The sequence below is a fragment of the Coffea arabica genome, chromosome 5e (assembly GCF_036785885.1).
Source record: "Coffea arabica cultivar ET-39 chromosome 5e, Coffea Arabica ET-39 HiFi, whole genome shotgun sequence".
Taxonomy (NCBI): domain Eukaryota; kingdom Viridiplantae; phylum Streptophyta; class Magnoliopsida; order Gentianales; family Rubiaceae; genus Coffea; species Coffea arabica.
In genome coordinates, this window is record NC_092318.1 from 39,752,729 (window position 1) to 39,892,500 (window position 139,772).

Below are 139,772 nucleotides of genomic sequence, written 5' to 3' on the forward strand. Positions count from 1 at the left end.
TTAAAGGAACAAGTTTCATGAATAAAATTCTTAGTACTTTCGTTTTCTTTCTAGAGAATTTGAGCCTTTAACTTGCTTTGGCAAGGGTTATTGAGCAATCTTACGTCCTGTCCTTGATTGTTCATTCGACCTATTCCCCTGGAGTATTCACCTTCATCGGAGTGTCGTCTACCACCTACGTCAAATCGTGTCGTCCGTTTGACTCTAGGTTCCGCAAACCAAGCGTTGGACAACCTCGCTAGATCCTTGGGCAAACGTGCTACGTGTCTCGAACGTGTTGATCGAGGAACGTATCAGTTGGTATCAGTGGTTGATCGAGGAACGTGTTGATCGAGGAGCGGAGGGTGTTGTGGCAAGACTTATTGGCCAATAAGCCCAACTCAAGGTCGTGGTGTGTGTGCGGAGATTTCAATGCCATTGCGGACCCGAGTGAGAAGCGCGGAGGTCGGCCTTTCGCAAGATCTGAGGGGTTGGAGCTACTATCTTTCATGGAGGAGGCCGAAGTGTTTGATGCAGGGTTCTCGGGATCCAATTTCACTTGGTGTAATAATCGGAGAGGGCATGCACGAATCTGGAAGAGACTGGACAGGGTGCTAATCAATGGCGAATTTACCGAGAGTGCTCCGGCTATCTCGGTGGTCCATTTGACCCTTCATCCATCAGATCACGCGTCACTGAAGATCTCGCTGGCGTCGCGAATGAATCACAAGCCTAGGGCATTTCGATTTTTAAATGTTTGGACGTCGAATCCAGGACTATTGGATGTAATTCGCTAGGCTTGGGAAACGGAGGCCTCTGGATCCCCATTAAAGATACTGTGTTCCAAGCTACTGCGTACCAGGCGGGCCATCCAAGATTGGAACAAAGGAGTTTTTGGGAATGTGTTTGAGGCTGTTAAGCGGGCGGAAGCGAATGTGCTCGCAGCAGAAACCCGCACGGAGCAGGATGCTTCGATCGAGGTGCAGGTTGAGTTGAGTAAAGCTCAAGCTGAGCTACGACACGCGTTGTTTAATGAAGAGAAGTTTTGGAGTCAGAAGGCTAGAGCAAAGTGGCTACGATGCGGAGATCAGAATTCAAGATATTTTCATACAATGGTTCAGTAACGGAGGGTGCAGGGTGCGATTCATAGAGTGAAGGATGGGAATGGTGTATGGGTTGAGGATGATGAGGGGATCGCCAATGAGGCTGTGCGGTTCTTCTCGGATTTGTTCTCGGGCTCCGGGGGGTCAGTTGGTGATTGGGAGCATTTAATTCCTATTATGGTGACACAGGAAGACAGGGCAGCTCTTGATGCTGATCCAACTAGGGAGGAGGTAAAACGGGTGGTATTTGAGATGGATGGGGATAGTGCTGCTGGCCCTGATGGCTTTACAGGTCAGTTTTTTACTTTCACATGGGATGTTATTGCGCAAGATGTTTATAATGCTGTATTGAATTTCTTTTATGGGGCGGAGCTGCCTCGCTTTGTAACATCCACATCCATTGTTTTAATTCCCAAGGTGTCTAGCCCCCAGGACTTTTCTAAGTATAGGCCGATTAGTTTGTGCAATTTTTTCAACAAGGTACTGTCTAGAATTCTGTCGAACAAGTTGGCAAGTATTCTGCCCAAGATTGTGTCTCCGCAACAGACAGGGTTTGTCAAAGGCAGGAATATAACGGAGAACTATCTCCTTGCTCAGGAGCTTATGTCAGGGATTAGGAAAAAGGCGAGGGGGGGAAATGTGGCGTTAAAACTCGACATGGCAAAGGCGTACGATCGTGTCTCGTGGATATTCATTGTCAGTGTGTTGCGCAAATTTGGATTCGGTGAGAAATTCATTTACATGGTTTGGAGATTAATGTCGAATGTTTGGTTCTCTGTCATCGTTAATGGGGCAGCATATGGTTTTTTCAAATCCAATCGTGGGATCCGTCAGGGAGATCCGCTGTCGCCAGCCTTATTCGTCATTGGCGCGGAGGTGTTATCTCGGGGGCTCAATAACCTTGCTGCACAGTCGGGATTCTTGGGTTTCACGGTACCCAGGGGTTGTCCGCCGGTCACCCACCTAGCTTTTGCGGATGATGTGATTATTTTTGCTAATGGGTCTTCTAGAGCTTTGAAAGATATTATACGGGTTTTGGAAATGTATCAACTGGCCTCTGGTCTGTTGGTGAGTGTTCAGAAGAGTGGATACTTAGTGCACCCGTCAGTGTCGCCTGCCAGGCGGCGGGTAGTTGAGCGGATTACTGGCTTCTCTAGGCAGCATTTTCCGGTCCGGTATCTGGGTTTCCCGTTATACATTGGCAAGTGCAAATCCTTGTACTTTGGGGAGGTGTGTCACGCTATTTCGGCAAGGATTCTCTCTTGGCGGTCTAAGCTTTTGTCGCCTGGAGGCAGGCTAGTGCTAATCAAGCATGTCTTATCGTCGCTTCCGATGCACCTTCTATCTGCTGCGGTTATCCCGGTGGCTACATTCAAGAGTATTGAGCGAATCTGTGCAAATTTCTTGTGGGGGTCCTTGACCGAGCAGATTAAGCACCACTGGATTCGGTGGTCTCACCTTTGTTATCCGATGGAGGAAGGTGGCGCTGGTTTCCGGCGGGTTCGCGATGTATATAATACCTTTTCTTGTAAGCTTTGGTGGGGTTTGCGCACGGGGTCATCTTTGTGGGCAACCTTCATGCGGGCAAAGTATTGTAAAGGGGTCCACCCTTGTCAGGTGGCTATTTCTTAGGCTGCCTCACCAACTTGGAGGCGCATGGTCAATGTGAGTCGCCAAGCGGAATTGTGCATGGTATGGTTGCTTAATGATGGGACTTGTGATTTTTGGAATGATAATTGGTTGGGGAGTGGGCCTCTTTCTCTTAGGGCTTCGGTGGTTCCGGGCCTTTCATTTTCTGATGTTATGGTCAATGGCACTTGGGATAATTGTCGGTTGTCACAGATTCTGCCGCCAACCATTGTGGATGAGGTAATGTATTCACCGGCACTGAGTGGAAGGGTCAGACCAAGTGATCTGGAGATCGACGCAATCAGGGCTCTTCACTTTGGCATCAGCCTTTCAGGAGGTCTGCCAAGGTCGCAACAGGTCACTGGTGTTCTCTCGCATATGGCATGCTAGAATACCTTTGAGAGTGTCCTTGTTCATGTTGCGCTTGCTCATGAGGCGACTGCCTTTGGATGACGTTTTAGGGGAGCTGGGGTTCCAGTTGGCATCAAAGTGCTTCTGCTGTACGTTTGGCGCAGGAGAGACACTGGAGCATGTTTTTTCTGCAGGGCAGCTTGCAGTGGAGGTTTGGGCGTATTTTCAGAACATATGTGGTATTGGCAGTTCGCACGATAGCCTCCGAGCACATTTGTTTGATTGGTGGATGTCCCCTTCTCCAAGGGCCAGGCAGAGATTCGTATCTGACATTGTTCCAGTTTTTATCTGCTGGAACATTTGGAAGGCGAGGTGTAGAGTGGTTTTTGAGGGGGCTAGAGTTCGTGTAAAGGAGGTATGTGAAGCGGTCTTCCAAGATGTCAAATCGGCATTCGAGATTCAGTTTAGCCTGGCCGCCCAAGTGAGCAATTTCTCGCTGTTCTACGAAAGGGTAGTTCAATCGACTGCTCTGTATGAGTTCAGGATTGTTCAGTGGAGGGCAGGAGGTCCAGCAGATTTGCTGCTCAATACGGATGGTTGCTCTAAGGGAAACCCGGGAGCAAGTGGTGGAGGTGGCATTCTTAGAGACTCCGATGGGCAGTTAATGGCTGCTTTCTCGGCATACCTAGGTGAGGCTTCTAGTTTTCGTGCTGAGGTGTTGGCCATGTTGAAGGGTGTTCAGTTGTGTCTTGGAAAGGGATTTATCCCCAGGATAGTGCAATCGGATTCGATGCTATTGATCGACATACTCCAACGGCGATGCCTGTGTCCGTGGTCTGTCAGAAGAGAGGTGGAGCAAGTCTGGCACCTGGTAGAAGGGGTTCGGTTTGAGCATTGTTACAGAGAGGCGAATAAGGTTGCTGATATTTTGTCCAATGTGGGGGTCTCTCATCCACAAGAGCTGGTTAGAGTTTACCTTGCTGAGCACGCTCTCCCCTCGGTAGCCCAGGGAGAGTGCCGGTTAAATAGACTTGGGGTGCCATCGGTTAGGCTTGTTCGGGTAGGACGTGCATAGGTGGTAGTACTTGGGGCTCTTCCCGGTAGTTGCTGTATTCTTGTTCTGGATTGAATAAAAGTTTTTGCTTGAAAAAAAAAAAAAAAGAAAATCCCCGGTTACTAGGCAACAATACTAGTAGAGTATAGCCGAATACTATTCATAAATAAGTACCAAATTATAATTAAAAATTACACAAACCCACTTTATTTCTTAAATATGGAGAACTAAGATTAATAGTTGAACCAATTTGCACAAAAATAATGCTAGACAAATATTTACAATACTTAGAAAAGTTAATCAAAAAGTGCAAAAGTCACAAAATCTCAAATATTCACCAAAAAGATACCCTTAAATTTAACCATGTCATACTTACCACCTTAGAATGTGAAATCTTAACAATAGAAAAATTTGAAACATTTAACCATCGTTAATCAAGAACAATCACAAATATGTACAAAGATAGGCAAAATTTGGATAAAATTCGATAAAGTTAAACAAAAAATTCCAACAAAAATGCCTAAACTTACACTTTTTTAATAAAATACCAATATACTACACTCCCCAAATCTAAATCTTATATTGTCCCCAATGTAAGAGATAAAGAATAGAATACGAAACAAAGGGGACAAGAAACTTCCCTAAGCATGTAATGGAGGGTCTCAAGTAGCTATGGCATAGGTGAGAATGGTCGGTTCTTTCTTTTATCCTTTGTTTGAGCAAAGATGAGAACAGGCAGTAAGGGACTGAGGAAAGGGAGAGCACTGGTGGTGAACGATGGCTAGCAGCGGCGGCTGGAACGGGTTGGGAGATGCTTGGTGTGGTGGCGACGGAGCAGCAACGGACAGCAAAGCGGGCGAAGGCAGCAGTGGGAAAGGGGGAAAAAGGGAAAGAAAGAAAGAAGAAAGAAAGAAAGAGAAAGAAAAAGAGAAGAAAGAAGAAGAACCATGGGTTTGTTTGTTTTTTTTTGAATAAAGGAATCCCTGTGTTAGGCGTGCGCACGCCTAACTGCCTTCGAATCTTCTGACCAACCGTCCGAAATTAAGATCCTTAAGCGTGACCACCTGGTATGGATACGCCTAACTACTAGAGAGTCTTCTGACCAGTTTTCAGAAATTAAGTTCCTTAGGCGTGACCACTTGGCGTGGGCACACCTAACTACTATAGAGTCTTTTGACCGTAGATGAAAATTGCCTTTCTTAAGCGTGACCATCTGGCGTGGGCATGCCTAACTAATGGAAAGTCTTCTGCCCAACCCTCGGAAATTAAGTTCTTTAAGCGTGACCACATGATGCGGGCACACCCAACTACCAGCTTCCTGCCCCAAAAGCAACAAATCACTAAACACAACTAACACTTAACAAAAATTTCATAAACATAAGAAAACTAAAAACAAAGGGCCTTGGGTTGCCTCCCAAGCAACATCTTTCTTTAATGTCTTTGGGTAGACATTTTCATGGTTATTCACGGAGGATAAAATTGTATAACTCGTTTCAATACTTCATCTTCTATGTAGTCCTGATATCTCTCGTAAATAGAGTAATCATTGAGTACACGAGGTACGGTCTTCCATGGATTAGTAGATGGCGCCAAACAAACAAGCAACGACTTTAATTCTTCTCTCACTCCTCCATCACGAGTATTTACCGGTTCGAGATATTTTGCCATCGCAACTCTTAACTTATTCCTGTCATGAAACTCAAAATCGTTTGGTATAATAAAATCAATCTCACTAACACGAATTAAACAATAAGAGTCAGGAGAATATTGATTAAGCAATGGAGGAGATGTCACCGCAGTTAGAGATTGTTTACTAGATTCATCCATTTGAACAATTTGATATTGGAGTCCCATTTCTTGCACTTCAATTCCCTTTTCAATTGCACCTTTAGATTCTTCTTCTTGAAACTTGTGCAGTTCCATATCACTTGTCAGGATAATTGTACTCTCATCTTCTTTAAGGTCGATGTTGGTTTGTAAGGGCAATTTTTCACACATTCGAGAAGTCAATTGCATTATCTTAGATGTTAATTGATTCACTTGTTTCGCCAGGTTACGAATGATCGCTTGTGTCTCCTGATGAAATTGATATGTATTAGTAACTAGTAATTCAATCTTTTCTTCAAGAGACATACCTAACATAGATGCCGTTTCTTGATACTCTTGCTATTGAAAATCCATTGGCCTGATCGTATAATTAAAATTGGAATCATCCCACCATCCTTGATCATATTCGTTTGAATAAGGGCCATACCATGTTTGATATTGATATTGATATGAGATCTAAATTATTTTAACTGTTTCCTTTATTTATTGGTATTTATATGTTTCCTGCTTTTAATTGTTATAGCTTTTGTGTATAATTGAATAGTGCATAATATTTAATTTTTCACGTAGGCTATTTTGTTAATTGGGGTAGTTGAATCCGTAATTGATCAATTACTTTCGTCCCGATAGCAACTGATATAATTGGGTTTATGTCAGGAAAACATACGATCTAATTTAAACAAACTCTCGTAGTGTGTTTCTAGAAATTAAATCCTACGGTTGTACTTAGGGTTATTTTCTGGTTAAAAAAATAGTTAACGGTTGTACCTTGAATATCGAAAAAGTAAGGAAGAGTTGTTGTTTATCACGTGTATGACAGCTATAACCAATCTATTAGTGAATGTTGGAATTATATTTGAATCAATAATCAGTTGCATGAATCATTTTTGAAGTGTATCCGTGGGTAGAGTTCTCCCAATTATTTCTGTCAATTAATTATTTTTCGCATTTAATTTATTTAGTTAGCAATTCACTAGCATTTAATCCTAAAACCCCCCGTTTGTCTTGACTCGAAAGGAAATGAACTTTTCCTCAGTCCCTGAGGAGAAGACCATGCTTGCCACTGTCTATTAGTTAGTAAATTTTGTCAGTTAATTAATTATGGTATATCAGATTAAGCAAACTCTTCGAAAATAGGGTGAATCAAGTAACCCATTGCATATCTATATTAGGATCGAGAACAATCTAAGAGGGGGATGAATTAGGTTGATTATAAAGTTAATCAAGTTATGGACACTTTTTGCTCAATATGAAATTTAGCCTCTTTTCTAAGTGATCATACAATGAATCAATCAATGAATGAACAAAATCACTTGAAAGAAGTAGAAGATATAAGCAATTTTAAAGATCACAAGATAACAATAAGTAAATAAGAAGAAAGGAATTGCAAACCAATTGACTACCAAGCTCCTCTTGAGCTTGAAGATCAATTCAAACAAGTTTTTTCAAGTTGATGAAATACAACCAATCTTGTGTACAAAGGAAGGCTCACTTTCTCCTTGCCCCAAGTTTCACTCAGTCAAGTTAGGAAGTTTTACTATCACTCAGGACAACTCTCACAGAGCTATACTACTGAAGTATTCACTCACAAACGAAAAATTTATAATGAACTTCACACCACCAAAACTACCAATCTTCCTTGGAGAGTGTTTTCTCACTAAAAGTACTCTATATCTTTTGTATTTTCAGTATACAAAAGTTATTTGAAGTTTCTGACCATGCACTATTTATATAAGACCAAAAAAATGTTTCATTAATGTTTCCAATGGATAGAAAGTAGTTGAACAGTCAACTAGCCGTTGGAAGTATTGGATTCCGGTACTATCGTTGCTTGTGTCCGGCAGCAGGCAGTGAGCTTAAGAAATCTTCATCAATGCTTTCGGACGTCCGATACCTCTAATACTTTACGTCTGAAGTGTTGTATTATTTATCAGACGTGCTTTGCGTCCGAAAGAAGTCAGTAAGCTAGAGGGAATATCATAATTCTTTCGGACATCCGGTGATAGAGTTCTTCATGCGTTCGAAGTTACGCAATGTTTATCGGAAGTCCGGTCCTGTCTTCATAAGCGTCCGACAGCTTTCATCATCCTTTGTCTTTTTCAATTATACTTGATTTTTGAATCAGATTTGCTTCATAACTGAAAGTATTTCTTAAAGTGATATTAATAACATCCAATTGTTTTGTAAACATCAAAAGTTAGGGACCAAGATTGACATTCTCTCCCTTTTTGATGATGACAAAACAATGAATGGAAGAAAGAAAATTTGAGTATAAACTCCCCCTCACTCATTGCATCCAAAAGATTTTTAAGTGTCAGGATGACTCCCCCTCAGAATAACTCTCCCTTACACATAAACTATTTACACAGCATCCCAACATCTATTTTCTCCCCCTTTTGTCATCATAAGATGAGTTTAACAACCAACATCAATCAATATCAACTAATATCCAATCCAATATACCAAAACAACAAAATAATTCTCCAATAACTCTCCCTTACATATTGCATCTATAACCAACATCCATTTAGTAATTTTTTTCTCTTTTTTGTCATCATAAAAATAGAGAGTAATTGTTATAAAAAAAATAACAATAGCTGCAACCATCATTAGTTAATAACATCAAAAGAGACCAAAAATAACAATGAGTATCAATGAGACCAACATTCATATCAACCAGCATTCATTAGTCATTCAAAAACCATCAAAGGAAACTTAGTTCAGAACATCAGAAATATCAAAAGCATTACAAAATACTTGTAACAATCATACTTCTATATTTCTTCTCATCAATTTTCGTATCTTTTTCATCTTTGTCAAATTTGGTAGATGCACACATAGGCGTTCCAATTTGTTTCGAATCCTCCATTCTGAATCTTTTGAGAAATTTCTTTGTATACTTTGCTTGATTAATGAATGTACCCTCTTGATATTGAAGCACTCGGAGCCCAAGGAAGAAATTTAACTCTCCCAACATACTCATCTTAAACTCATATTGCATACCAGTGAAAAAATTCTTGCATAAACACTCATTAGTAGCACCAAAAAATAACATCATCCACATATATTTACACAATTAGAAAATCATTGGAATTTTGCTTAGTGAAAAGAATGGTATCCACAATATCCCTTTTACAATCATTTTCAACAAAAAATTATCCACTTTTTAAAATCATTCTCAATCAAGAGCTTTGGGTGCTTGAGAGTTAGCATCATGTCTAATTATTCACATGCATTTCATGTCTCTTCTCATGTTCTTCCTCACATAGCAATCATTTTTTATGTGACCTTTTTGACAATAAAAATTACATATAACTAAAAAGTTATTTATATGAATAGGTTTAATAAATTTTGCTTATCTTCTCCTATAAATAGCAAATTTATTTGCACCAAAATTTAACTTTTTCTCATGAGTGCCAAGATGAGCCTTTGATACATTCCCTTGAAAACAATCTTATTTTTAATGTTGGAGAAACTCATTTAAATTATCCATTTTTCTTTTCAAATCATCTTGTTCCTTTTTGAACATTTCAGAAAGTTTTATTTTTTTTATCAAGCTTATTTTGTAAATCAATTTCATTCTTTTTCAAGAAATCATTTTCAGTTTCCAGCTTCTTGTTTTCTTGAAAAAGGCGTTCATTATCCTGAGGAAGAAAGCCAATTTTATGTTTTAATTCCTTGTTTTTAGCATAAGATTCTTTCAAACTATTATGCAATCTTTCAATAAAAGATTCAAGATCATCATCAGTTTTATCATCACTTTCAAATCGAGAGTTACAAGTTGTTACCTCATTGTCTCCAATAGCCATTAAAATCAATTGAGCAGATTCTTCTTCCTCTTCAATTTTACTATCGGAGTTGCACTCATTCCATGTAAATTGAAAATTGTTGAATCTTGGATTTCTTCTTTCTTTCTTCTTTTTCATTTGACACTCACTCATGTAGTGTCCAAGTTGGCCGCATTCATAGCATTTGTTACCTTACTTTTTGTTGACCTCTAACTTTCCATTGTTTCTTGCATTGTTGAATTGATTGGGATTCGGATTGCTTGGTCCTCCTTTTCTGAATCTCTTTTTATTGAGAATTCTCTTGAAACTTTTTGTGATGAGAGCTAGATCATTGTCATCCACATCATCATCAATCAGTGAAACCAAGTCATCTTCATCTTGAGATGCTTTTAGAATAATGTTTCTTTTTGCTTTTGCATTTTCTTCTTCCTGTACCTTAGTCTTAAGTTTCAACTCATAAAATTTTAGAGAGTTTATAAGAGATTCAATAGGCATAAAGTTCAAATCTTTAACCTCTTCAATAGCAGTCACCTTACTCTCCCAATCTTTGGACAAGACATTCAAGATTTTTGTGTTTTTTCTCTCCTAAAGAACATTTCTTTTCCAGAACTTCTAAATTCTTGATAAAATCCTTAAATCTACAATACATTTTATCAATATGTTCATGAGATTCCATCTTAAATAATTCATATTTGGTAACTAAGATAGATTTCTTTTGTTCTCTCACATTCTCACTCCCTTCATGGATTTCTTTCAGTTTATTCCAAATCTCTTTAGCAGACCTATAAACTTTGACTTTAATGGATTCATTTGAATCTAAAGCATTATATAGCACATTCATATCTTTTACATTTAAGGTAAGATGAATTCTATCCTCTGCAGTCAATTCATTTCTTCTTTTTGATCTAAGCCTATGAGTATTTTCATCTACTGTTGAGGCATTATATGGACCTTCATTAATAATAAATCACAATTCAATGTCAATCAATTGTAAGAAAATAATCATTCTCTCTTTCTAACTCACATAATTTAACCCATTAAACATAGGTGGTTTAGTTACAGAGTGTCCTTCAAAAAATATAACATTGTTGGTTGTCATCTTTACTCCTAAGCCGATTGAGCTTAATTTATAGGAGAACAACCAATTGTTAGGATCGAGGACAACCTAAGAAAGGGGTGAATTAGGTTTATTATAAAGCTAATCAAGTTATGAGTAATGTTTGCTCAATATGAAATTTACCCTCTTTTCTAAGTGATCATACAATGAATCAATCAATGAATAAACAAAATCACTTGAGAGAAGTAGAAGATATAAGCAATTTTAAAGATCATAAGATAACAATAAATAAATAAGAAGAAAGGAATTGCAAACCAATTGACTACCAAGCTCCTCTTGAGCTTGAAGATCAATTCAAACAAGATTCTTCAAATTGATGAAATACAACAAATCTTGTGTACAAAAGAAAGCTCACTTCCGTCTTACCCCAAGCTCCACTCGGTCAAGTTAGGAAGTTTTACTATCCCTCAAGACAACTCTCACAGAGTTACACTATTGAAATATTCACTCACAAATGAAAAATTTACAATGAACTTCACATCACCAAGACTACAAATCTTCCTTGGAGAGTGTTTTCTCACGAAAACTAGTCTATATCTTTTGTATCTTCAGTGTGCAAAAGTTATTTGAAATTTCTGACCATGCACTATTTATATAAGACTAAGAAAGTGTTTCATTAATATTTCCAACGAATAGAAAGTAGGTAAACAGTCAACTAACCGTTAGGAGTATCGGACGTTCTGTACTATCGTTGTTTGCATTCGACAGCAGACACTGAGTTTGAGAAATCTTCATCAATTTTTCGAACGTCCGGTACCTCTAATGCTTTACGTCCAAAATGCTGCATTGTTTATCGGATGTCGAGTGCTCTAGTGCTTTGCGTTCGAAAGAAGTCAGTGAGCTAGAGGGAATATCATAATTCTTTCGGATGTCCGGTGATGGAGTTCTTCATGTGTTCGAAGTTGTGCAATGTTTATCGGACATCCGGTCCTGTCTGCATGAGCGTACGACAGCTTTTAGCATCCTTTATCTCTTTCAATTACACTTGGTTTTTGAATCAGATTTGCTTCATAACTGAAAGTATTTCCTGAATAGGTATTAGTAACATCCAATTATTTTGTAAACATCAAAAGTTAGTGACCAATATTGACAATCTAGATTCCCTACTCCAGTACCTAGAATTGATTATTGATTATTTTTTGTGGTAGTTAGATCTGAGGCAAAATAAGTTTCACAATTAGTAATAACCCATTGATCATTAGAAAAAGCACGAGTCTCATAACCCTTTCTAAAAATAAAATCCAGTCTATCACAAAAATACGGAATGTTAGCAGCCATAAACTATATATAAAAAAATAAGAGCAAAATATAAAAAATAATAATAATAGCAAGATGAACTCATAAAGAAACAAATTAATCAGGCACTAGTTTCCGACAACGGTGCCAAAAATTGACAGGTGCCGAGCTTGTATAATAATAATAATAAAACCTAACTACCACGAAAAACAGTCAATAATCAATTCTAGGTATTAGAGCAGGGACTCTAGATATGCAATGGGTTACTTGATTTACCCTGTTTCCGAAGAGTTTGCTTAATCCGATATACCAAAATTAATTAACTGACAAAATTTACTAACTAGTAAATAGTGGCAAGTAGGGTCGTCTCCTCAGGGACTGGAAAAAAGTTCGTTTCCTTTCAACTCAAGACAACCAGTGGGTTTTAGGATTAAATGCTAGTGAATTGCTAACTAAATAAATTGAATGCGAAAAATAATTAATTGACAAAAATAATTGGGAGAACTCTAGTCAATGATACACTTCAAAAATGGTTTATGCAACTGATCATCGATTCAAGTATAATTCCAACATTCACTAATAGATTAGTTATAACTGTCATACACGCGATAAATAACCAATTCTTCCTTACTTTTTCGATAGTTAAGGTACGACCGTTAACTATTTCGCTAATCAGGAAGTAACCCTAGGTACTGCCGTAGGATTTAATTTCTTGATTGCATTAAGTATTATAAAAACCCAACTCTAACTAACAAATACGCTACGAGGGTTTGTTTAAATTAGATCGTATGTTTTCCTGACATAAACCCAATTACGCCAGTTGCTACCGAGACGTAAGTAATCGACCAATTACGGATTCAACTACTCCCAATTAGCAAAATAGCCTACGTGAATAATTAAATATTGCGCACTATTCAATCATACACAAAAGTTATAACAATTAAAAACAGAAAATATATAAATACCAATAAATGAAGGAAACATTTAAAATAATTTAGATCTCACAGTAATTGCCGAATCAAATCGTCAATTGTCCCTTTGACTAGAATTAGGAAGTTATTCTCCATTAGTGGTGAACTAGCCATGCGAAATAATTGAGAAGAGCTTTTTCAATTGTGTCCGCCAAAGGTCGGCCACAAAGGTCAAAATAAAAAGACAGGAATTATTACTTATCTTTTCCGTCTCTAGCCTCTCAAAAGAGAGCTAATGTCTGCCAAATAATAATCCCTCTTTTTTCTCCTAATTGGTTGGTATCTTGATACCAATCAACTTTCTAAAAAGATTCCTATCACAATTTAATTTCCTAAAAACTCTCCCAATCACTTGAGGATGATCCCGCGAAATCAGGAAGGTCCTGATAGTTATCAAATTAGGAAATTGATTCAGATTTGGAGATTGCCCAATATCAATCCCGACTTTCCGATTTTGAGCAGTGAACTAGGCGTGCCCACGTGCAACCATCAGATGTTTTTCACTAGAAAATCTTCATTTAAGCACTTTTTATTCCCGCTCCTGAAATAAGCACAAAATACCAATATAAGTAGAATCTGACAATTAAAATAATATTTGGCTAAAATCAAGGGGAGAATAATTATAAATTTAGCAACAAATTATGACCTATCATATGCCAACCCCCACCTATTTATAAGTTACATTACTTGGCCAACATCCAAACCCAAATAATAATAGAAAATAACTGCTAATTCCAAATCTTATACATAATAGAAAATAACTTCTATTCCTATATTCATACAAATAGGAAATCCCTTGACTATTACTTCAAGTAACTAAAACCAATAAAAAAAACTTGTTATTTCCACACAAAACAAAAACCTGCCTAAAAGAAATTAAGCTAATTTCCTAACACCTTCTTTGAAAATTCGATCAAATTATAGTCAAGGATCCTTTATGCGTTTGGAACTACTTGGCATCAGTGTTGCTGAAAGTAAATTGAAAGTTTCTGCGAGTCTTTACATATGTGGGAACTCTTTGGTAACAGTTGTCTCATGCTTGACAGAAACAGTATCTGATTCTCTGCACACCAATTTTAAGCAATCAATAGCTGAATATTCACTATGAATTATCTTTGAATAACTTAGATATTATAATCACAATGGGTTGCAACTTGCAAGCATTCAGTTCCCTAAAAAATATATTGTGATACATTTCACAGGTAAGATGGGACCGATGGAGCTTGAACCTATCAAAAACAGCAGAAGAAATGGTAAATTCGGTGTTTAAAATTTACCATGAACAAAATTTCAATTAATGTTACCACTACTGGGATTAATCATCAGCCCAAAATGGATATTCTTTTTTATATAGATGCTGAAAATGTAGGTGGTGGGATGAAACCCTGTTGGTGTGCAGAAAAATTACCTCTATTTCATATTATTTTCCACTCTTCCTTTTCTTGAATAATGTTAGATCCTCTGTCACCAGCAAAAATGTTGGCTAATATAATTCAACTACAGTTGTTCAAATTTCAGTTTGAAAGTCTCCATTTTCTTCAAGGTGCTATGATTCTTAACTCTTAATATGTCATAGACTACAACAGTTGCGATTCTTAGTATGGCAGTTGGGACCCTGAACAAGCCCCTTCCTGCTCCAAGAAACAAAAAGGAAAAACATTATCTAAGAATTTGATAGTAATGCAGGAAACGGTAATAAATTCTTGAAAGCGTCAAGTAAATTGCGAACTGATAATATTAACTTCAGACATAGCTGTATATTTATCCTCTGACTGATTTTTCTCAGCCTAACTAGGTTATTTCTTATCACAGACACTACTTTCAGAAATTGATACTTCCTTTTGTAGGATAATCACTTTTGCTGCTAATAGAGTCCAATTGTATAGCTAGTTCAATTTAAGAGCATCCACCAGGTGCAAACCCCAGCTTCCCGCCTGCAACGTCATAAACTACTTCAAATGTTTGCTGTTGTGTGTTACCATAAATTCCCACGTCTGTGGCAGCACTATTGCCAGCAAAAGCCAAACAGACCTGTGATAAACTTAATGCAAAAAGTGTCCCTTCAATACCTAAATCAACCTTTACGTTTCCACTGAAGAAGATACTGATCTTTGGTATTTTCATTGTGGATTGGCTGCTAAAATCGTAGCAAGTGTCCAGTGTGGATGTAGCAGGTGCAGTTTTATACTGTGACATTTGCTGTCTGAAAGCAGAGCGTAATGCAGAGTAAGCCGCTGGAGGTAACCGTGTTATAACTGTTCCAGAATCAACAACATTCCCGGCTGTCTGGAACACTGATGCACTAATAGACAACAGCTGTCCTCCAACGCTTATGCTTTGAATGTCAAGGAAGTACAACGAGTTCAATTGAGACCTTGAACTCGAGAAAGGAGCGAATTTCACGGTATTTGGAACCGACCCTTTTCCAAAAGTTAAGTGTCCATTTGATCCTGACTTTGTAGGAAGACAGTAAGAGAAGTATTTGCCATACTTTCGAGCAGTCTGGGAAACTGTGGATAACGGATCACGGCCAAGGCCGAGCAAGCCAGAAGTTTTTCCAAATAATCCTTGGTTGTTCTGCCCACAACCAAAGAAAAATTCATCAAAAACATCTGTAGGTGTCAATGTTAGCCTCTCTTTAGCGAAAAAGCCAATCGAAAAAGACTGATCGCCATACTGTATACCGTAGAGACAGTTAGATGCTGAGCAACCCGTGCGGGTTCCAGGTGTTGAGGAAAGTGCAGAACATTGGGCAGCATTGCAAGAAATGTTGGAATATGATGAAGATTTTACAGGATCATAAATGGGATCTTGCTGTTTGTAGCAAACTCTCACGCATGGTTCGCATTGAGTCCATGTAAGATCGCTTCCAGTATCGAAAGCAAGCGTATATGATTTAGCTGGGGTGCCAAGACCAACTGAGACAACATAGTTGCCTGTGCCAATTGCGATTCCACTCTTAGCAGGAAGGTCAGCTTTTGAACCACGAATTTTGTCCGTGTCGGCTCTAAAAGCGTGGCGGGCTTGAATGGACTTGACACGAGTTTCATCTTCTGAAAGTGTTTCAGTGAGGGTTTCTCTGTTGGATGATTCTTGATTGAGTTGATGGCATGGACCGTGTCTGTGAACTACCTTCAATGATGACTTTCTACTGGGACCTGATGATAATGATGGCTTAGCTAGATGATAAATTTGATGTTATGGCAACTTTACAAAGCAATTATATGGGAAAAGACAGTTTTTAGTATAGAATATGTCTTATTATGAATTTGTGATGTCGGCATATGTAAATTGGTGGATGAATATCACCATTAGACTACATGATGATAGAAACTTTGTCAAGCAAAAGAGTGTGATTCATTAGTTTTAACGTCCAAGGTATTTCCTTCATTAGACTCATAATTATGGAGGTTCTAATCATGATTAACAAATGAACGTCAAGAAGGGTTTTTGGTGATCAGTAAACAGTCAAACTAGACATAAAACTTTATTATGTCTAATGCTTGACCTTCCACATTTTGCACTACATCTTGACTTGGGGACCCTCAATGAAACTTAATGGCTAAAAGAGGTACTATCGATGAAGTTGGAGCTCTAAAACCAAATAAATTATGCATAACTTGTTCTACTATTAATACAGCCTAAACCATTTACGTGAAAATTAAACCAGTGCATTAAATGTGACAAATCCAAATTCGAGCATTAGTTTACAACATGAGAAGCTTTTGAAAATTTTTTGCACAATCCCTATCTAATAGCAAGGAAGTTTGATCTTGGGATTGAGGATACATATTAATGCTTGATCCTAAAGCTAAAGACCTCATATGAAAGATGATGTAGATAAGTAGAATATATAATGGGTGTTACTCTACTTGATTTCCAATTTCAACTTGTAGGGGCAAAGAGTAGCTTGAAATTTTCAGATTATTTCTTGATTCATTAAGAGAAGTGGGTACTCTGATAATTGTATTGTCTCCTTCAATTAGAGTGACCTTTTTGGCCAAAACAGCTGTAGACAAGTAGGTACTCTGGAAATTTTCAGGTTACTTCTTTCTTTCAACTACAAGGGCAATGGAGCCCACGATGAACCTAAAAAGAAACAAACAACATTTCTTTTCTCATGAGGGTTCTTGATGTCCACAAGAATCCTTCCTCAAACTTAAAATTATGGAGGTTTTGATCATGATCAACAAATGAACATCAAGAAGGGTTATTCATAAATAGTAATAGTCAAGCTATAGTCATGAACATTTATTAGGTTTAATATTGGAAATTAGGCACTCTGCCATTTTCAGCCAAAGTTTCATCAATATTGATTTGTCGCCAGACCTTGAAAGCCCTTTGATGAAACTCAATGGATGGAAAATGTACTAATGTCTAAACCAACATAAAATTGAGCTAGAGGAGTAAAATATCCAATTAGCAAGAAGAAAATTTTGCATAATCACTATCTAATTAGCAAGGAGATATGAACTATGAAAAGATGCTGAGGATACAATTGATGATTAACCCTAAAACAGTGGACATTAATCCACCTACAGTAACATTTATTTAGCCGGCACAGCTGTGATGCGCTCCGTGACTTGATATTTCAACAAAAGGGGCGATGAAACCCATGATGATCATAAAGAGAGAGAAACAATAATGTCCACCACACTCTTTCCTAGCTTTTTGGCCCAAAAAGCATAGTTATTAAACCCGACCCGGCCCGACGATTCAACCCATCAACTCGGTGAACCGGCCATGAAACTGGGCTGGATTTATAATTGGATCGTTTGTGCAAGAAATCCATTGACTTTTCAACCGAACAACGGTTCAATCGGTTGAAATGGACGGTTTTGTAAGAAACCCGGGGACGGTTTTGTAAGGGACCCGATTTTGGGATAAAAATGATTAAAAGATGTCGGTTTTGGGATAAAAATGATTAAAAGATGTTTAAATGCTGATTTGAACCTCAAATCTCAAGTATAAAGGTTAAGTGCACTCACCACTAGTCCAACAACTCACTTAGTGCTTATTTACTCCTTCTATATTATATATTAGATTTTTATTCTTATTTTATTTCTTCAAAACAAAATTTATTTGGAATCTTTTAATAAAATTTTATTATTCCCTAAATTCTATAAATTATGAAATGGATTTAAAAAATAACATATTACACAATTCATTTTAAAAATAAATATTATTCTTAATAACCTTTTGCACTTAAAATTCGTAAATAAACTAGATAATTACACTTAGATAAAATTTTATACTTGAAGTTTGGTGGATTACAAATTAAATTTAGGTTTTGTTAATTCTTATAAGAATTAATGATTTTATAATAAATTGGACTAATTGAGTATTTACTATAACATAGTTTATTATAGTTTTAACCATATCAAAAATTATAAAACATAATATTTAAATATATGTAGTGACCCACCGGTTGAACCACTCACCCACTGGTTGAACCCGTTGACCCACCTCTTTCACCGGGTTTCTCTCCGAGCCGGATTTAATAACTATGCCAAAAAGACGTTTTTCTTTATTAGCTTTTTTTTTTTTTTTTTTGGGTGGTTGGCTTCTTTATCAGTTGTCTTCTAATGGCTTCTGAAGCGACAACATTTAGTGAGCGAATAATACTGATGAGGTCTATCGTAATAAGGATAGCTCCATCTCAATTATAAGGATTTTCTTTTTTTCTAATAAATGTATACCAGTACTAATCAATGCCATTTTCCTTTGCCAATAAGCTAGTTGCTTTAAGCATTTTACCCTTACCATACATAATCTTCTCTGCGCATGGCACGACTAAGAGTCTTTTGGAATTGGAAACGAGCCATTGATTATATTCAAAAACTAGCGTAATTTCAAGAACATAAAGACATCTCCTTGTGATAAATAGCCTCTAAATTGGTTATTTAACATTAATTATCCAAAATTTTTCTATTTCTGAGAAGGTTCTTTTGACAAAATTTAACATATCACCTATTCCAATGAAAGAAAAAATTGGAAATAAAGTTCTTCTTTGATTATGGATGGGCCCCTTTGCTTGGATGATTGGATTATTGGTAGAATCTCATTTAATATTTGCAATTAGGCTGAAGGATTAGCTGTTCTTCACCCCTCTCCACCCCCCCACCCCCCAAAAAATCCCACCCCACCCCACCCCAAATTGCACCCTTTACCATTATTCATGTCTTTAGGTTATGGCCTTAAGTTTTTTTATATATATAAAAAAATTCCAATAGAAAAAAGATGAGATTTAAGAAATGGGAAGGGACAGGGGGATTGAAATCTGAAATTTCTAATTCTTGGGGCTTAGGTTAATCATGAACCTCATATTTACATTGTATAATAATGAGGATTGCATTCGAATTTTGGAAAAGTTGTTCTTTTCAAATGGTAAAATAGGAAAACTATAGTAATACTTTTAAAAGTTCTTTGTTTTTTTTTTTTCCTTTAGTACACTAAATAGTGGGGGGTGCAATGGGGTAGAGGAATTCAAAACTAGTCCTAGCTAACCTGATAGAGACTTAATGAGTCTCACTAGCTAATGACCTTTAAAAAGAAACTCTTATTTTGTGACACCCAATCAAAGAAATAATGACACTGAAACGAGATGGAGGCTGCAAAACTTTTCAATGCTAAATCTTTTCTTTAAACTAAATGTTTAAGAAGTCTGTAAAAGAATAATGAATATAACTTCTCTTGTTTTTGGAAAGAAGTGAGAATGGTCACCCTTGTTAATCCATCAATATTGGGTGTGATTTTGCTTAGTTTGTCTTCATTATTGTCTTGGAACCAACTACTTATGGAGGGACAGTTAACTAAAAAGTCTTCATTGTTTAAAATCTCCTTCTTTGAACAACCTTCCTTTCCACAAAAATATTAGGGACCTCTTTAACTAAACAAATAGCCCTCAAAAGCGTAATCTTCATGGAGTACTTAAAACTGGTAGAATCTATCATTCGCAGTTTCATTAGTCCTTTTAAAAACAAACACAAAATCTAAGATTAGAATGAATATGACAAAAAGATGTTTATGTAGTGCAAAAGAAAATTCTGTAGCTAGCCCAAAAACTAAAACTAGCTAGCAATTCCACTGAAGAAAGAAAGAAAGAAGCAGGAAGTTCAATTGAATAAAACCTTTGGCAGAGGGCTTGCAGGCAGAGGATGGTAGTATTGAACTGACATGAACTGTGTGGTAGTTGCTTTCAGCAGCCAGACTTCTTTCCAAAGCATGGCCCTTCATGAAGGTCACAGAAATCTGAGAGAGAATTAGATAAGTGGAGATCATAAAATTGAAGAAGGTGATGGAAGTGGGGGGTGCCATTGGTGTGTTTTGTTTTGATAGGCTTATAAAAACATGGGATCTGAACCAGTATATAAATAGACAAAGTTTGAAGCTTGCAAGTCGCCTCTAGGACACTGTAATTGTTTCTTTGGACTTGGAAGTTTAGCTAACTCCATATTGTGATTTGTTGGATGGTCCTGTACTAATAAAGAAGTGAAATGGGATGGTCCACCAAGTCATACAAAATGATTTAGTGGAATTACTCATTTTAAAAGAGAAATTGGGATGTGGAGTGGACCAGAGGGTCACAAACTCGTAATGTTCGTCTAGTGCAAAATTACTGCTTTCAGTTTCAGCTAATCATCAAAGTGTTAATAATTGACTTTATGCAGAAAATTAGTCAGTTTTAGCTCAATTCCACACATCACAATTGCTTGTTGATTTTGGAGGCATGGCATCCCCTCAAAAGGGAAAAAAGGCTAAACGGAAGACACACAAAAGCTTAAAAGTTGTTGTGCCAATTCTTCCTGCCGAACTTTTTTTTTTCCGTTTATTATGCTAAAGGTATGTATTTTTCTTTTTTAGTTTATCAAACCAAATGGAGAAGTTAGATAAGTTTTTCATTTCCCTTATTTTTTGGGAAATTAATTAATGTGGCATGGAAATAAAAGTCAAGTACTGAAATGAACTCTGTTTTATGCATGACTCCCATGGAAAAGAAAGAATGACCTTTTTGTTTCATCCCTCAAACAGATACCTTTATCGTGTTTCACAAAACTAAAACTACTATCTCTAACCAAAATAACAAAACAAGAATGAGGCGTAGACATAGATTTGAGAGAAAGAAATTGTCATTTTTATGCTTATGAAACCAACAAATTAGTTTGTTGTGTATATATGTGTGTGTGTGTGTTTGTTATATATATATATATATATATATATATATATATATATATATATATATATATATATATAATGTGTGCGCGAAATAAAGCGTCATCGACATAACTTCGTAATTGCTTTGTCATATGCCAAAATCGTATTGCCAAATCTATTGTTTTAAGACCATGGTAAATTTTTTCAAGATATACCTTCCATTAGTCAAAAATTGGCTGCAAATTAAAACTAAAAAATTTATCATTATGAACGAAAATTACTTCAATGTTATAACACCAGCCGCGGCACGAAAACTAGCCTCATATGATTGTGATTCCTGTTCCATTACGCGTTTGTTCTTGTGATTATTGTTCAAGTGGGCTCTAAGAAAAGAAAGAGTGGAACATGGGGTGCACAATGGAACAAGCAGACATGCAAATGTTTATTTGTTATTTTCTCTTATGACCCTACAACTGGGCTGAAAAGGATGTTTAAGAAAAGCAAACCTTTTATGAAGGTAACTTACGAAAAATTTCAAAAAAAAAAAAAGATTCTTTTTTTTTTTTCTGGGGAAATCAAGAAGAATATTACCCCTAGTCGCACAGGATTTGGCTAGTGCTTTTTGCCCATCCGTGTGATTGGCAGGTTAGTGTATGAGACGGAATTTACTCAATGCGCACTTTCGAATAACAGTTATGGGTTCTTTTATCCCAAATAAAAAGAAGAATATTTGTTAGGGCTAATTATGCAAATCTCGCAAATTGTGGAAGTACATGCCTCCAAACTATGCCTTCACAGATTTGCACTTAACTGAAACAAAAAGTATAACAAGCACATAATCTTGTCCTAATTTTTGTCACAGTTTAGTGAAGTAATTACTCAAAAGAAATTATGATTATCATATTTTCTTTAAATACAAATTCTTTGGGAAACATAGGAAAAGCAGCGGTTAAATCTATATATTTGATGTATTGATGAGTTGCATATAAGAATTAAACTTTTTTAAAGTATGAATCTAGATTAGAAGTGAATGGATTTAGCATTTTTATGTGAAATTTCTAGGTTAATTATTAAAAATTCACATGATGCTCGAATAATACATCATAACAGCCAACCTTCAAATGGCACAAAGAAATATACACTTTTATTCACTCTGATAGATATATGAACCTTTGGAACTAAAAGTAATAAAACATGTAATAAGTGTTTGATATATTATACTTTCCAAAAAAAAAAAAACTTCATTTCCACTTAATTAAATTGTTTATTATGATAAGGATTCATCTTACAAGTTGCTTACGACACGACAACCACACTTGCATTGTCTTTATCCATATTTATTCGTATGATGCAACAGATACGATAAGTTTCTACTTTATCTAATGTCTTGTACACAGAATACAAGTTCCACTTCAAATTAGCGTGGCTTGTTGTCTTAAAATGATGCTAAATGATTGATACTATAGTTTTGTAATTTTCAAGTATGTTACAGTTGTCACTTGCATATTTTGATACACATGGGTCTTCTAACCTCACATTTTCAGTCCAAATCTTTTTTTTTTTCTCATCTTTTAAGAATTTGAGTCAAGCTTTTCATCATACTCTTTTTCTTTTTTTTTTTTTTGTCTAAAACGGCAACAATTCATTCATCAAAAACCAAGTTACACATTCTGAAGCAACTGCTCCTCTACGTCTGTTTGAGCACATTCAAGCAACCAAACTGGAAAGTTAGCTTTCCAATCAACAACAGCATCGAAAGAAAATGAATATCTTAATTCTTTATTGGCCTGCAATTTCAATTAAACAACTTGGTGTTTATACAATCTTAATTCTTACAATTTCTTGTTTGTAGTAAATTCTAGGTCGAAAATGAAAAGCACTAAATTCACATGCCTTCATATTAAATTCATACCTTTATTATTGGAATTAATATTATTGAAGTTAGTAGAATATGTAAATATAGGATGAGGGGTGTGAATTCACTTTCAAACGAAAAATATATACCTAAAGGAGACCACCACGTAACTTGTTGAATTTTCTAAGTAAAATTTTAGTTGAATACGCAACAGTAAGATTTCAGCATTAGCACATCTTACTGATCACATGCATCATCATTTGTCATTTATGGAAGATTTTAAGTGGAGTCATGCTTCTTAGGACAGTAAATTTAGTCTTTTTGCAAGCATTGGGACTGTAATAACTATTGAATATATGTTGAAGTAGAATTGTTATGGTCATTGCGGAATCCCTTTAACTGTGATGGCCTGACGTGCGAAAATGGGTTGGGCACCTTTGCATTACGTTTTTATTTAGTTATCTATCCATTTATCTATTATATGGTTTTTAAAACTCATATACTTATGTTATAATTTTCTTTTGATTGGTTGATCAGCATACATGAATATAAAGTGCATTTGAGAAAGTTTTTGCATTCAATTTGCTAGAAACATTTACATAATGTAAAAGGGTTTAAGTTCATGGAAAATTTTGCAATGATTAATCAAATGGAAAAATTTTGGTATTTTTAATTTAACTTTTGTGTGTAACTAAAATAGTACATGAGTTATATTATGGATGGTATTGATGTAAAAAATGAAATTACTATGGCATAATGCAAAGAAGAATCCATTTTAGTTTTTCCAATTTAAGACAAAGACGTTGAAGAAGATCGAGGATGTATTGTATGCATGTAAAAGATTTTCCGTTATAGTGCAATATAATTTGTTTGCTAGTTTGAAATCTGATATTAAATAAGTAAATTAATGGTACTTCTTTGTGGTTTAATGTTTTGCCTCTTAACATTTGTGGTTTCAAAATCGCAATTTTACGTTAGTTGTGCTTTGGTAATGTGGAGCCATTTGATCTTTCTTTGTTTTGTGACAAAACTAGCTGTCAAAATTTTGAATACAATTATTAAAAACTAAAGTAGGATGAATTTCATATTTTAAGATATAAAGTGCTCAACTTTGAAATTTAATGATTAAAGTGGCAGTATGTCTATAGTTCAAGAGCCCAAAGTAGAAAATAGCTGAGAAAAAATATACAAGACAAATATTCGCATTGAAGCCAACCAAATACCATTTTTACCCTCTTTGAAGTTAATTTACCCTAAAAAAGAAAAATCAGTGATCCACTTTACAAGAAAGTTCAAGGGGCCAGAATAATAGGATAATTTCACATGCATAAGGAGATTATGAGATAACGCTATATGCTTAGTGGCTAAGGTTGAGACCTTAGAATTTAGAGATCTTTGATTCAAATTCCCTTTCTCCTCCACTCTTAAATCCTATCATTGTTTTCTTGCCAAATAAAATTTTTTTACATTTGTTTCACAATGGATTTTCTGTTTTACTTTTTATTTCATCCCCTATAGTTATTGAACTTGGCGTGACCCTAGCAGTTGAAACAATCAGCCCAATGAAATAGGCTACAAACGAGTTGAGTCGAGTCGACTTTGGTTTAATCAATCCAAATTTGACTTAGCAAACTCGAGCTCAAACTCGACGAACTTTCAATGTAACAACTCGAGCTCAAGCTTGACTCAAATTCAAATCGAGTTTGAACTCAAACTCGAGCTTAAAAAAATAATTATTTTATTTTTTAAAAAGGGAATAAAATAATAATTTTCTTAACAAATAATAAAATATAAGGGATATATGTAATTTTATTATTAAATTAAAAAATAATATGTATATAATTAAGCCGGCTTATGAACTAACGAGTTGATTATCTTTAAACTCGAGTTCGAATTCGAGTTCGACTTGATCAGGTTGAGCCCGACTCGAGTTCGATGTTGATTGAGCTCGAGTTGCGGCAAGCAGCACATCGAGCTCGAGTCGAGCTTTGGATTGAGTTGCTCGTAAGCGATTCGATTTTTTTACAATCCTACAAATGACTCGACCATTCGGCCGAAAGGATTTCCAGTTTGATTGGAGAATGAATTGGTCCGATCAAACTTGTTTGACATAGTGGTTCAATCGGAGCCCGTCCGATTTTCCAGTTGACTGGGTTCTTTTTTTTAATACAATTGTGGATCATTGTTTTTGAAATAAAGTGTAATATACTTTTGACTAGATTTGTATGTTGGATTTTCATTTAAATGTGTATAAAATTTTACTACTTGCTTAGTTTTTACTTGATAATTAAATGTTTTATTAAATAAACTTGTTTACTTTTTTGTTATACAATTAATTCTTTTAACTTTCAAACTTACAATATTTGAGTTGATAAAAATTATTTTATTTTTGAAAGATAAAATAATAAAAAATGATGCTATATCTTTGAAAATAAGTGATACAATTTTGTTCTATATTTAAATGTGTTATTTATTTAAGTACAAGTACAGTAAAATGAAATTGAATCTTCTATTAATATTTGTATGTTCATTATATATCTTTCAAAGCATAATAATTAGTATCTAAAAGCACTTTATTACTATTTTATATCCACAAGTTCAACCAATGACTGATTGGTTAAACTAGTCGTCCGTTGCCTTGGTTCCTTTGTTGGATTTCTTGCCCGATCGAGTTTAATAACTATGTATATTGATGTGTACCCTTCATTTAGGGTCATAAAAAATCAAAATGGAATAACTAAAAACAAATACATGACAAAAGAACAAGAAACATAGCAGAGGAAACACATCGTTGGATGATTTCCCACCTCAGATCCGTGGTCTTCTGAAAGCGAAGGAAACTTATGCCATCCAATTTCACAGGACCACAGATGCGTGGTGCGAAATCATCCAGTGAATAAGAACAAATACAAAAAGCAAAATGGAATATTGCCATGTATTCTTCGTGTAGGGTCATAAAAAATCAAAGAGTAAATTGCGCGAAATGTCACTAAACTATTGCGAAGTGCCGGTTCTGATCACTAAACTTTTTTATTAGCCAAAAAGTCACTAAACTAGTAAATCTAAACCGTTTTAGTCATTCCATGTATTTATACCGTTAGGAGAGACGAAAAGTCACTTTTTGAGGGGCAATTTCGTCCACACAATCTTTTCCTTGAAGCTTTTACATAATCAATGGTTCCGTATCCGGCAGAGATATAAAGGAGATGGCCGATCTAAATGGTAGCACCATCAAGATCTGAAATAATTGTTACCTCGCCCCGCTCAATCCTTTTGCAAAGGAGGTAATATACAGTTACTAGCATTCAACATCTACCCAGTGATGACTTTTTATTAACCATGACCTCATTGAACCGATCCCCCTTGATGTAAATGGACTGGTTTTGAAAGGTAACAAAGAGGGTTGAAACTGTTGAATACCAGTGGAAGAATTAGAACTGGAGATCAGAGGGCGACCTGATGCTTAATGGTGCCTATTTCACTCCATCTGGAGCAGGGGCCACGGCCAGCTATGCCAGAGCTTCAAGCTTAGGTGCCAAGTCGTCTTCCATGGTCGCATCAATGACTTCTGGTGCAGGTGTCCTTGCCATAAGAACAAATACAAAAAACAAAATGGAATATTGCCATGTATTCTTCGTGTAGGGCCAAAAAAAAATCAAAGAGCAAATTGCGCGAAATGTCACTAGACTATTGCGAAGTGCCGGTACTGATCACTAAACTTTTTTATTAGCCAAAAATATCACTAAACTAGTAAATCTGTACCGTTTTAGTCATTCCGTGTATTTATACCGTTAGGAGACACGAAAAGTCACTTTTTGAGGGGCAATTTCGTCTGCACAATCTTTTCCTTGAAGCTTTTACATAATCAATGGTTCCGATTCCGGCAAAGACATAAAGGAGATGGCCGATCTAAATGGCAGCACCGTCAAGATCTGAAATTGTTACCTCGCCCCACTCAATCCTTTTGCAAAGGAGGTAATATACAGTTACTAGCATTCAACATCTACCCAGTGATGACTTTTTATTAACCATGACCTCATTGAACTGATCCCCATTTATGTAAATGGACTGGTTTTGACAGGTAACAAAGAGGGTTGAAACTGCTGAATACCAGTGGAAGAATTGGAACTGGAGATCAGAGGGCGACCTGATGCTTAATGGTGCCTATTTCACTCCATCTGGAGCAGGGGCCTCGGCCAGTTATGCCAGAGCTTCAAGCTTAGGTGCCAAGTCGTCTTCCATGGTCGCATCAATGACTTCTAGTGCAGGTGTCCTTAATTGCCATAAGAACAAATACAAAAAAAAAAATGGAATATTGCCATGTATTCTTCGTGTAGAGCCATAAAAAATCAAAGAGCAAATTGCGCGAAATGTCACTAAGAAGTGCCGGTTCTGATCACTAAACTTTTTTATTGGCCAAAAATGTCATTAAACTAGTAAATCTATACCGTTTTAGTCTTTCCATGTATTTGTACCATTAGGAGAGACGAAAAGTCACTTTTTGAGGGGCAATTTCGTCCGCACAATCTTTTCCTTGAAGCTTTTACATAATCAATGGTTCCGTATCCGGCAGAGATATAAAGGAGATGGCCGATCTAAATGGCAGCACCATCAAGATCTGAAATAATTGTTAGCTCTCCCCGCTCAATCCTTTTGCAAAGGAGGTAATATATAGCTACTAGCATTCAACATCTACCCAGTGATGACTTTTTATTAACCATGACCTCATTGAACCGATCCCCCTTGATGTAAATGGATTTGTTTTGACAGGTAACAAAGAGGGTTGAAACTGTTGAACACCAGTGGAAGAATTGAAATTGGAGATCAGAGGGTGACCTGATGCTTAATGGTGCCTATTTCACTCCATCTGGAGCAGGGGCCTCGGCCAGCTATGCCAGAGCTTCAAGCTTAGGTGCCAAGTCGTCTTCCATAGTCGCATCAATGACTTCTGGTGCAGGTGTCCTTAATTGCCATAAGAACAAATACAAAAAACAAAATGGATTATTGCCATGTATTCTTCGTGTAGAGCCATAAAAAATCAAAGAGCTTGCGCGAAATGTAAGTAAACTATTGCGAAGTGCCGGATCTGATCACTAAACTTTTTTATTGGCCAAAAATGTCACTAAACTAGTAAATCTATACCGTTTTAGTCTTTTCGTTTATTTATACCGTTAGGAGAGACGAAAAGTCACTTTTTGAGGGGCAATTTCGTCCGCACAATCTTTTCCTTGAAGCTTTTACATAATCAATGGTTCCGTATCCGGCAGAGATATAAAGGAGATGGCCGATCTAAATGGCAGCACCATCAAGATCTGAAATAATTGTTACCTCGTCCCGCTCAATCCTTTTGCAAAGGAGGTAATATACAGTTACTAGCATTCAACATCTACCCAGTGATGACTTTTTATTAACCATGACCTCATTGAACCGATCCCCCTTGATGTAAATGGACTGGTTTTGACAGGTAACAAAGAGGGTTGAAACTGCAGAATACCAGTGGAAGAATTGGAACTGGCGATCTGAGGGCGACCTGATGCTTAATGGTGCCTATTTCACTCCATCTGGAGCAGGGGCCTCGGCCAGCTATGCCAGAGCTTCAAGCTTAGGTGCCAAGTCGTCTTCCATGGTCGCATCAATGACTTCTGGTGCAGGTGTCCTTAATTGCCATAAGAACAAATACAAAAAACAAAATGGATTATTGCCATGTATTCTTCGTGTAGAGCCATAAAAAATCAAAGAGCAAATTGCGCGAAATGTCACTAAACTATTGCGAAGTGCCGGATCTGATGACTAAACTTTTTTATTGGCCAAAAATGTCACTAAACTAGTAAATCTGTACCGTTTTAGTCTTTTCGTTTATTTATACCGTTAGGAGAGACGAAAAGTCACTTTTTGAGGGGCAATTTCGTCCACACAATTTTTTCCTTGAAGCTTTTACATAATCAATGGTTCCGTATCCGGCAGAGATATAAAGGAGATGGCCGATCTAAATGGCAGCACCATCAAGATCTGAAATAATTGTTAGCGCTCCCCGCTCAATCCTTTTGCAAATGAGGTAATATATAGCTACTAGCATTCAACATCTACCCAGTGATGACTTTTTATTAACCATGACCTCATTGAACCGATCCCCCTTGATGTAAATGGACTGGTTTTGACAGGTAACAAAGAGGGTTGAAACTGTTGAACACCAGTGGAAGAATTGGAATTGGAGATCAGAGGGTGACCTGATGCTTACTGGTGCCTATTTCACTCCATCTGGAGCAGGGGCCTCGGCCCGCTATGCCAGAGCTTCAAGCTTAGGTGCCAAGTCGTCTTCCATGGTCGCATCAATGACTTCTGGTGCAGGTGTCCTTAATTGCCATAAGAACAAATACAAAAAACAAAATGGATTATTGCCATGTATTCTTCGTGTAGAGCCATAAAAAATCAAAAGAGCAAATTGCGCGAAATGTCACTAAGAAATGCCGGTTCTGATCACTAAACTTTTTTATTGGCCAAAAATGTCACTAAACTAGTAAATCTATACCGTTTTAGTCTTTCCGTGTATTTGTACCATTAGGAGAGATGAAAAGTCACTTTTTGAGGGGCAATTTCGTCCGCACAATCTTTTCCTTGAAGCTTTTACATAATCAATGGTTCCGTATCCGGCAGAGATATAAAGGAGATGGCCGATCTAAATGGCAGCACCATCAAGATCTGAAATAATTGTTACCTCGCCCCGCTCAATCCTTTTGCAAAGGAGGTAATATACAGTTACTAGCATTCAACATCTACCCAGTGATGACTTTTTATTAACCATGACCTCATTGAACTGATCCCCCTTTATGTAAATGGACTGGTTTTGACAGGTAACAAAGAGGGTTGAAACTGCTGAATACCAGTGGAAGAATTGGAACTGGAGATCAGAGGGCGACCTGATGCTTAATGGTGCCTATTTCACTCCATCTGGAGCAGGGGCCTCGGCCAGCTATGCTAGAGCTTCATGCTTAGGTGCCAAGTCGTCTTCCATGGTTGCATCAATGACTTATGGTGCTGGTGTCCTTAATTGCCGCAGGGGCCGCGCTTGTTAGCAACTGGTGCCAATTGCACATATATGAAAGATTTTTTTTCTGTTTTTTTTTTCTTTTTGAAAAAAAAACTTTTCCCCCCCCCTATACTAGTATCCCCATCTCCATGATATTACAGCCATTGTTTGTGAATCATCCATCCATTTACTTCAATTGGCAAGTGTACATTTTTTGCACATGTCCATCATTCATCCTCATCCATATTCTCATATGCCTTTGTCTCCCATTGTTGGCAACCTCGGCCTGCTTCAATTGAAAGAAACCACCGCCCATTCCAAAAGCATATGCTCAGATCTTGAAGAATGAGGGTGCAAGGTCTCCACCGTTTGTTGTTGTTCTCCGATGAGCTTGGATTGAAGGTCGCAGCTAGAGCTCTGGTCAGGATCAAAAATGAGAGGGAAGGGGGGGTTCCAATAGAAGGGGAGAAAAGAGAAGGCAGGGAGTAGGGGAAGAGAGAGGAAGGGAGGGAAGGAAGAGGGAGGAGAAAGAAGAAGAAAGAAAAAAGGGAAAGTGGAGGTGGAAGTGATGGCGGTGGGTGGCAATGTAGGTGATAGGGTGGTTGTGGGTGCAGAAGAACGAGGGATAAATTTTTTAACAGCTGTGTAGACGAAATTGCCCTTCAAAAAGTGACTTTCCGTCTCTCCTAACGGCATAAATATATGGAATGACTAAAACGGTACAGATTTACTAGTTCAGTGACATTTTTGGCTAATAAAAAAGTTTAGTGATCAGAACCGGCACCTCGCAATAGTTTAGTGACATTTCGCGCAATTTGCTTAAAATCAAAATGGAATAACTAAAAACAAATACATGACAAAAGAACAAAAAACACAGCAGAGGAAACACATCGTTGGGTGATTTCCCACCTCAGATCCGTGGTCTTCTGAAAGCAAAGGAAACTTATGCTATCCAATTTCACAGGACCACAGATGCGCGGTGCGAAATCATCCAGCGAATAAGAACAACTACAAAAAACAAAATGGAATATTGCCATGTATTCTTCATGTAGGGTCATAAAAAATCAAAATGGAATAACTAAAAACAAATACATAACAAAAGAACAAAAAACACAGAAGAGGAAACACGTCGTTGGATGATTTCCCACCTCGATTCGTGGTCTTCTCAAAGCGAAGGAAACTTATGCTATCCAATTTCACAGGACCACAGATGCGTGGTGTGAAATCATCCAGCGAATAAGAAATAAGGATTTGCACTTCCACACAAGGCTACAAGTGCATAGGCTAAAGAATTTTTGGTGATTTGTCTCTCTTATTAATTTGGTAAATAATTGTCTTCAACCTTTTTCTTCTACAGCAATTCTTTGGCCTAAAAAAGCAATCTCATTTGTGTGGTTTTATTTCCAAAATATTTGGCATTGTTGTCATTTCTTTATAATCACTAGGTCTGGACAGCCTCGCTTACAATGGGTAGTCGTAATTTGGTCCAAACACAGTTAAGCTTGTATATGTTCAAACCTCAGGGGAGTTTCTTAATATTAGTCCATAATATTGAAAATTGATGATGAAAATCTCTCTTCATTTACCATCAACATGAAGCATGTGAGACCAAAAGGTGGTGAAAACTTTTAAAGAATATTGAAAAAAAAATGTTCTTTCAAATAATGTGTTTTTGCATAGCCCTTTGGGTTAGGCTCTTCTCCATTAATTGCAGAAAATTTTTTCTCCATTACACCTAAATAAACATGGTTATAATATTATTTTTGAAATAAAAGGTCATCCAAATTATATTTCTTGTGTTGTTTAAAGTATATTAAAAAATTCAAATTAAACTGATTAAATTTTACTATTGGATCAAACTTTGCATTTTTTATTATAATTTTGGCCCATATTGCACCGTCAAAGTGTTTTGTACAAATTGAATGACAAAAAATTCATAAATGAGAATGAATTTTAAGTATGTTGATCTACTTGTGGAAGTAAAATTATTGACATAATAAATAGATTGTTATGAAAAATTTAGGCACATAAATGGTGAGAAAGTAATAGAGAGGATCTGAACTCTAGCTTTTTGTCTATGTAAGGCTGTCTCAGAGTGACTCTACCTCGAAGTTTAATAAACTTGATCTCCTATGATCAGCTGACTTTCGAAGATAAATTAAACTAACTTTCATCCAGGCAAAGGGCGAAAGCCCCCTACGAGCAGCTTTTTCAATTGCTGTCCCATTAATTGGGGTTGCTGTTGTGCTATTTATCATGGCTTTAGTTTTCCTGAAAAGAAGATTGCGGAAGAGTTATATTGCTATGGCACTGGAAACAAGTGGTAAAGTTGATAGATTAATATTACAAACACTTCAGATTTGTTTGAACAAATAAATTGAGTGTATTTTCTTATTTCTGGTGTAGATGGAGTTGCTGATATCTTCACTGCCGAATCTTTACAGTATAGCTTAACTGAAATTCAAATTGCCACAAATAACTTCTCTGTGGATAACAAAATTGGCGAAGGTGGATTTGGTCGTGTATACAGGGTCTTTGCATGAAATATTTTGCTTTTGTGAATTTGAATATCTACACATTTAATATTTCAATTAAATTCTGGTATGCATGTTTACGCAGGGTGTACTTGGTAATGGACAAGAAGTAGCTGTTAAGAGGCTGTCAAGGAGCTCAGGGCAAGGTGCAGAAGAATTTAAAAATGAAATTGTAGTAGTTGCAAAGCTTCAACAGAGAAATCTAGTTCCACTATTGGGATTTTGCCTGGAAGGAGAAGAAAAGATACTCATCTATGAATTTGTTCCTAACAAAAGCCTTGGCTACTTTCTCTTTGGTGGGTTCTATTTTACTTGACTTGCCATTTATGGAAATGATGGACAAATTGCCTCTAGACAAATGTTTAATTGGTGTGAATTCTAGTTTAGACCCTTAAATCATAGACGCACTCAAACTTTAGTTCTTAAACTTTAATTTTGGATACTTCACCTCTTAAAACGTCACATTTGTCACACATCATACAATCACTCTCTCAATTGTCACATTTGTTTTAATGATTTCATTAATAATTATACTGAAGTGGGACAATTTAAAACCTTTAGGTGAAGTGTCCACAATAAAAATTTAAGAACTAAACTGAGAGTGCATTTATATTTTAAAAGCTAAAATGTAATTTACCTATTTGATTATGCTTTCTAGAATTATTGATAAAATAATTCTCAATGCTAGCACAGTATATTGTGTTTAAATTTGTGTAGATCCAGAAAATAAACGATCATTGAACTGGTCAAGACATTACAATATCATTGGAGGTATAGCAAAAGGACTTCTTTATCTGCATGAGAATTCTCGTCTTAAAATTGTTCATCGTGATCTCAAAGCAAGCAATATATTATTGGATGGAAATATGAGCCCAAAGATCGCAGATTTTGGCATGGCAAAGATTTGTGGAGTTGATCAATCTGAAGGAAACACAAATAGAATTGCTGGGACATTGTAAGTTTTGTGCCCATACTATCTTTTGTCACATAATATGACTTTGAATCTTTATTGAAAATTATCTACACTTCCATTTCATTGCCTCATTGGGGTTATCTTAGTACTGTTTATTACAATCATTGTGGCTTGCAGTGGTTACATGGCTCCTGAATATATGAGACGGGGCCAGTTTTCGACAAAGTCAGATGTATTCAGTTTTGGGGTCGTTATTTTAGAAATTGTTACAGGCAAGAAGAATAGTAGTTTCCATATGTAAGTGCGAATTACAAAACCTCTACTGCTGTTTTTATTATTTTTCTGTGGTTTTGCACAATTGCAGTCAAGGATTTGAACTTGGCACAATTTATTATTTAGATGTCCAATGCGAATCTTCACCGTCATGATGCCATTAGGCCTTACCATTAGTCCTTTGTTCGTAGTTACACATAGTAGAGTAGTTCAAAATTTTCGTAAAGACTAGTTTGCTTCCTTTTCTTTTTACAAGGTTTGGAAGCATTGGAGACATGGCGAACCTTTAGCTCTTTTGGATTCAAGTATTGGAGATTCTTTTGCCAAAACTGAAGTCATTCAATGTGTCCAATTAGGCTTACTATGTGTAGAAGAATATGTCAGTAAAAGGCCTACAATGGCTTCCCTGGTCAATATGCTCAATTGTAGCTCGGTTACCCTACCAACTCCACATCGTCCGGCAGTTTTCTGGAGCCATGGATCGGAAAGCATGGTGGAAGAGGTGGAAGTTGAGCAATCTAATACCGAAAGAATTTCAATTCCAAGCTCTGTCAATGAGGCAACAATTACTGAACCATACCCCAGATAGAGGAAGAAATAGGCCAATTCTGGCTAGGAATATCGAGTGCATCAGCAGCACCACGTTGTAGTGTTTGTTGCATGACTCATTTACCAGGAAGGTATCTTTCTCCGTTAGTGTTGTAAATTAGCTTCTTCACAGTGATTGACTTCTCGTACCTTGAGGATTTAAGGATGTGCTTGAAAGAAAAATGCAAGTTGTTGTTGCACTTGAGATTTTTCTTTTCTTTTCTTTTTTTTTTTTTCAAATAGACAACATTTTTTTTTTTTTTTGTCGACTGGGGGTATCCCAGGCATTTTGCCCAGACTAATCCCCCAGGCTGGGAGAGCCTGCCCCACGGATCCCAGCACGTTAACGAGGAGAGAGTCGAACACGGAACCTGCACCTAAAGAGGTGACGACGGAACCGGTCGAGCTAACCCCCGAGGGCTTCAAATAGACAACATGTCTTGAGCAAAGTTGGCTTTTATCACTTATATGTAGCAAAGATGGCTTCCTAACTAAGTCTGTCAATTATTTTTCCCTATATGTTGTCTTCTTTATCATAGTATCAGAGCAAGAATCATAGGGTCATTGTTTAAAATAATACTTTGGTATAAACTTAAACTAGAAACTGTGATGGGAATTATCTGAAATAGTGCTGGATAGTAGAAGTCTGCACCACGAGTCAAATGCCTAGAACAAATGTTTCCTCCTCAAGTAACAAATTATGCTAGCAATGATTCCTCCTCGATGCCAACCATGTTTTGAGTTTACAAGTCAAATGCCTACAAACAAGCAATGATTGCTCCTGCGTTTTGTAGTCCCAAGTTTTTTAGCTGTATATTTTGGACAAAAACAAGTTGGAATATATACTTGAAGTAGTAAACATGTTTTGCAACAATTTACTCCACAACATCGGCAAAGCTTCTGCTATGAATTGGTTCTTCGCCGAGGCATTTACTTCGCACCAAATTTCAAAAGTCTAAAGATCCCATTTTGTGTAAGTATACAAATCATTTATAAGGGGTATTAGATGTCGATTCCACAAAAAATATTGTTAACTATCGGTGTTATTCGAGCTTTTCTATTATTTAGATTATTACAAATAAAGCAAATAGATCACAACTAATAGATTTATGTTAATCATGATTGAAACAAAATCTTACATATGTTTAGTGTTATGGAATTCCTATCTACTTATGCAAATAAAATAACCGATTAATTGAATTCATTATTTTGGTTAGTTATGACTTAATTTCCAAATATATGTGATACATGCTATCGCTGATGTATTAACCGTACCTATAACTATCCCATACCTATTAACTTGATATGAAACTAGCTATATATTGATTGAATTCTATGAAATTACATGGAACAACCAATCAAAATCACAAACGTGTAACCCTACAATAGTGCGTTGACTCCTTTGATTTAACACTTTCATGAACTAGTATTGAATCACAATAGTTGTTGATGAAACAATATCTTTAGGTAATCACAACTAATAGATTTAGGTTAATCATGATTGAAATAGCAAAAGTGCTTAATAGCTTTCTCAAGAAATAAACTCAAATAACTATGAAAACTTCACTTAACAATCATAGAAGTTCATCCATCCTCTAGGCATACAACCACCAAAACATGAAAGTTAAGAAAACTTGTATTATAACTAAACATAAAAATCAATACAAGAAATAGAGTGATGGAAGAGATGTGACCCATGTCACTTGAACTTTAAGCTCTCCATTTTCATCCTCAACTTCATCTATGTCTTGCTATACACAAGGATTGGATGCAACTAACTATACAAATCTATACGACAATAATGAACTAGGAAGTTCTAGTAAAAAAACTACATTTTGTGTAGTTTATCTAACCTTCAAAGTTATGCAAAAATGTGTTTTGAAGGGCCTATTTATAGAAGAATCAAGCTCCAAGTAATGATGTTAATGTTGATGCAAATTGCTTTTTGAAATCACCAAAAGTTGATTCTTGAAGTCTCCATGATCTCCTTGGGTAGTTCCCACCGAATTTGATCAGAAAAATGGTCCAAAAAGGTTATGTGAACAAATTGCAAGTTATAAAGCAAGTTGCATAGCCGAAAATCAATTTTACGCGGGCTAGGTAGGCCATGTAACAACCCCTGTAACTGCTCCTTTGCAGGTTTGGGACATTTTTTATGATTCTAGAAATTGCTCTGTTTTTATATCAATTTGAGCTACAAATTCTCAATGATCGATGCTAAACTAGTTTTTGCACAAAGTATAAAAGTTGTAACCCTTTGAATTAGCTTTCTAATGCATTAATAATCATCTCATTTGGATGTCTATAGGCTGAAATAGCCTCAATTGGTCAAACCTTTGTTTTTTATTTTGATAGCATAAATGCACGATTGTATTCAACTTTTTGACCATCAGAATGCTTGAATGGGATTTCAATTCTTCATACGAAATGTTGATCTATGTCTCAGATTCAAAATAATTTAAGAATCATCTCAATCCAAAGCTTATAACGTAGGTTATAGCCAAAATATCAAAAGATGTGAAAACTGTTGAAATTTCCTTCTATTGAATTTGATTTCATTTCATCTTTTGAATATATTGCACTTCATATTTACTTTAAATCATTTCAAACCATCAAGAATCATCCAAATATTTTCTCACTTCACACCAATTAATGATTGAATCATTAAATCCAACAAAAACATGAAATTTTAACCACTTAAATCCATAGAAATGCAATTTTTCATAGTTAAACCACAAAATGCAAACTTCACTAGAAATCTAATTAATTAGTTATAAATATAATTAAAATGCACCAAAATTAAACTATAAAGTACACTAAAAATATACAAAATAGACACTTATTGTTCTTATCACAATAACGAAGATAGTATTGCTTAGTTTTTTGCACTCTTCATAAAATGTTTATGTAGAATGTCTCTTTTGTCATGCACACGTATAAATATTTTCTCACATTATTTGATGAAATATTTTTAAGTAAATAGAGTATTTAAAAATAATTATTTTACCAATAAATAGTTGAAAAAACCATCATGAAAAGAAAAATAATATAAATTGTATGAAATAGTCTTGTCTGAGAAGCACAAACTAATTGGTAATAAGATTGGCTTTAAGAGAGTAGAAGGAAAATTTTAAAAAAAAAAAAAAAAAAAAAAAAAAAAGGCTTCAGTGCCTTGCAAGAAAGCTGTCTTTGTATCCAAAGAAAGTAAAAAATAGCGGATGTGATTAATTAGAGTTATCAACGGAGCTGGATCAACCTAAACTCACTTGATCAATTCAAAATAATTCGAGTCAAGCCTTGCATATCATTGGGCTATAGGGCTAGGTTATAAGGCCTGATTAAATTGTGACCTGAGTTTGGGTTTAAAGAGGATCAACCCAATTACAACCCGACACGACCAATTAAGTACATAAACACATTTTTTTTATTCATAATGATGTATGTTATTTAATAATTATATATTATAATGCAAATAGTTTATGACTTATATATAATGATAAAATAAAATAAATATTGCATGCATATTATTTTTAAAATTATGAATTAATTGGGAGTTTGGGCCAAACTTGAATTGCACCGGAAACTCTTGCATCTTGGTGACCCAAGTATGAACTTTACAGATTGAGCCCAAAGTCTGAGTCCTAAGGCCCTAAACTTGAACTTGAACTTTTCAAAAATTGTAAGCAAAACTTGAACTTTTCAAAATCCAACTCATAAGGCCCAATTAAGACCCCTAACTGTGACGGGAAAACATATGTATAATTTCATTCCAGTCATCTTGGTGAAAAGTTTTCATTTTCCTTTAATTTCTCTAGTTACTTGTGGTGACATGTGTTCAGTGGGCTAGTAGCAACCTTCACTAGCAAGTTGCAACCACTGAAGTTGGGCCACAGTCACAAGACGGCTCTTAGAATTTCCACTGCATTCAAGTTCGGGGTTCGAATCTTGAGGAGGGGGAAGGGGTAGCGGTGACAGTGAAGGATGGAAGAGGGGAGGGTGATGGCGGTGGTGGGTGAAAAAGAAAAGGTGGTAAGATTTTTTAAAAAGTTGTTTGTGTTTTTATAAGTTATATTTGAAATGTGTACTTGTAGACACCAAAATTTTATCATTTTATTTATTTTAGTTAAATTTTATTTTATTTTTATTTACTTGTTTTACTTCTATCTTTTGGAAAAAAAATCATTTTTAGAAAAATCAAAATGGAAAGAAAAGAAAAAAGCAGAAAAGAAAAGAAAAAAAGATGAAAAATCAGTTTTTGCCAAAAAAAAAAAAAGTTGGGTGGAAGCCACGCGCGCGTGCATTGCTGCTTCTTCTTCAATTGTACAAACCCAGAAGAAGGAAAAGCCACAGTACAAGATGCAGCTGGCATCTTTGGGAGCAAATTCTGGTTCAATATTCCTTTCTTTTTCTCTAAGTTTTGTGGGTACAAGATGCCACCTCACCACTAGATTCCATCAAACAGCTGGCAAAAGATCAAATGGGCAAGAATGAAACTTCAAGAAAATCTAGATCATCAGGGCCCTTGCTGGTAGGTTTAATGGGTTGGTTTCGTTTAAAAGGGAGAGGACGAAAACAAGAGAAGAGGGGAGGCGGAAGAAAGAAAAACAGAAAGAAAGGAGCGAAAAGAGAGGGAGAAAGAGAAAGAATTTGCAGAAAATTTTGGTAAAAAGGGCTGATTTTCAGCCATATTTCGGCTCAAATATCTCTTTCATTGTAGCTTAGTTGAATGAAATTTTAATTTCTTCTTAATCTACAAAGTTAGAGAATCGACTTTTATTCACAAATCTTGGAGAAAAAACATCTGTAGAACCGTCGAATCTGGCCCTGAATGGGCTGATCCCGTTTCACTGATGCATGTCCAAAGGTTCGAGAAGTTGACTATAGCTGCTTCTTTTGCCTGTTCCCTTATTCTAGTTTGATCCGACAACCTTCATCAGGTACTCCCCTAAACTAATGCTCTGGTTCCTTCCATTTTCGTTTGCTATTACATTCATTTGCTGTTCTCTTTCGTTTCCTTTTGCTGCCATTGGCTTGCATTTTTATGTTTTATCTAGATTTCCTGTTCTTGATTTCCTTCAATGTTGAGTTACGATAATAGGATATGAGGTAGTCATTCGGTTTCGTGTGTTTAAGGATTGTTTGAAATTTTTGTTGAGTTGATGATAAGCTCCCAGGAGTCGCAGAAGAAAGTTGCAGAACGGAAAAGGCTCTTCGAACCAGTTGCATGGGTTTTTCCAAAAATTTCATTTTAACCCCCAACTCCCGGATAATCCCACTACAGCCCAAAAACTTTTGCAAATAAATCATTTTTAGGCCTTTTAATCTTAAATCTTCTTTTCTATGTTTTAAGTGTGCTTTTCAGTTAATTAATTCTGGATTTTGGGATGAAATTAGACTTTAACATTTTTATTTCAGCTATTACTTTGTTGGATTTTGGTAAAATAAAAGGGGAATTAGATTTGATTCGTTGTTTGGGTCATTGGGAATTGGATTAGGCACTTTTCTTCTTTGGGTTTGTCTTGGGTTGGAGGGGTTAAAGCCTATTAGTTTGTTGGATTATTTTGGGGTCAGAATGGTTGACTGGCCCGCTCCTTGGGCTTTGGGTTTTTATTGGGCTGGGAGGACTTTCGGCCCAAATAAATAAGAGAAGTGGCCTCGTGGCCTGTTATTAAGAAACCAGAAAACGAAATTTGCATAACAGTTCCTATACTTGTTTATAATTATATTAAGGCTCTAAAACCTTTGATTTCTTTCAATTCGGTCCCTAATTTAACTGCAAATAGGTTCCTAAACTTTATTTTTCTTCAATTTTGACCAAATCTTTATGAAAATTACAAATTAACCCCTAAAACTTTCTTATTTTTAATTAGATCCCTACTTGTTTTAATTTTTTTGAATATAGGTTGTTTACTTTCATTTAAATGTTTTAATTAATCAATTTCATTTCTTTACATGTTATTGTTTTTATTTGTTAATTAAATTGGTGTGGTGATGATTTTTGTTAATTTTTGAGTTAAATAGGACAATCCAATCCCTCATTAGCTACTACTTCAAAGGGAGGTATTCTCTTGTGTTATTTTTAAATCCTCTTATGTGTTCCTATATGATTTTATATGTGTAATTGCATGTCTCTTTTTTTTGAATTATTTTATTTTATTATTTATTCACTTTATTTGTTTTTAATTTTGTATAATTTAATTTTTGATTATTTGAGAGGCATTTTATTCACTTTATTTGTTTTTAATTTTGTATAATCCATTTCTCTTTATTTATTTTCTAAAAATCAAAAACTCATTTTCAATCAAAATCAATAAAAAATTCATTTTTATAAACCCGTTATTTTATTTTATTTTTTTTAAAAATGGGGCGCAACAGTACTTTTGGATTTGTTTGTGGAGATTGTTATTGTAGATTTTGCAAACAAAAATAGTTTGTGAAAAAATAGACTAATCCAAACGAAGCCACAGTTTTAGTCATCGTATTTTTAACAAGGTTTAATTTTTGTCTTATTAAATGACAAATGTGCCTCCACTGGCTAAATGAAAATGGTCATTTCAAGGCTAAAGATTTTTATTTTATTTTAATTAATTTGTGGAAAGTCAATTTACATATATACTTATAGGTAATTTGAAAACAATTCTCATTGCAAAAATTAAATGCCAAAAATAATGAATGATTGCAAGAGTACAAGTCCAATATACTAAGAATTCCAATTCGCAAGTGGGTTTTTAAATACTAAAAGTTTGTATTTCAATGAGTTGTAGGGTATAATATGTTCCTTGTGTACTATTATTGTACTTATGGATATGCCTGTCACTACTTCAGAAATTGGCGGATGCCGAACAGGAGTAACGAAGGCAAAAAAAAAGAATCCAAGGAAATGACCACATAGGATTAAAAGCAAAAATTTATGGCAGCTTGACAGGTTGTCGATGCCCGTGTAATAATAAAAATAAATCTAATTGCCAATTAAAGTAATCAAAATCCGATTCCAAATATTGTAGCAGGGACTCTAGGTGTGCAATGGGTTACTTGATTCACTTTATTCCCGAAGAGTTTGCTTGATCCGATATACCCGAATGGGATGGCATTTTCACAAATAATTATTAATATGTAAACAGGGCAAGTAGAGTCATATCCTCAGGGACTGGAGATATTTGTCTCTTTTTGATATTCAAAGTAACAAGGGGGGATTTTTTTTATAGCAATGGCAATAAGTAAATGGTTCGAATAAAAATAAATAGCCAACAAAAGATTAAATGACAAATTACTAAAATTAGAGTAATAATAACTAAAGGTCTAGCCAAGAAATAACTTCAGCAATGGTTTATCTAATTGATCATCGATACAAAGATAATTCCAATTATTTACTAATAAATAGGTTATAACTGTCAAACAAACGATGACAGTCAACCCCTCCTTACTGTGTCAGTGATTAAGGTACGCCCGTTAATCACTGCTCTAATTGAGAAATAATCCTAGGTACGCCCGTAAGATTTAATTCCCCAATTGCCTTACGTGTTGGAGGAGCCCTATTCTAACAAAATAACGCACTACCAGGGTTATTTTATATTAGCCTGCGTATTCCCCTGACACAAACCTAATCATGCCAGTTGTCACTATTTCAAGGCAATTAAACAATTACGGATTTAATATCCCAATTGACAATAGATTAGCAAATCAACTAATTATCCGGATCCAAGACAATCAATTAATTGAACAACCATAAGCACGGTAATCAGAGAATATGTGAGTACCAATAAATAAAAGAAAAAGATAAAATTAAATTGATCTCACAATTTAGATGAACCAAAGCCTCCATTGTTTCTTGACTAGAAAAGGGATTTAGTTCATCCCTAATGAGGAACACCCTCACAAAGCGGAAAGAACAATTGCGGCCTTTGTCATTGATCGGGAGAATTCAATTTGCTCGAATTACAAAGGATGAGCCAGCCACAGCGATTGATTCAATTGTTTCTAATTGTCCCAGACATACGAGGCAGGAGAGCCACAAAGGACGAAAAGCAAACGTCAAAAAGAAAAGCTACAGGGAATGATTTGTTTGTCTTTCTAATTGCATCTGACATACGAGAGGTAAAGCTACCCAAAAACTAAAGACAAAAGTCAAAAAGCTAGCTACCAAGTAGTCCTAGTTGTCTGCTATTTCTAATTTCTATCTAATGCCTACTGCTCCTCTGCGGCGTCCACCTCTGCCAAAGAAGAAGACTCCAGCCCTCCTTTTTCTCTTGAATGCTGTCTTCCGTAAATTACCAAAAAGGGGTCGCGTCTTAATATTCCAAAAATACCCCTGGATGCCTGCTATTTGAACTCTTTCCTGGTGACTGTCGAATTAGCATTTGTTGTGGTATTTTCGTTCTACTCCCTGTAATAAATGCAAATTTTTAAAAATGAGTAGAATCTAACAATTAATCCACATCAGATCAGGCAATAGGGGAAATTAATAATAAAATAAATGATAAAATTGTAACCTATCAATTTCCCCTACACCTAAACCATGCTTGTCCTCAAGCATAAGAACAGTAAACAAACACCAATATTTGACAATGACTATTGCTCCATCTACCTTATTGCCAAGATACCAAGAAAAACATAAATCAAGCATCAATGGCCAAGTCCAAGAAACACCACTCCGGTTAGCTTCTAAACCACAAACTCCTCCAAGTTAAGGCAAACTAGAATAAGAAGAAGGAATGGTCGCTTAACATTTATCAGCAAATGATCCAATTATTAACCAAAATCTCAACAATAAATTCACAAATCGGCAAGCTGGCTTTTATCATACACTGACACAATCTTCACCCCTTTTTTCACGTTTTTCCACTTTTCTCTCTTTTTCTTTGATTTTTTTTAGTTGTTTTTTTTCTTTTTAATAGTAATAAAAGACTTAGTCTCCAGCCATTAGAGTCTTTTGACTCGAACTCCAACATTTGTTAGATGAAAGAGCCCGGTTACTCAGCTCCAATCGCCATGCGACCGTATACTCATAGCAATTATACTTTTTGACGCGAGAATCGACACTTTTGGTGAAGATCCCCGGTTATTTAGTAGTAACAACTAGCGGAATACAGTCAACTCTTATTTACAACCAAATAACACAATAACTCACAATATCACAAAGAAAATAGCTGCAGCTAGCCTCATTGTTTTCAAACATGGAGAACTAAAGTTAATCACTGGACCAATTCATATGAAAATCCCAACAATCATTCCCAATACCTAGAAAAGTTAACCAAAAATTAGAAGAGTCACACAATCACCAATATTCACCAAAGAGATGTTCTTGGACTCAACTACATTAACTTGATATACTTTTATTACTAAAACTTGGCAATAGTAAAATTAAACTCAACAATCCAACATCAAATCTTGGCAGTCATAGGAGAGCAGATCACTACAAAAAAAGTAAACAAAAACTAGACAAAAAACAAACTAAAAATAAAACAAAAACATCTGAAAAAATAAAAACTAAAAATAACAACACTATAGTCGATCCCCCCCACACCTAAATAACACATTGCACTCAATGTAACAAAGAAACCGTAAAACCAAGAAGAAGGGCAACGGGACCTCCCTGAAGTCGTCAAAATAGCAGCGGGTGAGGCAGAAATTGGAGTGCAATACCCGCGTAGTGCATAAACGCCGCCAAATTCTGTGCCATGTTTGCCACGTTGGCGTCAATGTTGGTCACCCGAGTCTCCAATCTTTGAACTTGCGCCTGGAGTTGGTTCCAGCCATCAGCCCCCTGGGGTTGGAGGAAACTGAGAGGAGGTAGACGGGTCATCACCAGCAGCAGAAGATCAGGGAAAAAAGGATCAAGGGGGAACTCGAGTCGGTCCCGGGGGAGTAACCTCCCAATCGCTGTCACCCTCCCGGACCAAACCCATTTTCTCTAGACAAGGAATGTCTAAGGGCTCCATTTGACATGCTACATGCAAATCATGGTTAGAGAGATCAAGCACATGCAAATTAACAGCCACATGGGTTATATATGACCCAAGAATCAGGGGGATAATCTTTTTAGACAAAACAGATTTGAATTGAAAAACGAGCTAGCACCCCAAATTAACATTAATGTTATTATGCATGTACCAAAAAAAGAAAAACTCTAGTTTAGGCAAAATGCCCGAGCTATCTCGCCTACCCGAGAAACTATAGGCCAAGAAACGCTGGATATAGCGAGACGCCGGGTCCTTCAGATAAGAACTCTTAGACTGACGAGGGTCATAATCAGCACGGTCTACGGACATATCCTCTCAAATATACCGATAGTGGGAGAAAAAGGGCTCTATATAGTCGTACGCACTCTCGGCATATTCATGGGATTCGGCATAGGCCTGATCAATAAAACCAAGGGCTAGATTGCAATCAGTAATGGAGTGGTGGAACTCTTAACCCATTAATCGAAAACGATTGACACTAGGGGTAGAAACTGTGTAACCAGTGGGAAGGTCGAACTCAAATGTGACATAAAACTCCCTAACCAACTCTACAAAAGTCGGACGGTAAACAATATTAGAATAGGGACGTCACCCAATGGCTGCAATTAATCGATCAAAATCAACCATAATATTCAAAAGACCCAAGGTGGTGGCGTCCCGATATCGGCAGGGAATAATCCGCTGTTCACAACAAGCAGCATATCGCTGCTTGTCGGCGGCCCTGGTGAAGTTCAAATTATCCCCAAAATGTGAAGAGTCAGAAATATGGACGCCTTTTTACCTCCTAAGGCGAGCCCTCCTTCCGGAGGAAGAAGGGTCATGCGAGGGGTCAGAGACGGGAATGGAGGGCTGGGGTGGGGGTAACTGAGAGGTTCTAGGTGTCCTAGATCTAGAGGAGGACCGTGGCCTCACCATTCTCTCCAAATGTCACTCCAATCAACAAAGAGCACAATTGCAATTAATAAGTACTGACGATCCTAATTTAGCCAAATGCAGAAACATTGCAGTCCAAAAGACTTAGTAGTTGAAGTTAATAAACAGAATACCCCAAGCAAGTCAATGAGACGCAACCAATCAGCACTAAGCAATGGAAATGTCACAGTAGCCTTCCATTCAACAAACAGACGTCGAAATTACCCAACCAACGGCACTTCAATGGACTCAAGACAGAAATCAACAAAATAAACTCAAGTGATACCAAAAACGTCCCCGAACAATCAACAAATAATGACAAAATGTGCTCACCCTAAAACCCCAACAAATGTCATCAATTTGACAGTCCAATACACAACTCAACTAAGAGCAAATAGATGCACAAGGTTTTTAGCTTTCAAACAAGAGTCGACCAAATAGAAGCAACAAATGTAGTCAAAATATCCCAACCAGTACCACTGGTGCACCTACAGATAAGAAACAACTCAAATGGCCAACCCAAAACACCGACAAAACCAAACAACACTAATCAGAACCAAAAATTAGAAGAAACAGAAATGGTGATCAATTTCCAATTAACTCCCCAATCACCCCCAAATAAATGAACTGTCAGAGGTGCCATCAAATATTAACTCCAAAAGTGCAATATAGGGCAACCAATTAGGAAAAAGGCAACAAAAATTAACGAATGATAGTCCCAGATGAATAAATTGTCGGTAGGAAGAATAGAATACTTCCACTTGTCAAAAATGGATAGGTGGGAACGGCGTGGCTATGGGTGGCGTGAGCAACGTCGTCCAGCAGTTGGCGATGGCGAGCGAGCTGCTGGGCTCGCTCGTGGCAGCGATCGTGGGGGAGCGAAGCGCATCAATTGGCTGCTGCGGTGTTGGGGAGAAGTCGGCACCTGCCTACGACGGGCGACGGCAGTCGTACGCGAGGGGAAGCGAGGGTTGCTGCGTCCCGGTGGTCGCGCGACGGAGGGGAGCTGGGGGCTGCTACGGAGAGGTGGGAGCTAGCTGTTGGGGCTGCTGGCAATCGTGGGTTGCTGTGGAATGTGGGCTGGCGACTACGTGCGAGCAAGCGAAGTGGGAGAGAACGGCGGCGAGCGACGGACGCGAGGGAAGAGAGAATGAGGGTCACGCGCGAGGTGGCGCCAGCTGGTCGCGCACGTTGGCGTGCGACGAGGTGGTAGGTGGCAGCACTCGCGAGGTTGGACGGCGGACGGCGGTGAGGTGTGATAGAGCAATTATTGGGCATCTTTTGTGCTATTATTTGGTCATAATTTTGGTTACTTACTATGCTAAGTATTGAGATTTTGCTCATATTTGATATTTGTGTAAATTGTAGGTGGTTGGTGTCAAAAGTGCTCTCTCGAGGCAAATTTCCAGAAGACTCTTTATTTCCTGGTGTGCCCACGCCAGAAACTGAAACGATACACCTAAAAGACGGACCCCGCAGGTTTGGCAAAAAAAAATAAAAAATTAGGAAATCAAAAGGGCTCGTGGGCCGTGAAGATGCAGTGGATTAAAACTCATTTCCTAAGAGGAAGTAGGAAGCTCTGATGCTTTCTTTCTTTTCGGCGGCTACTTAGGGATTTTTGGGGGAAAGAGAAAAGAAAAGCCAGATTCACATGGGCAAGCAAGAGAAAGAGGAGACCAAGGGTTTGAAGGCTACAAAAAGAGCTTTTGAGCTTTGACAATTTTCAACGGCGGCAATCTGCGACGAATAGTAGAAAAGCCAAATTTACGTGTGATTAATAGTTTGGCTTTTGCTTTTTCCTGTCAGACGATTTTGCTCTTTATTTTTAGCTTTTGGATGATTTCCTTTAAATGTTGTTCGCTGCTTCAATTTGTCTCGAGTACGAACACGAAACCTAAAGAAAAGCCAGACTTTCCGTTTGACTCCTTCATTATTTTCATCTTTTCCAATTCTTTGACAATTAAGTGGATGATAACAATCAACCCACGCGAGATTGATACGATAAGGAGCGGTTAGGTTTCTCCTCTATCCAAAAGTCGACGTGAAGGCGCGGTCCATAACATTTGTGAGATCTAATTGAACTTTCACTATTTCTTCCAATCCGTTACTATTCGTGCGTTTCCTGGATTAACTATTTATGGTTATTTTATTAATTGAGTATCAACGGCCGGATATTTAATTTAATTTAATAGCCTACTGTCACAGTAACTAAATTGAATCCGTAATTGTTCGTTTAGTTGATAAATAGTGACAACTATCATAATTGACTTTGTGTTGGGGAAGCGTAAGATCTAGTTTAAATAAACCCTCTTAGTGTGTTTATTGGTTAGGGTTGAATTTTTCTAACTTTAATGCAACTGGAGAATTAAATTCCTACGGTCGTATTTAGGATTATTTTTTGGTTAGAGAAGCAGTCAACAGTCGTACCTTGGTTGTCGAAAAAGTCAGGAAAAACTGACTGTCAGAGCTTGTTGATAGCTATAACCAATCTAATGACAAATGAATGAAATATCTTTGCATCGATGATCATTTAATTGGACTGTGCCTGAAGAGTTGATCATTTAGGTAGAATTTTAGTAATTGCTATTTTTTTAGTAAATTGTACTTGGTGAGTTAGCTTTTGAATTTTATTTATTTTATTTTTATTTTCATTCCATTAAATATCCCCCAATTTTGTTCTATTGATTTGGAAAGAAACAACGTCCTATCTGTTCCCTATGGAATCGACCCTACTTGCTATTGTATGCAAATTTAATACTTTTATAGATAATTCTGGCATATCGGATCAGGTAAATTTTTCGAAAATAGGGTGAATCAAATAATCCATTGCACACTTAGGGTCCCTACTCCAATACTTGAATTTTTTCTATAATTAATTGTAATGGTAATTAGGACTTTTTAGTAATTATTATTACACAAACTCGACACCTGTCAATTTTTGGCGTCGTTGCCGGAGAACGATGTTTTGATTAATTTTGTTTTGTTCTAAGTGTCTTCTTTGGATTTATCTGGCATTTTTTTAGTTTATGTCTCGTTTTTCTCGTACAGGTGAATTGATTTTCGACTCGAAAGTAGAAAAGACTGCGTGCCAAACTAGGAAAGAAACTAGACAGCTCAGAGAGGAGCAATCTAGCACTGCATCTCAGAGACTGGATCCTGAAGTTGAATCAACAGATTCGAGTGGTGATAATTCAAGTGACCCAAGCCAAGAGGACATCCCTATAGCAAATGCAAGAATACTAAGGGAGTTGGCTGCTTCGGAATTGATCCAGCAGCTTTTGTGCATTACATTTCCAACTCTAGCAGAAAATACCTCTTTCAAACTGAAGTCGGGGTTAATTCACCTCTTACCCTCATTTCATGGCCTTTCGGGAGAGGAACCCCATAAACATATCCAGGAGTTCGATATGGTATGTTCTAGTATAAAGCCTCCAGGAATTATTGAAAAACAGATCAAACTTTTCCCTCAAGAATGCAGTGAAGGATTGGTTATACTACCTACCTGCAGGTAGTATCACAACATGAGCCCAGCTGAAAAAGAAATTTTTGGAAAAATTCTTCCCTGCATCCTAGGCTGCGAGTCTGAGAAAAGAGATATGCAACATTAAGTAATACTCTGGAGAGTCCCTATATGATTATTGGGAAATGTTCAATAAGTTATGCACTAGATGCCCACAACATCAAATTAGTGAACAACTATTGATCCAATACTTCTATGAGGGACTTCAGTCATCTGACAGAAGTATCATTGATGCTGCGAGTAAAGGAGCGCTGACAAATAAGACACCGAGAGAAGCATGGTTGCTTATTGAAGCGATAGCAGAAAATTCTCAATAGTTTGGCTTCCGCGAGAGTAACCCTACCCGTAGGGTTAACGAGGCAGAGACGTCGTCCATTCAGCAGCAACTATGGGAGCTAACATCTTTTGTTCAGCAGTTAGCTGTGGGAAACGTGCATCAAGCAAAGGTCTGTGAAATTTGCACAAATGTGAGCCACCCCACTGACTCATGCCCTATTTTGCAAGATGATGGGGCTGAACAAGTAAACATGGCTGGAGCCATGCCCGCGCCTCGTAGGCAGTACAATTCATACTCAAACACGTACAATCCGGTTGGATAGACCACTCCAACTTCAACTATGGGAACAGGCCACAGAATTCATTTTCAAATCGTTCACCAGGATTTCAGTAATCATGGCAACCAAATCCTCAATTTTCGTCCTCCAATTCAGGAGGTTCTTTGGAGGATATTGTCAAGAATTTGGCCACGAGTACTACTCAGTTCCAGCAAGAAACAAGGTCCTTAATCACGAGCACTGCTCAGTTCCAGTAGGAAACTAGATCCGGCATGAAAAATCCGGAGACTCAAATAAGCCACATGACAATTGTAATTAATAATTTAGAGTCCCAAGTTTTTAAAAAATTGCCATCGCAACCCGAGGTAAACCCCAACAATGTAAGTGCCATGACCCTGAGAAGTGAAGGGGTCTAAGGCCACGAATCTAAAGAGTAAAAGTGAAGAAGAGATCGACAAGGAGATTGAAGAGGAAGGATGCAGTCGTGGAAACTCTGAAGTAACTCTTACTCCCTCGATTCCTATTAAATCTAATATATCTCCTTTTCCATGCAAGTTGGCAAAGACCAAGAAGGCGGAGAAGGAAAAAGAAATTCTGGACGTATTCCGAAAAATAGAAATCAAGAAATCCCCTTGTTGGAGGCAATTAGTAGGTACCGAAGTATGCAAAATTTCTCAAGAATTTATGCACCCATAAGAAGAAGTTGAGAGGGAACGAAAGATTAGCGGTGGGAGAGAATGTATCGGCTATACTCCAAAAAAAACTCTCACCCAAGTGTGGAGATCCAAGTATGTTCACAATCCCATGTAAAATAGGAAATGCACCGATTAGGAAAGCAATGTTGGATTTAGGGGTATCCATCAACGTGATGTCAAAAACCATTTATGCTTCCCTAAATCTTGGGCCACTAAAAAAAACAGTCATCATAGTCCAACTAGCTGACCGCACCAATGCTTATCTAGAGGGGCTAGTTGAGAATGTTTTGGTTCAGGTAAATGAGTTAGTTTTTCCAGCAGACTTTTATATCTTAGATATGGGAGATGAAAGATCGTTAAATCCGTCACCTATCTTGTTAGGTATACCATTTCTCAGCACTGCTAGAATTAAAATAGATGTGAATGAGGGTACTTTATCAATGGAATTTGATAGCGAAATTGTAAACTTCAATATTTTTGAGATGATGAAGTATCCGGAGGAATCTAATTCAGTCTTTACTTTGAGTGTTATTGAGCTCATTGTACAGGAAACTTTCGAATTAGAGGGTAATGACGCATTGGAAGTGGTCTTGACTAGACCTATTGAATTGGGTGCAACTCTTAATGTGGACATGAGGGATGAGTTGCACTGTGCAGTTGAAGCATTACATTCACTTCCAACCATTCCTCTAAGGTATGAGTTTACTTCTTTTTTTGTGCCAGAAATTCAAACAAAGTTGTTGCCTTCAGTTATGCAGGCGCCAGAGTTAGAGTTTAAGCCTCTCCCGAAGCATCTAAAGTACGCAATCCTAGGAGATCGAGAGACGCTTTCAGTGATCATTTCTGCACATTTATCTCCAAGTCAAGAGCACAAACTGGTGCGAATCCATAGGGATCATAAGGAGGCGATTGGGTGGAGTATAGCAGACATTAAAGGAATAAGTCCATTCTTATGCATGCATCGGATTCGGTTAGAAAATGATGCGAAACCGGTAAGACAGGCGCAGTGAAGATTGAATCCACTGATGATGGAGGTAGTGAAAAAGGATATATTTAAACTCCTAGCGGTGGGAATTATCTTTGCTATCTCGGACAGCTCTTGCGTAAGTCTCATTCAAGTGGTCTCGAAAAATGCGGGAGTGACTGTAGAAGAGAACCATGAAGGTGAGATAGTTCCGGTCAGGAAGCCCACGGGATGGCGCCAGTGCATTGACTACTGGTGATTGAATGTCGTAACAAAAAAGGACCATTTTCCTCTCCCTTTTATTGATCAGATGATAGAGAGGTTGGCTGGTCGTGTTTACTACTATTTTCTTGATGGTTTTTCAGGGTATTTCCAGATTGCGATAGCACCGAAAGATCAGGAGAAAATCACATTCACCTGCCCATTTAGTACGTTTGCCAACCGGAGAATACCTTTCGACCTCTGCAGTGCTCCAGCAACCTTTCAAAGGTACATGGTAAGTATTTTCTTCGAGTACGTAGAAAAGATTATTGAGATATTTATGAATGATTTTAGCGTATATGGGGATAGTTTTGAGGAATGCTTTAATAATCTAGTTTTAATTTTGAAACAGTGCATAGAGACAAACTTGGTCCTTAATTGAAAAAAATACTATTTTATGATGGAATATGGTGTTGTCTTAGGGCACGTTGTGTCGGCTAAGGGAATAGAGGTAGATAAAGCAAAAATAGATCTCATTTCTGCTTTGCCTTATCCCGCATGTGTACAGAAAGTACGTTCTTTTTTGGACCAGACAAGATTTTATAGGAGGTTTATCAAGAATTTCTCAAAGATCGGAGCACCCCTGTTCAAGTTGCTGCAAAAGGACATTACATTCAAGCTCACCAGTGAATGCAAGGTGGCTTTTGATAAATTGAAAGAGTCATTAACATCACCGCTCGTCATTCAACCTCCAGATTAAAACCTGCCATTTGAAATAATGTGTGATACTAGTGATTATGCCGTAGGAGCCGTGTTAGGGCAAAGAATTGGCAAGGCGACACACGCGATTTACTATGTGTCGAGAATATTCAGTGGAGCTCAATTTAACTATTCCATGACAGAGAAAGAATTACTAACTGTTGTTTTTACACTAAAAAATTTAGATCATATTTATTGAGTGCAAAAGTAATTATTTTCTCTGATCATGCAGTCTTGCGGTATTTGTTAGCGAAGAAGGACGCAAAACCTAGGCTCATACGGTAGATTTTGCTTCTACAAGAGTTCGACTTAGAGATTAAGGATAAGAGTGGGGTCAAGAACTTGGTGGCTAATCATTTGAGCCGTTTGCTTACGAATAAGGAGGATCTAGCATTGAGAGAATCATTTCCTGAGGAAAAGTTACTAACCATTGATTCGTCGGTACCTTGGTATGCTGATGTTGTCAATTTTTTGATAACAAATCAATTATCTGCAGGTTGGCCAAAGGCTAAAAGAGATAAATTGAAAAGCGACGCCAAATACTATATTTGGAATGACCCTTACCTGTGGAGGCAATGCTCGGATCAAGTGATAAGAAGGTGTATAAGTGCCGGTGAGTTCCATTCTATTTTGACTTTTTATCATTCATTTGCATGTGAAAGGCACTTTGGACCAAAGCGAACAGAATGTAAGGTATTGGAGAGTAGTTTTTATTGGTCTACTCTATTTAAAAATGCATATTTGTTTTGTAAATTTTATGATAAGTGTCAAAGGGTGGGGAATATTTTTCGTAGAGATCAAATGATTCAAACCCCCATGTTGTTTGTTGAAATTTTCGATGTCTAGGGTATAGATTTCATGGGTCCCTTTCCCTCGTCTTTTGATTTCTTATACATTTTACTTGCTGTCGATTATGTTTTCAAATGGGTGGAGGCAAAGGCCACCCGGACTAATGATTCAAGAGTGGTTGTAAAATTCATAAAATCTAACATTTTTGTCCACTTTGAAATGCCGAGAGCTATAGTGAGTGACAGGGGCACTCATTTTTGCAATAAAACGATCACTGCCTTGTTCCGTAAGTATAGCGTACTTCATAAAGTATCCACATCCTATCATCCACTGACAAATAGGGAGGTTAAGTCAATTTTGGAGAAGATGGTGCGGCCTGATAGAAAAGATTGGAATTTGAAATTGGTAGATGCTCTATGGGGTTACCGCACCGCATATAAAACGCCGATTGGAATGTCCCCATACAGATTAGTTTTTGGGAAGCCATACCACCTCCTAGTAAAATTTGAACATAAGGTATTTTGGGCAGTTAAGCGGTGTAACATGGACCTTGTGGATGCCGGAGGACATAGAAAGTTCCAATTACAAGAGCTAGAAGAACTACGAAATGAAGCCTATGAGAATGCAGCAATTTATAAGGAGAAGAGCAAAATCTTTCACGATCAACAAGTTTCAAAGAAGTCATTTGTAATAGGGCAAAAAGTCCTCCTTTATCACTCGAGACTTAAGTTTTTTCCCAATAAGTTGCATTCGCGTTGGATTGGTCTATTTGTCATTTCTAATATTTTCCATTATGGTACAGTGGAAATCCGAAGTTTGAAAATGGAGAAGAAGTTCGTGGTAAATGATCACCATCTGAAACCCTACTATGAGGGGTTTAATAGTGAGCAAGTGAAGGTCATATACCTTGATTATCCAAATTGTAAGGCTTAACTAGCTATTACTGTGTCTAGTCAAAGACGTTAAAGAAAGGCACTACTTGGAAGACAATCTAAGAATTTTAATTGTGTTTTATTTCATGTTTAGGTGTTCAAGATCAGTGGGTTTATTTTCTTTTTGACAAACAATCTGTATTGCAAGTCATGGGCATTTTTGTGTAGTTTTATTCAGGGTTGGGGGCACAAATTCGTGGGCAGAAGATTTCATATTACAAGGTGTGCCCACGGCTTGTATTCACAGCGCATGGACATTTGTAAAACTTGGTAATCAAAAGACCTCGACCTCCAAGGCGTGCCCACGCCTTCCAACCTTTGCGATAACGGAAGTCAAAAATTGACCATGACCTCTCTAACCCCACTTTTTTACTTTTCTCTTTTCCTTGTCTTGTCTAGTCTTGTCAATGTCCGTTGTTTTAGCTTCTACTCTTTCATTTTCTTATTTTGTCTTGGTTTCAATTTCTTCTTTTCCTTTTCTTGTTCGCTGCCTCCGTTCGCCAGCCAGCACCACCACCTCTCTCCTAGCCACGGCCGCGCGTTTATCTCTCTTCCCAATCTCTCTCTCTCTTTCGTTCTTTGAGGCTGCAGCACGCTACCACATTCTCCCACGGGGCGCCGCTACCCGCACCGCCAACGATCGCCCGCCGCTGTTGCCTGTCTGCTGCTGCTCACTCCGCTGCCAACGAGATTTGCAGCCCAGCGACGCACGCAGCAACCAGCGCACGCCGCTCACTCTGCGAGCCTGTCAGCGCGACGCGTGCGCAACCAGCGCAGCGCGCATCTCCAGCAATGCGCAGCCTTTCCCTGTACGTGCCCAGCAGCCGCGCGCCCACCAGCCTTCTCCTGCACGCCTAGCTCGCCCAGTAACTCTCTCTCGCGCGCACAGCCCTCACGACGCTCCCTCTTGCCGTGCGTCTTCACCGCGGTCTCCTCTAGTATGGTAAAGTGGTACCCCTTTTTTCCTTTATTTTTGCTACTGGTCATTCGCATTTGGGGTCTTGTTGCTATATTTGATCCGGATTTGGGCTTACAATATCTGTGGGGTCTGGTGAATCTAAGATTTGATATACGTGGTTGGTGATTCACCCCTTTGTTGAATATAATTGCCTGTTAATTTCATTTTGGGGCCTCGAATCTGCTGTCTTTACTGTTATTTGCCAAGTGACGCTAGTGGAGGCATCTTTGTGTCTGCATTGACTTGTCGTTGTTCTGGTGGGGTCACTGTGCTTCTCTTTGCTATTGGACTGCTGACTATTGAGTACTATCTATTGTCGGTGGTCCCTTGTCCCCATTTGGTGGTTGTCTCGCTATTTCTGTGCCTATTTATATTCATTTCTGTGGTCTTCGAATACCTTTGAAAATGGCAACAACAGCTAGTCCATATGGGTCCTAACCTCGTAAGAGGCGAGCCCCAATTCAACCCCCCATTCAATCCCGTTTAGGCCTCTCTAAGAGTACTCTATCTCCTGAAAACTGGGGGGAACCTATCACTGACCTTACACGGGAACAACAGGACCGATTCAATAGTTTGGTGCACCGTCCTTTTGCTCCGTGTAAATGTTCACATGCCCCAACCCTGGATCATTTGCAAATTGCACGAAGAGTTGAACAGTTGTTCTCAGCAATAGGTTGGCAGCGGTATCTAGTCATTGATTACCCTACATTTAAGGAGCTGTGTTGTGAATTCTACTTCACTTTTGAGTTCACCAAAAATGAATTAATCACTTTGGATAAGTGAGGGGTGATTAAATTTAGCCCAATTCAATCTAGAAATCTATTCCAGAAATAGCACTCTAAAAATAAGTAATTTACCCTAGAAAGTCAGCCAATAAATTGGAAAAATCAAATACCTCCACTTCATACCAGAGATACCAAGCGGATGACTGTGGGTGATGGCTAGCGGTGGCGTGGACAGTGAGCAGCGAAGGCAGCATGGGCAACGGTGATGGTGGTCCCAGTCTGAGCGGCATGCGTGGAGCGGCAGCGAGGGTGGAGATGCGATAGCAACGGCGGTTGGCATCGTTCGGCGTCAGGAGTCGAGGGAGGCGGGAGAGAGTTGGTGTGGCGGCGGTTGGGGAGTTTTGGGTTCTGTGTTGAATTTTGGTTTATGGGTCCCTGTTAAATTATTTTATTGAATTCTTGATGCCATATGACTGTTGATTTAAGTTGCAACAGTATTCGGGCCTCTGCTGACTTGTAGTTGGCAGAATTGTGCATTTATTTGTTCAATCAAGCAACTATAATACTTAGTGCATTGATTGCTGATTTCATGGCCATAGTTACTATCCCTGATTTACTTGATTGATATCTGCAGAGAATTTTGATTCATTGTGAGTTCTTGGTGTAGGTAAATTGAATGATATGGGAACTACCTATGACGCAATTGGACCTTCTACGGTTGCGCCTCTTACACCACCATTCCCACTTATTCCATAGCTACTCGAGACCATCAACTACGTGTTCAGGGAAGTTTAATTGTTCCTTTTTCTCCTTTTTGCTCTTTCTAGTTACATTGGGGACAATGTAATGTTTATGTGTGGGGGGTGTTAGGACAGCTAGCAATTTTTGGGTGTTTTTATTTTCTTTTTCTTTTTGTCACTTTTGGGCAATTTTTTGGTCGTTTGTGATCAACAACGATTAAACGGCTCAAGTTTCTCTATTGCTAAGTTTCTCTTATAAGTCAAGTCTGATGTGGCGAGTTTTAAGCATATTTCTTTGGTGAATGTTGAAAATTTTGTGACTTTTGCGGTTCTTGACTAACTTGTTTAGGTAGTGTGAATATTTACTGGCATTTACTATGTAAATTGGTTCTACTATTAATTTTAGCTCTCCATGTTTAAGAAATGAAGCGGGCTTGTGATCTTTAATTTTATTTTGTTGCTAATCTGTGAATCATATTTGGTTATACTCCGCTGGTCATCATTGCCTAGTAACCGGTAGTTATCACCAAAAGTGTCAACTTTCGCATCAAAAAGCGACGATAGCTATGAGTATGTGGTTTTTAAGCGATAAGGGCTGAGTAACCGGGCTCTTTTATTTGGCAAACGTCGGAGTTCACATCAAAAGGCTTGAATGGCTAAGGACTAAGCCATGTGTTCTATAAAAAAAAGAAGAGAGAGACGAAGAAGAAAATTTGTGAATATATATATATATATATATATATATATGAAAGATGTGCAAGTATACAGTTGATAATGTTAACTTGCTGATCCATGGGTTTGATGTTAAGATTTTGATTAACAGTTAGACCATTTGCTGATAAATGTTGGTTTAATATTCTAACTTCTTAGATTAGTTAGTCATTGATTGGATGAGTCGTTGATTTTGGGAACTAACCAGAGAATATGTCTTGGAACTTAGACATTGACACACGGCATGTGTTTTAATTGCATCTTGGCAATAGATGGTTTGAGTAATGACTGTTGTTTGAGTTTATTTGCTGAATTGTTGTTCTCATGCTTGAGGACAAGCATGGTTTAGATGTGGGGGAATTGATAGAGCATAATTTATTATTAATTTTATGATTAATTCTTCCCTTTGTCCTAGCCAAATATTGTTTTAATTGTTGAAATATATTTATATTTGGTATTTGGACCTAATTACAGGAAGTGGAGCAGAAAAGTACTAAAAAGGGTGACTTTCTTGAGAAAATGCTGTGCACGCGGGAAGCTTTGAGAATCTTTGCAAATTCGGCTCTAAGATGTGCTAAACCAATGCCATTCCTTTCGTGACTAGTAGTTTACTAGCATTAGGAAACAAGAAAGAAAGAAACTTCAGTAGTTGCCTTATCTCTTTGTTTTCCTTATTCGGTGGGAAAACCAATGAGATGATAGACTAGTCATTGTTTAGATTAGGGAGAATTTTTCTTTTATTCGTCTTTGTCCCGAGGCCGCAAGACAGGAGATAATTCCTTCTTCGTGCCTTTACTCTTCTTGCATGAAACATATTAGATTGTTTAAGGAACAAAGTTTGATGTTCATGAATTCTACTAATTCGCGTGGAAATTTCTCTATGAGGCATGGCTAAGTTCCTCATCTAGTCGGAGATCAACTCAGCGACGCAGTCCCAAATATCCGTGAGATCGAACTAATCCCAACTCGTTCCTTCAATTTATTGATATTTGTGCATTCTCTATTTTAATTTCTAGAGATTATTTCGTTAACTGAATGTCAAGGGCCCGCTATTCAAAGTAACCTAATAATCTAATGCCAAATTAATCACTAAATTCGTAATTGTTTAGTCGATTAATATTAGTGGCAACTAGCGTTTATACACGTTAGGGGAATGCGCAATCTAATTTAAATAACCCTCTTAGTGTGTTATTGATTAGGGTTAGATTTTTATAATTCTTAATGCAATTGAAAAATTAAATTTTACGGTCGTTCCTAGTGTTATTTCCTGGTTAGGGGTGATTAACGATCATACCTTGGTCATCAATAAACTAAGGAAAAGTTGGAGTTGGACGTCAGAGCTTGTTGGCGACTATAACTAACCTGTTAATGAATTGAGCAAACCATCTTTGCATCGATGATCGGATAAATGGACTGTGTCTGTGAGGTTGTTTCTTTGACTAGAGATTGTCTACCATCGACTTAATTCCTGCTTACTTTCGTGAATTATTTTTATTAATTGGTTATTTATTTATTTTTTATCTCTGTTTGAATTGTTTAGTCATTCTTGATTTTATAAAAATCCCCTGTTCTCCGTACTATAGAAGAAACAAATTTCCCCCAATCTTTGTGGATTCGAGCCTACTTGCCCTATATACAAATTAGAGATTTCGCGCGAATAATTTCTGGTATATCGGATTAAGCAAATTCTTCGGAACCGGGGTGAATTAAGTAACTCATTGCACATATAGAGTCCCTGCTCGAGTACTAGAATTGACACGAAACTGCTTTGTTGGCACTTAGGATTATTATTATTATTATTGCACAGGCTCGACACTTGTCAGGAGCATGCATATGACTATGCTTTTCTTTTAATAGCTAAATATTTCTTTATATCAAAGTATACATTTTTTTGTTGGTAATACTAAAAACAGAGAGAAATATAGTTGATTTGGGTTTCAAAGTTTATCAGGTTGTTCTTTTAATAGACCATATTTAGATGATATTAAAATTTATTTTGATGTTTTTCAAAAAAATTCTGTTGCATTATAACACATTTTCCAATCAACTTTTTATTTTTTTCACCATCTTTTTCTTTCACAAACAAATAGCAAAAAGTGCTATTATTCTAAAAGATTTTCCAAGTAAGCTTCAATTCAAACAAACCCAACCTATAGACCTTTAACAATATTTTCATAGTTTAATTTTGCACTAATAATTTTTTTTTTCACTTATCGCGTGAAATGAGCGGGATATTTTCCACTATCTAAAACACCTTTAATTATAGGGATAAAATTCACCAAAACCTATATTCATGAATATATATTAAATTTTATTATTTTGTTGGGGATATTAATATTTTTATACATTATTTGTCTTGAATGGTATGAAAAAAATTGGAGTTGACTAATGATTTTAGCGATAAATAGACAAATTAAGAAAAAAATGATATTAGAGGTAAAGTGCAAAATGCATTATAACGTAAGGGAATTTTATTGTAATTAACTCTTAGGGATATCAATGTCTTTTTGACATTTCCATTATACAATGTTAGCATTGATTAATGGTTTAGAGGCTAAAGTGAAAAACCAAAAATAATGTTAGGGGACAAAGTACAAAATTGGTTAAATCTTAGGAGGAGATTTTGTAATTAATCCTATATATATAGGCACATACACATACACACACAACACTACTCTTACACTAAATAAAAACCCTTTGAATGAAAACATGAGTTTCATCTAAAACCTGAAAATTAGCAAATATAAAAACCCATCAGCATTCATCGATATATTTTAAAAAGTTTTTCATCCGTAACTAACAATAATTGTTTAAAAATTCTTTAACATAGTTCTACGTACCATTAATTGATTCTAGTAAACCTTTCAGTAAACAGTTATTAAAAATCATTGAGTTTATAAGCCTCTTTCAATTTCAAAATATTCAACTTGTGCAAATCAGAAAATATCAAGATTTGACAATCGTTAAAAGATTTAATTGTCCCGGCCGATTCACTGTTTTCACAAGATATTTATACAGTTGGAATTTGGAAAGATCAATGATGTCTTTAGCTTTCGTGAAGGAGTCATCTCCGAAATCTTAATTTTAGAACATTCAAATATGACTACAAGGTTACCAGAAAGACTAAAACTTCCAGAATGGACTAGATTTACATAATCGGATGCTCGTGAGTTTGAAAAAATCATACAAGAATGGGCTTTCCACTACTATATACATCAAGAGGCTAAAACTTTGATGAGAAACTGTTCCAAGATTTTGAATTGAAACAGTCAACCTTGAAAAAATTTCTACCTTCAATATAAATTGAACCAGAAGAATTACTTTATAAGTAGTAAAAGCCCTTTGGGAAAGCATATGGCACCTTAATCCAAGCTTTATACACTAAATTATGACCGATTCAGTGCAACTATGCTATGCAAGATTATGAGTTTTTCTTATTTCCAAGTCATGGTTCTGCTGTTGTAGAATACAAAAACCATGAAACTTCATCATAAACGGCTCTGTATCATATAACTTCTAGGTTTAATAGGTTCTCCAATTTTCTAGAGTATTCATGGGTTAGGATCACGATCTTTAAACTGCTAAAACATGAATATGTCAAACCTTCAGCCATGAATTCTTCTTGTTTTTCATCATTGAATTTTGAGGATCATATGGTTTAGAACATGATCATAAGGTATCATAGGATACTCTGAAAGATTTTAATGTAAAACAATAACAATTTGTAAGTAACATGAAAGAGAAGTAGCGATTTTACCCTACACAAAAATTCCTTCTCTTTCTTCTCCACCGTCCAATCCTCTCTCTGTCATCCACAATTACTAAGGAATATATCAGGGCCTACTAGCTAGTAGTGATCAAGGGTTTTTTAGGATCCTTCAATAGTTCCTTTCATTCGTGAAAAACCCTTTTCCTCTAAGTTCTTTTTTTTTTTTTTTTTTCAAAAATCTGTTCTTCTTTTCCCTTTCTGGCAATGATAAATGTTAATAATAACTAAAACAATAAAAATTATTCACATTTGATAATTTCAGCACAAATAGGTCGTAGAAGAATGTGCATCCTTATAATTACTAAACAGAATAAATATCTAAACTAGATACAAGCATCTTATGAACAACACAAATATGTACTCCAAAATATACATATGTTGTAAAATTTGGGTGATTTTGACAACAAAAATACTGAATTAGATTTAAAATCCTGCACAATAATTTCTTAACACGAACAAAAAACAATATAAACAGAACACCAATCTTGAAAAGTTAATTTTAACATAAATTAGAAGCCAACAAGCACATGGCGAATTAAATTGGTAATATAAATTGGACAGGTATTTCTTTCGTTGGAGGGCCCTTTGATTTAATGCTTGTCTTGTGATATTCCCACTTTAGCCAAAGAAAAAGAAAAGTCTATGAAATGTAAACAAGTTGGACAAAATGGTGAAGACACTCATATATATTGCAAATGGTATTTTCGACAATGAAAATTATTTGGAAGTTTCAATCCAATAACGAAAATGCGACAGACTTTACATGATTTGACCAGGTTAAATTAGCACCCCCCCCAAAATTTTCCATATTTCCATACAATCCCTTTAGGATTTGAAAATATTTATGTAACCTCCTGTGGTTTCATGTAATATGAAAAATGGATAGGAAGCACCTATAGTTACACTGATTGAACCATATATAAAAAACGTGTGTAATAAAATCAAAATATCCATTTAAAGTCCCTATGATTTGCATGAATATTCACTCTAGCTCTCAATAGTTTTTGCATTTATCCACATTATTCCCGTATGATTTTATGTACAGTGGTTAAAGTGTTGATTGATTTAGTGTGCTTGAATAGGACAGTACTAGTAACTAACAATATTACGGGATTTATTTTTCTTCAAGTTTTCACTTTACATGAAATCACATGAGATTTATGTGGGTATTTAGAAATATTAGGTCGTTTATGTGACAACAAGTGAATCCACGGGGGTATTATGTATAATCTATCCTTTTAACTGTATATAGAGAACTCTTTCTCAAACCAGTATGAACTCTGAACTTCTAGGTAGGGATTCCATCTGGTCCACTTTATTCTTCTCAGCATTAGTCAATTTCCAATTATCCTCCACAAATGTCGTTGTTCGATACCCTTAGCATCTACTGACTATAGAATCTTGGTTACAGGCCAGTCAGCTGATGGTTCACGTCCAGGCGACTTGGTTGTAAGACTTGCCAAGGTCAAGTTTTCCCAGGCCATAAATTTTCCTGGCTTATGCAACTTTCATGGTCCCTCAAACAATACTTAATTTGGCTCCTAATCTACCAATCTAGTTTGTAGGTTGTTAGCCTTTTACTCTTTTGATGCCTTCCTTTGAAATGATCTCCAGAAATTTGTTGTTCCATTTCAAATATTACATGCTTTGTTTGCTTAGCTTCCATACCATTGAATATTGTTGTTCCACTTCCAACGACACTAACGGGTATTTTACATACGTACAAGTTAAAAAACCAAATTACACCCGTTCACTGCAAGTATACAGATCAACTAGTAGTTTAGGGTATATATCGGGTCGATCCCACAGGGAAGAGTGAACAATTACTAGTATTACTAAAGCTTCTCTATTATTTAGACTATCAATGAATTATAACAAATTTAACCTACTGAAATTATACAAAATGACAAATAAAAGCTCCTTAGGTTGTGATATCCCTAACTACTCATGCAAGTGTTATATTGGGATCATTGAGTACTACATCTAGGCTAGTTATAGTGTAATTTCCTTAAACATGTAAAACCTACTTTCGTAGTGAATAAACTATACTCATAACTAATCCATACATATTTTCATGGTTATAAAATTAGCTACAAGTTCATTTCTTCAATAAAATTACATGAAATGAATCACTAAAAACCACATAGGTGCACCTCTACTTTCGTGAGTGTATTCCCTATGTTTAGCACTTCTTGAACTAGTGTTAAATCTCAATTTTCATTGCAGAAACAACACCTTAGATAATCACAATCAATGGTACCAGATTAATCATGATTTAAAGAGCCAAAGTGCTAAATAACTTGCTCAAATCATAGCAATCAAATAACCAAATAATAAACACTAACAATTATAGAAAGTTCAACCAAACCCAAGGTATAAACTTTAGAAACAAATAACAAACATAAATTCCAGAACGTGCATAATAACCATATTTAAGAATCCAATACAAAAGATAAAGAATTGGAGAAGAAATAACCCATGTCACTTGAGCTTCAACTCCTTCTTCTTCATCTCCATCTTCATCCTAATCTAATTATTATACAAGAATGGATTAACTACTAACTAAAACTATCCTACACTAAGGAAATGGAAGAACTACATTTCTGCAGACTCCAAGCTTCTCCCGTATCTCTCTCTCTCTCTCAATCTTGCAATGAATTTGGCTATTTAATGATGAAAGGTTGGTCAAGAAATGAGGCCTCCACCTTCCTTTTACAGCTGGGAATGTTTCTCACATGTCTAGCATCACATGTGAGTTGGTGGAGGTGAAATTGAGTTTTACGCGTACAGAGCAGCCTTTTCTGACCACAATCCGGCCAAATTCAGGCCGGATTGCTACAGTAAATCTGGGCTGCTACAGTGATCCAAGCTGCTACAGTACCTCGGATCCTTATGGATCCGAGTGTGGATCACTTGCTCTGTTTTTGGCCCAACTTCAACCAATCATTTTTTGATGTTAGAGGCTGAATCAGCTCATGTCTAAAACATGAAAGTTGTAGCCTTTTAAGTTATCTTTCCAATGCATCAAGAATCACCTCATTTGGATCTGTGTAGGCTGAGATATGACTGAAAAACCCTTTCCTGCTCCATGCCTTGTTCCAGTTTCGACCAATAGCAATTGACTCTGTACTTCGGCTTTTTGACCTGGAAAACCTTCAAACTGGATTCAGATGTTTTCACCAAAGTTGTACATCTATCTCTTATCTTCAAATGGGTTCAAGAATCATTCTAATCCGATCATTGTAGCTCAAGTTATAGCCGAAATACGAAAATGTGTCAAAACTGTCAAAATACACAAAATCCAAGTAAAAAGTGATAAAAAGCTCATTTAATCACTTAAAAGCATTTTTCACCAATTATAGCCAAAATGATTCATTTTCTTCCAATAATATAACTAAAGTGACTAAAAATAATATAAAATATCATACAATTATTACGTAAATTAGTCACTTATCAGACACAAACCCCTGGAACTATCTTGACTCTTACTGTGGAAATATTACATACAATCCTAACAGTCCTTCCGGCAGCATTTACAGAGCCAATCTGAATTTCTTGCTTTACAATCTGTCTTCGCATGCATCTCGGACAGACAACAATGGCTTCTATAATTTCAGTACTGGCGATGACCCTTCAAACAAGGTCTATGGCCTCTTTCTCTGTCGAGGTGATGTCAACACTGATGTTTGCAAAGAATGCGTCGCAGATGCCCACACACGACTACTTCATGAGTGCCCGAATCAAACAGCTGCTATTGTTTGGTATGACGAGTGCTTGGTACGTTTTTCTGACCAGACGATCTTCTCCAAGGCTGATTTGGGAGAGAATTTGACTAGGCGCAATCCATTCGATGTCCCTGGACCCGACTGGGACAAATTCAAAATGGTATTGATCAATTTGTTGCATAACACTGCGGATAAGGCTGCAAATCATACCATGGGCAAAAAGTTTGCTGTCGAAGAAGGCAATTATTCCACTGATCAAAAGAGATTGTATACCCTTACGCAGTGCACACCAGATCTATCCCCTTATGACTGCAAAAGGTGCCTCACAGAGGCTATAATAGATGTACCCGCGTGCTGTTCCAAGAAGCAGGGAGGGAGAGTAATTTATCCAAGCTGTAACCTGAGGTATGAGGTCTCCAGCTTCTATGATACTGTATCCTCTGCATCGCCAAACTCTCCTGGCGGTCCTCCTCCTAAATCCACTGAAGGTAAAGTTCTGCAGCCTTGCTATGGCCGTCTCTTCTTGGAATTGGTGTTGAATACAATCTTAATTCTTACAATTTCTTGTTTGCAGTAAATTCTAGGTCAAAAATGAAAAGCACTAAATTCATATCCTTCATTTTAAATTCATACCTTTGTTATTGAAATTAATATTATTGAAGTTAGTATAATATGTAAATATAGGATGAAGGGTGTGAATTCACTTTCAAACGAAAGGAGACCACCACGTAACTTACTGAATTTTCTAAGCCAAATTTTAGTTGAATACGTAACAGTAAGATTTCCGCATCATCATTTGTAATTTATGGAAGATTTTAAGTGGTCATACTTCTTAGGACAGTAAATTTAGTCTTTTGCAAGCATTAGGACTGTAATAACTATTGAATATATGTTGAAGTAGAATTGTTATGGACCAGAGGTCAAACCATCACTAATTTTCATCATTATCGCGTGGAAATTTTTTGTGAGGTATTATTTTTGAAATTATTATTTCATTACATTTGTTACTTGTTAGCAGATTTTCTTAGTTATTAATTTTATTATTGTTGTGATGTCAGATTGTTGATTTAATTATACAAGAGATGAATAATCGTTTCTCGGAAGTTAGCACGGAATTGCTTAGTTGCATAGCATGTCTTGATCCAAAAAGTTCTTTCTCTCAATTCAATGTGCAGAAACTACTCCGTCTTGCTGATTTATATCCTGAAGACTTCTCAAGTAACGATTATTTATATCTTGAGTCTCAACTTCGAAATTATATTTATAATGTGCAACGCAATCCTCAATTTTCAGAAGTTGGAGATTTGGGAAGTCTTGCTCAACAAATGGTTAAAACTGGTAAAAATACAGTTTTTCCATTGGTTTATCGTCTGATCCAGTTGGCATTAGTTCTACCAGTTGCGACTGCTTCTGTTGAAAGAGTATTATCTGCAATGAATATTGTCAAGACTGATTTGCGCAACAAAATGGGAGACGAGTGGATGAATGACTGTCTGGTTGTATACATCGAGAAGGATATTTTTGCAACAATTGAAAATGAGCAAATATTGCAGCGTTTTCAACGGATGAAGACTCGCAGAATGCAATTGCCTCCTCTTCGTTATTTGAGTGCAACAACTACCAATACTTCAAGTGTTAATCAATAACAAATTTTTGGGTATGTATAACTATATGTTTTTATTATTTTTATAATTATTGATTCTAAATTTTACTTATTAAATATATTTATTTCGTCACAAAAAAAAATTTTTAATACACTTCAGCCCCCCCAAAAATAAATTTCTGGCTCCGTCCCTGGCTTTGGTAACGTGAATCCATTTGATCTTTCTTTGTTTTGTAACAAAACTAGCTGCCAAAATTTTGAATACAACTATTAAGAACTAAAGTAGGATGAATTTCATATTTTAAGAAATAAAGTGCTCAACTTTGAAATTTAATGATTAAAGTGGCAGTATGTCTATAGTTGAGAGCCCAAAGTAGAAAATAGCTGAGAAAAAAAATATACAAGACAACTATTCGCATTGAAATCAACCAAATACCATATTTACCCTCCTTGAAGTTAATTTAGCCTAAAAAAGAAAAATCAGTGATCCACTTTACAAGAAAGTTCAAGGGGCCAAGATAATAGGATAATTTCACATGCATAAGGAGATTATGACGTAACGCACTATATGCTTAGTGGCTAAGGTTGAGACCTTAGAATTTAGAGATCTTAGATTCAAATTCCCTTTCTCCTCCACTCTTAAATCCTACCATTGTTTTCTTGCCAAATAAATTTTTTTTTACATTTGTTTCACAATGGATTTTCTGTTTTACTTTTTATTTCATCCCCTATTGTTATTGAACCTGATGTGACCCTAGCAGTTGAAACAATCAGCCCAATGAAATAGGCTACAAAGTTGAGTTGAGTCGACTTTAGTTTAATCGATCCAAACTCGACTTAGTTTTATCACACTCAAGCTCAAGCTTGAACTGGACGAGCTCTCAATGTAACAGCTCGAGCTCGAGTTTAACTCAAATTCGAATTGAGTTTGAACTTGGACTGAAGCTTAAAAAAATAAAAAAATAGTTATTTTATTTTTCAAAAAGGGAATAAAATAATAATTTCTTAACAAAAAATAAAATATTAGGGATATATATATATGTAATTTTACTATTAAAATAAAAAATAATATATATATATATAATTGATTTGGCTCATGAACTATCGAGTTGAATAGCTTTGAACTCGAGTTCGAATTCGAGTTCGACTTGACCAGGTTGAGCCTGCCTCGAGTTCGATGTTGATTGAGCTCGAGTTATCATGAGCAGCACATCGAGCTCGAGTCGAGTTTTGAATTGAGTTGCTCGTGAGCGGTTCGATTCGTTTGCAACCCTATCAATGACTCGACCATCCGGCCGAAAGGATTTCCAGTTTGATTGAAGAATGGGCTGGTCCGATCAAACCTGTTTGACATGGTGGTTCAATCATAGCCCGTTCGGTTTTCCAGTTGACTGGGTTCTTTTTTCTAATACAATTGTGGATCATTGTTTTTGAAACAAGGTGTAATATAATTTTGACTAGATTTGTATGTTGGATTTCCACTTAAATGTGTAAAAAAATTTACTACTTGCTTAGTTTTTACTTGATAATTAAATGTTTTATTAAATAAACTTGTTTACTTTTTTGTTAGACAATTAATTCTTTTAACTTTCAAACTTACAATATTTGAGTTGTTAAAAATTATTTTATTTTTGAAAGATAAAATAATAAAAATGATGCTATACCTTTGAAAATAAGTGATACAATTTTGTTCTATATTTGAATGTGTTATTTATTTATGTACAAGAACAATAAAATAAAATTAAATCTTCTATTAATATTTGTATATTCACTGTATATCTTTCAAAGTATAATAATTAGTATCTAAAAGCACTTTATTGCTATTTTATATTTATAAATATTAATTTAGTACCCACTAGTTCAACCAATGACTGATTGGTTAAACCAGTCACATGTTGCCCTGGCCCCTCTGTTGGATTTCTTGTCCAATCGAGTTTAATAACTATGCATATTGCCATGTATTCTTCATGTGGGTCATAAAAAATCAAAATGGAATAACTAAAAACAAATACATGACAAAAGAACAAAAAACACAGCAGAGGAAACACATCGTTGGATGATTTCCCACCTTAGATTCGTGGTCTTCTGAAAGCGAAGGAAACTTATGCTATCCAATTTCACAGGACCACGGATGCGTGGTGCGAAATCATCCAGCGAATAAGAAATAAGGATTTGCATTTCTACACAAGGCTACAAGTGCATAGGCTAAAGAATTTTTGGTGATTTGTCTCTCTTCTTAATTTGGTAATTAATTTTCTTCGACCTTTTTCTTCTATAGCAATTCTTTGGACTAAAAAAGCTATCTCATTTGTTTGGTTTTATTTCCAAAATATTTGGCATTGTTGTCATTGCATTATAATCACTAGGTTTGGACAGCCTCGCTGACAATGGGTAGTCGTAATTTGGTCCAGACACAAAGTTAAGCTTGTAAACGCTCAAATCTCAGGGGAGTTTTTTAATATTAATCCATCAACATGAAGCATGTGAGACGAAAAGGTGGTGAAAAACTTTTAAAGAATATTGAAAAAATATTCTTCCAAATAATGTGTTTTTGCATAGCTTTGTTGGTTTGGCTCTTCTCCATGGAGAAAATTTTTCTCCATTACACCTAAATAAACATGGTTATAATATTATTTTTGAAAGGGTTAAATACCAAAACCCCCCCTGTGGTTTGCCTAATGTTCACTTTACCTCCCTATGGTTTGGAAACCTACAATTTGACTCCCTGTCATTTCAACTAAAGTGTATTTAACGGAATTTCTGTTAGATTTTCACTTTAGGTGAAATGACAGGGAGTTAAATTGTATATTTTCAAACCATAGGGAAGTAAAGTGTACATTTGACAAACCACAGGGGGGTTTTTGGTACTTAACGCAAAACCCTTATAGAGGGGCAATTTTGACATTTTCCTTTCAGACGTTAGTTTAGATGTTTTCCGTTAGACTTTTACTTTAGTTGAAACGACAAGAAGTCAAATTGTAGGTTTCCAAACCATAGGGAGGTAAAGTGAACATTAGGCAAACCACAGGGGGTTTTTTGGTATTTAACCCTTTTTGAAATAAAAGGTCATCCAATTTATATTTCTCGTGTTGCTTAAAGTATTAAGAAATTCAAATTAAATTGATTAAACTTTACTATTTGATCAAACTTTACATTTTTTATCATAATTTTGAACCATTTTACACCGTCAAAGTGTTTTGTACAAATTGAATGGCAAAAAATTCATAAATGAGAATGAATTTTAAGTATGTTGATCTACTTGTGGAGGTAAAATTATTGACATAAATAGATTATTATGAAAAATTTAGGCACATAAATGGTGAGAAAGTAATGGAGAGGATCTCAACTCTAGCTTTTTGTCTGTGTAAGGCTGTCTCAGGGTGACCCTACTCTACCTCGAAGTTTAATAAACTTGATCTCCTATAATCAGCTGACTTTCGAAGCTAAATTAAACTAACTTTCATCCAGGCAAAGGGCGAAGCCCCCCGCGAGCAGCTTTTTCAATTGCTGTCCCATTAATTGGGGTTGCTGTTGTGCTATTTGTCATGGCTTTAGTTTTCCTGAAAAGAAGATTGCGGAAGAGTTATGTTGCAATGGCACCGGAAACAAGTGGTAAAGTTTATTGATTGCAATTACAGGAAACCTCAGAGGTTTTTGAACTAATAAATTGAGTGAAGTTGCTTATCCCTGGTGTAGATGGAGTTGCTGAAATCTTAACAGCCGAATCCTTACAGTATAGCTTAACTGAAATTCAAATTGCCACAAATAACTTCTCTATGGATAACAAAATTGGCGAAGGTGGATTTGGTCGTGTATACAAGGTCTTTGCGTGAAATATTTTGCTTTTGTGAATTTGAATATCTACACATTTAATATTTCAATTAAATTCTAGTATGCATGTTTACTCAGGGTGTACTTGGTAATGGACAAGAAGTAGCTGTTAAAAGGCTGTCAAGGAGCTCAGTGCAAGGTGCAGAAGAATTTAAAAATGAAATTGTAGTAGTTGCAAAGCTTCAACACAGAAATCTAGTTCGGCTATTGGGATTTTGCCTGGAAGGAGAAGAAAAGATACTCATCTATGAATTTGTTGCCAACAAAAGCCTTGACTACTTTCTCTTTGGTGGGTTCAATCTGGACATACTTATAGTAATTTTTTGTTGTTCCATGTGATCTTGTTCTATTTTACTTGACTTGCCATTTTATGGAAATGACGGACAAATTGCCTCTAGACAAATGTTTAATTGGTGTGAATTCTGGTTTAGACCCTTAAACCACAGACGCACTCAAACTTTAGTTCTTAAACTTTAATTTTGGATACTTCACGGGCACAAATATTAATTTACCTATTTGATTATGCTTTCTGGAGTTATTGATTTAATAATTCTCAATGCTAGCACAATATATTGTGTTTAAATTTGTGTAGATCCAGAAAATAAACGATCATTGAACTGGTCAAGACGTTACAATATCATTGGAGGTATAGCAAAAGGACTTCTTTATCTGCATGAGGATTCTCGTCTAAGAATTGTTCATCGCGATCTCAAAGTAAGTAATATATTATTGCATGGAAATATGAGTCCAAAGATAGCAGATTTTGGCATGGCAAAGATTTGTGGAGTTGATCAATATGAAGGAAACACAAATAGAATTGCAGGGACAGTGTAAGTTTTGCTCCCATACTATCTTTTCTCACATAATATCACTTTGAATCTTTCATGGAAAATTATGTACACCTCCATTTGATTGCATCATTCGGATTATCTTTGTACTGATTATAACAATCGTTGTGGCTTGTAGTGGTGGCTTGTAGTGGTTATATGGCTCCTGAATACACAAGGTGGGGTCAGTTCTCACTAAAGTCAGACGTGTTTAGTTTTGGGGTTGTAATTTTGGAAATTGTCACGGGCAAGAAGAGCAGTGACTTCCATCAATCTAGAGATTCCGAAGACCTTCTAAGCTATGTAAGTACAAATTGCAAAACCTTTGCTATAGTTGTTACTTTTTTTTTTTTTTTGGCTTTTGCAGAACTGGGGAGGAGGATTTGATATTGGCACTCCTAATTTTCAACCTTTTATCTTTTCTTTTTTTTTTCATTATTAAATTCACCTAAACTTGCAATACCATTTTTTGTGTGAACCAGACCAAACTGGCACGATAATTTATGAACTACCTGCCCTAAATAACTACGTATTTCTGTTTATGTGATTCTTATGGAAATTTTTAGATGTCGGATGCAAGACTTGTCATAATTGCTATTCTTTCTCTCGTTTTGTACGTTGTCACACACTCAGAATAGAGTACTTGTGAATTTCAGTAAAGACCATTGTACTTCTTTCTCAGGTTATACTTAACTACAATGATGGGAAAAAAGGTTGCGATTCAAAATCTTTTATGAATAAATCTCATATACACTGACAGTGTATACATTATCACCTTTAGATTCATGATATATGTGTAAATGTTAAAATTTGAAATTCAAATTTTGCATAGTTGTTGTTCATCCAACGCTGACAACAGTGTGTACACTGTCAGTGTAGGAAAGATCAATCCATCTTTTTATATGATTAAGCTTGAAATAGAGAGTATTGACAATTGCCTATTGTGAATATTGACATTTACCTGTATATCTATTTAAGCTGATTGAAGTTTTTAAGAATGTACACCTTATGAGTGGGATTATTTCGAAAAGGCTTGGAACCATTGGAGACGCGGCCAAACTTTAGCTCTTTTGGATTCAAGCATTGGAGATTCTTATGCCAGAAATGAAGTCATTCAATGCATCCAAGTTGGCTTACTATGTGTTGAAGAAGATGCCAGTAAAAGACCCACAATGGCTTCCGTGGTCTGCATGCTCAATCCTGCTTCTGTTTCCCTACCAACTCCACATCGTCCGGCAGTTTTCCGGAGCAATGGATCGGAGAGCAGGGTAGACGAGCTGAAAGTTGATCAATCCAACGCTCAAAGAATTTCAGCTCCAAGCTCTGTCAATGATGCATCAATTACTGAACCATATCCCAGATGAAGGAAGAAATAGGCCAATTCTGGAAGAAAATATCAAGTTCATCATCAGCATTATGTTGTAGATTTTGAAGCATGATTCATTTACCAGGAAGGTATCTAAATTTGCCCACTATTGTTGGAAATTAGGGAATTTTTCTGACAGGTTGTCAGCTTGTGCAATAATAAAAACATGCTCAACTAAAGTTAATTTTTGTAAATAGTGGTAAGTAGGGTCGAATTCACAGGAATTGGGGATAAATGTTTCTTTTTAAATCCACAGTAACAAAGGGGGTGTTTTTGTGCAGAAGGTGACAATCAAAGAAATTCAAATAAAATCTAAGAAATTGCTAAAAATTAAATAATAATTTACTAAAATCAAATGAATAATAATTAAGGCTCTAGCCAAGAAATAACTTTAGTAATGGTTCACCTAATTGATCATCGATGCAAAGCCAATTCCAATTATTTACTAATAAATAGGTTATAACTGTCAAACAAGCGATGACAGTCAACCCCTTCTTACTGTGTCGGTGATTAAGGTACGCCCGTTAATCACTGCTCTAATTGAGAAATAATTCTGGGTACGCCCGTAAGATTTAATGCCCCAACTGCCTTACGTATTAGAGGAGTCCTATTCTAACCAAATAACGCACTACCAGAGTTATTTTATATTAGTCCGCGTATTTCTCTGACACAAACCCAATCGTGTCAGTTGTCACTATTTTAGAGCAATTAAACAATTACGAATTTAACGCTCTAATTGACATCAGGTTGCTAAATTAATTAATTATCTGGATCCAAAACAATCAATTAATTGAACAATCACAAGCGCTGTAATCAAGGAATATGCAAATACCAATAAATAAAAGAAAAAAATTAAATTAAATCGATCTCACAATTTTTTGGCAAATCAAAGCATCCGTTGTTTCTTGACTAGAAGAGGGAATTTAGCTCATCCCCCCAATGCGAAAGATCCATACGAACTCGAAGAGAAAGCAGCGGCCATTGATTGAAAAATGGGCAAATTCAATTCGATCGAAGGCATAAAGAAAAGCAAAGTTACAGAGATTGATCTAATGTCTTCCTTTCATCCCATCATACGAAGGAAGGAAAAGATACTAAAAAACAAAATGGGAAAAGTCAAAAGCTAAAAGAATCCCCTCCAAAGTAGTGCTAGTCCTATGCTATTTCTATATTTCCTATCTAAGTGCTACTACTGTTGTGCGGCGTCTCTCCAATTGCTAATCCCAGAAAACTCCTAGTTAGCCCAGGAAACGGGCTCCGTTGTAGCACAATTGTGGGCCGTGGTTGTAGATCTTTTTGGAAGCTCCCCACGTATTGAATATTTCTCAAGAAGGCCTCCCTTTTTAGCACTTTTCTGCTCCACCTCCTGTAATTTAGGCCAAATACCAAATATAAGTATATATTAACAATTAAAACAATATTTGGTAAGGACAAAGCGAGAAATTAACAATAAAATGACCAACAATTAACACCCTATCAATTCCCCCCACACCTAAATCATGCTTGTCCTCAAGTATGAGAACAACAATCAAACACCAAAATTTGACCATGGTCATCGCTCCATCCCCCATATTGCCAAGATACCAAGAAAAATCATATATCAAGCATCAGTGATCAAAATCCGAGAAACATCATCCCGATTAGCTTCTAAACCACAAACTCCTCTAATTTCAGGTTAACTAATCTAAGAAGAAGGAATGACGCACAACATTTATCACCAAATAGTCCAATTATTAACCAAAATCTCAACATTAAATCCACAAATCGGCAAGCTGACTTTTATCATACACTAACACAACTTTCACTTCTTTTTTTTTCGTTATTTATTTATTTATTTTTTCAATAGCACAAAAGACTTAGTCTCTAGCCATCGGAGCCTTTTAATGCGAACTCCAACATTTGTCAGATGAAGAACCTCGGTTACTTAGCTCCTATCGCTATACGACCACGTACTCATAGAAATTATTACTTTTTGACGTGAGAATCGACACTTTAGGTGAAAACCCGTAGTTACTCAGTAGTAATGACTAGTGGAGTACAATCAACTTTATTTCACAGCCAGATAACACAATAACTCAAAATAACATAGTAAAAGAAAACAAAAATAGCAGCTGCTAGTCTCATTTCTTCAAATATAGAGAACTAAAGTTAATACTGGACCAATTCACATGAAAATGCTAACAATCATTCCCAATGCCTAGAAGAGTTAACCAAAAATTAGAAAGGCTACATAATTACTGATATTCACCAAAGGGATGCTCTTGGACTCAACCACATCAACTCGATATACTTTTATTATGAAAGCTTGACAATAGTAGCATCGAGTAGACAATCCAACATCAAATGACACCAAATAGCGAAAACTAGACTAAAACACATCAAATGACACCAAATAGCAAAAACTAGACAAAAATTAAAAATAGACGAGGTAATTAAAAGCTAAAAAGTAAAAACAAAAAGGAAACATCTGAAAAATAAAACTAAAAACATTAGCACCCCATCTAATCCCCCCCACATCTAAATGACACATTGTCCTCAATGTGGCAAAGAAACAGCAAAAGCAGGGAAAATGGGTAATAGAACTCCCCTAAAATCGGGTCAAAGTGGTGGGCGAGGCGGGAATTGGGGTGGAAAACCCGCTTGCTGCATAAATGCCGCCAAATTCTGTGTCATGACAGCCACATTGTTGTCGATGTTAATCATCCGAGCCTCCAAATTTTGAACCTGCGTCCGGAGCTGGTGCCAGTCCTCAGCCCCTGGAGTTGGAGGAGGCGCAGCGGAGGTAGACGGGCCGGGATCACCGCTATAGGTACTAAGAGGCTACTCAATCAACCAGAAATAGAATTTTTAAGAAATATGGAGACTACCAAGTGCAATGGAATAACAAATGAAAAACCTCTAGTGAAGCCAACAGACAACAGCTGAGGCTCTCAATTTGGCGATGTAATGCACAAGAAACGGTCCACTAGATTAACAATACAAATCGCTGAGCAATGGACCCCCAACAATTGAACCAATACAAGAATTCAACTCCAAATACCACAACAATTAAACTTAAAGAGCAGCGGACATCCCACCAGTTCCACTCGAACATACTCTGAGCAGTGCTAGTGTCTAAACAAATTACTAAATTTCAGCAATCAGAGACACTACCATCCAAATAACTTTCAAACAAAGGAACCAGCAGAAGTGCCGTCAAAAATTATCCCTACAGATGAAATAAAAGCCTCAAGTAGTCAAAACCCAATCATTGCTCAACAATGCAATTAGTACCAGAAAACAACCCCAAGCAGAGCAACAATTAGGCTCAACGGGACAGAGAAAACTAAACAAATCAGCCCCCACTTTTATCGACCAAGAAACCCAAGAAAAAGGGCACAAAATCTAGCAATTTAGGACCCAAAAAATACAATTGGAGGAAGAAATTCCAATACCTCCACCTGTCAAAAATTGACAGGTGGTGACGTCGCGGCAAGGAGAGAGACGCGGCAAAGAAGAAAAGGGCGAGACGGTGGGCGAACTGCGTTGGCAGGGGGCGCACGACGGTAGCTCACGGTCGTTGGCAGGAGCTGGTGCATGTGAGCTAGTGAGATCGATGGGTTGAGTTGGAGTGGAGGCGCGCAGCTGGAGTGGCAATGGTGGTGGCGGACAGTGAGATCGAGAGAGGGAGATGGCGGCCGCGCGTGAAGAAATAGAGGTGGCGACGTTGGTGGCAGTCTGTGGGATTTAGTCGGTAAGTTAGGTTCGCGAGAGGAGAGAGGAGAGCAGGTGGAGGGATGAGCAGCGCGCGGCTGTCACTTGGTGTGTGCGCCGCGATGGTGGAAGGCTGGACTCGGCGGCGCTAGTGTTTGGATAGAGGGGCGTCGGTGAAGGGTTTCGGCCAAAAGAGTGAAGAAGGAAAGGGAAACAGGGGCAGCGGGGGAGAAGAGGAAGAAAAAGGAAAGAAAGAAAGAAAGAAAAGAAAGAAAAGAAAAGAGAAAAAGAAAAACAAAATAGTTTTTGGTTTTTTCTTTGGGCTTTTTTTAAAAAAAAAAACTTTTCTTTGGATTTTTTTTATCTTTTTTCTTTTCTCAATATTATGAATAAAATTCACTTTCAAAATTCAAAATTAGAGATTAAAAGAAAATCAAAATTTTTTCTCAAAGTTTGAATACTTAGCTTTCCCGCAAACATGACGCGGGCACGTCATGTAGGCACAAAGTGAAAAGCTTTTTAGGTGACTTGACGTGGGCACGTCATGAGGGCCAGAATCCTTCTGACCATGAGCTCTCCATACGACTTGACGCGGGCGCGTCATGTTAGAGAGACACCTACCAATCATCAAAAACGAAAATTGAAATCCGAAATCAGTCAAACTCAAGGAAAACATGTTTAAACTAACAAACAAAAACGAACAAATGACTAAAAGAAATTGGGTTGCCTCCCAATGAGCGCCTTTCTTTAACGTCTTTAGCTAGACATTGTCATATTTGTTCATGGAGGATAAAATCTTGTGGCTCGTTTTAATGATTCATCCTTTATATAGTTCTAATAACCCTCGTAAATAGAGTAATCCTTGAACACACGAGTTACGGTCTTCCATGGACTAGTAAATGGCGCCAAATAAGTCAACGATAATTTGAATTCTCCATTCACTCCTTCCTCACATGCATTTATTGGTTCAAGATATCTTGCCATCGCCACTTTTAACTTATTCTTGTCATGAAATTCAAAATTTTCTGATATAATAAAGTCAATCTCCTTAACAGGAATTGAAGAATAAGAATCAGAAGAATATTGATTAAGGAATGGAGAAAATGTCACCGCATTTGGAGCTTGTTCGTTGGATTCATTCACTTGGATGAGTTGATGTTGGGGTCTCATTTTTTGTACTTCAACTTCCTTTTCAATTGCATCTTTAGATCTATTTTCTTGAGACTCTTGTAGCTCCATGTCACTTGGCCAAACAAACACATCCTCATCTTTCTTAACGTCGACGATGGTCTGTGAGGGCAATTCTTCATAATTTGAAGAATTCAATTTGCTCAGTGTTGATGCCAATTCACGCCTTTCATCTTCCATCTCTTTTTGAATTTGATGTTGACTCTTATTCTCCAGAACCATAGGCCCTTTAATTTCTCTTCCACTTTTGAGGGTCATGGCACTCACGTTCTTTGGGTTGACTTCAGGCTGAGATGAAAGTCTTCCTTGGATTTGGGATTCTAGGCGGTTAATTGCTATCACCATCTGACTCACCTGACTCTGCATTACTTGCACCTGTCCCAATTGATTCCTCATACTTTGTATGTCAGAATCCGTCTTTTGTTGATTAGCAATTAATTGCTTCATCATTTCTTCTAGAGACGGACCTGGCATGGATGATGATTGTTGAGACTCTTGCTGTTGAAAATCCATTGGCCTGGTCGCATAATTAAAATTGAAATCCTCTCACCATCCTTGATCATACCCATTTGAATAAAGGTCATACCACGTTTGATATTGAAGTGAAAAATCTCCAAAAGTATCGATTGGAGCACTTAGGCCATCTTGAAATGCACGGTATATGTCAGTTGAACGATCTGAGACAAAATAACATTCACAATTTGGAATAACCAATTGATCATTAGAAAAAGCATTAGCCTCATAACTCCTTCAAGAAATAAAATCTAGTCTATCAGCAAGATACGGAATGTTAGCAGCCATAAACTATATAAAAAAAATAAGAGAGAAAAAAAAAAGAAATAAAACAAGATGAACTCAAAAGGAAACAAATTAATTAGGCACCAGTCCCTGGCAACGGCGCCAAAAATTGACAGGTTGTCAGCCTGTGCAATAATAAAAACCTGCTCAACTAAAGTTAATTTTTGTAAATAGTGGTAAGTAAGGTCGAATTCACAGGGATTGGGGGTAAATGTTTCTTTTCAAATCCACAGTAACAATGGGGTGTTTTTGTGCAGAAGGTGACAATCAAAGAAATTCAAATGAAATCTAAAAATCAACTAAAAATTAAATAATAATTTACTAAAATCAAATGAATAATAGTTAAGGCTCTAGTCAAGAAATAATTTCAGCAATGGTTCACCTAATTGATCATCGATGCAAAGCCAATTCCAATTATTTACTAATAAAGAGGTTATAACTGCCAAACAAGCGATAACAGTCAACCCCTCCTTACTGTGTTGGTGATTAAGGTACGCCCGTTAATCACTGCTCTAATTGAGAAATAATCCAGGGTACGCCCGTAAGATTTAATGCCCCAACTGTCTTACGTATTAGAGGAGCCCTATTCTAACCAAATAACGCACTACCAGGATTATTTTATATTAGCCTACGTATTCCTCTGACACAAACCCAATCATGCCAGTTGTCACTATTTTAGAGCAATTAAACAATTACGAATTTAACGCTCTAATTGACATCAGGTTGCTAATTTAATTAATTATCCGAATCCAAAACAATCAATTAATTGAACAATCATAAGCTCGTAACCAGGGAATATGCGAATAACAATAAATAAAAGAAAAAAATAAAATTAAATCGATTTCACAATTTTTAGGCGAATCAAAGCATCCGTTATTTTTTGGCTAGAAAAGAGAATTTAGCTCATCCCCGATGCGAAAGACCCACACGAACTCGAAGAGAAAGAAGCGGCCATTGATTGGAAAATGGGCAAATTCAATTCGATCGAAGGCATAAAGAAAAGCAAAGTTGCAGAGATTGATCTAATGTCTTCCCTTCATCCCATCATACGAAGGAAGGAAAAGATACTAAAAAACAAAACGGGAAAAGTCAAAATCTAAAAGAATCCCCTCCAAAGTAGTGCTAGTCCTATGCTATTTCTATATTTCCTATCTAAGTGCTACTACTGTTGTACGACGTCTCTCCAATTGCTAATCCCAGAAAACTCCTAGTTAGCCCAGGAAACGGGCTCCGTTGTAGCACAATTGTGGGCCATGGTTGTAGATCTTTTTGGAAGCTCCTCACGTATTGAATATTTCTCAAGAAGGCCTCCCTTTTTAGTACTTTTCTACTCCACCTCCTGTAATTCAGGTCAAATACCAAATATAAGTATATATTAACAATTAAAACAATATTTAGTAAGGACAAAGGGGAAAATTAACAATAAAATGACCAACAATTAACACCCTATCAGTTTCAATGTTTGCTTCTTCACACTAATTGACTTCTTCCACCTTTGGGGTATAAGGATGTGCTTGAAAGAAAATGCAAGTTGTTGTCGCTCTTTAGATATTTTTTAAAAATAGAAGAGCAATTTTATTTATGATCATTAATCCCCAGCTGATCGAACAAACAATGTGTCTTGAACTTTTATCATTTGTACATAGCAAAGTTGGCTTCCAAACTGAGTCTATCAATTATATCATTGTACCAACGAATTATGAAGGATAGCCCGGGTTTACAATGTATACGTTTGGTAACAAAACCAATATAAAGGCTGTCTGGGTTCACAATTCTTGGAGTGTGTTATTAGTTAAAAGGAGTTTAAATTATATCAGATTCATCCTGATTTGGAACTTTTTCAGCATTCAATGATTTATTATCACCTAAGCTTTCTTAAGTATTCTATTGTAATAACATTGTACTTGCATTCATACAATCTTCGTATTTGTTATTCCTTCTTTTTTTTTTGGTTTAAAGTATTTACCCAATTTTGTCATTTAAGTTTCTCTTTTCTTTATTCTTTTCCTTATTGGACTTACCTTTTTCTATTCTTCTTTTTAATGTAACTTAGCCAATCTTTTCCCCTTTTCTTCAAGCAAAGAAAAAACCATTCATATAATTGTGTAAATATGATGGCTATCCCAACTATCAATGATTACGCAAAAAAGAAAAAGGATAGTTGATGCATTTATACAATCTTCACATTTAGCATATGAACTTTTTCAAGTGAATAACTACATCTGTGAATTATTCTGCTACATAAATAATCACAAAAAACCTAGAAATCTTGAGAATTTAAAGGTATATAAAATTCTATGAAATCCCCAAATGCATAGATGAAATTTAGAATATGGAAATTGATATTAAAAAATACAAAATTATCAACCCAAAATTATACAAGTGAATATCTTAGCAAGTGTATGGGAGATAATGGCAGATCAACAAAATATTTCTTATTCTTCATCTTGGATTTTTCTTTCCTTCATTTCATTCTTTCTTTTTCTGGGTAAGGAAAAGCCAGGGAATTGTGATGTTGTGATTGACAGGAAAAACTATTGGCACTTTAAGGAGGACTCTGTATTTCATCATTTTTTTTAAAGGGCTTGAAGCCGTTCCCTAATGGTATCTATTGATAGTTTATTGTGACGCATGTCAAGAAAGGATAGGTTGCCGTTTAGAGCTCGAAGGAATTTCAAATATTGAGATTAGTGATGGGGGTTGGTGTGGGCCAAAGTGTAATCGAATCCGGCTGAGCCTTATTTTTAACATGCTCCAACTCGGGTTCGAAATCAACATCGAGCTGGGTATGAGTTTCAATTTTAAGCTTGACTTTCCACTCCATTCAATATTTTGACTTTCGTCATGCTTGAAATTTTGATTGACTTTTTCTTAAAATTTAGGTCCTTCTATTACGTGCACTTAGTAGATTGGATAAAAGGTACTATCAAATTCTTTAATTATCACTAAACCTCAATTCGAAATTTGAAAGAAATATTACTATATCGGTTTGAAAAGAAGTTTATCACTAAACTTCTTGTGCTGACATATGAAATAAGAAAAGAAAAAAGAGTCACTTGTTTTTTTCCTGGCAGGAGCTTACGACGATGAAGAAGGTTACGATGATGACAAGACACAATTCTTAATTTTCCTGTAATCTTGCAAATCTTTGCATTTTTTTCCCTTTTTTGTTGAAGAATTTTTTTTAAAATTTTTTAGGTTAGATAATCATAGCGGTTTTGCTTAATGTATGTAGCTCTCGACGTATGAGAATGAGGTCAACGAAATGGAGGGTCAGTCTAAAGAAGAGTATATTGGATCATTGAGAAGATATGTGTACAAACGCAATTGGCAATAGGATCACAAATTTCCTTTAAATGTTAGAGCTCTTTTTGATTTTCTTCCTATATTAAAGAATTTACTAGGTTCTCCAATGAAAATGTCAAACCTTCATCATTGAAACCGAATCTTCAGCAAAACAATACTTTAGAATCTTAAAGATTCTAATGCAAAACAATAACAAAGATTTCCTTCTCTTTCTTTTCCACCTCCAATCCTCTCTCTCTCTCATCCACAGCAGGAAAGCATATATTATGGCCTACTACTTAGTAGTGTAGTGGGGATTTTTAGGATGGTCATCGCTTAAGTTAGAATATGGAGCAAGAGAATATTAGTTCCTTTTCATTCTCGAAAAACCCTGGTTCACAAAAACTGATAACATAAACGAGGATTTACAGGAGTAGCTCTATTGTGACCAGTTTCTTGCAAAAACAAAGATCAGCAACCATCATAATGGTCGCTTCTTACTGATGCTGCAGGCACCCTTGTAACTATGTTCAAAAGGTGGCTCTTAAACTTGATGAATTTTTTAAAACAAAGCAACGCGGAATTGGTCATTAATAAATGGGTAGACGTTGCTTTCCTTGAGGGTTCCTTTGAATTAATCAAAAGAAGATTAAGAAATGTAAATCAGTTTGACAAAATGGTGAACACGTATGTACTGCAAAACAAGTAGTTGGACAGTTTATTGGCATTTTTGACAACAAAAATTATTGGAAAGTTTCAATCCAATTAAAATGCGACAGACTTTACGGGATTTTATGGTAAATTACATGTAATCACCTTGGATTTTTATATTAATATATGATCTCCTTTACATTTCAAAATATCCGCATAAACCCCTATTGTTTCATGTAATATGAAAAATAGACGGAAAACATCAATGGTTACAGTGATTGAACTAGATGTGCTCCAAAAATGCATGTGGTGAATTAATAATATCCACTTAATGCTCCTACAATTTATAAATATCCACTTTAGCCCTCTATAGATTTTGTATTTATCCACATAATTCTTCTATAACTTTATACAAGGTGGTCTGATTGTTGTTCGATTTAATATTTAAGTAAGGGCAATAATAATAGTTCAACTAATTGTGTAACATAAGATTTTTTTTTGTAAAATTTCTATTTTATATGAAACCATAGAGGTTTTATATGAATATTGAAAATATTAGGGTTGTCATGTGACAATCAATGAATCTATAGGGGATTATGTGTATAATTTATCCTTTTAACTATATATAGAGAACTTTTTCTTAAAAGTATTGAACTAATAGACAGAGATTCAATTTGGGTCCACTTTACTCAAATTACAATTATCCTCCACGATGACGTTGTTTGATAGTTGTTAGCATCCTGAAATTTGCATTCCCGTCAAAATCCATTATTTTTTTTTTGTCAAACGGTAAAAATCTATTACTGACGTATTGAATTTTGGTTAGAGACCATTCAGCTGATGGTTCACGTCCAGGCGAGTTGGTTGTCTGCCAAGGTCAAGTTTTCCCAGGCCATAAGTTTTCCTGGCTTATGCAACTTTCATGGTCCCTCAAACAATACTTAATTTGGCTCCTAATCTACCAATCTAGTTTGTAGGTTGTTAGCCTTTTACTCTTTTGATGCCTTCCTTTGAAATGATCTCCAGAAATTTGTTGTTCCACTTCAAATATTACATGCTTTGTTTGCTTAGCTTCCATACCATTGAATATTGTTGTTCCACTTCCAACGACACAAACCCCTGGAACTATCTTGACTCTTACTGTGGAAATATTACATACAATCCTAACAGTCCTTCCGGCAGCATTTACAGAGCCAATCTGAATTTCTTGCTTGACACTCTGTCTTCGCATGCATCTTGGACAGACAACAATGGCTTCTATAATTTCAGTACTGGCGATGACCCTTCAAACAAGGTCTATGGCCTCTTTCTCTGTCGAGGTGATGTCAACACTGATGTTTGCAAAGAATGCGTCGCAGATGCCCGCACACGACTACTTCATGAGTGCCCGAATAAAACAGCTGCTATTGTTTGGTATGACGAGTGCTTGGTACGTTTTTCTGACCAGACGATCTTCTCCAAGGCTGATTTGGGAGAGAATTTGACTAGGCGCAATCCATTCGATGTCCCTGGACCTGACTGGGACAAATTCAAAATGGTATTGATCAATTTGTTGCATAACGCTGCGGATAAGGCTGCAAATCATACCACGGGCAAAAAGTTTGCTGTCGAAGAAGGCAATTATTCCACTGATCAAAAGAGATTGTATACCCTTACGCAGTGCACACCAGATCTATCCCCTTATGACTGCAAAAGGTGTCTCACAGAGGCTATAATAGATGTACCCGCGTGCTGTTCCAAGAAGCAGGGAGGGAGAGTAATTTATCCAAGCTGTAACCTGAGGTATGAGGTCTCCAGCTTCTATGATACTGTATCCTCTGCATCGCCAAACTCTCCTGGCGGTCCTCCTCCTAAATCCACTGAAGGTAAGTGCTTCTATGGCCGTCTCTTCTTGGAATTGGTGTTGAATACAATCTTAATTCTTACAATTTCTTGTTTGTAGTACTAAATTCACATGCCTTCATTTTAAATTCATACCTTTAGTATTGGAATTAATATTATTGAAGTTAGTAGAATATGTAAATATAGGATGAGGGGTGTGAATTCACTTTCAAACGAAAATATGTACCTATAGAAGACCGCCACGTAACTTATTGAATTTTCTAAGTCAAATTTTAGTTGAATACGCAACAGTAAGATTTCAGCATTGGCAGATCACATGCAAATTTGGATCCATCATTTGTCATTTATGGACAGTAAATTTAGTCTTTTTGCAAGCATTAGGACTGTAATAACTATTGAAGTAGAATTGTTATGGTCATTGCGGAATCCCTTTAACCGTGATGGCCTGACGTGCGAAAATGGGTTGGGCACTTTTGCATTACGTTTTTATTTAGTTATCTATCCATTTATCTATTATATGGTTTTTAAAACTCATATACTTATGTTATAATTTTATTTTGATTGCTTGATCAGCATACATGAATATAAAGTGCATTTGAGAAAGTTTTTGCATTCAATTTGCTAGAAACATTTACATAGTGTAAAAGGGTTTAAGTTCATGGAAAATTTTGCAATGATTAATCAAATGGAAAAAGTTTGGTATTTTTAGTTTAACTTTTGAGTTTAACTAAAATAGTACATGAGTTATATTATGAATGGTATTGATAGCAAAATTGATGTAAAAAAATGAAATTACTATGGCATAATGCAAAGAAGAATCCATTTTAGTTTTTCCACTTTAAGACAAAGACATTGAAGAAGATCGATGATGTATTGTATGCATGTAAAAGATTTTCTGTTATAGTGCAATATAATTTGTTTGCTAGTTTGAAATATGATATTAAATAATTAAATTAATGTTACTTCTTTGTGGTTTAATGTTTTACCTCTTAACCCCTTGTGGTTTCAAAATCGCAATTTTACCTTAGTTGTGCTTTGGCAACGTGAAGCCATTTGATCTTTCTTTGTTTTGTGACAAAACTAGCTGTCAAAATTTTGAATACAATTATTAAGAACTAAAGTAAGAAGAATTTCATATTTTAAGAAATAAAGTGCTTAACTTTGAAATTTAATGATTAAAGTGGTAGTATGTCTATAGTTCAAGAGCCCAAAGTAGAAAATAGCTGAGAAAAAAATATACAAGACAAATATTAGCATTGAAATCAACCAATACCATATTTACCCTCTTTGAAGTTAATTTAGCCTAAAAAGGAAAAATCAGTGATCCACTTTCAAAGAAAGTTCAAGGGGCCAGGATAATAGGATAATTTCACATGCACAAGAGATCATGAGGTAACACACTATATGCTTAGTGGCTAAGGTTGAGACCTTTGGATTTAGAGATCTTAAATTCAAATTTCCTTTCTCCTCCACTTTTAAATCCTATCATTGTTTTCTTGCCAAATAAAATTTTTTTACATTTGTTTCACAATGGATTTTTTGTTTTACTTTTTATTTCATCCCCTATTGTTATTGAACCTGACGTGACCCTAGCAGTTGAAACAATCAGCCCAATGAAATAGGCTATAAATGAGTTGAGTAGAGTCGACTTTGGTTTAATCGATTCAAACTTGACTTAGTTTTATCAAGCTCAAACTCGAGCTTGAACTCAACAAGCTCTCAATGTAACAACTCGAGCTCGAGCTTAACTCAAATTTGAATCGAGTTTGAATTCAAACTCGAGTTTAAAAAAATTATTTTATTTTTTAAAAAGGGAATAAAATAATAATTTTCTTAACAAATAATAAAATATTAGGAATATATACATAACTTTACTATTAAAATAAAAAATAATATATATATATATAATTAAGCCGGCTTATGAACTAATAAGCTGAATATCTTTGAACTCAAGTTTGAATTCGAGTTCGACTTGATCAGGTTGAGCTCGACTCAAGTTCGATGTTGCGTGGTGTGAAATCATCCAGCAAATAATAAATAAGGATTTGCACTTCAACACAAGGCTACAAGTGCATAGGGTAAAGAATGTTTTGGTGATTTGTCCAAACACAGTTAAGCTATTGGATTTTACTATGGGATCAAACTTTACATTTTTTTATCGTAATTTTGACCCATTTCGCACCGTCAAAGTGTTTTGTACAAATTGAATGACAAAAAATTCATAAATGAGAATGAATTTTAAGTATGTTGTTCTACTTGTGGAAGTAAAATTATTGACATAAATAGACTGTTATGAAAAATTTAGGCACATAAATGGTGAGAAAGTAATAGAGAGGATCTGAACTCTAGCTTTTTGTCTATGTAAGGCTGTCTCAGAGTGACTCTACCTCGAAGTTTAATAAACTTGATCTCCTATGATCAGCTGACTTTCGAAGCTAAATTAAACTAACTTTCATCCAGGCAAAGGGCGAAGCCCCCCGCGAGCAGCTTTTTCAATTGCTGTCCCATTAATTGGGGTTGCTGTTGTGCTATTTGTCATGGCTTTAGTTTTCCTGAAAAGAAGATTGCGGAAGAGTCGTGTTGCAATGGCACCGGAAACAAGTGGTAAAGTTTATTGATTGCAATTACAGGAAACCTCAGAGGTTTTTGAACTAATAAATTGAGTGAAGTTGCTTATCCCTGGTGTAGATGGAGTTGCTGAAATCCTAACAGCCGAATCCTTACAGTATAGCTTAACTGAAATTCAAATTGCCACAAATAACTTCTCTATGGATAACAAAATTGGCGAAGGTGGATTTGGTCGTGTATACAAGGTCTTTGCGTGAAATATTTTGCTTTTGTGAATTTGAATATCTACACATTTAATATTTCAATTAAATTCTAGTATGCATGTTTACTCAGGGTGTACTTGGTAATGGACAAGAAGTAGCTGTCAAAAGGCTGTCAAGGAGCTCAGTGCAAGGTGCAGAAGAATTTAAAAATGAAATTGTAGTAGTTGCAAAGCTTCAACACAGAAATCTAGTTCGGCTATTGGGATTTTGCCTGGAAGGAGAAGAAAAGATACTCATCTATGAATTTGTTGCCAACAAAAGCCTTGACTACTTTCTCTTTGGTGGGTTCAATCTAGACATACTTATAGTAATTTTTTGTTGTTCCATGTGATCTTGTTCTATTTTACTTGACTTGCCATTTTATGGAAATGACGGACAAATTGCCTCTAGACAAATGTTTAATTTTGGTTTAGACCCTTAAACCACAGACGCACTCAAACTTTAGTTCTTAAACTTTAATTTTGGATACTTCACGGGCACAAATATTAATTTACCTATTTGATTATGCTTTATGGAGTTATTGATTTAATAATTCTCAATGCTAGCACAATATATTGTGTTTAAATTTGTGTAGATCCAGAAAATAAACGATCATTGAACTGGTCAAGACGTTACAATATCATTGGAGGTATAGCAAAAGGACTTCTTTATCTGCATGAGGATTCTCGTCTAAGAATTGTTCATCGCGATCTCAAAGTAAGTAATATATTATTGGATGGAAATATGAGTCCAAAGATAGCAGATTTTGGCATGGCAAAGATTTGTGGAGTTGATCAATATGAAGGAAACACAAATAGAATTGCTGGGACAGTGTAAGTTTTGCTCCCATACTATCTTTTCTCACATAATATCACTTTGAATCTTTCATGGAAAATTAGGTACACGTCCATTTGATTCCATCATTCGGATTATCTTTGTACTGATTATAACAATCGTTGAGGCTTGTAGTGGTTATATGGCTCCTGAATACACAAGGTGGGGTCAGTTCTCACTAAAGTCAGACGTGTTTAGTTTTGGGGTTGTAATTTTGGAAATTGTCACGGGCAAGAAGAGCAGTGACTTCCATCAATCTAGAGATTCCGAAGACCTTCTAAGCTATGTAAGTACAAATTGCAAAACCTTTGCTATAGTTGTTACTTTTTTTTTTTTTTTGGCTTTTGCAGAACTGGGGAGGAGGATTTGATATTGGCACTCCTAATTTTCAACCTTTTATCTTTTCTTTTTTTTTTCATTATTAAATTCACCTAAACTTGCAATACCATTTTTTGTGTGAACCAGACCAAACTGGCACGATAATTTATGAACTACCTGCCCTAAATAACTACGTATTTCTGTTTATGTGATTCTTATGGAAATTTTTAGATGTCGGATGCAAGACTTGTCATAATTGCTATTCTTTCTCTCGTTTTGTACGTTGTCACACACTCAGAATAGAGTACTTGTGAATTTCAGTAAAGACCATTGTACTTCTTTCTCAGGTTATACTTAACTACAATGATGGGAAAAAAGGTTGCGATTCAAAATCTTTTATGAATAAATCTCATATACACTGACAGTGTATACATTATCACCTTTAGATTCATGATATATGTGTAAATGTTAAAATTTGAAATTCAAATTTTGCATAGTTGTTGTTCATCCAACGCTGACAACAGTGTGTACACTGTCAGTGTAGGAAAGATCAATCCATCTTTTTATATGATTAAGCTTGAAATAGAGAGTATTGACAATTGCCTATTGTGAATATTGACATTTACCTGTATATCTATTTAAGCTGATTGAAGTTTTTAAGAATGTACACCTTATGAGTGGGATTATTTCGAAAAGGCTTGGAACCATTGGAGACTCGGCCAAACTTTAGCTCTTTTGGATTCAAGCATTGGAGATTCTTATGCCAGAAATGAAGTCATTCAATGCATCCAAGTTGGCTTACTATGTGTTGAAGAAGATGCCAGTAAAAGACCCACAATGGCTTCCGTGGTCTGCATGCTCAATCCTGCTTCTGTTTCCCTACCAACTCCACATCGTCCGGCAGTTTTCCGGAGCAATGGATCGGAGAGCAGGGTAGACGAGCTGAAAGTTGATCAATCCAACGCTCAAAGAATTTCAGCTCCAAGCTCTGTCAATGATGCATCAATTACTGAACCATATCCCAGATGAAGGAAGAAATAGGCCAATTCTGGAAGAAAATATCAAGTTCATCATCAGCATTATGTTGTAGATTTTGAAGCATGATTCATTTACCAGGAAGGTATCTAAATTTGCCCACTATTGTTGGAAATTAGGGAATTTTTCTGACAGGTTGTCAGCTTGTGCAATAATAAAAACATGCTCAACTAAAGTTAATTTTTGTAAATAGTGGTAAGTAGGGTCGAATTCACAGGAATTGGGGATAAATGTTTCTTTTTAAATCCACAGTAACAAAGGGGGTGTTTTTGTGCAGAAGGTGACAATCAAAGAAATTCAAATAAAATCTAAGAAATTGCTAAAAATTAAATAATAATTTACTAAAATCAAATGAATAATAATTAAGGCTCTAGCCAAGAAATAACTTTAGTAATGGTTCACCTAATTGATCATCGATGCAAAGCCAATTCCAATTATTTACTAATAAATAGGTTATAACTGTCAAACAAGCGATGACAGTCAACCCCTTCTTACTGTGTCGGTGATTAAGGTACGCCCGTTAATCACTGCTCTAATTGAGAAATAATTCTGGGTACGCCCGTAAGATTTAATGCCCCAACTGCCTTACGTATTAGAGGAGTCCTATTCTAACCAAATAACGCACTACCAGAGTTATTTTATATTAGTCCGCGTATTTCTCTGACACAAACCCAATCGTGTCAGTTGTCACTATTTTAGAGCAATTAAACAATTACGAATTTAACGCTCTAATTGACATCAGGTTGCTAAATTAATTAATTATCTGGATCCAAAACAATCAATTAATTGAACAATCACAAGCGCTGTAATCAAGGAATATGCAAATACCAATAAATAAAAGAAAAAAATTAAATTAAATCGATCTCACAATTTTTTGGCAAATCAAAGCATCCGTTGTTTCTTGACTAGAAGAGGGAATTTAGCTCATCCCCCCAATGCGAAAGATCCATACGAACTCGAAGAGAAAGCAGCGGCCATTGATTGAAAAATGGGCAAATTCAATTCGATCGAAGGCATAAAGAAAAGCAAAGTTACAGAGATTGATCTAATGTCTTCCTTTCATCCCATCATACGAAGGAAGGAAAAGATACTAAAAAACAAAATGGGAAAAGTCAAAAGCTAAAAGAATCCCCTCCAAAGTAGTGCTAGTCCTATGCTATTTCTATATTTCCTATCTAAGTGCTACTACTGTTGTGCGGCGTCTCTCCAATTGCTAATCCCAGAAAACTCCTAGTTAGCCCAGGAAACGGGCTCCGTTGTAGCACAATTGTGGGCCGTGGTTGTAGATCTTTTTGGAAGCTCCCCACGTATTGAATATTTCTCAAGAAGGCCTCCCTTTTTAGCACTTTTCTGCTCCACCTCCTGTAATTTAGGCCAAATACCAAATATAAGTATATATTAACAATTAAAACAATATTTGGTAAGGACAAAGCGAGAAATTAACAATAAAATGACCAACAATTAACACCCTATCAATTCCCCCCACACCTAAATCATGCTTGTCCTCAAGTATGAGAACAACAATCAAACACCAAAATTTGACCATGGTCATCGCTCCATCCCCCATATTGCCAAGATACCAAGAAAAATCATATATCAAGCATCAGTGATCAAAATCCGAGAAACATCATCCCGATTAGCTTCTAAACCACAAACTCCTCTAATTTCAGGTTAACTAATCTAAGAAGAAGGAATGACGCACAACATTTATCACCAAATAGTCCAATTATTAACCAAAATCTCAACATTAAATCCACAAATCGGCAAGCTGACTTTTATCATACACTAACACAACTTTCACTTCTTTTTTTTTCGTTATTTATTTATTTATTTTTTCAATAGCACAAAAGACTTAGTCTCTAGCCATCGGAGCCTTTTAATGCGAACTCCAACATTTGTCAGATGAAGAACCTCGGTTACTTAGCTCCTATCGCTATACGACCACGTACTCATAGAAATTATTACTTTTTGACGTGAGAATCGACACTTTAGGTGAAAACCCGTAGTTACTCAGTAGTAATGACTAGTGGAGTACAATCAACTTTATTTCACAGCCAGATAACACAATAACTCAAAATAACATAGTAAAAGAAAACAAAAATAGCAGCTGCTAGTCTCATTTCTTCAAATATAGAGAACTAAAGTTAATACTGGACCAATTCACATGAAAATGCTAACAATCATTCCCAATGCCTAGAAGAGTTAACCAAAAATTAGAAAGGCTACATAATTACTGATATTCACCAAAGGGATGCTCTTGGACTCAACCACATCAACTCGATATACTTTTATTATGAAAGCTTGACAATAGTAGCATCGAGTAGACAATCCAACATCAAATGACACCAAATAGCGAAAACTAGACTAAAACACATCAAATGACACCAAATAGCAAAAACTAGACAAAAATTAAAAATAGACGAGGTAATTAAAAGCTAAAAAGTAAAAACAAAAAGGAAACATCTGAAAAATAAAACTAAAAACATTAGCATTGAAATCAACCAATACCATATTTACCCTCTTTGAAGTTAATTTAGCCTAAAAAGGAAAAATCAGTGATCCACTTTCAAAGAAAGTTCAAGGGGCCAGGATAATAGGATAATTTCACATGCACAAGAGATCATGAGGTAACACACTATATGCTTAGTGGCTAAGGTTGAGACCTTTGGATTTAGAGATCTTAAATTCAAATTTCCTTTCTCCTCCACTTTTAAATCCTATCATTGTTTTCTTGCCAAATAAAATTTTTTTACATTTGTTTCACAATGGATTTTTTGTTTTACTTTTTATTTCATCCCCTATTGTTATTGAACCTGACGTGACCCTAGCAGTTGAAACAATCAGCCCAATGAAATAGGCTATAAATGAGTTGAGTAGAGTCGACTTTGGTTTAATCGATTCAAACTTGACTTAGTTTTATCAAGCTCAAACTCGAGCTTGAACTCAACAAGCTCTCAATGTAACAACTCGAGCTCGAGCTTAACTCAAATTTGAATCGAGTTTGAATTCAAACTCGAGTTTAAAAAAATTATTTTATTTTTTAAAAAGGGAATAAAATAATAATTTTCTTAACAAATAATAAAATATTAGGAATATATACATAACTTTACTATTAAAATAAAAAATAATATATATATATATAATTAAGCCGGCTTATGAACTAATAAGCTGAATATCTTTGAACTCAAGTTTGAATTCGAGTTCGACTTGATCAGGTTGAGCTCGACTCGAGTTCGATGTTGCGTGGTGTGAAATCATCCAGCAAATAATAAATAAGGATTTGCACTTCAACACAAGGCTACAAGTGCATAGGGTAAAGAATGTTTTGGTGATTTGTCCAAACACAGTTAAGCTATTGGATTTTACTATGGGATCAAACTTTACATTTTTTTATCGTAATTTTGACCCATTTCGCACCGTCAAAGTGTTTTGTACAAATTGAATGACAAAAAATTCATAAATGAGAATGAATTTTAAGTATGTTGTTCTACTTGTGGAAGTAAAATTATTGACATAAATAGACTGTTATGAAAAATTTAGGCACATAAATGGTGAGAAAGTAATAGAGAGGATCTGAACTCTAGCTTTTTGTCTATGTAAGGCTGTCTCAGAGTGACTCTACCTCGAAGTTTAATAAACTTGATCTCCTATGATCAGCTGACTTTCGAAGCTAAATTAAACTAACTTTCATCCAGGCAAAGGGCGAAGCCCCCCGCGAGCAGCTTTTTCAATTGCTGTCCCATTAATTGGGGTTGCTGTTGTGCTATTTGTCATGGCTTTAGTTTTCCTGAAAAGAAGATTGCGGAAGAGTCGTGTTGCAATGGCACCGGAAACAAGTGGTAAAGTTTATTGATTGCAATTACAGGAAACCTCAGAGGTTTTTGAACTAATAAATTGAGTGAAGTTGCTTATCCCTGGTGTAGATGGAGTTGCTGAAATCCTAACAGCCGAATCCTTACAGTATAGCTTAACTGAAATTCAAATTGCCACAAATAACTTCTCTATGGATAACAAAATTGGCGAAGGTGGATTTGGTCGTGTATACAAGGTCTTTGCGTGAAATATTTTGCTTTTGTGAATTTGAATATCTACACATTTAATATTTCAATTAAATTCTAGTATGCATGTTTACTCAGGGTGTACTTGGTAATGGACAAGAAGTAGCTGTCAAAAGGCTGTCAAGGAGCTCAGTGCAAGGTGCAGAAGAATTTAAAAATGAAATTGTAGTAGTTGCAAAGCTTCAACACAGAAATCTAGTTCGGCTATTGGGATTTTGCCTGGAAGGAGAAGAAAAGATACTCATCTATGAATTTGTTGCCAACAAAAGCCTTGACTACTTTCTCTTTGGTGGGTTCAATCTAGACATACTTATAGTAATTTTTTGTTGTTCCATGTGATCTTGTTCTATTTTACTTGACTTGCCATTTTATGGAAATGACGGACAAATTGCCTCTAGACAAATGTTTAATTTTGGTTTAGACCCTTAAACCACAGACGCACTCAAACTTTAGTTCTTAAACTTTAATTTTGGATACTTCACGGGCACAAATATTAATTTACCTATTTGATTATGCTTTATGGAGTTATTGATTTAATAATTCTCAATGCTAGCACAATATATTGTGTTTAAATTTGTGTAGATCCAGAAAATAAACGATCATTGAACTGGTCAAGACGTTACAATATCATTGGAGGTATAGCAAAAGGACTTCTTTATCTGCATGAGGATTCTCGTCTAAGAATTGTTCATCGCGATCTCAAAGTAAGTAATATATTATTGGATGGAAATATGAGTCCAAAGATAGCAGATTTTGGCATGGCAAAGATTTGTGGAGTTGATCAATATGAAGGAAACACAAATAGAATTGCTGGGACAGTGTAAGTTTTGCTCCCATACTATCTTTTCTCACATAATATCACTTTGAATCTTTCATGGAAAATTAGGTACACGTCCATTTGATTCCATCATTCGGATTATCTTTGTACTGATTATAACAATCGTTGAGGCTTGTAGTGGTTATATGGCTCCTAAATACACAAGGTGGGGTCAGTTCTCACTAAAGTCAGACGTGTTTAGTTTTGGGGTTGTAATTTTGGAAATTGTCACGGGCAAGAAGAGCAGTGACTTCCATCAATCTAGAGATTCCGAAGACCTTCTAAGCTATGTAAGTACAAATTGCAAAACCTTTGCTATGGTTGTTACTTTTTTTTTTTTTTTTTTGGCTTTTGCAGAACTAGGGAGGAGGATTTGATATTGGCACTCCTAATTTTCAACCTTTTATCTTTTTTTTTTCATTATTAAATTCACCTAAACTTGCAATACCATTTTTTGTGTGAACCAGACCAAACTGGAACTATAATTTATGAACTACCTGCCCTAAATAACTACGTATTTCTGTTTATGTGCTTCTTATGGAAATTTTTAGATGTCGGATGCAAGACTTGTCATAATTGCTATTCTTTCTCTCGTTTTGTACGTTGTCACACACTCAAAATAGAGTACTTGTGAATTTCAGTAAAGACCATTGTACTTCTTTCTTCGGTTATACTTAACTACAATGATGGGAAAAAAGGTTGCGATTCGAAATCTTTTATGAATAAATCTCATATATCAGACAGTGTATATACTATCACCGTTAGATTCATAACATGTGTGCAAAAATTAAATTTAAAATTCAAATTTTGCATGATTGTTGTTCGTCTAACGCTGACAACAGTGTATACACTGTCAATGTAAGAAAGATTAATCAATCTTTTTATATGATTAAACTTGAAATAGAGAGTATTGACAATTGCCTATTGTGAATATTGACATTTACCTGTACATCTATTTAAGCTGATTGAAGTTTTTAAGAATGTACACCTTATGAGTGGGATTATTTCGAAAAGGCTTGGAACCATTGGAGACGGGGCCAAACTTTAGCTCTTTTGGATTCAAGCGTTGGAGATTCTTATGCCAGAAATGAAGTCATTCAATGCATCCAAGTTGGCTTACTATGTGTTGAAGAAGATGCCAGTAAAAGACCCACAATGGCTTCCGTGGTCTGCATGCTCAATCCTGCTTCTGTTTCCCTACCAACTCCACATCGTCCGGCAGTTTTCCGGAGCAATGGATCGGAGAGCAGGGTAGACGAGCTGAAAGTTGATCAATCCAACACTCAAAGAATTTCAGCTCCAAGCTCTGTCAATGATGCATCAATTACTGAACCATATCCCAGATGAAGGAAGAAATAGGCCAATTCTGGAAGAAAATATCAAGTTCATCATCAGCATTATGTTGTAGATTTTGAAGCATGATTCATTTACCAGGAAGGTATCTAAATTTGCCCACTATTGTTGGAAATTAGGGGATCGTTTCAATGTTTGCTTCTTCACACTAATTGACTTCTTCCGCCTTAGGGGTATAAGGATGTGCTTGAAAGAAAATGCAAGTTGTTGTCGCTCTTTAGATATTTTTTAAAAATAGAAGAGCAATTTTATTTATGAACATTAATCCCCAGCTGATCGAACAAACAATGTGTCTTGAACTTTTATCATTTGTACATAGCAAAGTTGGCTTCCAAACTGAGTCTATCAATTATATCTTTGTACCAACGAATTATGAAGGATAGCCCGGCCGGGTTTACAATGTATACGTTTGGTAACAAAACCAATATAAAGGCTGTCTTGGTTCACAATTCTTGGAGTGTGTTATTAGTTAAAAGGCGTTTAAATTATATCAGATTCATCCTGATTTGGAACTTTTTCAGCATTCAATGATTTATTATCACCTAAGCTTTCTTAAGTATTCTATTGTAATAACATTGTACGTGCATTCATACAATCTTCGTATTTGTTATTCCTTCTTTTTTTTTTTTGGTTTAAAGTATTTACCCAATTTTGTCATTTAATTTTCTCTTTTCTTTATTCTTTTCTTTATTGCACTTACCTTTTTCTATTCTTCTTTTTAATGTAACTTAGCCAATCTTTTTCCCTTTTCTTTAAGCAAAGATAAAACCATTCATATAATTGTGTAAATATGATGGCTATCCCAACTATCAATGATTACGCAAAAAAGAAAAAGGATAGTTGATGCATTTATACAATCTTCACATTTAGCATATGAATTTTTTCAAGTGAATAACTACATCTGTGAATTATTCTGCTACATAAATAGTCACAAATAACCTAGAAATCTTGAGAATTTAAAGGTATATAAAATTCCATGAAATCCCCAAATGCATAGATGAAATTTAGAGTATGGAAATTGATATTAAAAAATACAAAATTATCAACCCAAAATAATACAAGTGAATACCTTAGCAAGTGTATGAGAGATAATGGCAGATCAACAAAATATTTCTTATTCTTCATCTTGGATTTTTCTTTCCTTCATTTCACTCTTTCTTTTTCTGGGTAAGGAAAAGCCAGGGAATTGTGATGTTGTGATTGGCAGGAAAAAATATTGGCACTTTAAGGAGGACTCCGTATTTCATAATTTTTTTTTAACTTTTTAACTCAAATTGGTGTCCAGATATTAATTATTATAGGTGATGGCGTATAAGTGTAACAGTAGAACACATAAAGGAAGTTTAGGTTGCAATACCTAATTGGGTGCCTATAAAGTCTTAATATATACCCTTAGTTAAGATATGTAAATGTTTTATCCATATCAAATTAGACATCATCTAATAAAATTAGATTAGATTAGTTACTGATTTAAATGTTGTCTTATCTTTTGGGTTTATATTTTGTGCCCCCAAAGCACCGAATAAGGAGTGGGTCTCCTTTTTTTTTTTTCAAAAGGGTAATTTGTTTGCTAAAGTGCTGCACTTCAAGGTGGTAATTTTAAAGGTTTAATGGAGGGCCGCCTTCCTTTTTCTATATGCTTATTTGGTGCTTTAAGCATCAAATAAAAAAAATCTTGATGTAAAGATAAATGAAACAAAAATAATAAATATTTCCCCTGTTTTTTGTCTTCCTTATCATAGAGCAAGTATTGTAGGGTCTTTATTTTGGGCAAAAAACTGCAGTGGTCCTCAAACTTTCAACTTTGTGCACTTTTAGTCCTTCAACTAATAAGTTCGTAAATGTAGTCCTCCAATTAATAAAAATGTGTAGTTGTAATCCTTTTGTCTAATTTAGCCGTTAAGATGGACGGGATGATACAAAAATGATACAAAAAATAAAGGGATAATTTCAGAAACCTCCCTTGAGGTTTTTAACAATTTCATTTAGCTTCCTTGAGATTTTAAAAATTATACATACCTCCTTATCATTTAAAATGACAATACTACCCTTAAATATTTTAATGAAATTTCCTTGTTTGGTATGTTTATACTTAGAATGACTTTAAAATTATTTTTTCATTATTTTTCCATCTTATTCCTTTTTTTAAAAATTTTTTGCCAATAAAGTGGTAGAACTACCACTATTACCTCTAGTTTCTATTGTAACCAAATGTCCAACAAGTGATTTTTTTTTTTTGATGAGTTAACTTTATATGCAATACAATATTTTTGCTAATCTTTGTTTTCTATTTTTTGGTATTAAAATTAACAATAAATCAAAAGAAAATGGTCCAAAATCACTATTAAATTATGATAATCCAACTATTCAAAAAATTCATAAATTCTAAATAAATTATTTCAACATTTTCTTTTTTATCTTATAAATTTAAATCCATAATAAAATACCATCAAAAGCATCCTATCATAGTCATAAAAATATTATTATAGTTGTTTATCAAATAATAGGTATGGACATGAAAAATTTGGCACATTTTTCTTATAATTATACTAGATAACCTTATAATTGTATAGGGAAGTAAATTAAAACTCATTACACAAGGGTATTTTTGGTTATTCATTTAAAAATTTGACCTAGTCAATATTATTTTAAGGTTTTGTTACTAAAACTATCAAATCAAGGGAAGTAGGTGTAATTTTCCAAATCTCAAGGGAGCTCAATGAAATTGTTAGAAAACTCTAGGGAGGTTTTTGTAATTATACCAAAAATAAATGTCATATGAGCAATCCATTATATGTTTTCCATCCATCTTAACAGCCAAATTGGACGGAAGGACTATAACTGCACATTTTTTATTAATTGGAGGATTACATTTATGCACTTATTAGTTGGAGGACTAAAAATGCGTAAAGTTAAAAATTTAAGGACCACCGCAGTTTTTTGCCCTTATTTAAAATTAGTCTATCTAACAAATAATGATTATTAGTGTATGTTTATATATGATAGATGGGATGAAATATAGGTTCATTAATAAGTGGCCTTTTGACATCAGTTGAAATAATACTTTGATCTAAATTTAAATTAGAAACCATGGCACAATCATCTGAAATAGAATGGCGTAGTAGAGGTCTTGACTCCAACAAGCATTGCTTCCTTCTCGGTACTAACACTGTGAATTGAACCCTCCTCAGAACCACAAAGCATATGCCTTTTTTTTCAATTATAAATTATTCTTTTTTTTTAATTTTACTCACAAATTATTCTTAAAGTTTAAAAAAAAAAAAAGAAGTCTCCACCCCTAACATTCATGCATATGTCTCGTACTAATAAAAAAAAAAAAAAAGTCCAACTCTGATTCCCGTCCAAAACCAAATTCCGCCATGTCAACTACTTCCATAAAAAATAAGAATGCCCAAATACCAATTTAGTTATCCAACCCTATAACAGAAAGCCCAAGTCAAAACAATTGAAAAACCCACCATCCCACCGTTACCTATTGACCTTTTGTTTTAAATTAATTATGCTTTTTCCCTTAAAAGGATAACCATGCAAATTCCATATCCTATCCTGTGTAACTTCTTGATTTTCGTCTTGTAAATTTCTATATAAAATTTTGTCCTAAGATAATTTTATTTGCAATGTTTCATTAATTCATCTACCCAAGCCTCCAGCATTCACTGTAGCTATTGGGCAAATCTTTTGTTTTTCTATGTTTCGTTTTGATGGAAGACAAAAATTCACTTTTAGATTTTCTTGGTCACAACTTTTTTTTATATATTCATTCAAAGATGAAACTTTCATTTTGTGCATTTAATATATATATATATATATATATATAAATTAAGTGAATTTGAATCTTGGATGTCATTAGATACATATATATATATATATTAAGTGAATTTGAATCTTGGATATATGTCATTAGATAACATTTATAATAACAATAATTTTCTTGCCTCTGTTGGTTTAAAATTTAGTTATCCTTTCCTCCTTAGTCCAATAAATTGGCATTTTAGATTAAATAAAATTGACAATTACTTCTTCTATTTTTCAATCGGTATACTCAAGTATTACCACCAGTGTTTATTGAGGATTTTGGGCCCAGTAGGGGGTGTGGATGGTGGACGGAGAGTGGTTTAAGTGGTGCTCTATTGGATTGGTTACTTACTTGAAAGTTGACGGAGTGTCAACTATTATTTGATCAAGCTCTGGTGATGAAATGGAAATTTAGCTCTTGAGAGCCATCCGTATCCTTATACTATGGAATGATTCGTACTGATCGTGTTATTGTTTCGTTTTAAAAGAAAGCTTTACACTCGTTCATTTTGAGATTTGCTACTTGAAGCGTTATTGCTCACTTTTATGAACTTTTCATGCTCATTACCTTGCCACGTGATACTTGCACGTTTAAATCACGGTCAACTTGCTATTTGGAATCTCACTGGACTTTTAGCTCATTCCACGCCATTTATTTTTCTTACAGGGGTATGAGCAAGGCGTGAGACGTGTGTAGACTAGCGTAGTCTAATTGTTTTGACTTTTATAATTGTACTCGCACTAGTTGCTCGATTAAGGTTGAATGTACTGAGAACTTAAATCTTTTGATGTATTTGGGATTGTATGGATGGCTGAGAAAGAAATGAATGTATTCGTATGTTCCAAACTTGGGAACTATTATTTCGTTTATTATTGAGATTGCATCTTATTTTATTTGATGTGAGTGAGTGAGTCCTGACGAAAGTTGGGCAGGCGGTCAGCTAAACCCTAGGGTACGCCCAGGGGAAAGTGGGGCTGTCACACCAAATATCATAGGTGATGGTGTATTAGTGTAGCAGTAGAACACTTAAAAGGAAGTTTAGGTCGCAATACATAAGTGGGTGCCTAAAAAGTCTCAAATCATGATGATCCTGATGTGCACCTTAGTTAAGATATGTAAATGTTTTATCCATATCAAATTAGACATCATCTAATAAAATTAGATTAGATTAGCTACTGATTTAAATGTTGTCTTATCTTTTGGGTTTATATTTTGTGCCCTTAAAGCACCATAAGGAGTGGGTCTCTTTTTTTTTTTCAAAAGGGTAATTTGTTTGCTAATGTGCTGTATTTCAGGGTGGTAATTTTAAAGGTTTAATGGTGGGCCAATTTCCTTTTTCTATATGCTTATTTGGTGCTTTAAGCATCAAATAAAAAAGTCTTAATGTAATTATAAATGAAAAAAATAATAAAATTTCCCCTATTTTTTGTCTTCCTTGTCATAGAGCAAGTGTTCTAGGGTCTTTATTTAAAATCGGTCTATCTGACGGATAATGATTATTAATGTGTGTTTATAGATAATGATTATTAATGTGTGTTTAAATATAATATTTCGGATGAAATATAGATTTGTTAACAAGTGCCTTTTTGACACCCATTAGAAATACCCATTTAAAATAATACTTTGATCTAAAATTAAAATAGACGCTATGGCATAATCATCTGAAATAGAACGGCGTAGGAGAAGTCTTTGTCTCAACAAGCAATGTTTCCTCTGCGGCACCAACACTGTGAAATGAACCCTCCTGAGAACCACCAAGCATTGTCATTTTAGATTAAATAAAATTGACAATTACTTCTTCTATTTTTCAATTAGATAAACTTCAATGTTTCTGTTTTGTGTTAATGAATATAGTGAATTTAACTAGTTCTACTGCAATGATTAGGAAAACTAAAAGAATGGTTTTAGACTAGGTTACAGTTATTGCTAATATAAAAAGAAAAAAACTTTTCAATAGAATAAACTTTTGAAAATCAAAATAAAACATTTGTGGTTGCTTTAGATGAAAAAGCAGAAGCTTTAGAACATCTAAAACATAAAGCTTGCACTTAATTATACTAGTGATTTTTCAGGTTATTTAGTAACTTAGTGAGATTTGAGTATTTTGTGACTATCGGGAGCAAGAAAATTGAATAAAAGAACTATTGAAACAAGTGTCGAACCTGGAATCTTTGAAGCTTTTTTATTTATTTTTTAAATCTTTATGGATTTTGTTAGTGTAAGTTCCGCTATATCACCTAATTCATCCCTTCTCTCGGCTTTGAAGCTTCTACATCTAAGAATGTCCACATTTTTGTGGCTACTTCAAATAGTCAACATTTTCCAAATATTACGACTCTTCCGAAATTCAACTAAGACAAAGTTCCTAGAGCTAAAAATCAATCAAAATATAACCACTAAAATTTATTTCAACGTTTTGAAATTTTTTTGCTCATTTAATCTTGATTTATTCCTTTTTTGTAATAAAGTTATACTCAACCTTAGTTTCCCCCGTCTCCCCCTATAACAAATTCCTGGCACCGCCACTGCTCCATCCCATCTTGATTTCAAATGCAATGTGCTACTTCATGAGTTTTTTAAAGAATTATTTACAATTAGTTAGGAGGGACCATTGATGTACATACAAAACAAAGTCCACTTAATTTCTCAGGACAAAATTAATAGAATTTTGGGTTAAATAGAGCAAAGGGCTTGAAGCCGTTCCCTAATGGTATCTACTGATAGTTTATTGTGACGCATGTCAAGAAAGGATAGGTTTCTGTTTAGAGCTCGAAGGATTTTCAAATATTGAGATTAGTGACGGGGTCGGTGTGGACCGAAGTGTAATCAAATCGGGCTGAGCCTTATTTTTAACATGCTCCAACTCGGGTTCGAAATCAACATCGAGCTGGATATGAGTTTCAATTTTAAGCTTGACTTTCCACTCGATACAATATTTTGACTTTCGTTATGCTTGAAATTTTGATTGACTTTTTCTTAAAAGTTAGGTCCTTCTATTACGTGCACTTAGTAGATTGGATAAAAGGTACTATCAAATTCTTTAATTATCACTAAACCTCAATTCGAAATTTGAAAGAAATATTACTAATCGGTTTCAAAAGTTCCACTCTTCTTGTGCTGACATATGAAATAAGAAAAGAAAAAAGAGTCACTTTAGTGTAGCTACGTGGATACAACTAATATTGTACAAGTGGATGCTCCATGAATCGGGTTCGAAATGAACATTGAGCTGGATATGAGTTTCAATTTTAAGCTTGATTTTCCACTCGATGCAATATTTTGACTTTCGTTATGCTCGAAAATTTGATTGACTATTTCTTAAAGGTTCGGTCCTTTTATTACGTGCACTTAGGAGATTGGATAAGTTACTAGATCTTATATGTTTAATAGGTTCTCCAATTTTCTAGTATGATGACGATCTTGAAAGTGCAAAATCATGAAAATGTCAAACCTTCATCATTTAAACCGAATCTTCAGCCATGAATTCTTCTTGTTTTCATCATTAAATTTTCAGGATTATATGCTTTAGAACATCATCATAAGGTACCACAGGGTATTCTTAAAGATTCTAATGTAAAACAATAACAAAGATTTCCTTCTCTTTCTTTTCCTCCTCCAATCCTCTCTCCCTCACCCACAGCAAGAAAGCATATATTATGGCCTACTACTTAGTAGTGTAGTGGGTGGGTCCCTCCTTAGATTGCTTTCGGACCAATTTAACTGTTAATTCTCGTGCTTAGTCTAATTAAGTGTGTGTGAGTTTATTTCAGTTTCTGAAAAAAACTTAGTAGTGTAGTGGGGATTTTTAGGTTGGTCATCGCTTAAGTTCGAATATGGGGAAAGAGAATGTTAGTTCCTTTTCATTCTCGATAAACCCTTTTTCTTTAAGTTCTTTTTTAATTAAAAAAATCTATTCTTCTTTTCCCTTTTTTGGGCCTGATAATTGTAATTAATATATGAAAATAAAAATTATTTCCATTTGATAATTTGAGCATATATGAAATTAAAACACTAATAGGCCCTAGAAGAACGCACTATATTATAATTACTAAACATAATAAATATCTAAACTAGATGCAAGAATTTTAAGAACAACATGAACGTGTAGGCCGAAAATATACATATGTTGTAAATTTGGGTGATTTCGATAAGGAAAATACTGAATGAGATATGAATCCTATACCATAATTTCTTAACACGAATGAAAAATAATATAAATAAAAAAGAAATGCTAAAAAATTAATTTTAACATTAAAATTGCAATGAAATGCCAACAAGCACATGGTTCACTAAAACTGATAACATAAACGAGGATTTACGCGAGTAGCTCTATTGTGACCGGTTTCTTGAAAAAACAAAGATCAACAACCTTGTAAAATGTAAATATGTTCAAAAACTTGATATATTTTTGAAAAGCAAGCACGAAAGTGGAATTGGTCATTAATAAATAGGTAGACGTTTCTTTCCTTGAGGTCTCTCTAAATTAATGCTTGTCCTATGATGTGTCCACTTTACCAAAAGAAGAAGAATTTAAGAAATGCAAATCAGTTCGACAAAATTGTGAAGATACTTGTATGTATTGCAAACACAAGTAGTGGGACAGTTTATTGACATTTTGGACAACGAAAATTATTGGAAATTTCAATCCAATTAAAATGCGAAAGACTTTGCCGGATTTTACGGTAAATTACATATAATCCCCCTAGATTTTTATATTACTATATGATCTCCTTTAGATCTTAAAATATCCGCATAAACCCCTATTGTTTAGTGTAATATGAAAAATAGACGGAAAGCGCCAATGTTATAGTGATTGAACCAGGTGTGCTCCAAAAATGCGTTTGGTGAATTAATAATATCCACTTAATGCTTCCACAGTTTACATGAACTAGCATTTTGGCCCGTGCTATACATGAGTTTATATTTCAATTCAAAATAATAATACATATTTATATATTGTAATATAGGATAAAATATATGACAAAGACTAAAAAGTTATACTAAATTTATAATATAGATTTCTAATTTATAGCCATATATATATCCATACATCAAAATTTATAATATAAACACATAAATTATGACTAATTTATTTTCCACAATTTTAGAAAAAATTTTCTCCTGTCTTGTAGCCCTAAAATTGTTGAGGGCTTTTAAAATAATGTTTTTCATAGATTTTAATATAGATTAAAAATATTTTTGTAAGCTGCGTTTTTAGAATTATTAGAAACTATCATTATTTTGGTTCTGTCTTACTTGTCATGACTATCCATTGTCTCATATGACCTTTGCACCTTCAATCACAGAGCAATTCTTCCTATCTTTTTTACCACCTCTATCATACTCCACAATTCCTTTCTTTCTTTCCTTTTTCTCTATCTAACTTTGTAGTTCATCATCATTTTTCAACTTTTTCCGTTACCTTTTAACTCTTTAGTATTCCATTCATCTCTCTTCTAACTTCTTATCCCCGCCCCCTAATTTGTCACCCCTTTTTCTTCATCATTCTCCCAAACCCTTGGATAGCCCCTCCAACCTCCATCTCTCTCGCCCAACCTCCTCCAATTCCACTTCCCTTATTCCTTTTTTCTTCTTCCACTTGGCTAAAAATAAAATAAAGTAATACTACAAATTTTCATTTAAGATATATTATGCTCTACAAATCTACAATTTTCTCTTATATGCTTATGAGAATTTTATGTACACATATGTATATACTATGTTGTGTTTGTGTCGGGATTTTCTTTTTTAAATAATAGTAATTATAGTTGGCATTTCCTATCTCTATTGGCCCAAGAGTCTTAATTTCTCTTTTTTTTTTTATTGAAAACATAATTTAACATATTGCCAATGTTACACTACTATAAAGTAAATTTGGCGGGTAAAATATAAAATGAAAATTCAATGCAAAAAGTATAAAAAAAATCAAATTTAGTTATTTTTCATATTAATTTTGAATTGGCCACACACAAAAATATTGAATTAAATGTTTTCAAATTTTCAAAGGAGAAATTTTGTGGTTGAATCCATATTCAACCTCCAAATTGAGGGGTTAACCTTTGAAGTAAAAGGAAAAATTTCCATAACTTGTAAGTTTATTTTACATTTTAAAATGTACTTATATTTTTACTTTCAAAATAAAATTTGAAACAAAAGAAAATCATGAGTTGCAATTTGGTTTAACATTTTTGCAATATGTTTAATTTTACCTCATATAATATGAAAATCATATAAAATTGAAAATTGAAAATTGAACACAATGGTTGCAAGAATTGGCATTTGAAAGAATTGGCATTTGAAATGCAAATGAAAACTTGATAATATCTTACAATACCCCTGACAACTACACACACATATAGCAGTTACATATTTACATATGAAGAAAACATAAAGAATACATAAAATAATGAATAAGTATCAAATTTGGATCAAATATATACAAATTAAATAGATGTAATTTAGGGTCAAATGTTGTATATTTTTCCATTACTGACGTATTGAATTTTGCAAGCCCATCAAATCCATTACTGACGTATTGAATTTTAGTTGGAGACAATTCAGCTGATGGTTCACGTGCAGGCGACTTGGTTGACTGAATTCTTTTTTTTTGGGTCAAAAACTTGGTTGACTGAATTGCTAAAGTAAAGTCATCCTATAGAATACTCGTTTTCGTGGCGTGTACAACTTTCATGATCCCTCAACCAAAACATTGGATTAGTCTGGCCCGGAAATATAATTCGTTGAATTTTGGATATCTACTGTGTCAGTAAAAAAAAAAGAAAACCAAATAAAACTCTATTTTACAACTGTAATTTATGGATTTTTAGCCTTTTTTTCTTTTGATGCCTGCCTTTGAAATGATCTCCAGAAAATTGTTGTTCCACTTCCATTATTACATGCTTTGTTTCCTTAGCTTCCATACCACACTCACTAGCCCCGTTAATTTTCTTGCGCCTTACTGTGGAAACGCTACATACAACCCTAACAGTGCGACCGGCAGCATTTACAGAACCAATCTAAATTTCGTGCTTGACGCCCTATCTTCAAATGCATCTCGAACAGGCACCAATGGCTTCTAACACGGTCTAATGCTGCAGGCACCCTTGTCAATATGATCGAAAATCCAGCACAGACATGGAATTGGCCATTAAGAAATGGGTAGACGTTTCTTTCCTCTAAATTAATGCTTGTCTTATGATTTGTCCACTTCACCAAACACAAGGAACCGTAGAGAATTAAAAGTAGCGTGACAGTTTATTGGCATTTTTGACAATGAAAATTATTAGAAAGTTTCAGTCCTATTAAAATGTGACAGACTGTTGTAAATTACACATAACCTCCCTTGGTTTTTCATTGACACATGATTCCCTTTAAATTTCAAAATGTCCACATAACGCCCTATGATTTCATGGGATACAATAAATAGACAGAAAACACCAATGGCTATAGTGATTGAACAGAAGTGCTCCAAAAATGCATGGGACGAAATAATGATATATACTTAATATCCCGTTTGATTTGTATGAATATCCATTTTAATCCTTTGTAAATTTTGCATTTATTCACATAATTCTCCTATAGTTTTATGTAAGATGGTCTGGTCATTGTTTGAATTAATGTTTAACTAAATGTAATACTGGTATTTCAAATAAATATATTTTAGAGGTTATTTTTCCATCAAATTTTCACTTTATATGAAACCATAGAAAGTTTATATGGATATTCGTACATATTAATAGAGTCATGTGACAATGAATGAATCCACGGGGCTGTGCATCATTTCCCCTTTGAACTATATTTAGAGAACTCTTTCTTAAAACCAGTGTTGAACTACTATATAGAGATTCAATTTGGGTCAACTTTTTTTTTTTTTAAAATTTAGGTCGAATTTATTCTTTAGAGCATTAGTAGAAGTACAATTATCCTCCACAATAAAGTTGTTTTGATGTTTTTAGCATCCTCAAATTTCCAGTTCCACCAAAATCCTTTAATGGCGTATAGAAGTTATAGTTACAGACTAGTCATCCGATGGCTCATGTCCAGGAAACTAGTGATAGGGTGCATTTTAGGGGGTATTTTGGGTATTAATGTACTTTTATTCGACTAAATATTTCTAGTAATTGAGTGAATTTTACTAATATTTTATTTTGGTGTCAATTGCAGGACTGAATGCTGAAAAGTGCTTAAAATTAAATTTTAGAGGATTTGTCGTACGTGGGACCGCTTGAGAAGCTGAAGAAATCTAATTGGGCGAGAGTTAGTTTGTCGCCTGGCTTAGGTTTTTTGCGAGGCTATGCTTTTAAAGGGAGATGGGCCGCAGCTTTGAGAAAGGCATCTGAGGAGACAAGAGCCTCCATTCTTGACTTTGTATTGCTTATCATCTTTTGTTGACCTTGGAAAGTGGGACCATTGCAATTGTCTTCCAATCTTGCTTTGACTGAAATTGAAGGGAGAAAAAAAGGGAATCTCTCGTATGTTTTGCAATGTTTTCAGAACCGGACCGGACCGGCCGGTTGGACCGCGAACCGGCCATGTCACCGGTTCGGTCTAATGCTAAAGCCGGAAGTTCATGGAGAACCGTTGAAATCCGGACGAACCGGAAGAACCGTGTGAACCGTTAAGAACCGTGAACCGGCGGTTTTTTAAATTCTTCAACAAAATATCAAGAATGGTGTAGCTAAGATTCGAACCTGGGTCTCCAAGTTTAAATATGACAATCTTACCGCTAGACTGTACTTAAGTTTGTTGAGAATTCTACTTGACTAAAAAATATATTAAAACATCAAGTTCTTCTCTTATTTTTTTTTTCAATTTTTTCTTCTTAACCATTTTTAACCCAAATATCCACAACAAGATTTTCTCAAGTCTTCACCATTATTATCAGGTTATTATCTTTAGCAGATTGTAAACAAGTTGAAAATTTCAACTTTTCTTGTTTTCCAACATTTTAGTAAGTTTAATTTTTTTCTTTTCAAGGTTTTTTTCTATATTATTATCTTTAGTTGATTTTTTGCATTTTCTTCTTTTTCCCCTCAATTTTCATATGTTTCCCTCATTTTTGTTTTATTTTTATTCGATTAATTAAGGATGAAATTTTTGCAAAAGTAGTGCACATCCATGTAGGAATTGGGTAGGAATTACAAATACTAACATTGGGTTGGTCAAAAATATGGTAGTTGGCACATAATCGAAGCTATTGATAATTGAATTTAAAATAATTAATGGTATAGAATCATTGAATTTAATATAACATGTTAATTAATAATGTTTAGTAGCAATTAATTTTTTATGTGTTTAACTGTATATTTGTTTTTCAAAAATTTTTAGTTTTTTTTAGTTTGAGCAATTAGATTTATATTTTTATAATAAAATTTTAACTTTTTCAGCTTAAGTTGATGAAATTGTGAAGGTGGTGTGGTTGCTTATCATGCCACTGATAAAAGTTTGCTATTCAAATAGTTTGTCTTAACTTGAACTCTTTTATATATGAATTTTTTTAAGGGTTGTAAAAGAATTTCAATATTTAATTTATTTATTTTTTGTGTTTTTATTTGTGATAATTGGTGCACATTTGGATTGTATCTATTTATGTTTATAATGAATTTATGAAAACTTGTGGTGAATTATGATATTTTAATTATATTTATCATTCCATGTTTTGTGTATAACTTTTAGAAAATTTATTATTATCATAACTTAAATTAAGTTATGTTGGTAAAGTTCAAGTGTAGAATGAAACCTGCTTAGTACTTAACACTAAAAAAAAAAAAAAAAAAAAAAAAAAAAAAAAAAAAAAAACAGTGAACCTTTGAACCGGCCGGTTGGACCGGTCGGACCGGTCGAACCGCGAACCGGCCATCTCTCCGGTTCACTGACCGGTCCGAGTTTAAAAACATTGATGTTTTGTGAGAGACCCTTAAGAGCCACTATTGTTGACTAGTATTAGGAGACTTGGTTTTTGTTTTGACTGGCAATAGTTTTCAAAAAAGAATTCTTGAGCTTTCGAAATGAGGGGGCGGCAGATGAGGAGTTAGAGAGTCACTTAGGTTTTCCTTTCTTTGAGGGGAGAACCGTGACTCCTAGGAAGGGGCAGCCGCTTGGTTCTCTAGGCCGCGGAGTAGTTCTTTTACTATCGGACGGAATTTGAGAGACAAGAATTGTAAGCTTCGAATAGCCTTTCCGCGTGGGTTGTTCTCCATTAATGGAGAACTAGTTTCTTAATTCTAGTCAAGGAACAATTTAAGATTTGGTTCTGCAATTACTGTGAGATCGAATTTATTTTAATCGCTTCTTCATTTATTGGTATTTATATGATTCCTGTTTTTAATTGTTATAGCTTTTGTATATGATTGATTAGTGCACAATAATTAATTATTCATATAGGTTATTTTGCTGAATAGGGATAATTGAATCCGTAATTGTTCGTTATCTCTATCCCAGTAACAACTGGCGTAATTGGGTTTATGTCAGGGAAACATACGATCTAACTTAAACAAACCCTCGTAGCGTGTTTGTTAGTTAGGATTGGGTCTTTCTAATTCTTAATGCAATCTAAAAATTAAATCCTACGGTCGTACCTAAGGTTGTTTTTGGGTTAGGGAAATAGCTAACGGTCGTACCTTAGCTATCGATAAATTAAGGAAGGGTTGGTTGTTTATCGCGTGCATGACAACTATAACTAATCTATTAATAAATGTGGAATTACCTATGCATCGATGATCAGTGCATGAACCATTTCTGAAGTGTATCATTGGCTAGAGTTTCTCTAATTATTTCTTTTAATTAATTATTTTCAGCATTTAATTTACTTAGTTAGCATTTAATCCAAAAACTCCCCATACTTTGAACTCTAGAAGAAATGAATTATCCCCAGTCCCTGTGAATTCGACCCTACTCACCGCTATATACAAAATCTGTATTTTTCTCGAGTAGGTATTTATTATTATACAGGTTCGGCACCGTCAACTAGCAAAGTGGTTACTCCTGTATCAAACTAAGGCATGAACTCTGGATATTTTACAGCCCAAGATATATCTTACTAATGCAGCAGGCACCATTGTAAATAAATAAGTTAGAAAATTAACTGGCCATCAAACTTGATTTGAAAAGCAGTGGCAGACATAAAATTGGCTGTCAATTGTGGCGAAATGGCTAGATACTTCTGTCCGTGTTGGGGTCCATTTGTATACAGGCAACAAAAGAAACAATTTGATAGACTTTACATGATTTTTCAAGTGTATCTAAAGAGCTCTTTCTCAAAAATAGGATTAATCTAATCTACACCATCAGCATAAAGATTTTATTTATTTATTTATTTAGGTGCAGGCTATATTTGTTAAAAATGAATTCAAAATTTGAGTAAAATTTACGTGTCATGCATCTTATTAGTGTGAAATGGATTTACACTGACAATGTTTAGAAAGAATAATCCAAAGTTAAAACCCAGTAGTGTTGAACGATTCTACTACCAAATAGAGATTGAATTTGGGACGATTAGAGCACTAGCTTTTAGCTTGGTCTCCATTAATCTGTCACAATGACATTGTTCAATATCGTCAGCATCCTCGAATTTTCCACTCCCGTCAAAATCCATAAACGACGTATTCCGACTTGCTAAAATAAAGTCTTCCTAGAGCACACGTTTTCCTGGCCTGTACAACTTTCATGGTCCCTTAACCAATGCTTTGGCTCCTAATTTACCAATCTGGTTTGTAGATTGTTAGCCTTTTATTCTTTTGATGCCTGCCTTTGAAATGATCTCCCGAAAATTGTTGTTCCACTTCCATTATTACATGCTTTGTTTCCTTAGCTTCCATACCACACTCACTAGCCCCGTTAATTTTCTTGCGCCTTACTGTGGAAACGCTACATACAACCCTAACAGCACTACTGGCAGCATTTACAGAACCAATCTGAATTTCGTGCTTGACGCCCTGTCTTCAAATGCATCTCGAACAGACACCAATGGCTTCTATAATTTCAGTACTGGTAATGACCCTTCTAACACGGTCTATGGCCTCCTTCTCTGTCGAGGCGATCTCAGCCCTGATGTTTGCAAAGAATGTGTAGCAAATGCCAGCACAAGAGTATTTCAAGAGTGCCCGAATCAGACGGCTGCTATTGTTTGGTATGATGAGTGCTTGTTGCGTTTTTCTGACCAGACAATCTTCTCCAAGGTTGATTTCGGAGTGAGATTGGCTATGTACAACGTACAAAATGTCACTGAATCGGACTGGTACAACTTCGTATTGCTATTGGGAAATTTGTTGTATAACGCTGCGGATCAGGCTGCAAATCAAACATGGGGCAAAAAGTTTGCTGTTCAACAAGCCAACTTTTCCGCTTTTCAGACGTTGTATGCCCTTACACAGTGCACACCAGATATATCTGGTGATGACTGCAAAGGGTGCCTTGAAAGTGCTATCAGAACCAATCTGAACCTTTGTTGTACTATCAGAGTGGGAGGCAGAGTGCTCTTTCCAAGCTGTAATATTAGGTATGAGCTCTACCGCTTCTACAATAGTGCATCCCCTGCACCACCGCCTATGTCAAACTTACATCCCTTCACTGGCGCTCCTCCTCCTAGTTCCACTAAAGGTATGTTCTGGAGTCTTGCTCTGACCATTTTTTTCCCCTAGTGTTAAAAACAGACTTGATTCTTACAATTTTTTTGTTTTTATTGAATTCTGGATCGAAAATGAAAATGAAAGGGCTATATTCGCATAACTTTATTTAAATCCAAACCTTTAATACATTTATAATTGGTGTGAATGACAGTAGAATTTGTACAAGGAGTAAATTTCAGCATTGGCATATAGTACAAAACAGATTTCAGCATAAGCACATCATACTGATCATGGCACTCATGATTTGTCATATATGGTAGAATTTTAAGTGGACTTATACTTCCTAAGACAGTAATTATCTACATATTTAGCCTTTTTGCAATCATTAGAATGGTAATTAACTATAGAATATATATTGAAATAATAGCGTGGTCGCCATCGTAGAATCCCATAGGTATGATAGCTTGATTTGAGAAACTGGGTGGGGCTTCTCTCCATTACGTTTCTTTTAGTTTTCCTTTTATTTATCCAATTGACGAGGTCTTGCCTTAAACCAAATTTAATAATCTAATTATCTCAAATTCTGCAAGTATATAGTTTGTTTAATGAGTATAGGAGGTATATATATACTAAAAACTCGTAAAAATTTGATTTTTTAATTAAAATTTGGCATTTTAGTCTATTATCATTTTTTTACATAGTTAGTGGTTCTTGGAATTCTGAAGAAGAAGAAAAAAAAAAGAGTTAAAATAGCTTGTTCATCAACAATATATGACAATATAATACAAGATGAGACCGAGAGTGAGTTAGGAAGTGATAAGTAAAATGTACTGTGTTTTTTTACGGCCAACTTATAAGTCAGACCTATTGTGCATGTATTTCCATGAAATTTGACCAAATTACCAATCAGATTTTAAAGTTTGACCATGTTACTAAGTAATGCTAAGTATTGATAATGGGGTGAGAGACTGATAGGATTGCAGGTTAATCATGCTATCATTGCCTAGATCACAAGAAGTAAGCTTGGCCTCATCTGAGCTACAAAAAGCCCTCTATGGTGGCACTTGTAACCTATTTTTGAAACTCCTACCAGCAATCGATTTGATTGAATTCAAGGGTCAATGGGTTCGATCGAATCATACCGGTATTAAAAATCAGATGATGTCATTATGACGTCATAAACTTATATTAATTTTTAAAAATAAAAAATAAAAAATACTATTAATACATTAATTAGGTTCATTTTTACCTCATAGTCCTTGCATCACATCAAATTCTTAAAACACAATTGAGTTACAAATTGAACAAAATGACAAATCAATATCAAATACTTAATACGAATTTTAAATAAAAATTCAACAATCATATTTCAAATTAATTTGTTAACTTTTGTAAAGTTCAAATGCACATGCATGATAAGTCGTAAACAAAATTGACAATTATTTGTACCAAGTACAAAAGCTAAAGTTGCACACGAGAATTATAAAAGAAATTTGCAAGCATAATTGTAATTGTTCAAAACATAAAGGGTCAAAACACAAAATTAGAAAAATTTTAGACTTGGAAGGCAGTTGCCACCTACCTTACCTTTTGCCTTCCTACTCTTCATTCGGTCCAAACCCCTACCCCTCTCCTCATGCACCAGGTGGAAACATTTGCGTCTCTTTCTTCTCCTTCTTCACTTCAACTTTCAAGTTTCAACCTGCGTTTTCCCTTTTTTTTTTTGGCTCTTTCCAGTCAACTTCAATCAATGTTATTCGAAAATAGAAATTCACCAAATTAAAAAGGAAAAACAAAAAACACGACATTATCAAATCAGCAGCATGCATCATCACCAAATTACCAGGGGGTTCAATCTCTGCATTCTTTTTTTTTTTTTCCTTTCATTTTGTGATTTTCATTTTTGTTTCTTTTCTTCAAATAGGCAGGATTCCTTCTCTCTTCCTCTATTTTCATTCATTCTTTTTTTTTTTTCATTTAGATCTAGATCTTTAGAAGTTGATAATGAAGATATATTCATAGATCTATCTTCTCTCTTCCTTTTTTGTTATTTTCTCTTAGAACTTTGTGCTTGTGATTTCCAATACATATTACCAAATTGTTGGAGGGATCAAATTAAGGCTCTAAAGAAGAAGAAAATTTTGGAAAAAGAAAAAGAAATTAGCAACGGGAAAAAAAAGCAAAAAAAAAAAAAGTATAAAACCAATTTGAACGAGTTTCTAACATGCGATTTTTAAAGATGACTCAAACCAAATAACTAACCACTTTCGTTTTGACTGATGGAGTCCACCAATCCGAGTTTTAAAAATAGTGCGTGTAACCATAGAGGTCCAACTACCAGCCCGGTCATCATCAAGCCTTTAAGGCTTGGTGAATTACCATACCTTGCCTCTCATCAATTACCATATTAAAATGTGGACTTGATTCAAAAAATTCAAGCAGGTGTATTACGTAACCGTTTGATTTGGTGATGGTTCAGTCCCTTCCGAATTACCCATGAACCTCTTTAGATCCACTCTTCCCCTAGTGTATCCTAGATTAGGATATACTACAATTTTCTGTCTCCGGAAAAAAAAAAAAACCATAGGGTCCCGGGTCCCTGATAATGCTATGACTGAAAGGGATATGAGCTCTTTTGCATTAGTTAACCTCGAGTCTCGACTGACACATTATACTTTGACTGGTCAACAAAAAGACAAGTTGAATGTTCCAAAATGCCCATCAACATATGACATTGTCCTCGATTCCCGGTTAATGGGCAACGGTAACCTCTTCCTTTCCTCGTTCCTTTATAGCAAACATTTGCCTTTAACCTTTACTTCACTAGTTACTGTTAGGACCGGTGCAAGAGTAAACAAACTAAAGTTAGAACAAAATAGGTGATATAACCGACCATATAATGATTAGGCGGTAGACACCAGCCATATAACAATTAAGCGGTAAAACCGACCATATAAAAGGATTATGGCAACTCAATAAAGACAAATAATAAAGCAAATAAAAGACACAGAAGATTTACGTGGTTCGGTCAAATTGACCTATGTCCATGGGCGAGGGAGGAGCAATATTTCTACTATGAAGAAGAAAAACAAAAGCTGTAGGAAAGTGGTTCCTAAGCCAAAATGGCACTTACAAAAGGTTTAGGAAATATTCCTAAACTCAAAACAAGAGAGCCTAAAATATTTGACTATAAATGGGTTAAATGACCCAAAAAACTAATAACCCATATAATAATTTCTTGAGTGGTGCACCCTTCTTCACCACTAAGCCCCCTTATTTATAGGAAGCAAACAAAGGAACTCCTAAAGCTTCTTCCGATGTGGAATGAAAAATTTTTGCCACAAAAGTCAAACCTTGCGGCTCAACAAACCTCCACCTTGGCATAATTTTGAGTCCCACCATCGACAATAGTAAACTTGCTCCACTTTCTCCATATAAGCCCCAACGGGCCATATCATGAACAATGAACACCAATCAAATCCAAGTACTCCTTGAACTTGTAAATTGGAAGAGATTTCGTAAACATATCGGCTGGATTGTTCTTAGTATTGATTTTCTGAATAAGGACTTTTCCTTCAGCAATGATATCCTCGAATGAAGTGATACTTCACATCAATATGCTTCGTCCTCTCATGATATATCTAATCTTTAGTCAAGTGTATGGCACTTTGACTATCACAATGAATAACAGTAACACCTTGATGTAGACTAAGTTCGCTAAATAAACTCTTCAGCCACAAAGCTTCTTTGATTGCTTCGGTCACAGCCATACATTCTGTTTCTGTAATAAATAAAGTTACGACAGGTTGTAGAGTAGCTTTCCAACTGACAGCACAACTGTCAATGCAAAATACATAGCCAGAAAGTGATTTTTTCCTGTCAAGATCCCCAGCGTAGTCTGAGTCTACAAAACCAATCAAAGTGTTATTATTTTTTCCAAACTTCAAACATGTATTTGAAATACTTCGCAAGTATCTGAGAATCCATTTCATAGCCTACCAATGTACTTTACTAGGGCAGGACATATATCTGCTAACAACACTGACTGCATGTGAGATATCTGGACGAGTACAAGCCATTGCATACATAACATTGCCGACTACATTAGAATAAGGAACCCGTGCCATATATTCTTCCTCTTCATCTGATTGTGGTGATTGAGCAGCAGATAGCCGAAAATGGCTAGCTAGAGGAGTAGATACTGGTTTAGCATCTTTCATGCCAAAACGCTCCAAGACTTTCTCAAGGTAATTTTTCTGGGTCAAGAATAACTTCCCTACTCCTCAATCTCGCTTGATATCCATGCCAAGAATTTTCTTAGCTGCTCCCAAATCTTTCATTTCAAATTCACTATTTAACTGCAGTTTCAAAGTGTGAATTTCTGACAAATTCTTGGCAGCAATGAGCATGTCATCAATATAAAGTAATAAATAGATAAAAGAATCATGATCTAACTTCCGGAAGTAAACACAATTATCATACATGCTCCTCAAATAACCACGATCCAACATAAAGGAATCAAACCTTTTATACCACTGTCTTAGAGACTGTTTCAGTCCATATAAGGATTTATTTAACAAGCAAACATGGTCTTTTTTACCTTCAATTTCAAAACCCTGGAATTGCTTCATGTAATTTGTTTTTCAAGTTCGGCATGTAAGAAAACTGTCTTAACATCAAGCTGCTCTAACTCCAAATCATACATGGCAACTAAAACAAGTAAAATACGAATAGAGCTATGTTTAACAACAGGTGAGAATACATCATTAAAATCAACACCTTGTACCTGACTATAGCCCTTTGCAGCCAATCGTGCTTTATACCTTGCATCTTCAACCCCTGGAACATCTTTCTTTTTCTTGAATACCCACTTGCAACCAATTATTTTCTTATTTGACTGCGACTTTACAAGAACCCAAGTTTCATTCTGATGAGGAAATTCAATTTCTTCATTCATCGTAATCAACCACTTTGTAGAATCATCACAAGAAACTGTTTCTGAATAGGTGGAAGGCTCACCAACTGCATCAATTTCTTTTGCAATAGACAAAACATATGCAACTAAATTTGCATATCTTTGTGGTGATCGAATGTCTCTCCTTGGTCTATCTCTAGCTATGGAATATTTCTCTTTATCAGAACTATCTTCAACAGTAGATTCAAGTGCATCTACTGGCACTTGATGAATAGAAGATTTGGTATGAAAAGGATCGGAACTGCCAATATCAAGTTCCACCTGCTTCTGTTTACTATCAGTAGTACAAGGACTAGAAGACTCCTTCTTGGAAGATAACATAAATAACTCATCAAAAGTAACATCTCTACTGATTATAAATTTGGGATCAGGACACCATAATCTGTATCCTTTCATCCAAGAAAAATGTATTTTTTAGCCCTAGGCTCTAATTTTTCATCATTCACGTGCATGTATGCTGGACACCCAAAAACTTTTAAATTGGAGTAATCAGCAGGAGTACCTGACAAAATTTTCTCAGGAGTTTTGAAATCAAGAGGTGCAGAAGGAGAATGGTTGACAATATAACAGGCTATATTGATCGCTTCTGTCCAAAAGTCGTTTGTCAACCCTGCATTGGAGATCATATACTATACTCACTCCAAAAGCGTTCTATTCATACGTTCGGCCACACCATTTTGTTGAGGCGTCATCCTAACAGTGTGATGCCGAACAATTCCTTCATTTTTGCAAAATCTATCAAATTCACCTCCACAAAATTCCATGCCATTATCTGTTCTCAACCGCTTAATTTGTTTTCCTATTTGTTTTTCAATCAAATCTTTCCATTGTTTGAAAGTTAAGAAAACATCATTTTTATGTTTAAGAAAATATACTCAAACTTTCCTTGAATAATCATCAATTAAAGTCAACATGTACCTGGTACCATTTTTAGAAGGAGCATGAGAAGGACCCCATAGATCTGAATGAATGTAATCAAGAGTACCTTTTGTCTTGTGAATTGCTGGTAAACTAAAGCTGATTCTTTTCTGCTTCCCAAAAATACAATGTTCACAGAATTCCAATGGCCCGGTACTTTGTCCACAAAGAAGTCCTCTTTTGCTCAGTATGCTCAAGCCTTTTTCGCTCATATGCTCCAAACACATATGCCATAATTTGGTGATGTCTGTATCTGACAAAGATGATGTTAAAACAGCAGCAGCACCTGTAACAGTAGATCCCTGCAAAATATACAAAGTACTAGATCTGTGTGCCTTCATAACAACAAGAGCTCCTTGAATGATTTTGAGAACTCCATCTCCACCTGAATACCTGCACCCAATAGACTCAAGAGTGCCCAAAGAGATGAGATTTTTCTTCAAATTTGGAACATGTCTAACATTTGTAAGCGTCCTCATAATACCATCGTATATTTTAATCTGGATTGTGCCTTTGCCAACAACTTTACAAGCGGCGTTGTTACCCATTAAGACAATTCCACCTTCAGTTGATTCATATGTTGAAAACCAGTCCCTATTGGGATACATATGATATGAACAATCCGAATCTAAATTCCACTCATTGTTAGACCTAAAAATATTTTCTTCAGACATCCGAAGCATATACAAACTTTGCTTCAAATATAGCCAATTCTCGACTGTCTTCTTCATATACAAAGCTTTCAATTTATCCCACATAACCTTGGCCGAAGTCTCCGTTGCTACCTTCCGCAAAACTTCATCGGAGAGATTTAAGATTATGCTGAGTCTGGCCTTCTTATCTATTTCCATGAAATTCACATCCTTTACATCTTCTGGTTTGTTCTCGATTATGTGAATCGCTAGATCAACTCCGTCTTGAACAAGTATAGCCTCCATCTTGAGCTGCCACATCCCCAAGTTGACATTTCTGTCGAATTTCTCGACAACCGTCTTTGTTATCGTCATTATTACTACAAAATCTGTAATTTAAAATTTGTCTCAAAAAACTGGTCAAACAAATATGTAAGTCTCGTTAGCGGACCCCACAGGGTGAGCGGGCCCCACGGGATGAACGGGCCCCACAAGGTGAGCGGGTCCCACGGATAAACGGACCCACAGGATGAGTGGGCTCCACAAGATGGACGGGCCCCACCAGATGAACCTGTCTTGCAAAATATATCAACCAGCTCTGATACCAGTTTGTTTATTCCTGGGCCAGTCCTAACAGTTACAATCAAGGTTTGCAAAATGGGATCCTACGTAGGATCGATTTTAGTTTAATAGGATCGGATCATAGGATTGTAAGTAAGATTCCATAAAAAATTTCCAAATTAACTAAATTAATTAATTTAAAATTCATATACAGTTTTGTACAACTTTAAAAATATTAAATAAGTAAATGATTTATAAACAAATAACATTTTTTACCTATAGTTTGACAAGAAATAAAGCAACGGAACCCTAAAATGAAAAGAAAAGGTTCGAGCATCTTGTCTAATTAGAAATAAGAAACAACCTATCTTGACGCTTGATAGTAAAAGTATCTAGTACACATATATAGCTGATAGGCATAATTAAAATAAACAATCAAATTAGGCGTTACGAGTACTCGTAGTTGTTTTCGTTGGGCGACTTCTTTTGCCAGAAATTCTTTGAACTTGGACAAGGATGCAAAGACAATAGAGAATTAGAGATGGGAAATTGGCAAAATTTTGTGAAATTTTATTGGAATCTAGATAGGGCAAAAGTATGGAATGGAGATTGGGAAGAACCAAAGAATCTTTTTCTCTCTTCGTCTTTTGTGACTTTGTCTCTGCTTGTTTCATTCATTTGCTCCCGAATCCTTTTTTATTGTACCTTTTAATTTGTTTTTGAGACAAAAATTGTTGCAAAATTATAATTAAAGGATCTAATTCTTTGATAAATTACAAAAATGCTCAAAATATTTCCATTTAGCCCTACATTTACAAAATTCTCAAAAATTCGTAGGATCACAATGGGATATCGTAGGATCGTACGATCCTATATATGATCCTACGATCCCACGAACGATGCTAACGATCCTATACAAATTAAGGCAATTTTCGATTCTATATACGATCCGAATCGATTTTGCTGATCCGAATCTTGATAACCATGGTTACAATAGGGCTCCAGCATCCAAGCTCCATTAAGCAGCCAACTTTACTTTACACAACCAATCTGCTCATTGATCGGCCTCTAGTCGTTTAGAGCACAATTTTAGACTATTAAACTCTGTCGTACATTAAGTTTTCAAAAAAAGAAGATCATTTAAAACGATTCTTACATTTTATCAAATGAATTTTTTCGTCAATCACTTTTAAAATCTTAATTTTGTGTTCCTTACAAATTCAAGTTAGTAAATTTTGGTACAAACCTAAATTTTTGACCACTTTTAACTTAAAATCACTCGATGATTGACATGCAATAATTTTTTATATGCACAAAAATGTCAAATTTTATTTTTTTTAATTGCAAAACAAATACAAATTGAGTCAAATCCCACTTTTTTAGAAAAAAAAATGAATATGATTGAATAAAATCCTATATTTTTAAGGACAAAAATATCGATCGAGTCGATTATTTAATTGCAGATGGGTCTCACTTTTTTGCCCCAAAAAATTAATCATGTGTGGATCATATTCAGGATAAGAAATTATCAAAAAATTTAAGTTGAGAATTTTAAAAGTGAATAACAAAAAATTTATTAAACGAAATGTGAAAAATGTTTTAAACAATTTTCCCTTTTAAAAACTACATTACCTTTCCATCTAAGGAAACAAAAATGCCCAAATCTCATCTACCAGCATTACCATTACATATGTTCAAATTCCACAACTATAATACCATATATGTATGTATATACGCGTGACGCGAGTATGTATGTATGTCGGTATGCTTATGAAGCGAAGGAAAAAGTAGAAAGGAGAAAATGACTTGGTGATACCAGTCTCGAGGGAATTGAATAGGAATAGGTACGTTAAAATGAGGAGGTGGTTATGGTGATTGCAGTGGCAGTTGTAATAGATCTGAAATGGAGTAAATAAGGTTTGAGACGAAAAGGTGCTTTCTTCTTCTTCTTCTTTTTTTTTTCCTCATTTTATTTTGCCTTTCCACACCGTTGGTTTGGTTATCTTGTATTTCTTTCTTCTTAGTATTGGTGCATCTTCCTTTACTTTATCTTTAATGTTTCTTCTCCACTTCTTTGTCTTTTATCTCGTTCGATTCTGATACGTACTTTCTTGTTCTTCTGGGGGAAACACCTATTTGCTAATTTGCCACCCAACTTTTCTAAATTTAGTAATTAATTATCTTCGGCTTTTTTGCTAGCAATTCTTGTGCCTAAAAACGCTATCCCATTTGTTTTGGTTTTTATTTTCCAAGTCTTTTTAAAGTGGGCCATTATTGTCATTTGATTATATCCAACGGTTGGATCTGGACAGCCGCATTTACAAGCGTAGTTGTAATTTGGTCCAAACACAGAGCTAAATTTGTAAATTACTGAAGCCACAGGGAAGCCAAGCTAATTACTGAAGTCTATTAATCCATAACTAGAACAATTGGTATGCTGGGATTGAAAATTGATCGTCAAAATTTTTTTCTATTTACCGTCAACATGGAGTATGTGAGACGAAAAGGTGGCGAAAAACTTTTAAAGCATACTGAATGAATATTTTTTCAAATAATGTGTTCTTGCGTAGCTATCCGTCTATGTAATGGGCTGTCTCGGAGTTACACTAATCCAAAGTTCAGCAAACTTGATCTCCTATGAGCTGACTTTTGAAGTAAATTAAACTTCCTTTAATCCAGGCAAAGGGCGAAGACCCCTACGAGCAGCTTTTCCAATTGCTGTCCCACTAATCGGGGTTGCTTTTGTGCTATTTATCATAGCTTTAGTCTTCCTGAAAAGAAGATCAGGGAAGCGATATGCTGCTATGGCACAGCAGGAGGCAACTGGTAAAGTTTATTGATTGCAATTACAGGAAACCTCAGAGATTTTTGTACTAATAGTCGCTTATCCCTGGTGTAGATGGAGTTGTTGAAATCTTTACAGCCGAATCCTTACAGTATAGCTTAACTGAAATTCAAATTGCCACAAATAACTTCTCTGTGGATAGCAAAATTGGCGAAGGTGGATTTGGTCGTGTATACAAGGTCTCTGCATGAAATATTTTGCTTTTGTGAATTTGAATATCTACACATTTAATATTTCAATTAAATTCTAGTATGCATGTTTACTCAGGGTGTACTTGGTAATGGACAAGAAATAGCTGTTAAAAGGCTGTCAAGGAGCTCAGGGCAAGGTGCAGAAGAATTTAAAAATGAAATTGTAGTAGTTGCAAAGCTTCAACACAGAAATCTAGTTCGACTATTGGGATTTTTCCTGGAAGGAGATGAAAAGATACTCATCTATGAATTTGTTCCTAACAAAAGCCTTGACTCCTTTCTCTTTGGTGGGTTCAATCTAGACATACTTATAGTAATTTTTTGTTGTTCCATGTGATCTTGTTCTATTTTACTTGACTTGCCATTTTATGGAAATGACGGACAAATTGCCTCTAGACAAATGTTTAATTGGTGTGAATTCTAGTTTAGATCCTTAAACCACAGACGCACTCAAACTTTAGTTCTTAAACTTTAATTTTGGATACTTCACCTCCTAATGCATCACATTTGTCACATATCATCACAATCACTCAGTCAATTGTCAAAACTGATGGGATAATGGCAAGTAATGATCAAAGTGGGATGGAATATTCCATTTGTTTTAATGATTTCATTAATAATTATACTGAAGTGGGACAATTTAAAACCTTTAGGGTGAAGTGTCCACAATAAAAATTTAAGAACTAAACTGAGAGTGCATTTATATGTTAAAAGCTAAAAATGTAATTTACCTATTTGTTTAAAAGGCCTACAATGGTTTCCGTGGTCAATATGCTCAATAGTAGCTCTGTTACCCTACCAACTCCACATCGTCCAGCAGTTTTCCGGAGCCATGGATCGGAAAGCATTGTGGAAGAGCTGGAAGTTGAGCAACCTAATACCGAAAGAATTTCAATTCCAAGCTCTGTAAATGAGGCATCAATTACTGAACCATACCCCAGATAGGGGAAGAAATAGGCCAATTCTGGTTGGGAATATTGAGTGCATCACCAGCACCACATTGTAGTGTTTGTTGCATGACTCGTTTACCAGGAAGGTATATTTCTCCACTAGTGTTGTAAATTAGCTTCTTCACACTTGAGGATTTAAGGAAGTGCTTGAAAGAAAAATGCAAGTTGTTGTTGCACTATAGATTTTTTTTTTCTTAAAAAAAATAGACATAGTTGGCTTTTATCACTTATATATAGCAAAGATGGCTTCCTAACTGAGTCTGTCAATTATTTTTTCGCTATTTGTTGTCTTCTTTATCATAGAATCAGAGCAAGAATTAATCATAGGGTCATTGTTTAAAATAATACTTTGGTATAAACTTAAACTAGAAACTGTGATGGGAATTATCTGAAATAGTGCGGGATAGTAGAAGTCTGCACCACGACTCAAATGCCTAGAACAAACGTTTCCTCCTCAAGTACCAAATTATGCAAGCAATGATTCCTCCTCGATGCCAACCATGTTTTGAGTTTACAAGTCAAATGCCTACAAACAAGCAATGATTGCTCCTGCAACATCAATTATGTTTTGTTGTCCAAGTTTTTGAGCTGCATATTTTGGACAAAAACAACTTGGAATATACACTTGAAGTAGTAAAACTATACATGTTTCGTAACAATTTACTCCACAACATTGGCAAAGTTTCTGCTATGACTTGGTTCGATCAGGCTTTTGCTTTACACCAAATTTTAAAAGCCAAAATATCCCATTTTGTGTAAGTATACAAATCATTTATCAAATATAGGGGATATTAGATGTCGATCCTACAAGAAATATTATCAACTACTGGTGTTATTCGAACTCCTCTTTTATTTAGATTATTACAAATAAAGCAAATGGATCTACACTACCAACATGCAAGACAAGTAGTAATAATTGACATGCATAATTGACATGCAAATATGCTTAGTGTTATGGAATTACTATCTAATTATGCAAATGAAATAACCAATTAATTGAATTCATTATTTTGGTTGGCTATGGCGTAATTTCCAAATATATGTGATACATGCTTTCACTGATGTATTAACTGTACCTATAACTATCCTATTCCTATTAATGTGATATGAAACTAGCTATATATTCGTTAAATTCTATGAAATTAAATGAAACAAGCCATCAAAACCACTTGGATTTTTCAACTTAGAACTCGAACTAGCTGCATATGAAATAAGAAGCCTCTGGACATTAGAGCTTAGAGCAGCAGTGATCCAAGTTTTCATACGAAATGGATCATACACGTCTAGACACAAAAGGTGACACCCTTTGATCGATGAATTCTTAGAAAGAGCAAGAACTCTGTCCACAAAGTTCATAAAATCTGTCTTTTTAGGCTGCTTCTTCCTCTTCCATTTCCTCCGCCTGTGCGAGTAACAAAATCTCTTTCTATCATCAAAGGTTAAGTTGTAAATGGAAGTCCATTTGTACTCCCATTTCCTTGACAAGACACTAGTTCTAACAACATCCTCTGTTGGCAAACAGGATAGGATGTGACTCAAAACACTTTCGGGGAGTTCACTGATTCTATCTTTTTTATGGTCCAATAATTCCTTACTTCGACTTCTTCTCTTGTCCATGCTTCCAATTTTTCAACTTAGAACTCGAACTAGCTAAGATCACTTGGATTTTGGATTAGAACTGGAATTGGTTGGTTGATTCCTTCATTCGTTGGAAGCTAGAATTCCATATTTGTAGGTTAGTTGGGAAAACGGAAGGTCTGCTTGGTTGCAATTGACACTGTTAAGGTTCTCAATAATAATTCAATGTATTTGGTAACAAGGAAAACGCAAACTGACTTTTCACAAGTACTCTCCCTAAACCATACGTACGCATATTTAGGAACTAAAACGGTGATCAGATGGAGTCTCAGAAATTGAGTATTGGTGGCATTAATATAGATAGATGCTACAGTGTACGAGGTTCATGAACTACTTCCAAACATACACACAGGTTCCACATTTTTTCTCGCAAATGAATTCTTCCAATACACTCCAATAATCGTATATCATAAATGCTATCCGTATTTATCCTCTTGAGAAATGAAAAATAAGAAATGGTGTCTTTGGATCTTTCAAAAGATAGAATTGATTCAGTATGTAGCTTTACGACTCCATATTGGAGGGGAAGTTCATGCATCTCTGACCAGGCTAACTATGGAACTGTGCAGATAAAGCAATTGAGACAGGAAAGGCATTTTAGTGCTCTCATATGCAGAACTTGGACATGTCACCTTGTTGATATTACGAATTCCTTTGACGAAAATTATGTATGGTTATCAAAATAGTAAGAAACGTACCAGAATGATAGGGATGTTGTATAATTGCCCTTTGTGTGCAGCAATTCTACTAGTTGTGAGTAGATCCTGAGATTGAATGTATTAATCAATTTTGAAGTGACATAGGAAAAAGAAGTAAAGAAAGATATTTAATCTAGTGAACTTTCAATATTACAAAGTACTCACTTTTGATCTACACACACAGCCATACAATCTCACATCTACGAAATCAAGTATTCTGCAATGCATACAATCACAATAAAAGAAACAGACCTGGCAGAAACCAATTTGACCAATATTTCTTTGCATTATGATATGCATCTGCAGGATAAGGACTTGGGTATGTTTACAATTCATAACAAGTGCAAATGCTCCAGTTATAGGGCTCGGATTCAGGTCAATTATTTGCCTTCACATTACTCAATGATAACGATATCATCTAGGAATTAGAACACGAGTTTCATCTAACTGCTATATTCACAAAAATGCAGACCCTGAAGCAATTGACAGCGTATAAGAATTAACTATTTGAATGGAACTGTCATTACTTGATATGACATAATTCAAGCCCAGGAGTTTCAGTTTTGGTAAAACGATCAACTCCGTGACATTCAAGGTGGCAAAGCTGTATAATTTTGCAACTTTTTGCACATGAAAGTTGCCCTCACCAAACCTTCTTGGTGGTTATATCTCACTTAGAAGACAGAATTACTGAGCATTAATACGAGAGAAAAGGCTACCAATACTTGTTTAGATGTGCACACAGTTAAAATAAAAGAGGAAAAAGCTACCAATACTTGTGCATATGGATGCATGTCTGCATCAATATCAATGTGAACATATTGTCCTGAATGTAATGCTAATGACAACGTGTTTTTTTAATCCTTTTGCCTTATTTACGAATGTTATAAAAATTGCAACCTTTCATTCTTCCTTTCTTTATGTCTTTCCTTTTTTTTTTACTCATTCTTTGTACCTTTTCACAAATATTTCCTTGGAAAATTGTACCTAAGAAAAACAATATTTAAAATAAACAAATATACTTGTTTTATGCACTCTTTATAAAATGTTTCTGCAGAATGTCTTCTTTTGCCTCGTACATGTATAAATATTTTCTCACATTATTTTATGAAAAATTTTAAGTAAATAGAGTATTTAAAACCCAGAAATCGAGGTTCACTTCATCCCACAGAGTAATAAATGGTTTCCCATATTCAGGCATAAACTGGGAAAGATGGATTCTTAATTAGTTGTAGACTATTTTAACCTACCTCCATTCTTGAGGTTTTGATCACTACATGAATGGTTATAGATTTCATATCTGGATTACAACACACTGTTTAGATAGGATTTCATTGCCTTTCTGTAATACTAATTAAGCAGAACTTGGTTTGGAAAAAGTTAATCAAGTCCCCATTTCATGTTGGTTCTGTTGTGTTCATTGTTCAATTTAGCTATGAGCGAGGAATACCAGCAAATCACTATGAGCCCCATGGTGGTCCTTCGGGGAACAAAGGTATACACCATCATGAGCCCTTTTTTTTTGTGAAATTTCCTACACAATGTCCATTTGAACATGTTGTCCTTTCATTTTTGCCTAAATATTCCTTGTCATTTCTGGATTTAAAGAACTAATATATTTCCTTCTTTTCCACATCCTAGACTCACAATACCAAAGTTCTCATAACAGTATCTTCTACACAAAGTCTCATGGTGGTTATATCTTACGTAGAAGATAGAATTGTTGAACATTAGTACGAGAGAAAAGGCTAACAATACTTGTTTAGATGTGCACACAGTTAAAATAGAAGAGGAAAAAGCCACCAATACTCGTGCATATGGATGCATGTCTGCATCAATATCAATGTGAACATATTGTCCCCAAAGTAATGCTAATGACAACGTGTTTTTTTAATCCTTTTGCCTTATTTACGAATTTTATAAAAATTGCAACCTTTCATTCTTCCTTTCTTTATGTCTTTCCTTTTTTTTTTTACTCATTCTTTGTACCTTTTTACAAATATTTCCTTGGAAAATTGTACCTAAGAAATACAATATTTAAAATAAACAAATATACTTGTTTTATGCACTCTTTATAAAATGTTTCTGCAGAATGTGTTCTTTTGCCTCGTACATGTATAAATATTTTCTCACATTATTTTATGAAAAATTTTAATTAAATAGAGTATTTAAATATAATTATTTTACCGAAAATAGTTGAAAAACCATCATGAAAATAAAAAATAATCTAAAATGCATGAAATAATCTTGTCTAAGAAATACAAATTAATTGGTAATGTGCTTGGCTTTAAGAGAGTAGTAGGAGAATTGAAAAAAAAAAAAAACAAAAGGCTTTACTGCCGGGCAACTATTTATATAAGTAGGCTGTTTTCATACCAAAAAGAAAGTGAAAAATAGTGGTTGTCATTAGGGTTGTTAATGGGTTGGATCAACCTAAACTCGGCCTATTTGATCCGAATTAATTTGAGTCGAGCCTTGCATATTATTGGGCTGTAGGGTTAGGTTAAGGTTAAGACTCAATTAAATTGTGAGCTGAGTTTGAGTTTAAAGAGACCCAACTTGATTAAAACTCGACTTGACCTGATCAATTAAGTACATAAATAGCTATTTTTTTTGTTCATAATGATGTATGTTATTTAATAATTATATATTATAATGTAAATAGTTTATAACATATATATATATTATGATACAATAAAATAAATATTATATGTATATTATTTTTAAAATTATGTATTAATTGTGAATTTGGGCCAAGTTCGCATTGGGCCAAACTCTTGTATTTTGGTGAACTGAGTATGAGTTTTACACATTGAGCCTAGATACTGAGTCCCAAAACATGAAAGTGCTACTTTATTTTTATAAGCCAAACTTGGACTTGTCAAATCTAACTCGTAAGGCCCACTCGATACCCCTAATTGTGATGGAAAAATGAATGCATAATTTTGTTCTAGTCATCTTGGTGAAAAGTTTTCATTTCCCTTTAATTTGTCCAGTTACTTGTGGTGACAAGTGTTCAGTGGGCTAGTAGCAACCTTCATTAACCTGCAATCACTGGAATTGGCCCATAATTAAAACAAGGCTCTTAGAGTTCTCCTCGCAATTAGACTCTTAGAGCTCTTAGAGTTCTCCAATCATGGGATTGGAGAAACATTAGCAGATGATCTCCAACTTCATCCACCTTATGCCCCTCATGCTGTGAATAAATCAACAGCTCCTTAAGCTTTACAGCATTCCGCAGAAAAAATTTCACCAAAGTACTCTCCGTTGGCTTATGAAAGTACAAATATACCAGTTTGATTACCTTGAGGAAAGATAGATATCCAGGCAACAATTGAATTTGATCGTAGTAATCAGCAGCTTGCCTCGACAATTCCTGTTTAATGAAGATAAACAAGGAAGACAATGAATAGGACTACAGGTTAAACATTAAGGAACCACCAAAGCACATAAACACAAAAGTTAACGAAGTCTGCAAAAAAAAAAAAGGACTTTTAGGAGCGTGGAAATGGTAATCTTTATTTTACCCCCAGCAAATGTAAGTGATTCAAGACCTGGTGCCATCTTCATGAGTGCTGCATCACACTGAATTGGAATGCTTGCTGAATACACTTTGAGGTGGGCAAGCTCATAAAAGAAAAGAGGAGGACATTGCGGATTCGCACCAGCAAGTACCTTGAGGAGATCGGGCAATTAGGCTAGCATTAGAAGGGCTGAAAGGTGAACCAACCTACTCCATACTTGAAACTAGTTTAGCTCAATAAGAGATTGTTTAGAATTGGTTCGCTAACTAATCAAGTCAAACTTGAATAGCATCAACTTTCAAAGTATAAAAATGAAAATTAGAAGTTGTAGATAAGAAAACGCAACCTACTCGAGCTTGCCTTGGTAAAACCTCATTTGAGATCAGCTTGATAAATAAATAAAGCAAGCTCAAAAACAATTTCAAGCTTTTTACAATAATCAAAGAAGTTTGAATAGTTTGATGTTTGGTTTGATTAGACTTATTTACAGCCATAAGCATCAGTCAAGATACAACACAAGAAAAAGGCATAGGGGTATTTTCTAGCAAGATCATGTACATCATGAAGCTAATCATTTATCAGAATGGCAAGACGTCTTAACTCATGAGTCATGATATATCGTAGACTGAGCCTGTTACTTGCCTCTATATTCTTATCTACAATCTCAAATTGCGTGAATAATGAAAGAGAATAGCAAGAGGTAATTGCAAACTTAAATTCTGAAGAACTATAAATGAACAATTTTGCTTGAGGTGAGATTTAGAAACTGGCATAAAGGGGAATCTTTACCCCGACCAGATCAGTAGATAGTTCCAGGAAGCTGATGAAAACAGAGAATCTTGTCAAGATCACAGGCTCGAACACCTGTCTCGCTTCTTTGGTTAATATTGTCATTCATTTCAGGCTCCGAATACTCTAGAGATGCATCAACAATTCTTGATAGGCCAGAAAAATAGATATTGGCGAACTTATCAACACTACATTTGAAATTTGCAAGGTTGCCCCTACAAATCTCTATTTTCCAGTCAGTTGTTCCGTCATTTGCACGTTCACAGATGTTCAAAGATGGAGCCTGTTATCTCGAACCTAGCAAGCATTGGTGCCTGTATTTTAAGCTTATTCACATTCCTCCATTAGCAATCTGATGACAGAAACTCTTCAATGACAAAGTAGGTAAGAAATATGGCCAGAAGGGCCACCGTTCTGGAATTCAATATCATGGATATCCAAAGTTCGATGGTTTGAATTACATATGGTCATTGGAATTTTAAACTTTCAGAGTTTGAGTTTCAACCTCGTCAGGGAATCAAATGTGAAAAACCAACGGGGAAATACTAAGTTCCCTTCGTATGAAATACAAAGCCTCGGGACATTAGCTCTTAGAGCAGCGGTGATCCAAGTTTTCAAACGGAATGAATCATAGGCATCTAGAAACAAGAGGTGACACTCTTTGATAGATGAATTCTTAGAAAGAGGAAGCACTCTGTCCACAAAGTCCATAAAATCTGTCTTTTTAGGCTCCTTCTGCCGCGTCCATTTGCCTCACTTGTGCGAGTATCGAAAACTCTTTCCTTCATCAAAGGTTAAGTTATAAATGGAAGTTCATTTGTACTCGCATTTATCAACACTAGTTCTAACAGCATCCTCTATTGGTAAACGGGATAGGATGCGACTCAAAACACTTTCGGGAAGTTCACTGATTCTATCTTCTTTACCGTCCAATAATTTCCTACTTCCACTTCTTTTCTGGTCCATACTTCCTATTTTTCAAAACCAGAACTGAAACTAGCTAAGATCACTTGGATGTTGGATTAGAACTTGAATTGGTTGGTTGGTTCCCTTGTTAGTTGGAAGATAGAATTCGATAATTCTAAGTTAATTGGGAAAAGGCAAGGGCTTCTTAGATGCAATTGACTCTAGGCTTCAATAATAATTCAATGTATTTGGTAACAAGAAAATTGAATTTTCACCTGTATTCCCCCTAAACCAAATAGGCGCATCATTTGAGAACTCAAAAGGTAATGCAATGGAGTCTCAGAAATTGATTATTGTGGCATCAAGTGTAGAAAGATGCTACAGCAGTGATAAACAAAAATGGCGTCCTTGAATCTTTCAAAAGATAAAACAGATTCTGTATGTAGCTTTATCGGTCCAGACTGGAGTGGAAGTTCATGCATCTGCTGCCAAACCGACTATGGCACTGTTTAGATAAAGTAATTGAAATAGTAAAGTTAGAGCTCATCCCTTGTTGAACCAATTTTCATTTTTTTTCTTTTTTTTTTTCATAACTTCACCTAACAGGATTATTCAGATGAGGCTGCCGACAGCCGTGACGGAACCAAATTGATGCCTGGAGACTTCTTATCTTCCCTCTCAAGGTAGTCACATTGCAATTTTCCTATTTCCCTTGCCCATCGGAGAGTCCATCAGAGAAGGTATTGTTGGTATTATGTAGCCTTATACATGAGATGGGAGAGAGTTCTTGAGAGGTGAGAAAAATTATATAAGGGTTAGGTTTAGGTTCAAGTTGTTATAATCTCATAATAATCTTTTGTCTCATTTATTTTCATATTTATAGTTTATTTGTCATTAAATTGTTATATACTTTGAGACATGTTTGTTTCGCGGCTGGATCAAAACAAAATTGTTAGGGAGAAACACTTTTCATTATTTGTCATTAAATTGTTGTATAATTTGAAATATGTTTGTTTCGCAGTTGAACCATAACAAACTTGTTAGGGAGAAACTGTGACGCCCCATATCTCCCTAAGGCGGACCAAAGGGTATCCGCGGACGCCTGCCCAACTCACGCCAGGACTCAAGCAATTCCATTCAATTTCAAACCGAACTAAACACTTCGATGAGAGCAACATGAATACAATAATGCGGAAACGTCTAAGCTTAATAAGTCACTTAATGTATAACCAGTACATCGGGTAATCATGAAACGACTTAAATTCAAAGTACACATCAGGGCCCAAACTTTTCAAGTTTACAATTTCCAAAAGTACAACCCAAACCAGGGTCTAGTCAAAATATATAACAGGAGTCTTAACAAAATTACAACGGATGGTTTCTCCATATTTCTCCAAGAGTCGGTCCTGTTAAGGAAAACAAAACTATAGGGTGAGCTAAACGCTCGTGAGGCCAAGAACACACATGCAAGCACTTTGTCAAATAACAATCCCAATTTAATAAATAAAACCATGTCTTTTCAATAATCAATCATTCAAACAGGAAAAGTAATCAGAAACAATTCAAGGATATAGTAGCTCTCAGGAGCTAAGTTCCACTTGATCTACCGATGTCATTCGTATACCTTCCCGCATTGACCCTCCTGTCAACTGGGTCGGTATTTCCATTTCCGTAGATCACCACTTACTTCCCTCCGTCCACCGTACACCTCAAGGGCCCACAAGTCTATTATTGGGCGATACTCTACGAGTATGCCAAGCAAGACCTCTTATTAGGTCGAGCTTATATATATCTCATGGCTCGCCCAAATCCCCGACCAAGCCCATTGCTGGCTCGAGTCTAAGGACGGCCTATGAGTTTGGGCGTCCCCCATTCATTTGAAAGTCGAGGAGGTTCACTCCAGCGACATAAGCATTCATGACATAACATTGCATTTCATTCATTCATTCAATACATTTCATTCATTCATTTGAAATTAGAACGAGTGCGGTAAAGTACGCACCCGCCCTTATTTTTAAAACTTCCAACAATTACCACAAATAAGCAAGTATCAAATTCATACACCTGACACTCACCGAGCAATTCGATAAGAAATATATTTCTGGGAGTTCAAGTGTCCACGGTGAGATCCTCTTGAAGGTCTCCTTGTGCGCCTGGCAATTTAATAGCGGATAATCATACAATTAACCCACTTATCAAGAAGATTGTACTAATTATTTTGCAAACAGGGACCTCAATTACACGTAAATCGAGGTTCAACTTGCCTTTTATTATGTACAATATTATTTGAGTTTTTATCATGAAAATCGAGGGCAAAACGTTTGAATAATACTAAGAGAATTAAGAGTTTTGGAAAAACTCCTTTGCCTTGAAAATTGAGAAATTTCAGTTTTATCCTAAATCTTTGAAAAATCGTAACTCACTCGGTACAAGTCGAGAATTGGAAAACTTTATACCGTTGGAAACCTCTTAGAGAGTACTATAAGTTCCTAGAAGACACTTTTCCATGAATCGAAGTGAAAAGTGGGCAAAAATGAGCTTGAAGGTGCAGGATTGGTTTACATGGCAGAATTAAGTTGGATTTCGGCCAACTTTGGAAATTCGGCACGATTCACACGTCGCAAACCGGCCTCTGAAATTTGCAGCTCAATTAGTGTTACAAGTGAGGTTTATAACAAAACAAGCGGATCAAGAATCGGAGTTTCGAGTACCGAGATACGGTAGCCCGAAGTTGGGGAAATTCAAGACTGGAGAAGAATTTTCCAGATTTGAACCTCCAACTTTAGTAATTTAATTAGGTATCGAAATGGACTTGGATTGATACCAAAATTGGCAGTATTTCAATACTATATGGAAGGTATCTCTCTGTCAAAATTCAGGGAAAAATACCCTCGGGAAGGTAGCTAATGAGTCAATCAAAGTTCGGGAAAATTTATAAGGCAATCTGCCTTTAGACCTTCATTACCCAATTCAAAACGTTTAATCAAGCAAACTATCCAATCATGGTTCGTTTGTTAAATAAAGGCCTAAGAACCATCCATAATACCTTTGGTAAGTGTTTAGTATCAAGAACATCAATTAACAAGTTCACTCCAAGATCTTGTTCCAAACCAGTCCAAATATTAGGGTTTTTCCAAAACAGGGCAGTCCACTTGTTTTAGTCACAACTCAGTCAATTTAACTCGGAATTGAGCATGGCTTACGCCGTTGGAAAATAAATTCATAGGGCTAAAATATTGCAGAAGAAATCGTTTCCAAATTCGGCACCCATCTGGTTCAAAATCGGGTATCAAGTTGCTGCCTGAACACTTCATTCCAGATGAACAGAGCAACAGGACAGCGAACTTAAAACATTTGGTTCGGCTTGCTCACAAAGAATCAGAACGTGAATTATATACCAAATTAAAGCTAGGAATGTCTAGTTTCAAACGCCACCGACGGCACATGATTTCGACATCCGAGGACAGAGTTATAGCCAAAATACTACTGCTGGTCAGAGTCATACGCGAATCAGTTTCCAGATTTGCTGGTTTCTAAAAAAAAATTCATTTGCCCATTCAAACCTCATTATTTTTCAATGAAATTTTCCACACCTCTAATACATCATACAAGCATTCAATTCAAGCCATTAGTTCATTAAAAAATGGCCTTAAAATGGCCGAACATGGCAGGGGCAAAATCGGAAGTTTTTGCTTCTTACACCCAATGAAGTTTCTACTAATTACCCACCACTAATGCATCATTATAACCACTAAACCAACAATATAATCACCATCACTCATCAAATCAGCAACAACAACCCAAGTGTGGGAATTCAAAGAGCCCACAATCACATTTTTACACCATACACAAGCTAACCAAATGCATGCATGAACTTAACAAGGTAAGATAGCTTCCAAACTTCAAGTTTTCAAGAGTGGATCATCACTTACTTTGGGTTGATGTTCAGCAGAATTTTCGGCCCTCTACTACCCCAGAAAAACCGTGATTTCCAGCCCTTGTTTGCAGCTCAAGATGATCCTCAAGTGTCAAGCTAGGTGTGGTGCAAGTTTGGTTAAATTTGGAGATGATTTGGGGTGGTTTTGAGTGAGATTAGTGAGCAGAAATTTTGTTGCAAATGAGTTAGAGAGAGGAGGGAGCTGGTCGGCAATGAGGAGAGAGAAAATGGAGGGAAATCTGATTTCCTTTAGCTTCCAAGAGAAGGTGAAATAAGTGGTGGTAATTCACCCAAAAGTCAACTCTCATTAGGGGCCGTTTGGTGCGATTACGGCTCGATTTTCTCGCGCGTTTGGTTCACTAGTGCACTAAACCTCCAAGGCATATATATTCATGTAAATATTATTCACTCTTAATTGTCCCGAAATAAGGGTCTAAAGTCCCTCGATTGAAGTCGCGCGCGTGAAAACGCGTACCGTCAAATTTAACGTTATAACGCGAAACTTCCGAGAAATTCTTATAACGATTGCACTATTAACTATCACTTGAATATTTATTCATAAGATTACCTATTTTAGGACCATAGTACAAGTCTCCAATATTCCAAGCTTATTGTGCTACTACGCGGATAAAATCTCCAAGTACTATTCACTATTTTTACTAAACGCGCTCTAGGAAATTAATTTTCGAAACGAATCATTTTAAAAATATAACGAAGTTATATTACCATGTATTTAAGTCTAATAAGACTAGAAAATATTCCTTGGAAATAAAATCCAATTAAATAATTTATTAAGCCATAAATTAGGCATAAAATAATAGTTTTTACGAGTCCTCACAGAAACACTCAAGAGATAAGAAAAATTATACAAGGGTTGGATTTAGGTTCAAGTTATTATAATCTCATAAAAATCTTGTGTCTCGTTTATTTTCATGTTTGTAGTTTATTTGTCATTAAATTGTTGTACACTTTGAGACATTTATTTTGCGGCTAGATCACAACAAACTTGTTAGGGATAAACATTTTTCATTATTTGTCATTAAATTCTTGTATACTTTGAAACATGTTTGTTCAGTAGTTGAATCACAACTTGTTAGGGAGAAACACTCAAGTGAGCTTGCTAAAAAGACCAAATATGTAAGTTAAGAACCTAATATTGATGAAAAAGGTTAAACCGCTGGGTTTCGGGCCCTCTCATTTACATATTAAGGACTCTTTCTCTCTCTCCCAAACTAACGTGAGACATAATTCTTTATTCATGAGTCTAATAATCTCCCTCTTCATGAGTAACAAATTCTTTTTCAAGATACTTTAATACTGAACGCAATTCCACCATAACATCTATGTCATTTCCTCTACCAACCATAGATCCAATATTCTTCAACATCCAAACTGGATTTCAAACCCGGCCAATCCATGGCATACTTGGTCCAACAATAGTCAAACTTCTTGGCACTTCAGTCTATCACCAACAAGATAAGCTCTTCTTCAAGCACACTTCAAATCTCAATGCAAACCCACATTAACGTCCAAGGTCATCTCTTCTCTCAATCATAGACCCACTCTTCTTTAATATCCAAATTGAGTTCCAAGCTTCTGCCAACCCATGGCGCACTTAGTCCAACACTAGCCAATCTCCTTGGCACTTTAGCCCACCACCAATAAGAGAAGTTCTCTGATCTAACTCTAAGAAAAATTTACTTGCTTATGAGTAGTCCAATCTCGCAATTAGAAGATTCGGGGAAACACCAAAGAGAGTTCACCAAAAAGACCCAGTATGTAATTAAGTCAGGAATCCATCATTGACCAAAAAGTTTAAATTATTAGGTTTTGGGTCCTCACTTACATATTAAGGACTCTTTCTCCAGTTTTCGAACCAATGTGGGATATAATTCTTTTTGAATCGAAGATTAGTTGTTAAAGAATTTTAGCGGCTCAATCTTGAATCTAATGCATCATTTTGGATATGTTAAGTGTCTATTTATCCAAGATATGATTTAGGATCTTCAAGTCAAATGGCCAGTATGAAAAATGTGCTTAGCCAACTGCCTTGTTCGTCAGCTAGAGCACAGCACTTATGGAGAGCTCCCTTGTAGTCTGGATTTGCGAATTCCTTAGTGATGTAGTCTCCATAGTTTGATCGGTTGAACCCTTGAGTTAGGATTTAGTGGTGATAGGAATCTGTCCCAAATTTCAATGGGTTACTCATCCTTTAGACAGGATGGATTTTCTAGTTTTGAGATTGGGTTTGATACGAATCTAATTCCATTTATACCCATCAATTTGCCCATTTTGCCATCTCTAGGATTTAGTGTCGGCCCTTTATGTTTGACAATTGAAGGGTAAGATTGCTGATCGAATGAATCCCTAATATTGAGATAAGTGATGGGATGGTGTGGGCTGTAGTATAATCTAATAGGGTTGAGGCTTAGTTTTATGGTGCTCGAAGATGTTGCAAACACTGGTTCGAATTTGACACATACAACTTCATACCTTTACCCCTATAATTAGAGAATATTGCGCCACTGCTCTTCAACAAGATTTTAGTTTTTTTTAAACATATTTAAGTAATATTATTCTTTTTTTTATCACTTTGTCTACTCCAAGAAGATTGATTAAAAATAATAAATAACTCATTTCGCCTCTCACATATAAATAAAAGCCAATCACCAAAGATTCAACTTTATCTTTATTCTTCTTCTCACTCTTGTCCAATTTGCTCTCACCATACAAATCCATTCGAAAAGTTGCTGTCTTTTTTTTTTTCTCAACACATATAAATTTGTAAAAATTGCTAGCTCTCTTGTTATTTCACCTTCACAAATAGATAAAACTTTATTAAGAATTTTGATAGGGATTTAAAATTTGAAAGTAGCATAATTTAACATTTTAAATTTGCCCCCATTGAATTTTTTTCTAGCTCCACCCCTACATGGCTCATGCTTTATATATAGAAAGATCAATGGAAAAATCATGCCATATGGTGTGCAAATTAATAAAAAATTAAGTTATATTTATTAATGCTAGTGGAAGTTATTATAACTTTTATATTTTTTGTTGCAAACAAAAATACAAAAGAAGTATGATTCTTTTTTTTTTTTGCCAAAGAAATAATAGATAAAAAAGAAATTATCAGAAATTATTGGAATTTATTGAATTTTAGTAGTCATCTATAGTAAATCTTTACTTTTGGAAAAATAAAAGATGATAAAAAATTTTAACACTAAAACCATGCCTCATGTTTTATGTATAGAAGGAAAATCATCCATAATATACCTTCGAATTCGCCAGTGGAATTTTGTCGTTCCTTAAATTTATGGGTTAATTACATTTACCTCCCTTGAGCTTTGACCAAATAACGAATCGATTCCTGAGATTTAACCAAATAACAAAAAGGTCCCTCAAATTGAAAGATGTATAACAGATACACCCCTCCGTTAGTCTGTTGCCGTTGACCGTTAGGGCTAATTACATTTACCTCCCCTGAGATTTGACCAAATAACGAATCGATCCCTGAAATTTGATCAAATAACAGATTCCTCCCCCACACTAACTTCTGTCACTTATATGTAACGGAAATGGCCAAAAGTTTGAATAACCCTTATTGATTTCCATCAAATTTTTAAGGGTTAATTACATTGTGTAGAAAAGCCTTTTGCTGGTTTGGTTTTACAATGGATTATTAATATATAGAGTAAAATGACAATAGAAAGCTGGTACTTCGTTTATATAATATAGGAAAAGTATAAGGAGCTGGTACATTATGGAAAGAAAAAATGCGTACTACATTTTCAACCCTCTTATTCGTTGGAAATTTTAATTTTACTTTATCTTTTAAATAAATTATTTTTTTAAAAAAATGGATTCTTTGTTCATATAATTGGGAAAAGTCGTAAAGCACTAGTATTTTATGGGATAATGGGTATTACCCCATGTAACCCAAAATTTGTCACACTATTTCACCAAATTACAAAATACGTGTATGGCAAATTTTGCATTACAAGGTCTACCAGAATTTACTCTGATTTTATCTGTTAAATAAATTAATAATTTGTTGGATTCAAAATTTTATCTATTAACCAAAATTTTTTTTTCTGAAAACACAAAAATCGATAGGTCAAAAAATTGATGGAAATCAATAAGGGTTATTCAGACTTTTGGCTATTTCCGTTACATATAAGTGACAGAAGTTAGTATGGGAGAGGAATTTGTTATTTGGTCAAATCTCAGGGATCGATTCGTTATTTGATCAAATCTCAGGGGAGGTAAATGCAATTAACCCATAATTTTAACAGTCAACGGCAACAGACTAACGGGAAGGGTGTATCTGTTATACATCTTTCAATTTGAGGGACCTTTTTGTTATTTGGTCAAATCTCAAGGATCGATTCGTTATTTGGTCAAACCTCAGGGAAGGTAAATGTAATTAACCCTAAATTTAAAATGCTGATTTTACTTTCCTCATAAAAGTATAAGAGGTCTAATATGATCGAAATCACTAATTTCAACCACTTATGGCCTGAAAATAATCACATGATCCATACATGATCAATAGATCATATCTACTAACCAAAAACTCTTTTAACAAACAATCAGGGCAAAAGTAAAAGTGACTATAACTAAGGCAGGTTTAAGCCAATTTCTCTCTCTCTCTCTCTCTCTCTCTCTCTCTCTCTCTCTCTCTCCCTCTCCCCATTTCTTCTCTCTTTTTTTTTTATTTTTCCTTTTCTCTTCTCTCCCTCAGCAAATCGTGGAATTGGAGCCTGCAAATCATAGATTTAGCTCTACATTTGCCAAAATTACTTTTTTTTTTTGTTTTTTTTATTTGGTGTTGTCTTCGAAGTTAGAAAAATATGCAAATGTGAACTCTTCAATCGCCGTTTTAATCCTTTCAAGATCTTTACCCAAATCACTAGAAAAATCATCCACAACAATCTTAATATGGGTCCGCCTGTCGTATTTAGCTAGCCCTGACTGAGTTCGACACATCCTTGATCTTATCCAACTTCTGAGACACCCGGAGTAATTCAACCCTCTTTTAAACCACAAGTTAACAGATCAGAAGAAGTTCCTTTTCTTGGTTCCTTGCCTTTTCCTAGACGCTTGACTGGGAGCAGAAATATTGCAACGTTGGAAAACTTTTTTAAGACTAAAGTAACTAAGCTATAAGACTAAAAAATCCATGCTAAAGTTGGTCAATGGTCAAAGGAAGGACTCTTTCTTGTACCTAATAGTTGGGGTGGAGAGGGGTGGAAGGGTAAATATATATATTTTCACCTTTTATTTGTTCCTTGATTTTTTCATAAAAACTAGATCATCGCGTTTGGTCGTGTTACAAAATAAGAGCTAATTCATTGTTAATTTTATTATTTAATTACTAGTGTTACATAAGTAATTGATCATCTGAAACTCTCTTTGTTAAATATTAATAGGTGTGTTTTTCATATTACCCCACTCTTTTAATTTCAAGAAGTGCAACTATTAAAACTTATTAAAAATCTTCACAACTAGTAGGGTATTTTTCGGAAGCTAAGGTGGGGAGGGGGCAACGTAGCTCCACACCTGCCTCAATCTTAACACTTCTGCAGTTATCTAATCTTAGGTATTTAGGTTTGCTAAAGTTCCAACGTGGAGCAAGAGAATAGCAGTACCTTTTCATTCTTGAAAAATCCTTTGTCTTTTATTCCCATTTGATAATTTCAGTATATATGAAAATAAAATACTAATAGTTCCTAGAAGAATGCGCCTTATAATAATTACCAAACAGAATACATATCTAAACTAGATTAAGCATTTTATGAACAGCATGAACATGTGCACGATAAATATACATATGCTGTAAATTTGGACAATTTTGATAATAAAAATATTGAATTCAAATTTAAAATTCTGCACAATAATTTCTTAACATGAACAAAGAAACAATACGAATAGAAAAACAATCCTGAAAAGTTAAATTTAACATAAGAATTGCAATGAAATGCTAACAAGCAAATGGATTATCAAAATTGATAATATAAATGAGGAGTTACACGCGTAGCTCTATTGTGATAGGTTTCTTGCAAATCCAAAGACCAACAAAGATCATAGTGGTCGCTCCTAAGGCATGAAAATTGTTTATTTTTACCTTCTGAGTTGCATCTTACTAATGCTGTAGGCACCCTTGTAAATATGTTCGAAAATCCAGCACAGACATGGAATTGG

At 35.5% G+C, this 139,772-nt stretch overlaps 6 protein-coding genes and 5 long non-coding RNA genes across 15 annotated transcripts; 8 read left to right on the plus strand and 3 right to left on the minus strand.

Annotated features, from left to right (window-relative positions):
• Positions 1-14,767: 14,767 nt before the first annotated feature.
• LOC113688302 (aspartyl protease family protein At5g10770-like) lies at positions 14,768-20,490 on the minus strand. The gene is made up of 2 exons (XM_027206102.2): positions 20,186-20,490; positions 14,768-16,213 (listed from the first exon to the last, which is right to left on the minus strand). Exons 1-2 carry the CDS (start codon positions 20,370-20,372, stop codon positions 14,952-14,954), a joined length of 1,449 nt encoding a protein of 482 aa, XP_027061903.1. The 5' UTR covers positions 20,373-20,490; the 3' UTR covers positions 14,768-14,951.
• Positions 20,491-26,167: 5,677 nt separating this feature from the next.
• Positions 26,168-29,732, minus strand: LOC140006557 (uncharacterized). 4 transcript variants are annotated; one of them, XR_011814230.1, is made up of 4 exons: positions 29,594-29,732; positions 29,303-29,417; positions 28,234-28,720; positions 26,168-28,026 (listed from the first exon to the last, which is right to left on the minus strand). It is a non-coding gene; the product is annotated as an uncharacterized lncRNA (long non-coding RNA). The 4 variants fall into 4 exon arrangements; XR_011814231.1 differs by having other exon boundaries at positions 28,595-28,720; positions 29,292-29,417; XR_011814229.1 differs by having other exon boundaries at positions 28,559-28,720; positions 29,292-29,417.
• Positions 28,957-30,287, plus strand: LOC140006558 (uncharacterized). Its single transcript, XR_011814232.1, has 3 exons — positions 28,957-29,119; positions 29,226-29,809; positions 29,916-30,287. It is a non-coding gene; the product is annotated as an uncharacterized lncRNA (long non-coding RNA).
• A 1,745-nt stretch (positions 30,288-32,032) lies between these two features.
• LOC113687340 (cysteine-rich receptor-like protein kinase 34) lies at positions 32,033-34,608 on the plus strand. 2 transcript variants are annotated; one of them, XR_011814233.1, is made up of 4 exons: positions 32,033-32,414; positions 32,711-33,580; positions 33,716-33,835; positions 34,068-34,608. XR_011814233.1 is itself a non-coding variant. In XM_072048656.1 (4 exons), exons 2-4 carry the CDS (start codon positions 33,492-33,494, stop codon positions 34,099-34,101), a joined length of 243 nt encoding a protein of 80 aa, XP_071904757.1. In that variant the 5' UTR covers positions 32,053-32,414; positions 32,498-33,491; the 3' UTR covers positions 34,102-34,608. The 2 variants fall into 2 exon arrangements, 1 of the variants encoding a protein (XP_071904757.1); XM_072048656.1 differs by having other exon boundaries at positions 32,053-32,414; positions 32,498-33,580.
• A 4,308-nt stretch (positions 34,609-38,916) lies between these two features.
• LOC140006559 (uncharacterized) lies at positions 38,917-47,209 on the plus strand. Its single transcript, XR_011814234.1, has 2 exons — positions 38,917-46,523; positions 46,639-47,209. It is a non-coding gene; the product is annotated as an uncharacterized lncRNA (long non-coding RNA).
• A 5,909-nt stretch (positions 47,210-53,118) lies between these two features.
• LOC140007007 (cysteine-rich receptor-like protein kinase 10) lies at positions 53,119-71,967 on the plus strand. Its single transcript, XM_072049685.1, has 9 exons — positions 53,119-53,674; positions 64,045-64,844; positions 65,371-65,944; positions 69,384-69,527; positions 69,612-69,736; positions 69,825-70,035; positions 70,339-70,576; positions 70,726-70,876; positions 71,605-71,967. Exons 1-9 carry the CDS (start codon positions 53,119-53,121, stop codon positions 71,935-71,937), a joined length of 3,132 nt encoding a protein of 1,043 aa, XP_071905786.1. The 3' UTR covers positions 71,938-71,967.
• Positions 71,968-82,488: 10,521 nt separating this feature from the next.
• On the plus strand, positions 82,489-88,417 carry LOC140007008 (cysteine-rich receptor-like protein kinase 25). The gene is made up of 6 exons (XM_072049686.1): positions 82,489-83,419; positions 86,109-86,209; positions 86,298-86,508; positions 86,802-87,039; positions 87,176-87,326; positions 88,055-88,417. The coding sequence occupies exons 1-6, from the start codon at positions 82,555-82,557 to the stop codon at positions 88,385-88,387; spliced, it is 1,899 nt and encodes a 632-aa protein (XP_071905787.1). The 5' UTR covers positions 82,489-82,554; the 3' UTR covers positions 88,388-88,417.
• A 3,908-nt stretch (positions 88,418-92,325) lies between these two features.
• Positions 92,326-93,098, plus strand: LOC140006560 (uncharacterized). The gene is made up of 2 exons (XR_011814235.1): positions 92,326-92,740; positions 93,034-93,098. It is a non-coding gene; the product is annotated as an uncharacterized lncRNA (long non-coding RNA).
• Positions 93,099-93,182: 84 nt separating this feature from the next.
• On the plus strand, positions 93,183-94,886 carry LOC140007009 (cysteine-rich receptor-like protein kinase 10). The gene is made up of 3 exons (XM_072049687.1): positions 93,183-93,271; positions 93,408-93,558; positions 94,283-94,886. The coding sequence occupies exons 1-3, from the start codon at positions 93,183-93,185 to the stop codon at positions 94,613-94,615; spliced, it is 573 nt and encodes a 190-aa protein (XP_071905788.1). The 3' UTR covers positions 94,616-94,886.
• Positions 94,887-110,039: 15,153 nt separating this feature from the next.
• LOC140006562 (cysteine-rich receptor-like protein kinase 25) lies at positions 110,040-121,569 on the plus strand. Its single transcript, XM_072048658.1, has 4 exons — positions 110,040-111,035; positions 120,770-120,916; positions 120,990-121,114; positions 121,203-121,569. Exons 1-4 carry the CDS (start codon positions 110,177-110,179, stop codon positions 121,461-121,463), a joined length of 1,392 nt encoding a protein of 463 aa, XP_071904759.1. The 5' UTR covers positions 110,040-110,176; the 3' UTR covers positions 121,464-121,569.
• Positions 121,570-130,812: 9,243 nt separating this feature from the next.
• Positions 130,813-133,785, minus strand: LOC140006567 (uncharacterized). The gene is made up of 3 exons (XR_011814242.1): positions 133,564-133,785; positions 131,707-131,784; positions 130,813-131,037 (listed from the first exon to the last, which is right to left on the minus strand). It is a non-coding gene; the product is annotated as an uncharacterized lncRNA (long non-coding RNA).
• Positions 133,786-139,772: the final 5,987 nt, after the last annotated feature.

Bases quoted from the DNA above. Each gene is read 5' to 3' on its own strand.
- LOC140006562 (XM_072048658.1), top strand. From the start codon at position 110,177: ATGCCTGCCTTTGAAATGATCTCCCGAAAATTGTTGTTCCACTTCCAT. The intron at 120,917-120,989 runs GTAAAGTTTATT...TCCCTGGTGTAG, and splicing joins GGCACAGCAGGAGGCAACTG to ATGGAGTTGTTGAAATCTTT. The intron at 121,115-121,202 runs GTCTCTGCATGA...ATGTTTACTCAG, and splicing joins GATTTGGTCGTGTATACAAG to GGTGTACTTGGTAATGGACA.
- LOC140007009 (XM_072049687.1), top strand. From the start codon at position 93,183: ATGAGTCCAAAGATAGCAGATTTTGGCATGGCAAAGATTTGTGGAGTT. The intron at 93,272-93,407 runs GTAAGTTTTGCT...TGAGGCTTGTAG, and splicing joins AATAGAATTGCTGGGACAGT to TGGTTATATGGCTCCTAAAT. The intron at 93,559-94,282 runs GTAAGTACAAAT...TATTTCGAAAAG, and splicing joins CCGAAGACCTTCTAAGCTAT to GCTTGGAACCATTGGAGACG.
- LOC140007008 (XM_072049686.1), top strand. From the start codon at position 82,555: ATGCCTTCCTTTGAAATGATCTCCAGAAATTTGTTGTTCCACTTCAAA. The intron at 87,040-87,175 runs GTAAGTTTTGCT...TGAGGCTTGTAG, and splicing joins AATAGAATTGCTGGGACAGT to TGGTTATATGGCTCCTGAAT. The intron at 87,327-88,054 runs GTAAGTACAAAT...TATTTCGAAAAG, and splicing joins CCGAAGACCTTCTAAGCTAT to GCTTGGAACCATTGGAGACT.
- LOC140007007 (XM_072049685.1), top strand. From the start codon at position 53,119: ATGGTGCGGCCTGATAGAAAAGATTGGAATTTGAAATTGGTAGATGCT. The intron at 64,845-65,370 runs GTGTTGAATACA...TTGTGATGTCAG, and splicing joins GCCGTCTCTTCTTGGAATTG to ATTGTTGATTTAATTATACA. The intron at 70,577-70,725 runs GTAAGTTTTGCT...GGTGGCTTGTAG, and splicing joins AATAGAATTGCAGGGACAGT to TGGTTATATGGCTCCTGAAT.
- LOC113687340 (XM_072048656.1), top strand. From the start codon at position 33,492: ATGAGCCCAAAGATCGCAGATTTTGGCATGGCAAAGATTTGTGGAGTT. The intron at 33,581-33,715 runs GTAAGTTTTGTG...TGTGGCTTGCAG, and splicing joins AATAGAATTGCTGGGACATT to TGGTTACATGGCTCCTGAAT. The intron at 33,836-34,067 runs GTAAGTGCGAAT...TCTTTTTACAAG, and splicing joins AAGAATAGTAGTTTCCATAT to GTTTGGAAGCATTGGAGACA.
- LOC113688302 (XM_027206102.2), bottom strand. From the start codon at position 20,372: ATGGCACCCCCCACTTCCATCACCTTCTTCAATTTTATGATCTCCACT. The intron at 16,214-20,185 runs GTTTTATTCAAT...CATTATCATCAG, and splicing joins CTGCAAGCCCTCTGCCAAAG to GTCCCAGTAGAAAGTCATCA.